Below are 144,179 nucleotides of genomic sequence, written 5' to 3'. Positions count from 1 at the left end.
CGAGCCGCCAGTTATTGGGAATTATGTTTGGGAAGGGTGCAACAGAACTGAGTCAGAAAGAAAGGGAGGGGGAGTCGAAATGCTCACCCATCAGGGAGCCAAATGGAAAAGAGTAAATTGAAGAGGTCAAGAGCATCTTTGGTTATCAGGTACAATGTGTGGGAAAAAACTTGGCTGGGCGTTACGTATTTGTGGACCGTAAATAATTGCACAGGGAACAATAAAGAGTTAGTGGAATGCATAAGCGCTGATATTATGGGTTTCGAGAATGGTGCTGAAATTGTTCTGTTAGGTGACATGAATGCCCACATACAGGATTCAGATGGCTATACCCACAACAACGGGAAGTGAATGCTAGACCATTGTGAGCAACATAACCTCATTATCGTGAAAACAGGGTCTAAGTGTGAAGGGCAGATCACCTGAGAAGTGGGAAACCGGCAATCGACCATTGATTAATGTCTGATGACGACAGAAACGACAGAAAGCATCTCGAGAGCACAGGCAGGCAAAGAAGGCGCAATTGCAGCAAGATGAAGTAACTAGTAAATGAGAAATGTACCGGGAGAAAAAGTCTATAGTTCAAGTACTGGCGCAAAATTAAACTGTGAAAGTGAATGTTGGTTGTCAGAAATACGTGAGAAAAAGAAGGGCGCACCTAGAATATCTTGGAACCACATAAAACTATTAGGCGAGAAGTCAACAACAACACAACAATATATCCCAGACGAAGATGAAAGCAGACTTGAAGGAGAAGCCGCAATCAATTACATCCAAAAAATCACAGCCGAATTATTCCAAGGCAATGACGAGGTTGTATTTGAAGAAAAAAAGAGCGTGAAAGAGACCCAAGTGGAAAAGGAGCTGGTGCTGACAAATTTCAACTGGAAGAAAGCGGAAGAGAAAATTCCTAAGCGCACAGCCACGGGGCTAGACGAAGTTCCCGTTAGCTGACTAATGAACTAGGACCAAAAAGTAAGGAAGCTCTGGTGAAAGCAGTGGAAAAAAAAACGTTAAAAGATAGACGAATACCAGACAGTTGGCGACAGTGTAGAATGAATTTAATTTATAAAGGTAAGGGAGAGATTCGTATAGACCGTTGACCATTACATCGGCAATATACGGTGTAGCAATGCAGGCAATCAAATTAAAGCTTCAAGCATGGGCAGAGAATAATGGCATTTTAGGAGAACATCAGAATGGCTTCAGGATAGGTAGGCATTTAGACAACTTATTTTTTCTTACTCAGTGTATCAAAATATCAAATGTAGAAAGCAGACCTTTATATGTAGGCTTTTTAGACATTACAGGAGTCAACGACAGCGTAGACCGCAACATCTTGTGGGATATTCTAGAAGGGGAAGGCTTAGTTAACGATTGTGTACTGCTTTTGAGAGAGATTTACCTTGAAAATACCGTTTGCGTTGAATGGCAAAGGATGAGGAGTGAGGAGAAAGTTCATACCAACAAGGGACTGAGGCAGGGGTGCCCTTTATCACCGCTGCTGTTTATCATGTACATGGTGAGGATGGCGAGGGCGCTAGAAGGAAGTAATATCGGGTTTAATCTCTCATACAAACAGGCGAGTACAGTAATAGAGCAGCAGCTCCCAGGTTTATTTTATGCAGATGACATTGTGTTGCTAGCTAACAAGCAAAGTGATTTGCAAGGTCTGGCTAATATCTGTGGGCAGGAAGGCAACAATTTAGGTTTGAAATTTAGTGTTAGAAAATCAGGTGTTATGGTATTCAATGAAAACAGTAAACAGACAGTGGAGATACCGGGCCAAGAAATACCTCGGGTAACGGAATATAAATACCTCAGTATATGCATAAACGAAGGCAATAGATATATGGAAACACAAGAAAAAACAACAGTGAAAGGGAAGAGAAATGTAGCCATAATGAAGCACAGAGCGCTATGGGGATGCAATAGGTACGAGGTCCTCCGAGGTAAGTGGAAAGGTGTAATGGTTCCAGGACTTACTTTTGGATATCGGTTGTTTGCTTTAAATCAGGGGTACAATCAGGACTCAACGGGGACCAAAGGTCAGTGGTTCGCCTCGCATTGGGCGCTCACAGGGGAAACCTACAAATGAACCTGTGCAGGGTGATATGAGCTGGACTAGTTTTGAAGTGAGGGCAGCTCGCAGAAAAAATTCAGTATGAAGAACAGCTGAAGAATATGGAAGAAAGTAAATCGGCTGGGAGAGTGTTCAGTTATCTGAACAGGAAAAACATTGATTCACAATGGAGGAAAAGAACTAGGAAGCTTACCATCAAGTATGCGGTCGGTATGGTGGGCAACACAGCAACAAAGGAGGTCAAGCGGAAAGTCAGAGAGGCTGAAATAATTTCATGGGTGGCGGCAATGGAAAAGAAACCTGCCATGAGTAACTACTTAAGAGGAAAATATGAAATCAGGAAAGAAACAATTTATGATAACTCAAAGGGAAGCTCATTCCTTTTCGAAGCGTGATCGGGACGCCTTAGAACACGCACTTATAAAGCGAAATACAAGACCGAAGAAGAAGCATGTGCTTGCTGCAGTAAAGCTAGGGAGACTATGGAGCATGTATTGTTAGAATGTGAAGACGTCTACCCAGCGGTCCATTTAGGCGCCACTGGCCTCCTTGAAGCACTTGGGTTCAGCGACAGCAGTGGGAAAGTAAACATATCCGCAATAGGCATTAGTAAGAGACGATTGAAGGATTGATGGAAGAAAAGTAGGGAAACGACAAAATACGGAGACGTACAAAAACACAGTTTCAAATAGGGGTTCAGAAAATTTGGGTGGAGTAGTTTATAGTGTTTTTTATCTTTTTTATATACCCCCCGTGGGTTCTGCCTAAACCTGTCGTTACATTGCAGATCCCTGGAATTACTAAAAGTCATTCGTTGCATCTATTGGCCTCAGGCAACTCACCCTGTTGCACATTTCTACAGAGTACGGAGATACTGTACGCGCGTATACCGATGGCTCTGTCACACCACATGCCTCCACTGCAGCCTTCGTGATTCCATATATTATCATCGCTCGGCGGTTTAAACTAGGCCATAGCTCACCATCAACTGCCGCCGAACTTGTTGCTATCCGGGAGGCACTTCGATTTCTCTCCGAGGAGCCTCCTAACGCATGGACGATATTCTGAGATTGCAAGCCAGCTCTGTGTAATAGAAATTACACAGAGTCTCGACCACGCAACTAGAAATGGCCACAATGTCACCTTTCAGTGGATACCCTCACACTGTGGCGTGATGAGGAACGAACAGGCAGACGCTGAAGCGAAAACTGCTTTAGATAATGCTTGTGAAGTACGCATTCCGTTCTCACGAACAGACACAAACGCCCTACTTCGTCGCGTAAACCGCAACTCTACGTTGGAACACTGTACCCAACTAGATCGACGACACAAGCGATTACACAAATGGGACCAAGAAATGAGATTTCGTATGCCTCACAAGTTCAAAAGAAGCCACACGAGTATGGTGCACCGGATTCGCCTTGGTGTCGCATTCACCAACCGTTATAGAAATATGATAGGTGCCAGTGATACTAGCCCAAACTGTGAATGCTGTGAGGTGCCAGAAACACTTGAACATATATTTTGCGTGTGTCCCGCGTACGCGCAAGAACGACAGCAACTTGTTTCTTCTATAGCAAAGATCCATGAGAGATCGCTATCGGACGAGTTTTTTTAGGTCCTTGGCCTAATGCAACAAGTGCAGCCCTGTTAACAAGAGCCGCTATAGCTTTTCTCCAAGCCACTGGGCTGGACGCACGGCTTTAGAGATACCACAACTCTGTGAATTTGTATATACGCATCTCTTCCTTATACCATCATCATTCATCAGCCCTTTCCCTCCCCGTTCCTTTTCCCCAGAGAACAGTAGCAGGCCAGAGCAAGTTATAGCTCAGGCCGACCTCTCTGCCTTTCTGTAAATAAATTTATCTCTCTCTTATCTTTTTTATTGTTTAACCTAGGTAGGACATTAGGCAGTATAACAGCAAGAGCTTGGTGGCGCAACCCACCGCCCCGTTCCACAGGGGATGCTCATCCCATCCATCCATCCATCCATAAACACGTCTGCGTTATGCAACTTCGCCTTTATCACCGACCATTACTGTGACCTGTTATGTATAAGTTGGTGTGCGAGGGACACGCTGCTTTAATGTCCTCAGTGTCGTTATATTAGCTTTTTCTTGAAAACGCTCTCTAATCCAGTCAATTCGTTAACGTCAAGAAGTTATTTGTTTCTTTGCTTTTGGTTTGCACCTCAAATGACCCACTTAACAGGCATTATATGAGCGATGAGATTTTTATCACAAGAAACATTCATCAATGTACATTTTGCAGGTGGCGGCTTGACAGTGTAACGCACTGTCAGGCGAGAGAGCATTCCAATGTGGTCACTTAGAACAGAGTGAAACTACAAGTATATTATGGCGTATACTTCTCAGAAGATGTAACGTGGGTAGAACACGTGGAACACATCGTAAGCTTTTAACACTGTTAACTTTATTCAACGTAATTTTAGAGCGCAGCTAATGTGCGCGCGTTCCTGCGGCGATCGGCGGCCTCGGCGTCCCTCGTAACCGAGCGAACGCGGAGAGCAGTGGGGGTTCAGCGAGAAGAGCGCGAGGAGGAAAGCGGTGGAGGAGGGTGCAGCGGAACCATGAAGTGAAAAGCGGAGTAGGAGGGTATGGCGAAAGAGTGAGAAGACAACTGTAGTGCCGCGCAAGACGGACTCTGCTGCGACGATGGCTACAAGATGCCGCCAGATTAGCGTGCGTCGACTGTTCGCCGATGACGCCACCAACACCATATACGGAAACAAAGTGCTGGATGAGCAGAAGTCTGCCTGCAGCGGCTGCTGTTAATCGCGCCCACGCGTCACCCACGTGCTGCTTGTCGTGACCTCCCGATTAGCGAGGAAGTCGCGCCACACTTGCCTCCGTTTGGAACATGCCGCATGAGAGAGATTGTTAGCGCCAGCCAATATATCACGAAATTAAAACACGCATAAGGCTGCATTCGAATTTCACATTACGAAGTATGGTAATCGTCGGTTAATTTTTCATTAAGCACCACCATTAATAAAGAGCTACTTTATGTTTACTAACGCGCCTCCCATGCTAAAAAATGCCTGCCCTTCTTGAGATCCTCACACTTCTTAAACTGCCACATTAGAGCGAGCCCTGAATAACGCCGTCCGTTTTGTGACGAGTAACTGCAACTGATAGTCAAGTACAATTGCTATTAAAGACTTTCTAGGTTGGGAAACATTGGCTTAGCGTTGACATAGCGTAAAACTCGACCTGTACTACCACACGTATCTTCAGAAAAGTTGTCCTCTCACTTATTTGTACGTCATAAAGTTTTGAAAGATCTTACGTGGTGACGTGAATAATTCATATTCATACACGAATTGACACCAATCGCCATAATTATAACTCCTTACGTACACGCACATTCGTGCCTTAAAACTTTCAGGATGACGTCTAAAGTTATCATTAAACATAACACGCTTCCGAAGCGTAAGGTGCACTTTCTATAAGAGGATAGCGCGCCTTGCATAGAGGGCTAAAGTTTCGCCTGTTTCGAAAGGGTGCCAAGAAATGACTCTGATCATAGGTCTGTCACGAAAACGCTGGCAATGCTATTCTATTACAAATGTCCGCTTTTCGGGCGTCGTTTTCTGGATGCCTTTTCTTAATGCGAAGCATTCTTCTGCGAGTCAAGTCAGTCTATATCACCGTTTTCTTGGATCAACGAGTAAACAACTACCGCCATCCTCAGTCAATAAGGATGGGAAGGTTATTAAACTTCGATTAACCGCTGGCGCGAAAGGCACGATGGAGGAGAACCAGCATAGCCATCCGGGCGCGTTTTAAGCGTGAGCTCACCGCACACGTGGGGCGTGTTCTGCGACTGTCTCCTCTTTCGACGCGCCCTTTTTGTCACTATCATGCTAGCTGGGGCAAGAGACGGGAACGAGCGTCGCACTGGTAAAGCTGGTTTGATTTCTACACCACTCCAGCCACCGAATCTGAGGCGGTCTAGAGGGACAATCGAGAGGAACCAGTCTAACGATCCAAGCACGTTTTAAGTGTGAGATAATCGCGCACGTACGACGTGTTCTGCGACTGTCTCCTATTTCGACGCGCCCTTTTAGTCGCTATCATGCCAGCAGGGGTAAGAGACGCGGACGAGCGTCGCGCTCATCAAGCTGGTTTAATTTCTAGGCCACTCCAGCCGCCGAATCTGAAGCAGTCCAGAGGGACAATGCAGAAGAACCAGTCTAACGTCCCAAGCGCGTTTTAACGTGAAAGCTTTAAGGAGCTCGTGTCGCAGAAAAGCCGGTGTCGTCGACGTCGGTGTCGGTGGCGTTGGCCATGAGCGATAAATCCCGGCAGGCACTTCATGAATAAAAAACAACTTGCAAGATGGGCTGGGTGGGAATCGAACCAGCGTCTCCGGAGTGTGAGACGGAGACGCTACCACTCAGCCACGAGTTCGATGCTTTAAAGCGGTACAAAAGCGCCTCTAGTGAATGCGATGTCGCCTTAGAAACGAGCCGTAGAATGTTGTACTGCGGTGTATATCGGTAATTATGAACATGTAACTTACAGAAGTCGTAGTTACACGAGTAGCGAAGTGCGTTTCCGCTACATTTCTTCTGCGCTTTCCGCACACGCAGAGCCATCTTGCGGCAAACACAGAAGAACCCCTCCTCTAAATGTACGGCGCTGCCCCGACAGCTGGCGCGCCACACGCGCATTGGGGCTGTGCGGGGACCGGTGCGAGGCGCGTCGCGGCCCGGACTCCCTCTCCCCTGACGACGCTTCGTCTTGCTCCCTCACGGATTGCAGAATCAAGCGTCCTCCTTTCTTTAGATCACTATCTGTCTATGTCTCTGCCCGTGCCGATCACGACGTTTGGCTGGCGTGCATCGTTTCCCCCTCCGAGACACCGAGTTCTTAGGTTCGTTCCGCTTGCTCAGGTGCACGTATCGTTGCCGCGCCGAACGCTGCGTTGCTCGACGCTCACCGCGTCCGATGCGGGGCGCCTCGTAAGTGATCGCTGCGCCGTAGCCCATTGTCTTACACCCCTTGGCGTGTCGACGGGAACGCTGTCGCGTTCCACTCTTGAAGGCGAAGCTTAAGCGTCCTCCAATTTTTAAGTGTGAGATCATCGCGCACACACGACGTGTTCTGCGAGCGTCTTCTCTTTAGACGCACCCTTTTAGCCGCTATCATGTTAACTAGAGCAACAGACGTGAACGAGCGTCGCGCTGTAAAGCTGGTTCGATTCCTGACTGCTTTGGGTGTCGAGAGAGAGAGAGAGACAACTTTATTTATCCCATCTTAAAGGAAAAGGAGGTGCGGGAAGAAGGCGAGGGAGGGTATCCTACTCGCGGTAGGCCTCCTCTACCACCTCAGCAATAGCTTCCTGAAGTTCGGGGTTGTAGCTGCGCATGGCAGCCTCCCACAGCTCCCTACTACTTAAAACTCTACAAAGATTAAGGGGAGGGGAGTGGTTCTTGCATTGCCACATAATGTGCTTAAGGTCCGCTCTGCTAGCAGGACAAAACTTGCAGGCTGAAGTAGGGTATATTCCCGGGTGAATTTTGTGACGTAAGGCAGGAGATAGAAAAGTGCGAGTCTGTAGTTTACGCCATAGTACCTCGTGTATGCGTGACGACCGAATCATTAAAGGAGGGAGGGTTAGGCGACCTAGGCTGTAATGCCCGCAAATGTCGCGGTATGTAAGTAATCTGTCTTTGGAGGTGAATGCTGGAGGGAGATCATTGGCGTCTGAACCGTCCCCTACCTGTGCTCGGTTCGTGAAAGCTGTAGCACTTAGGTGGGCCGCTTCATTGCCGATTAGGCCTGCGTGAGCAGGTGTCCAGATCAAACTCAGAAGTTGGGCTGGCGGATTGTGAGATAGAATGGCTAGGGCTGTCCTGCAAAGCTTACCCGCTTCGAAGTTGTGTATGGCAGTTTTGGAGTCACTTACTATGGCTGAGTAATTGGATATTGTTGCGCCGAGTGCCACCGCCGCCTCCTCTGCCTCCTCCGAAGAAGAGGCTATAATGGATGCTCCCGTCGCAATACTGCCAGTGGAGTCAACGACTGATATGGCGAATTTGTGTCCACACGGATACTCTGCGGCATTGACATAGAGCACGTCTTTGTAGTTAAATAACTTTTTCTGCAGGGCTTTAGTTCGTTGTTGCCTCCTATGTTCGTGATGAACAGGGTGCATATTTTTAGGTAGAGGAGGGATATGAAAGTGCTCATGTGTCGAGTAGGGAATATTGAATTTCTCATTGGTCATGGGTGCTGGGGCAATACTTAGGGAGTTTAGGATGTGCCTACCAGTGTGGGTGTTCGATAAGCGCTGGTATTGAGCGGTCAGGTGGGCTTCTGCGAGCTCACTAAATGTATTCAAGGTACCTGTAGACAAAAGTCTCTCAGTAGAAGCTCTACTTGGCACTCCAAGGGCAAATTTGTAGAGTCTGAGTATCAGTGAATTAACTTTATCTTCCTCGGCCCTAGTTTAGTGGAGATAGGGCAGGGAGAATGTGATTTTACTGACAGAAAACGCCTGTACCAGCCTTAGCAATTCTGCCTCGCGGAGACCTCCGTGCTTATTGTACACCCTTCCTATTAGCCGTGTGGTATGACCTACGCTGGCAGTAACCGTTTGAAGTGTGTACGTATTGAGTCGGTTAGATTGAATGTGCATGCCAAGTACACGGATTTCGTCTACTACGGGAACTTGCTTCCCGTTAATGTTAATCTGAATGTTCGGCGTAACGCGCTTGTTTGCGGATAGAAGTAACAGCTCAGATTTGGTGGGCGAGCACTCAAGGTTCATGAACCCGGCTCTCGTAGCCACTGCGTCTGCAGCCTCTTATAAGCTATCTTGAATGTAGCCATCCGATCCACCCTTAATCCATAGGGTAATGTCGTCTGCATATAAAGAATATTGAAGATCCGGTATTTGTGATAGCTTCTCACAATAGACCTCATAGTTAGGTTAAATAGAAACGGCGAGAGCACAGATCCCTGAGGAGTGCCAAAGCTACCAGGGGGATTGGGGCCGAAGTTTGATCATTGAGACTTATGACAGCTGTCCGATTGATAAGAAATTCGCGGATGTAGTCATGCATTTTTCTACCACAGTTATTAACATTCAATTCACGTAAGATAGATCCATGATCTATGTTGTTGAATGCACCGCGAAGGTCGAGTCCTAAGATGGCTTGGGTGTCTTTACTAAACGTAGGAGTGAGAAGGTCATGCTTGAGCCTTAGCATGGCATCCTGGCAAGAAAGCGACTGGCGAAAGCCAATCATCTCCGGCGGGAATAACTGATTGTCTTCCGCGTATTTATTGAAGCGATTAAGCATGACATGTTCGAGTGTTTTGCCCAAGCATGACGTGAGGGAAATAGGTCTAAGATTAGCTATGTCAGAGGGTTTATTGGGTTTTGGAATAAAGATTACTTTAGCAGTTTTCCATGAGCTCGGAAGAGAGCTGTTATCGAAGCAATGGTTATAGTATTCTGTGAGGGCAGAGATTGATTTGTCGTCCAGATTTAGGAGTAATTTATTATTTACGTTATCTATACCGGGAGGAGATGTAGTTTTAAGGGAAGCTAAGGCATGTCGAACTTCTGCCTCCGTTATTGGGGCGTCGAAAAGTTCGTTAACCTCGCCTGTATAATCTGAATTCTCATGAGTTGTGGTAGGAGGGAGGTGTAATCGTGCAAGCTCCTGAAAAAAATGGGGAATATTATCTTTGTGTTTGTGCAATAATTGAGTGATGTAGTGACTGTGTTGCGCGCGCGAGGTCGAGGGATCAAGCAAATGTCTCAGCAGTTGCCAAGTCTTTTTACTACTGAGATTCGCATATGCTTGTATGTCATCGTCAAGTCTAGCTACACGGATGCGAAGCCAGCGGTTATGGCGGCGTCTTTTCCACCGCTTTAATAGTGATTCCTTCGCTTGCCACATGTGTAATAGTTTGGCATCAGCTGTTTGAAAAGGAGCATCAGGTGGCATAGTTGTAGTATGATTGTCAACGTCCGTTTGGATTTGACTAATCCATTGCTGTAGATCAAGAATGGAATTGGGAGGATTATTTGCGCTAGATTTCCGAAATTTGTCCCAATCCGTAAGTTTGGGAGGCAGAGTGTGAAAGGGCTTGTGAGAGAAAGTAACAGAAATCTGTATGACGTAGTGATCGCTACCAAAATTGATTTGAAGGTTTTCCCATTTATCTAAGTTAACCCGAGAGGTGAGGGTGAGATCTGGTGATGTATCTATGGATACACTATTTCCTAAGCGAGTGGGTGTGTCGAAGTCATTGTGGAGGGTGAGTTGATGATCCTGAATGTGGGTCCATAAAGCTCGTCCTTTAGGTGTGGAAGTAGTGTGACCCCATAGTTGATTTGCAGAGTTAAAATCGCCAACAATGATGAGCGGGTTTCTTCGAGCTTCCTGTTTAGCACGAGCAAAAACGGTAGTAAAACGGTGGTGTTTAGAGCTGGGACTGCTGTAAAGGTTAAGGATGTAAATAGGAGCTGACCTGGTCTTTTAGGAAGTATTTCTACGAAGTCGTGATCAATGTCGATATTCTCAAAATGGGAGCAAGTAACAGTCAAATGTTTTTGTGCTAGGATCGCGGTATTGGGACGTTCGCATCTTTTGCATTTGAATTTGTTGTATCCGGGGAATTTAACGTAACCATTCGTTTATTGTAAAGCAATGACTGCGGGCGGTTGTCTAAGATTGGCTATGTATTGTTGCAGACTGGCCTTCTTTTTCGAAAAGCCCCTACAATTCCACTGCCACACAACTAGGTTGGAGCGCTTACGGGATGCGGCCATGCAGTCGATCGAGTCTTTCGATAATTTGATTGAATCGCTCATCAATTTGGCTAAGTCGCGCGTCATCCTGGTTAAATTTAGCATTTATATAGGCACTGAGGCTATGAACGTTAGTAGTGAGGGACTCAAGCTTGGCTTCTACGGCATCCATGCGTTTTTCAAGTGCCTCAAAGCGATTGTTAGAGTTTCTAATTGTGAGGTGAGTTTACGACTTAGCTTATCGTGTTCCTCCCAAGTATCTCCCATCATCAATAGATTTGCGCTTTGTGGCGGTTATGGTACTGGGAGGAGGGGAAGTGTCCATGGTTAGAGATTGATTGCCATTCTCACTGACAGGGGGTGGAGTTACAGTGGGTTGTTCATCAGTGGAGGGTTGATATCGATTGGTAGTAGTCGTACATGGAGAAGAGGTGTGGAGGTCGAGAATTTGTTTACGCAGAAGACGATTTTCGTCCTGAAACTGCTGTAGGAGGGCATAGATTGGGGCATCAGGTTGCTTAGGTTTAGGTAAGCTGTGGGAAACTACCGATGCCCAGCTTACCTGAGGAAAGCTTGATTTGTTGTTAGATGGAGCAGCGGATAGAAGAGGCCAATCTTCGTCTTGTTTTTTCTTAGGAAGAGGCCCCTGCTTCTTGGGCGAAGGAGAAGACTTGGTCTTGGACTGCGGAGGAGTCTTGTCAGCCTTGAGGAATGAGATTTTGGGCTTATATCGTAGTGCACACTGAATGGATCCCGTCTCATGACTTCCACTACATAGCCCACACTTAGGAATGCACACATGATCAGTCGGAGGATTCACAGTTCCGCATTTATGGCAAGTATCCTCAGTATGCGTAGGGCACACGTCCGGCCGATGGCCAACTTTCCAACAGCGTGTGCAGGCCTCCATTCTTTGTCGAAAATGCTTGCACCGGAGCATCGCCATTTCATATTTGACCGAAAAAGGAACTTTCGTTCCCAAGAAAGTCACCAGGACTGCGTTGGAAGTTTTTCCCATTCGGCTGGCTTCTAAAAAGTGCATTTGTGGGTTGCACTCACGAAGCATGGGTAGAATGTCTTTTTCATAGATAACTTCTCCCAGGCATACTGTGTCGATGTAGATAATGCCTTTGCACGTCTCGGAGTTTGGAACGCTGTAGGAGGTGACTTCGTGCTCTTGGCCGTCGGCCGTGAGCGACTTGATGGCGAGGTTTTTCTTCAAGCGATCGCAGCTTTCCGTGCTGAGGGTAACTGTGTTGGTGGTGGGGTGGATGGTAACGATGTCTTGGCGCAGCTCCGCAGTGGCTGGAAAGCCGGCTGCCGTAGAGAGAATCTTGGTGAGTTGGAAGTTGCTGAAACGGGAGGCGTCGAAGCCTCCGCGAATGCGAAAAATTGCCTTGTGTGAGCCTTCGGGTAACTAGGGAGGCCTCACTTTGTTACTCCTGGAGATCATCTGTTTCCATACAGCAGCCTTGGCCGTGGCAGCGATGGCATCCTTGCGGAGTGAGTCTTGATACGCGGCGTCGTATATGTGCGTTTGTCGCCACTTGAGCATCTCCTCCGGGGAAAGATCTTCCCCTTCTACTACCTGAACCGGGTTCATGACGCCCGCATGAGGCGTGTCAACGTCTACAGCGCCGGAGAGCCACCAGGCTCTCGTAGGCGAGGAACCACAAAAGTCACAATCACAAGCGTTCTAATGGACAGACCTCTTCGAAAATAGTCTCAAAACGTCGCGGAAATCTTCACACATGTCGCGTGAAAGAGCCACTAGGATATAGCAAAAAGAACGGGCGCTACACCCAAAAACTCACGGAGCCGATGAGACACGTCCACACGCGGCGACGCCACCTCGCGTTCCCTTAGGTACCGAGGCTCAACCGACCGTATTCGGCGTCACGAACGCAAGCAGAGCCGCACAGCGACTCACGCAAGGAAAACAGCTGCAGCCCCCAAGCAGTACGCTTCGTATATAGAGCTAAATAAAGAATTTCTGAAAGACATAACAGCGGCACAGACGGAGGTCACGTGGAGGATATGTCAACTCTTGAGTCTCCAGGCGGGGGTTCAAGTTGAGGAAGCAGCAGCTGCGCTTTCAGCGGCAATTTATTACACAATAATGCGATGTAGGGGCACACGGATAACGGTGATTGACTTTTAGACGAACATTCTTTCGGTCTAGCCCAACTTGTATACTATTTTCCTTTAGTGTCTTCGTGTCTTCGTGTCTTCGTCTTTATTCCTTTCCTTTAGAACTATCGTGTTGTTGCTGTTGTCCTTTATCCCTTCAGCAGGGTGGCGGCGATTCAGAGCGTCAGACAGCTCATTCTATCTGAAAGTGAACTCTAAATTGTATCAATAGTTTTGGAGACTTTCCACGCTCCGTTCACTTTAGTAAGCCAAGCCAGAAGCCATCGACTTTTTAAGAACACGTGTTGTTAGCCGCTTCATGTATGTTCATGTCGGAAAAGTCGATGCAAAGTAATTTTCTAGATACGATGGGATACGAGCGAGGCAAGAGCAAAACACGAATACACGAAAGACGACATCACTAATGTTTGCTTCTGTGTTGCGGCAGGTACATCAATATAAACAACGTTGCCTATCAGTCATGAGCCGGTGGCCTGGTCAACCTGTCGACAGTACACGTTGAATTCTGTTAATCGTAGCTGTTCTTGTTACTGGCTTTTGTATCTGCTTTTTTCGGATGCATGAATGGTAATTCTTTCTTCTTTTAAATGGTTGAATAATTTAATATGCAATGATGACCATTTTGTTGGATAGTGTTGTACCTTCTGATTAAACTAAACATCACCAAATGACGTCACTATAGCTGCTGCTTACATCGAGGACAGCAGTATTCCGATATTCCGCAAACGTATCACGTTCACGGGCAAGCTGTCTCCGTCGTCTCGTCGAGAGCATATGCCTTTTGCAAGACGGAAGTCAATTCCTCATTCTATGCCATCTACTATTTCATCCCTAAGACCACAAATCCTCATGTCGAGACGCTGGGAGCGTACTGACGCTTTCGCCTTACTCTTGTTTTTGAAGATGGGATCTTGTTTGCCGACATGACACGGGTTAGTATATCTCATCATCATCATCATCATCATCATCATCATCATCATCATCATCATCATCATCATCATCATCATCATCATCATCATCATCATCATCATCATCATCATCATCATCATCATCATCATCATCATCATCATCATCATCATCATCATCGTCATCATCATCATCAGCCTGGTTATGCCCACTGCAGGGCAAAGGCCTCTCCCCTACTTCTCCAAATACCCCGGTCATGTACTAATTGTGGCCATGTTGTCCCTGCAAACTTCTTAATCTCATCCGCCGACCTAACTTTCTGCCGCCCTCTGCTACGCTTTCCTTCCCTTGGAATCCATTCCGTAACTCTTAATGACCATCGGTTATCTTGCCCCCTCATTACGTGTCCTGCCCATGCCCATTTCTTTTTCTTGATTTCAATTAAGATACCATTAACTCGCGTTTGTTCCCTCACCCAATCTGCTCTTTTCTTATCCCTTAACGTTATACCAATCATTCTTCTTTCCATAGCACGTTGCGTCGTCCTCAATTTAGGTAGAATAGCGTATCTCGGATGTGGGTATCTTCGAACCACATGCGGAGATAACGGCATTTTCGCACCTCCAGGGCGTCGTAGGGAGTCGCAAAAGGTAACGAAACGCAGGTCTCAACGAGACAAGCGATAATTAGTCGCAGAGTAGGTAAAATTAACGGCACATGCGTAATTAGCACCAATATAACACAAAATTAACTATATTTCACCGCAGACAGCACCATCTCCGGGATCAGCCTGTGTAGCATCTTGGTCCAAAAAAAAAGAAAGGGTCAACCAAGTGTTGACAGTAAAAAAGACGAGGTCCACATAATTGAGCGCGAAGTACGATACAAATAAGATACGAAATGACTGAATAATGGACCTGAAAGATAGAGAATAGAGAGATACATAAAAAACATTTAAAAATCGAATCATTTGAATCACCACGTACATAGACCTTGTCTTCTTTAACGTCAACGCTTTGGTTGACCCTTTATTTTTTTTTTTGGTTCACCTAATTAATGTGCACTTCTGAGAGCACCTTGACTTATCTAGCATATATAGCGTGCTTAAACAGTACATACTACACGCTTGCACAATTTCCGGGGCTCAACGTAATTATTAAAGGTTACCGAGCAATTCCAACACCACATAAAAATTTCAGTGACGAGTGCGTGAAACAACGCCTCCTTCTGAACAATTATCTATGCAAGACCATGGATATGCATGCATATTTAATAAAGCAACATATCACATGTTGAATTGAAAGTAGCAATGACATTTCCGTGTTAATTATACATGCATGGCTTATAGACGAAAAAGTAAACTGTAGACAATATTATGAATTGAAATATTTGTATTCATGATTGAGAGCATAATCGACGCAAGCTCTGAATAAGGCTATTCCAAATTGTAACAACTGTGAATTCCCAAGGTATTCCGGCGCCCGTGATTACAGTCTTTAGTCTTTAGCAAAAACAAGAAAGGTGTGCAGTGCGTACTGGTCGGTGTGAAGTGACTAGCGAAGGCACACAGCAGGGTGTACCGGGTGCTTTCCTTGAACCAATCCGACATACGTCATTTTGATCGGGTCCCCGATAAATATTTTACGTATTTATAAAGCAATGTTATATGCAAGTATAAATGCGCATAAACGACAAGAAAGGGGGTTAACCGAGGGACCCGATTTTTATTAGTCATATGAGAAGCTAACAAACACTGACACCAAGGACAACATAGGAGAAATTACTTGTGTTTAATAAATGAAATAAAGAAAGATAAATTAATGGAAATGAAACTGGATGAAAAAACAACTTGCTGCAGGTGGGGAACGATGCGAAGGTTGTGGGATCATTCCCCAACTGCGGCGAGTTGCTTTTTTCATCCACTTTCATTTCCATTAATTTATCGTCGCTGTATTTCATTTATTAAGATCAAGTAATTTCCTCTATGTTGTCTGCGGTGTCAGTGTTTGTTGGCTTCTCATGATATAACTGGCGTGTACGTGTACGCATATACTGGAAGGTTTCAGCAATTTGCTCGCCCTTCGCACGTGTATGTGTATATATATATATATATATATATATATATATATATATATATATATATATATATATATATATATATATATAGAAACCGCTCTTTCCATTAAAGACCCACGCGTAGATTTTATTTCTCTCTCTCTCTCTCTCTGTCGTCTCTGCCTCGTCGCTCAGAACGACTCTGGCAGGCTGCTTCAGATGATGTGGGACAGGGGCGTAAATTCCACGCTCTCCCTCTCGTTCACGATGAAGGCGCGTTGGTATCGGCCGCGCCAGCCGGACCCGAGCGTCGCGGCCATCGGCAACTTCGGCCTTTTCAACCCGTGCGTGGACCCGGGCGTGCCTCCGGACATCAGCCCCGGCAAAGTGAGCTCTGCCACTCACTCCATTTTTCAAAAAATTAAGTCCCCACTGGAGACGAGTGCTAACCTCGAGCTATAATAGATAAACGGGTCGTTGTTGTTCTTCCTGCAGACGTACCGCGCCGCTATGCAATTCGCATCCAAGATTGTGGTTAGCTAGTTTGCTAGTTAGGTATCTAGTTAGTTGGTTTGGGTAGTTAGATGGTTGGGAAGTTAGTTGGTTAGTTAGTCATTGGACGAAATATTTGGTACACATACACTATCCCGGGTACAATGGCTAAAGGCGAATGAATGGCTGACACAAGGCAGTCAGCCATCCGGTAGCCTGTAAATTTAACAGGTGAAATGCTAAATAGCGCACAACGTGTACAATTCAATTCGATTAAATTTTTTTTTTCATTTACTTTGGTCTACCGGTATGCCTACAAGCCTGGGACTAAAGGCATAATATACGGTGGCGGGCACCTGTCAATACTCCTGCGACATACAGAGCAAGAAAAAAAAGTCAAATGTTGCGTACATAAGTATATACACTGCAATGGCGAGTAACCATTGCGGTGTACGCAGTGCCTTAGTGACGCGTCGGTCTTGGGGCCAGGGGCACGGTGGAACTATTTTCCAGTTCAATTTCTCTACGCATGTCAGCACAGTGAAACATCTCACTAAGTAGATATCTTTCGACATACCTTTTTTTAACACTTGCGTGCCGAGGTCAAGTACCGTGCACGCACACAAAGAAGCGCTAAACGGGTAAATATTCAGGAAGAAAGTGAAATATTCTCATTGTTGTTATGTGATATGAAAAACACCGTACACACATACAGAGAGAAATGGGGAAGGAGCAAGCTGTGAGAAAGTGTCACCGAGAAGCGCACAGATGCTTGCCTACCCCTTGAGAAGGAGGGCATAGAAGAGGAAGTTGAAAATAACAACAAGGGAACTGTGACAGAGATGTTGCAAGAACTAAATTTACCACCCCTCTTGGAACGCCGTCGCATAGCCAGACTTAAATTCTTGTTTTTGCTTTCTCAAAATTTATTTAACTTTGATGCAGCGCAGTACCTAATTCCGCGACAAGTCCGGAGCCTACGAGGTGACCACCACAGCAACTTTCTAGTATGTCAATCTCGTGTGAATGCATACACATACTCTTTCTTCCCTAGAACCATAAGAGACTGGAATGATTTACCGAACGCCATATGTGATTCTCAAACTGTACAACATTTTGAAACCGAACTTACAAAATATTTTCTAAACGGATCCTCATGATCTAACATTTCTCGTGTAAGTTGTAGAATCTAGTGTCGTTATATGTGTAATGTTGCGATGTATGTGATGTAATATGTATCATGTAAGTTGTAGTATGTAGTACGTGATGCATTTTTTGGCTACACATTGCTGCTTTGTTTCACATAACGGTTGTTAAGTCAGATTTTGTATTATATTTGTGTATAATGGCACGCTGTGATAAAGTATTAGCTATACAGTGCTGCTTTATGTAAGCCGTGATGCCTTTTGTGCCATATTTGTACCGCACCCCTGTAACGGCCCAATCGGCCAACAGTACCTGCAAATAAAAAAAATAAAAAAAGAAGAAAGAAAGAGCAACATGTCAGGCCGCAAAGATGAAAGCACAATTGCAAGGCATACAGTGAGCAAGTAGGAACAGAAAAATAAACACGCAGGTCACAATAATTACAGAAGAATTGAAGATATGCAAAAAAAAAACGCAGTTAGGAAAAAAAGTATTTCATCTCTTTCAAAGTCTCTCACAAACACGATTCTTCTAGAAAAGTAAGCAAGGTAATGCTAAAACGTGAAATAAAAGCAGAAAAAAAGAAAAGCGGAAGGTTATGAATCTCCTGCGCGGAAAAAACGTATTATTCCAAGTTCGCCGTTAGGCTTCCGTGATCGGTTCATATAGCTTCATATAGGCGAATGAGGATTACGAAAACTGCAGGCATTTTTGCTTTTATACGCTACCCAATTGCCCACTTGCGCTGTGCGGCTACTTCATATACTCAACAAGTTCTTGCATTCGTCCCCGCCTCTGTCCACGCACCCAAAGGCTTGCAACGCTTCCGTGACCATCCGCAACAACTCGAGATACGACCCTAACTACTTCGTGAGAATCGGATACGACAAGAAACTTGGACGCACGCTAGTCTTCGACACTGTGACAGGCATGAAGGCAAAGGTAGGACGCCATTTATGTCATAATTTATTTATTGATCTATTTATTTATTTATTTATTTATTTATTTATTTATTTATATAACCTAAGGGTCCTAAATTAACTGAGAAGGGGGGGGGGTGCAGCAGGCAACAGTGAGAGGATCAGTCGCTTTGGCACGTGCAGATTCGAAGGTGCTTTTTAGGTGCACCAGAGTATTTTCTTAAACGCGTGAAAAAAAACTACGTTTCGATTCTTAAACACCCTTGTCTCAATCATCTGTTATGACATGTAGAGCGCCCGAGGATTCTGCGGCAAGCGCTAAGCATGTCGGCATACCACAATCGAAACACTAAAAAACCTCACCTCACAAAACGCAACACCTCACACAAAAAAAACACAAATGTCACCTCACTGCGCTCGTTAAGGTGTTACTTCGTTACGTGTTACTTGTTACTTCGTTAACACCTTACTTCGTTAACACCCTACTTCGTTAAGGTGTGAGCATATAGTTATTTTATATATGTATTTACTGCACCGACGCCCTTACACAACGCCCCACGTACGAGGGCTCTGTAAGGTGCTCATAGTTTAAATAAACATCGAGCCAGTGGATGCTAGCCTAGCTTAAGATCCGTGTTGATTGGGCATGCGTTTGAACACCTGCTTCCTTCAAGCTGTACAACTAGCGGCACAGCGATAGTCAGATCGTGATCTGTGAAATCACCACAATATACGGTCAACTGACATCTGCCCTAGCTATGGGCATAAGGATGGGACGTGTAGGTGATGCGAAAGCCAATCATTTCGCCAGCTTTGTACAGTGTATACGGACGGCAGTTTCATTTACTTCACGCGGACATGTGAAAAGTCAACTAAGTCATAGCAGAGTTAACGTACAACCGATGAGTCCAATAAAAAAAAGAAATAGAAAATCACTTGGATCTTAGCTGTGGCGCTTGCAAGTCCAAGCACCCATCGCGATTGACTTTGGCGCCACACCGCATATGGCACTCGATTGTGTATGAACCGCACTCTTTCTTTTTCTTCCGATCGTGACGATGTGCAGGTGGGAGCGGGCCGTTTGCGTCCGATTTTCTTCTTTTCAACCGCGCTTACACCGGGGATCCATTTCTTCCGTCTCGTTGTTCCGCACATGCACTTGTCTAACGCATGTTACCACGTGTGTGCTAACACGTATCTACATGCACTCCTGCTTATAAGGTCTCGTCTGAGACTAGCAGAGAGCCGAAAATAAAAGAATCCGCCTTCATTCCGCCCCGTGAAAGTGAGGAGGTACAGCGAAGCTCTTGCCGGACTTTACAGACGACTCTACGCAAGCGCCACCACTCCCACGAGTGACGTACGTAGTACGTCACTTGCGGACGCACGTGCTCGGAAGTGCAGCGTATACGTCCAAATTATTCTTCTATGCCCTCCGTCGAGTGCAAGTGCCTATACTGAACTAACAGAATTATTTCCGAAGTAAATTGCGTCAGACCATTCGGAAAGTACGACTTACACACCACCTGCAGACGTGAAATAAAAGCAGAGAAATAAAAGAGGACGGTTGTGAAGCTCCTGCGCTGAGAAAACGTATTCCAAGTTCGCCGTTAGCCTGTCGTGATAGCCGTTCGTTCATACAGCTTCATATAGGCGAATTAGGACTACTGTGATTCGGATATGCGAGAAAACTAATTTTTTGTTACGCGGAAACTCAAAGACAAAGCACTTTTCAGCTGCCCCGTTTGAGGTCTGTCCCAGTGGCCGCGGGCGCTAGGCGGCGGTACTCTTTTAGGGTGAGTACGTGCAGAACGAGCCCACGAAAGAATGCCGACCAACTAGAGGCTAACAGCTTCGCTGTAAAACAAAAAAAAAGCGTTTTTGTTTGCGTAGTGCATTTATTATCGGTTCGCGCATGTACTACACTCTACGCCACTGCAAATGCACGTCTAGTCCTCACCACTAACACGTTAATTACGTGTTGCGTTTACGTAGTAGTAAAGCCCGGGACTTGGGGCTAACTGCACTGTGGCACACCACAAGGAAGACAAACAGACAAATACACTGTCGGTGCTGCTCAGGTTCCGTTCGGCAACGCACTCGTGCAAACAGTCGTCCTCCATGCGTACCATTCGTGACTAGTTGTAAGTGTGACTGTGACTATGGTTTGTGGACTCAGAGAAGAACCCTGATCGTGAGCAGGAAACCTACAGAAGAATACAAATGGGTTGGAGTGCATACAGCAGGCATTGTTAGATCCTGACTGGAAGCTTACCATTATCATTAAACAAGAAAGGTGTACAATCAGTACATTCTATACCGGTGCTGACACACGGGGCAGAAAGTTGGAGACTGACAAAGAAGCTCGAGAACATTATAAGGACCGCGCAAAGAGCGATGGAACGAAGAATGTTACGCGTAACGTTAATAGACAGGAAGAGAGCGGTGTGGATCAGAGAGCAAACGGGTATAGCCGATTGACCGGTCATGTAACGCGTAGGATAGATAACCGGTGAACCATTAGGGTTACAGAATGCGTGCCAAGAGAAGGGAAGCGCTGTCGAGGATGGCAGAAAACTAGGTCGGGTGATGAAATTAGGCAACTCGCGCACGCTAGTTGGAATCGGTCGGCGCAGGACAGGGGTAATTGGAGATCGCAGGCAGAGGCCTTCGTCCTGCAGTGGACATTAGATAGGCTGATGATGTTGGTGACCTGTGGAAAATGTCATAGCAGCTTTGTTTTCACAACTTTTTGCAGTCACGTCCAAAGACACGGCACGTTGCCCATACAGAATCAAACAGAAGACAAGCTGCAGCGGCATCCTCTTCAGTCGTCTCGTCTTTGTTTTTCACTTCCTTTTTTCTCAACTATCTTTTTTATAATTTAGACCTGCCAAGTTGGGAGAGTTTTGATTATATTAAATGAGTGTGGGCCTTTACAGATGAACTTGTGTTTTGTTCTTTTCTCTCTCCATAGGTTTGCACCGCCAAGCGGGCCTTCTTTCGCGTAAACTTCACCGTGGCCGCGTACGAAGTGGAGTACGACGTCTGGAGGTACAGCCGCTTCAAGGGCAGCACGAAGTGCTACCAGTTCAACATCAATGGCACCAACGAAAGGACGCAGTTTCTCAACAACATTCGCACCTTCTTGAACCCCAGTTACGTAGCGGCACCGGACGTAAAGGACTGCATCGCGCGGTGGTAGGCGTCGCTGTCGACGCGTGGGCGAAGTGGTATCGGTGCTTTTAGAGGGTGCAGCGGTAAGGACGGCGGTAGGCCTATAGCGAGGCCTCTTCTGATGGTTTTACGCGTAGTCTGTCACGTGATGGTTGACCTTGTAGTGTTAGGCTCGGATATGAACGCTGGTTTCGGTAGCGTGATAGGTGTTCGGCGGGTTTAGAGGGTGCAGCGGTAAGCTTGGAGGTAGGCCTATGGAGAGGCATCTCGTGGTGGTTTTACGCGTAGTCTTTCACGTGATGCTTGACCTTGTGGTACACATAGGCTCGGCTTGTAGATTGTCTAGCCGGAGTCAAGGAATCTGGTATATGGGCCAGGCTTGGGGGCATACACTTAGCAAGAATAAGGATAGTGAAAAGTGGGGGGTGATAGCGATCTATACTCGCGATGGACATTGTAATTACAAAGGTACGATGGGCTCCCTGGAAGGCGTCGTACGCTCACGTCGCTACGAATGGTGGTCAGAAGTGTGCTCAGCGGTCGGTTATAAGGTTGGAGTAAATGGTTAAGCCAGGGTGGTTTGAAACGGGACAAGACACGACGTTGCGGATGGCAGTGACCAATTTTTCTTTTGCCACGTATAGCCATGCACCCCAAATTTCTGGCGTCGCTTATCGCCGGCTTTCGCTACGTCTGTAATAGCCGGCGCTTCCTGGAGAAAGTTTATCGCCTGCACGTTCACACCGCATCGCCACGGGTGTCCAGCTCCGTGACCAGGTACGGCAGGCGCGTCACCGTGAACACGTTGGTGTTGGAGGGCTACGGGTGCCATATTGACTCGGCGTGAAACCTTTGCTGCGAACTGTTTTGTTCATTTTTGGGCACACCTTGCGCGGTAAACCGCGTAACATCTCTTCAGCTTGTATTGTTAAGTTGTTTTATTGCGTAATATGATATTAACGCAAACTGATGACCCAGCGCGTAAGTGTTATTTGCATCTCGGTGGTGTTTAAAACGTATGATTGGCAGGAAAAATGCAAGAAAGTTAGGGGAAGGGCGGTCGGATTCTTTTTCCGGGATTCCGTTGGCTAACGCCGCCGCGTCCTGGCTCTTTCCACGAGAGCTTGCTAGTCCTCGAGGGTTGAGCTGGTGAGGGCTGCCTCCTGTATTTTTACCGCGTTGGCTACAGAGGGCGTTTCTTCGCGTGTTATCGGTGTTTGTCCACCAAAACGCAAATTTCCCGTCAGCTTAAAATAATGCTACAAGTTCTCTCATTGTGATTCCTGCGCGTTGTGCGGTCAACAGTGAATTATAAAGATGACTGAATTTCATGGTGTATTTGTTGCTCCCTTTTACCACACTTGCGGTATTTTTTTTTTCGCGGTTTGCCGAAGACTTTCGGCTGCAAAGAAAGAAACCGCGTGATCGGCTGACATGGCGGCATTACATATAGGTCTGGTTCAGGCCAGACGGGTAGCCTTTACTAACAAGGCATATATGTAAACTGGTAGCCCGGCTAGCTTGTACGTCTAGAAAATTGGCGACTTCTCACAACCTCAGCCGTCAGTGTGTTGGGGGACAACCTTGGGGGACAACACGCACGCACCCACGCACAAGCACACAGACACACAGTTCTACCAGGGCAGCGGCATAACAACGGCGTTGTCTGTGAATCACTATGCACTTTTAGAGCTCCTTATCGTTTGCATTTACTGCAAAGGCAGTCATTAATCCACATCATTCGAACATTGCCTACACATTGCACATATTATGTCCCATATTTTCTGCAAATATAAACAAGGTGTACCTTGTTTGGTCCACCAAGAACGCCGGAGAAACCAACTACGATCGACGTATCATTGCGTGAAAGGAGGTGGCAGAGCGAGAGTCTAGTATTTATTGGCGACGCTCTTAATTATTAGGCCAAGAACGGGAAAAGTTTGTCACAAATTGTACTTACCACGTCATTTCTCCTTGCGAGATATATACCTGGTGTAACCTACAGTTACGTCGGGGCACTTGAAAGCACATGCGATAGCGACTGTATGACACTTTCTAACACTCCACGAAGAATTTCTTTAGGCATAGCTAAAATCCAGAAGGGGGCCGACAGATGGAGCAGCATAGCGTTGTACAGAAGTTACATAAACATTAATAATATAGAAGTGTCTGAGAAAGGCTGGCCTTCATTTCGATAGGTGACCCTATCTTTGTCTCTGGCAAAGACAATGGTTCATTCGTGCTGTTCTGATGTTCCGAAGCAGAGAGGAGACGTCGTGGTGGAGGGTTCCAGATTTCGACCACCTGAGGTTCTGAAAACTACAGGGGTGTTGTTGCAATTCGTCCAACTATCTTGTTATTCGTCCCGCTATCGAAATGCGACCGCGGCTGTCGGAAGTCGAAACCGCGACCTCGTTCTCTGCAGCGGAACATGCCACAGCTACAGCGCCACCAAAGCGCGGGTGAACTTCGATGTAAACCATTTCAGCAGCGAATATAGCACTGTGGCGGATAAAGCTAAAATGTTGTTGTTAAAGTGCGCAGTTTAAAGGAAAAGTTTGTAATCTATAGTGTCTGCTAGAAGCAGATTCTTTATTTAGGCCATGAACATTATTTTTTTACAATTACTGTTGAAATTTGTCGAGCTGAAAAAAAAAATTGGAGGACGCTCAAGCATCGCCTTCAAGAGCGGAACGCGATAGCGTTATCGCACCCCGTTCGCACCACCCACTCATTTGCTCGGCATGCTCTTGAGTCACACAAAGACATAGTTTTCACATACAACACTTCTAAGTCCACAGCACAACTTTTTTCTAATTATTTGTTCTAACAAGTGCTTCTCACAATCTACAGCACTATTTGTGCACACTACAACGTTTTTTGCTCCCCTGTTCCTTTAGCGTTCACACGCACTGGGTATCTCGGTCACTCAGCACACACATACACACGCACAACACTGGCATTTTCACTCGTCGTAGTGTAAGTCATTGTAGACTCCTTCAAATCGCTCTTCTGGCATGACACACCTGGATGAATTTCGTCCCCTGTCTTCAAGAGCACTTTCATCACACTATGATTGCGATAGTGTCAATAGCAGCCGTATCAGCATCATCCGCGTTGGCATCCCCTCTGAATTCGTCAATTGGTACATCCTCTGGTCCACGTTCTATTCTTTGTTCTTGCTCCCCTTCAACTTGTTGCTCTTCTGTCGGCTTCTTCCGCCCGACCGCGAGAAGCATCGTCATATGGTCTGTGAAATGGCAACTGCAGTACTGGACCTCTTTAACCGTGCCCTGGTTATGGAACGCGAGATCTATACACGTACTGCGGTTGGTCCAAATTGCGTTCATAGCAGTAGCCATCTGCAAACCAGCCCGCACGTGCAGCATGCCCGGAAATGTTCTAGATATCCGAACGTTCTGAACGGCCCCAGTGCACTCAAACGAGACGAAGGGGAGAAGCAGGTGAGTGGCGCGCCACCTGTCGGGGCAGCGCTGTACATTGCGAGGAGGGGGTTCTCTGTGTTTGCCGCAAGATGCTCTGCGTGTGCGCCAATCGCAGAAGAAATATAGCGGAAACGTACTTGGCTACTCGTTTACCTGCGACTTCTGTAATTTACACGCTCATAATTAGCGATATACACCGCAGCATAACTTTCTACGGCACGTTTCTAAGGCAACACCGCATTCACTGGAGGCGCTTTTGTCCCGCGTTCAACCATCGAACTCGTGGCTGAGTCATTCCACTTCCGGCTTTCAAGCGAAACGGTCGCGGGATGGCTTGCTCCCATGGAGCGGTTTCGGCGGCCCAGGCGGGCCGCGGTAACAGGTTTTTTGCTTCTACTGCCGAAGATTATCAGGTTATTCTGCCCAATCTGCCATCCGGACGCATCGTCGCGAACACCGTTTTCATGCACGGCAACCCAAGAGCTCGGCTCTACCGTGTCGAAGACTACCGGGACACTTTGGCCAATCTAGGTGCGCTCCCCGACGTTTTGTCGTTGGGGGCGTATCAGATGAACCACGTGTGGGCTGTAACAATGACGAGGGCTGATGCCGCTCAGAAATTGCTCACCGCTGTCAACGTAAAGGTAAAGGATCGCCCATGTTTGCTCATCGATCCAAACAACCGGGAGGTTCGCTTAAAGCTACACTGGTTGCTGCACGGCGTGACCGACGAAGACATTCGTGTGGCCCTGACACCCTACGGGAAAGTGTTGGAGGTGACGCGGGAGAAGTGGCGTGTGCAAGGCGTCACTGAAAAGGGCTCGATGACTCGCTCAGTTGGACTGCAATTGCATGGCGACATCAAAGTCGACGACATTCCACACCAGCTCAAGATAGCCGGAGAGCTGACTCTCGTCGTTGTTCCAGGCCGCGCTCCGCTCTGTCTGCGCTGCAAGAGCACCGGGCACATACGTCGGGACTGCAAAGTGCCTCGCTGCAGTCGTTGTCACCGCTTCGGCCATGAGGACGCGGATTGCCCAAAGACGTACGCCAGCGTGACCGGACCAGTCCAGGCAAACGATGCATTGGACCACCTTATGGATGAGGCAGACTCCGAGGAAACAGCAGGAGTGTGCCGAAACCCGACTACCCAAGGGGGTACCCCGAACACTCCACAGGACGCCCTCCTTGAAGCTCCAGGTAAGCCCGAAGCCGGGCTTCTGCATGAAGCCGTAGAGGACCGGAGTAACTTGGCGAAAGTTGAAGCTGCTCCAAGTAGTACCGGCCACACTTTTTCCGGCGGAGCTGTAGAGACTACTCCCGAGGAAGTGCCGATGACAGGCATCGATAGCGACTGTGCCAGTGCGACCGCAAAGCGGCCCCACGAAGCAGGCGAAAAGGAGAAGGGGCCCAGCGCCGTCGCAACGGACGAGCCGCCTGCGAAAACGACTCCCGTGCGGCGTCTTTCCCTTCGGCTTCGGCCGAACACTTCGACGGAGCGCAAGACGGCGGAAACGCCGCCTTTGCCTCCCTGAGGACTGCACCATGACAAGGCACCCAGGAAAAAAGCGCAGTAGTCAGGTGAGCGTCATGCGCCCGGGTTTTCACCGCCTCGCAATGATGTCTATGGATAGGTCATTTCGTGTGGCCACTTTAAACGTACGTGGGCTTGCCTCAAGGAGGAAGCAAAGTCAACTCTATCGACTAGTTAGCGAACATGACCTGGACATTCTAGCAGTACAGGAGGCGAAAGTTGAGGGCGATGACGAAACCGGGGGCATGGTGCGTCAATTCTTAGCTCGATACTGTGTTATAGTGAGCCATGCTGTGGGAACTTCTTCCGGGTGCGCTTTGTTCATCCGACATAGTCTGGGAGCAAAAGTAGAAGCTGTGACGTCATGCCCGTCCGGTCGGCTTATTGTCTGCGATTTTTTATTATCGTCATTGGAATGGCGTGTTATTTGTTTGTACGCGCCGACTCTCGCTGAGGAAAGACGCAGATTTTTCGATCAGCTAAAACAGTATACCCAGTGTAATAGGCTCCTCATTATTGCCGGTGATTTTAACTGTGTTCTTTCAGCCCGTGATAAAACTAGCGCCCGACCGTACAAGGATGCAAGCACCGTTGCCCTAAGCGATATGATAAGGGACGATGGTGTGGAAGACGTGGCTGAATGTCTCGGTGGTGGGAGGACTACGCAGTACACCCACTTTCAGGCAGCCAGCCACGCCCGTCTTGACAGAGTGTATGTGAGCCTTGAATTGATACCCCTTTGTAAGGAGTACCATGTGCGCGCACTTTCATTCAGTGATCACTGTTTGGTCAGCTTTTTAGTAACAAGCACGAGAGAAAAGAAAAAGGGCTTCGAGTGGCAACTATGGAAATTTAATTCGAAATTACTAAGCGACGAAATGTTTACAGCGGATGTAACGAAGCAAGTTGAAGAAATGAATGCTGTTGATAACACGACATCTGGTGAAAAATGGGAGAACTTCAAGCAGGCGGTTAAAATCAAAGCTTTAGAGCGTGCGAGCGCTATATGCAGAGAAAAAGGAGCAGAAAAAAAACAGATGCGCAGGAATTTAGAAAAATTGATCAGTGAGGAATGTAGGATGCCCGGCATGTTCATGGACGATATTCGCGCACTGAAACATAAAATAGAAAAGTTCGATATCGAAAGATACCGCGGTGCTTTGGTGCGGGCAAGGGCTGAAAGGCTGATAATGGGAGAAGTACCGTCGAAAAGAGCGTTAGGCTCAGAAAAGTGGCATGCGCGCCGCAATCAGATAGCGGAAATCGAATATTGCGGAAAAGTTAGCCACGCAGCAGAAGATATCGAGCGTGCTTTTTTCGAGCACTACAGTGGTTTATTCACTTACTGCGCAGTCGACATTGATCGTTTTAAAAAGGACTTTTTGTCGCTGATGCCAAGGCTAGATGAAAGTACGAAAGAAATATTGGAGGAACCAATTTCGGAAGAGGAAGTGAAAAGTGCTATTGAAAGTATGCATCCGGGGAAGTCCCCTGGCCCTGATGGTCTAACCTCAGCCTTTTATAAATATTTCAAAGGTGCGATTTCACCAGCCTTAGCGGATGTATATAACGAAGCATTCCAGCTCAAAGTACTACCCCCGTCCTTCTCATCTTCCCACACTATTCTTATACCCAAGTCAGAAGATCCCGTTGCATTGCGAAGAGTAACTTCTTACCGCCCAATTTGTCTCACTAACGGAGACTATAAGATAATGATGAAAATCTTAGCAAAGAGGTTGCAGACTGTCATTGCGAAGCTTGTGGGGCCGCATCAAACGTGTGGCATTAAAGGCCGAACTATCTTCTCAAATATACACGTAGCACGCAGTATCCTCGAATGTTGCGATGCCATGGGCGCACGAGTGGCAATGCTCCAAATTGATCTCGAGAAAGCGTTTGACCGGGTGCCTCATGACATTCTTTTGTGCATTCTAGATTATGTGAATTTGGGTAGAATAATTAGAGAGGGGGTTGCCTTGGCGTACCGGGACTGCTCGACGCGGCTTATTGTCAACAAGGTTGTGGGAGCGCGAATCCAAGTTAAGCGTTCGGTGCGTCAGGGCTGCCCTCTCTCGCCGCTGTTGTTTTGCTTGTATATTGAGTCTTTTTGTTTGAGTGTCATGGAGAATGACTGTGTCCGTGGGTTTAAACTGCACGAGGTTGAAGTCCGCCTGTTGGCTTATGCAGACGATATTGCTGTGTATTGCACTGATTCGGACAGTATAACGCAGGCTGTCAAATGCGTTAAAAGTTTTTGTGCGGCAGCGTGGTTAACTGGGGTAAGTGCCTGGGATTCTGGCACGGGGATTGGCGTGGGGCCCCAGGCACTTTTGCCAACATGAGTTTTGTTACGACTCCGGTGGAATACATGGGTGTTCCCCTTCAGTGCTACAAAGACAGTGAGTCGTACTGGAGGAGTGAAGTGTATAACCTTCGGGACAGGGTAAACAAATGGAATGGCTGGAATTGGTCTATGTTTTCCAGAGCCACAATTTGCAACATATTTTTATTGAGCAAACTTTGGTACATCCTCCAAGTCTTGCATTGCTCAAGGGTAAACATCCAAAAAATTCACCGGGTGTTCGCAGTGTTTGTGTGGGCATCGTCTTGGGAGAGATCAAGTCGCACCAATTTATTTCTTCGAGTTCGAAATGGAGGACTTGGATTGTCACATTTGTTTTTGAGACAGGTAGTCAATCGCTTTTTTTCTTCAGGGACGCAAAAAACTCGTTTTTATACACTGTCTGCCAACTTCGCCTGGGCAAACACTTGCCCGAAATCGTTGTCTGAGCGGGCAGTTTGCCAGGGGGTATTTATGGTTTTCTACGTGAAGTTGTGGTTTCATGCAGGTTTTTGTCAGCGCGTTTTTCACTTCAATATTTGAGTGACGTCAACCGGAAAAAACTGTACATGGACCTGTGTGATGTTGTTCTTCCCGTGCCTTTATATCGGTCTCTCTACAGAGCTAGCCATGGGCACAATGTTCTGAAGCGCGTTAAGGCGGTGCTAGTACCGTCAGGCGCTAAGACGTTCTTTTTTAAATTGCACTCCGGAACGCTGTCTGTCAAACCGTGGCTGGCTGAAAGAGGTTTCTTTGTTCCTTGGGGCACTCATTGTACAATTTGCAAGCAGGAGGAGACAATTGAACATGTTTTTCTGCATTCTTGGGATGCCGTTTTCCTCTGGGATGTGCTCCAGCGCACAATAAAAAAATATTTCCCCCTAGATGCGTTTGGGTTTGCTACTTGCCAATAGAAAGTTATGATGGTACACCATTCGATGTGATCATGCTTATTGCCCTGCATAGCATTTGGAAATGTAGAATGGCGGTAAGGCACACCGATCTCGATGCAAGAGCGGCTCGCCAGTATTTCAAAGAAAGCATGCGGAACTTTGTAGAGGAACAAAAGTTGCTGGAGTGCATCCCAGAGTGGTTGCCACGTGTGGAATTATTTTTGGCGATAAGGGAATTTTAGCACAAGCGCAGCCGCACAAGTTCTGCGGTCGTTTCTAACATATTGTGAGTGTGCCTTTTGATTATCTGTGAATGTGTATTTTTTGTCCGGGCCAATGACCGGCAATAAAGAAAAAAAAAAAACTCGTGGCTGAGTGGTAGCGTTTCCGTCTCACACTCCGGAGACCCTGGTTCGATTCACACCCAGCCCATTTTGCAAAGTTTTTTTTTTTATTTAGGAATTGAATTCCGGGATTTTTCGCTCATGGCCAACGCCGCCGATGCCCACATCGACGACATCGGCTTTTCTGCGACACGAGCTCCTTAACGCTGACGCGTTAAAAGAAACTCATGTAGCAATATACTGAAGCAAGGTTTGACTACGGGCTAGTTGGAATGCCATGGTATAAATCGTCACTTGCAGCGCAAACATAGACGGAGGACAAAAAGGACGACGTAGACAAGCGCTTGTCTACGTCGTCCTTTTTGTCCTCCGTCTATGTTTGCGCTGCAAGTGACGATTTATATCATGTAGCAAGTTTTCAACGCTATATCTCAGAAAAGCAATAGATGTATTGACATATCTTCATTCTGTAAGCTGCACCCATTAACTTGTAAAACCATCGTAAACAGTGTAACAGCTTCACACACACTGAAAATTCCTATTCCCAATTTGTCCGCTTTAAGGCACTAACAGGTTCAGTTTACAGAACAGCTTTTTTTTAGTATTTCTAGTAAAAGCTAAAACACAAATATGCTCCCCGACTCCATAAAATATCAATTTTTCTTTCAAATACAACAAATTTTGCTCAAATCGGTACAGCCATTGACTAAATAAAGCATTTTTGCCTTTCACATGCATTTGAATAGGGCAATCGCAGTTCTCTTCCACACGCATTTTCCGTGGAGCCCTACGTACCTCTATCGGTATTCTCTCTGATAAATTTCTCTTATCGGTTTAAGTTGTCACTAATCGCTTATAAAGCAACCAATCATCTACATTTACACAATTTTAACGACTAAATGTCTTAACTCCGCAAAGTACGCATTTTTGTGCAGATACAAGACATTAATTACACTCTTCGAATGACGGAGCTGGGGTACTCGCCGATGAATGCTTCCACACTGATAAACTCGAAATCTAAAGCGCATCAATAGCTGCTTACTAGTACCGACTAGTACTTAACGATCGGTACATAAGCGCACTTGTACTTAAGTCCTATCATAGAAGCAGACACATGGCACTCAAATGTAAACCCTTTGCGTCGTCTCTTGCCACACAACACAAATCGTCGTCTGTCTTGCTTGCATTTCCTTTCTTGAAAACCCTGCGCTCGCTACTTTCCTGTCGGGAATGATCTGTCATGCTGATAACGCGCCTGTCGCTCGTGACTTGGAAGTATACCGGGCTCGCAGCATTAAAGAAAGGAAATGCGGACAAGACAGTCGACGATTACCGTTGATAGGTAAATAAAGAAAAAACACATTGTATGCCATGGCAAGGCGTGTATGTATGACACCTGGTGCTCACTTGAAAACAGGTGCCTTCCATCAGCTGACCCGTTCCTTCAATAAATACACTCAGTTGCGCTGTGTCGCCTGCTTGTCCGTTATGCAATAGCTCTTAAAGGACAGCTTAAGCTCTTAATCAGTGTTCTATTAGATTGCTCATGGGCCATTGCGTTCTGTTGCCTTTATTGCAACATGCTTAGGCGAATCATGTCCACCAACCGGTGAGGGGAAAACACTGCGAACCATGGGAGCCTGTGGAGAGATGCAGCCAACGACGCTTGACGGCAGTGCCTGATGACAAGTCTGCCGTTCGCGTCCTGTCAAACTCCAGAGGTTAAAGTTATCAAGTTTCCGGCAGCCATCTTACAAACCTCGCACACTGCCCCAATGCGCATTCCTGCTTCTCTATTGCGTGTCTTTATATGCAGCCTGTAGTGACAAATTACTATTACCGCTTCTGACGAACGATGGGCTGCGGATGCAGTACTGAGAAAATTTCTTCCCCGTTGAGGAAAATTTTATTGAACGCGTGCTTTATTAAAAGCGATAACATGTGGTTATAACTAGGGAACTGCTCAAATGACGCGCCTGGCGGCAATTTCCAGAGGTCTCAGTGGTTTCAGCCGGAAATTCGATGACTCCGGTCATTGCATATACGATAGGCCGCCAACGTCAGTATCGGCAGCAGTCGCCTGCCACCTTATGTCAGTGGGAATTCTTAAGATTCAGCTGTACTCTCTTTGTTTGCTAGGTTCTGTCAGTGCTTGTACGCGAACACAAATCGCCGAGGAATCTACGCGAAAGGCGAAAGAACAATCTCTTAAAACATTGACGCACACATTACCCTTTCGTTTAGCGGTCACTACATTCTGAAAGATGATCGCTGCACAGTGAAGCTGGGATGTAGCCGGGGGGGGGGGGGGGGCGGGGGGCAGGGGTGGAGGAGTGGTATATTGTCGCACAAGCTAGCAGCCTACTGACACAGGTATGAATGTTGATTCATGTTTACTATCGATTCTATCTACAAGCAGCTACCTTGCCCCCAAATGACTGACCTCAGCCCTACAATGCTAAACTGCACTAATGAGCCATATCCATACAGCTTTCTGTTACCACTTTCGCTGTTTTTCCAATGAACGAACTCGCCCAAACTTTAATTTTCGGCATCCAAGCGTACATGACAAAACTTTGAAGCAAGAAATTAAGTCTGACCACTTTGACAATTCAAGTTGGGCATCGCAAACAAAATAGTTGGTGTTTCATGGTAGAATATGTTCCTGGCATTGATATATTTCTTGTTAGAAAATAGACTTTATATGAATGTCATTGCTACAAGCGTAGTATAGAAGTGAATAGGTGCAATCAATAATGAACGTAACTATTCTGGTGACGTTGCTGCACGGTCAATCTAGGAGTTTTTCTGGCACTAAGTGTGGAGGGGGAATAGTGGGAGGTTGTTTCTTAGAGAAAATCCAGTGAAACGCTGGAATTGTCTTCCAAGACACCGGGTAAGCCAAAAAGTACAAAATTTTGGACTGCCACAATACCTGATCTATTCCTAGAAACATTGCTCCTGTAGATCTTCTTCAGGGAAGAAATCTCTTCAGATGCCTGTTTAAACATGAATGTGCAAATTTATTTGGCAACATACGATTCGTTTTAAATATGTTCAACAGCTCCGAAAACAGTACTTTTAGTTTGGAGCTAGTGTTTGCAGTGCTACCTATATTGGTGGTGCAGACTTGTGGTTTGGTTACTGACTTTTGTACCGAAGGAAGTTGGGACGCACATTTCGCGGACTGGCCAAACATTATTAGCCCAATAAGGCCAGGTAAGACTACCTATCCTCTTTACTCCGCTCTTCAACAATTAAATGCGCTAATATTTCTGTGCTGGAATGATTCAAACCCATCACACGTGCGTTCATCAAGAAAATCTGCCCAGCGGTTTATCGCTACGCCCGCAGTGCCCGCATGTAGTTAGAGAACAATGCTCAGTGTTAGCGCTGACTGCCTCAATATTGACACGTGTACTTGTCTTCATCGGGCGACACGTTTCACCGCCTAACAAATGTTATCGCACAGCGCAGGACGCGCTTGCATGAGTCGGAAGTTTCTGGAATGTTATCGATGGTTCCATCCACTGTCTGTGACCGAACCTTGTGTAATCTGATTGCATCTGTGCGCGACGCGAATAATGTAGAACTTTGTGGAAGGCGCGCGAGTCCCAGCGATTATTCTGGAACATTCGACGATTGATGTATAAAAGCCGACGCGCTTGACCCGTTGTTCAGATTTCGATGACCGCCGATCGTGTTCACCGCTACCGTTGTTCTTTGAGTGTAGCCTATATTTGAGCGCACAAGTTCACCCAATAAAACGCTTGTTTTGTTGATCACAGTTTTGCTGCCTTCTTAACCGCCACTACCACGTGACATCTAGTGAAGGTGCTAGTGCGTTCATGTACCGAACGCCTCCGCATAGCCGCGATCCAAGCCCGAAGCCCGAGGACAAAACCAACATCGCCCAATACCAGCGTGCTAGCCGCAGACTGCAAGAACTGCCCCCAGAGCACGGACTTCTACCTGAGACGACAAAGAAGATCGTGGTCAAAACAACCTCAATGGCTGCCCCAGCGTCCCCCGTTATCCTACAACAACCTCGGGACCCACCGACCTTCCATGGAGCAGCGACTGAAGACCCGGAATCCTGGCTGGAGACCTACGAACGAATTGCGGCTTTCAACAACTGGGACTCCGACGACAAGCTGCGGCATGTATACTTTGCCTCAGAAGACGCCGCCAGAACGTGGTTTGAGAACCGGGAGCCGACCTTAACAATATGGGACCTGTTCCGTAGCGGCTTCCTGCGCTCCTTTACGAGCATCGTGCGCAAGGAAAAGGCCGAAGCCATGCTGGACGCCCGAGCGCAGCTACCAAACGAGAACGGTGCCATATTCACTGAAGAAATTAACCGTCTGTTCCGCCACGCCACACGGATATGCCCTAGGAGAACAACATGCGCCTTCCCATGCGGGGTGTGAAGGAAGAACTTTTCGGCGCAATGATACGAAGCCCACCGAAGAACGTAGAAGAGTTCCTTCGCGAGGCCACCAGCATCGAGAAGACACTCGAAATGCGGAACCGGCAATTCAACCACCGCACGACCTCTACGAATTGCGCAGGAATTCAATCACTGGCCACCGACGATCTGCGCGAGACTATCAGCGCGGTCGTACGGGAAGAGCTCCAGAGGTTGTATCCCAGGTCGCAGCCTCAAGTAGCCTCCATCGCCGAAATCGTCAAAGATGAGCTTGAGCGAACGCTTGGAGTTTCTGAGCTGCAACCAGAATCACCGCAGCCCCAGCCGGAAGGGATGACCTACGCCGCCGTCGCCCGCCGTGAAGGCCCCCCTCCACGACCACGCCAGGGCCCTATAACGCCACAATTCCGTCGTCCACCACAGCCACCGTCAGCCCGCCCGCCCGTCGCCCAGTGCCGCTACGCGAAGAAGACGGACATTTGGCGCGCTCCTGACCACCGCCCGCTCTGTTACCACTGCATAGAAGTGGGTCACGTCTACCGCCGATGCCCTTACCGGGAGATGGGACTGCGAGGGTTCGCCGTCAACGCGCCGTGACCACAGCTTCGTGAACGACCTCGCGATATCGCCGACTACCTCACCATCACTCTATGGAGCCCTCGACGACCAGGTCATCACCAGGCCGCTACCTGCCGCCGCAGCGCCGACCATACACTAGCCCTGCCCGGGGACGGTCTGCGAGCCCATATCAGGAAAACAAAAAGCAGCAACCGATGGAGGTGCGGATGCTGTTCATCGAACTGACGAAGATCCTGCGCCGCGGACGAAGACGCCGAAGAAAATGCCTCGACGACATAACGACACGCCGCCGTCGCGACGAAATCTGGAAGCAAAGAATACGCTGACGAAAGACGACCTGACGACACCACGTATCAGCCACAGGCCAACGCGGCGCAGCCGTGATCCGACGGCTAACTGTAAAGCAAGACAAAGAACCACCGGCCTCGACGTGCTTCTCGACGGCCACGCAGTCGCCGCCTTATTAGACACAGGAGCCGATTACTCCGTCATGAGCGGAGACATCGCCGCCCAGTTGAAGAAAGTTAAGACTCAACCTCGGGTTCTCCGTGAGCAAGTCTGCGCTGTAAACGGTATTTCGCCGCTGGAAAACAAAGTTCAGTCAGTTGTTGAGACACCGCAGCCAACTGACAAGAAGTTGCTGCATTCATTTCTTAGTGCCACGCGATACTACGCTAAACTGATCCCCCAGTACGCTGAATTGGTAGAGCCGCTTAGGAAACTGCTAAAGTAAGGACAACCCTTTGTCTGGGACCAGGATACCGAGTATAGCTTCCAGACTATTAAGGAGATGATTGCATGCGAATTCGGCTCTTACGCCAAAAGTGTTAAGACGTACGTGGACCGTCGTCGTGCATCAAAATGCCCTCAATTTCGTCCAGGAGATCTTGTCCGAGTGCGTAACTCGAGGAAGTCCGATCCTAAATACTCGGGACCATTTAAAATTTACTGTAGGGTAGGTCGCAATACTTTCACGCTTGAAAATGGCAAACGATGGAATGCATCCAAATTTGTTAAATGCCCTGCACTACAGGATTTTCTTGGAAAATTCACTGAAAAGAGTCACTCCAGTGACTACCCGTCCCTTGACGATTGTCTCCCACCTTTTCTACCAGTTACTACTGCTATAGGGGATACATTACGTTTCTTGTAGCGTAATCGTGCAGTACGCACATAATTACTACGGTGCCGACCGCCATACTAATTGGTCTTTCATGCCAAAAAGTTTTTAACGTTAAAAGTCGTTACCATTCTTACGGGGGGGGGACTATGGAGTGTAAAGTGCTTTTACGCACAATGCCAATCCACGACAGCCACAAAGACTGTCTCGAGTCAGGCTCAGGGCGAATGAGCCACCTATCTGTGCTGTCCCAGGGGGCACACAGATGTTTGTTACTGTATACTCCTGTACTTTGTGAATTTTGTATGTGTTATCTGTGTGTGCAAGGCTGCATCTCATCGTCCTCCCAAGACGGGTACTGGAACTGCAGAACTGGAGTGCAATAACTCATATTCAGTGTTCATGTGCGTTTTTTTTAATGGGGAAGCCAGAGATATCATTTTCTATTGTGTAAAGATGACATCACTATCATGTATGTTACAGTGCTAACATGTGTTCTTTGACTCGTGGCTTACTTTTGTTGCGAAGAGAGCCAGTAGAGCATTTTTCCTTTCAAGGGAGAGGTGATGTGGTATCCTGTGTTAACTTCTGGTTTCGGTTTTGAGTCTTTACATCAGGGCGCCACTCAGCGCCAAACGCTGTAAGTTGCCTTCCTGCTTTCCCTCGGAGATATAAAAGAGCATTCTTCGTCTGGTCCCCGACTGGAGCGGTCCGGCTCTTATCTTGCGGCGCTGCGCGCCCCGGCCGTTTAGGCCTCATGCCGTAACCCTTTCGTCCGGCCGCCCCGTCGAAGCCACAACACATGCTCCAACGTAAGCGAGATCGGCCGGAGGTTCTCAATGTTGGGTGGCTTGCCCGGCTTGGGAATCAAGATGGTCTTGGCTGCTTTCCACTGCCGGGGTAATGATCCGGCTCGCCAGCAAGTGTTGAAGTATGCCGTGAGGTTCTCGATGGCCGCTTCGTTAAGATTTTTTAGCACTCTGTTCGTAACGCGGTCGGGACCAGCGGCGGAGTTGCTGTTGAGATCGTGCAGGGCAACCCTTACTTTCCATACTTCAATGTCTCGATCTAGCCACTCGTTTGCTTCGCCTAGGTAGTCGGGTGCGTCTCTGTGGGAGTGACCGGGAGGTACTTGTCGTCGAGGCGTTTCTTCACTTCGTCTTCCCCGTGCTCGGTCAGCGCCCTGTGGATGATCTTGGCCAAGTTGTGGGGCTGGTGAGACTTGGTCGTGGTCGCATCCAAAAGATGCCTTAGCATACTCCACGTCTTGCCGCAGTGCATCTGACCGTCCGCTGCGTTACAAATCTCATTCCATTGCTGTGTGCATAGCACTCGGCTGTGGGACGGTTGAGTTCGGCGACCTTCTTGCGTAGCTTTCTGTTGGTCCTCTGCGTCTTCCACCTTGACAGGATGGACTGCTTGGCTGCGATGAGGTGGGCGAGGCGGCTATCGACCCTGTGGACACGCTCGTCCGTCTCGACTTCCTTGGTGGCCTTTTCTACCTTGTTTACAATCTCGGTGGACCACTCCTCAATGTCCGTAATTTCGGTTTGCTCCGCGGGTAACAATCCTCGAAACGCGTCCCAGTCAGTAAATCTATGTTTCCGAAGGCTTCTGCCAACTTCGTCGTTACCACCGAGCGGGACAGCGACCTCCACAATGTAATGGTCACTTCCCAATTCGTGGCCAGTGTAGCGCCATTCGAAGTCCGCCATACCACCGCCATTACTCCTGACGAAAGTGAGATCGGGCGTTGTGTCTCGGGTGATCGAGTTGCCGATTCTTGTAGGGTATGCTGGGTCGGTGATTAGATTTAGTCCCAAGTCGGTAGCATCTTGCATTAGGACCCTACCCTGAGCCAATGTTGTGGGGATAACCCCAGGCTTGATTCGGCACGTTGAAGTCCCCGCAGATTACCAGCCTGTTGTCGGGCCCCGCGACGTTGCACGCTTTGTGTAACAGTGTTTTGAATTTCTGCTTTCCATGTGACGGGCTACTGTACACGTTTACCAGAAAAGTGCTTTCCTTCTGCTTTTTCCCGGTAACCACCTCTACCATGGTGTGCTCGATTGGGCTTTTGCTCAATAACTCGTGCTCGACGTACGTGATGCCTTTTCTCACCAAGGTGCAAACTCCCCTGCCGTTACTGCCGGCCGCGGTCCGGAAGCTTGGTGGGCTGGCGTGGGACCGGTAACCTGAGGGCTTTACTTCCTCAATGAGGGTCTCTTGCAACATGATAATATCTGGCTTTCTTGATACTTGTTCTAAGTGTTGCTGAAGTACAGCCTTTTTCCCAGCAAAACCGTTACAATTCCAATGCCAGACCAGGAGGCCTTTCACTGCTGTTGTGGTTGCGGTGGTTGATGTCCTATCCATGTTTGCTGAAAGTTAGCCATTTGCGTTGCGAAATTCTGTACTGTCGTAGTTAATTGCTGGCACGTCTGTTCAATTGCTATGAAACGGTCGGTGATTGTCTCGGTGAATGTCGTGCGAATATACTCTTCAAAGTGGGTGAGCCTGCCTTCAAGGTTGTCTACCCTATCGCTGAGTCTCCGTTCTTTAAGATTTTCAATTGCTCTTCTCTTGGGTGCCGGACCCGCCGAGGCCGCGTTCTCTGTCCTCGGTTTCACCGCTACTTCTGGTTCATCTTCGGTCATTGCCATCTGCTGTGGTTGTGGTGATAAAGGCTGTGCCTGCTGCTGCTGTAGCTGGACCATCATCATTCTCTTGATCTCTGCCATTTCCTTGCTGAGCTTATTGACTGTCGCCTCTAGTTCAGTGTTCTTCTTCCGCAACGCCTCGTTAGCTTCTCTTAGCGCCTTCATTGCCTCACTTTCGTCTTTAAATTTCCCTCCACCACCTCGACATGGCGGTGACTGCTGCTGCTGTCGCTGCTGCTGCTGCTGTTGCTGCTGCTCTTTCTTGGCTACCCCCGACTTTACTACGTCTGCCCAGGCTACTCTGTCTTTGGATTGGGATCGGCGGTGGCGGCTCATGCTTCTGTTTCGACTTTCGCTGTTGTTCCCGCTCGAGCGTGACTCATGGCGACCAGCTGTGCCGCTCGCTCCTGCTGACGTCATCAACGGTGGAAACTCTCCGGATGCTAGTTGTTGCTGTACGTGCTGTTCCGCCATCTTGCGCTCCCACTGCCTTTTCGTTACTACGTAGGGAGTTTTGTATTTGTTCTTGCATTCTCTATCGGCCGTTGGGTGTTGTCCCCCACATAGTTTGCATTTAGGCTTACACTCGTGGCCATCGACAGCGTTATTGGCCCCACAATCGAAGCACACTTTCATATTGGGGTTAGGACAAACGTCTCTTCTGTGGCCTATTTTGCCGCACTGTTTGCAGACATCGAAATGCTTGCGGTACAGACTGCACCTCGTTAACACAGCGCCATAACATACATAATTTGGAACCTTTTGGCCTTCAGAAACTACAATTACGGTAGTCGTATTGCCAATTCTTTGCGCCCCTCTTGCTAATGGATTTCTTGAGTTAACAACGTTCCGGTCAATCTCTGCCGGAGTATCTTCAATGGGAATGCTTCGAAAGATCCCCTTGACCGTGCCATATGGTGTGGTTTGGTACGCGCCTACCTCGTGTGATACACAGTGAAAATATTATGTACCTCGTGTGATACACAGTGAAAATATTATGTACCAGTCATCCGCATGAAACTTTGACAGACAATGGTTTATCAACTCGTATAATCTTGGCACCAGCAGAACTGAGGTAGCAGCATAGAGTTCTTTGTTTATGAGGAAAAGGCATGAAAAGGTGAACATTTTATTTCTCTCAGCACGATATAATTATGATTTCAATTGTTTGATGCGAGTTCAACCACCCTATTCCTTGCCCATACCCTATTGCGGGTACGTGCCAGGTTTTGAAGGCGTATCATATTCATACACCACGTGCTCGCGCCGTGGAAGAAGACAAAGACGCCAGCGCCAGCTGACCGACGTTCCAAAGGTGCAGGTAAGGATATTTTTTCTCTGCATCTCCATATCTTCAGCCACTTCTGCAGAATGTCAGTGATTTATAATTATTTCACAGTCTTCCGTTTCTATGAAACTCGATCGCCCACGCTAGATATATTTGCGGAATGCCAGCGACGCCAATTTTTAAGACTTAGGAGTGGAAAAGATCATAAGTCTAACTTTCCTGCGCCTAACTGCTATCTGTAAAAATGAGATGCTACCCTAGTGCAGGCAAATCCTGCGGACAGCATATTGACGCGTGTACTTGTTTATCTTTTTTGGGCGACCGCTTTTCACCGGCTAACAAATGTTATCGCTGAGCGCGGCACATGCACACATTTATCGGAAGTTTCTGGAATGTTTACGATGAAGATGTGACGTAGTTGTGACAGTGAATATTGCAGCTGTAAAACTATGAATGATGAAACTGACTTTTTATTGGGCGAACTTGTGCCCAAAAAAGCAAGATTCACTCAAAGCACAGCAATAGCGGCGAACATGCTCGGCGATCGCCGAAATCATATATGCCGGTCAAGCCTGTCGGCTTTTATACATCAGTCATCGAAGGTTCCAGAGTAATTGCTGGAGCCCGTGTATCCCGCAGAAAGTTCTGTACAATAGGCGTCGTACATGCAATCACATTACACAAGCTTCCGTGACAACACACAGCAGAAAGAACCATCGCTAACGTTCGAGAAACTTCCGATACACGCGGGCGCGTCCCGTACTGAGCGATAACAATTGTTAGACGGTGAAACGTGGTCACCCGAAAAAGATATAAGGGTGCACGTGCCAATATGAATAATCAGCGCCAATCTGGGATATTATGTAATGAACTTTAGGGGGATCCCGTAGACTGCTCCATCCGCAATCGTGTAGGTCAAGTTGTTCATGTCATGGAGGTCTCTGGGTCTTCCGGTGCAAGGACGTATTAGCTATGTTGGAACATACTGTGCAGAACAGGAACGTTGGCCTTCATGTGAGCCGAAATAAGGCAAAGGTTCTGCTAAGGGTCTAGAACACGAACAGTTATTTGCCTGCAATTCCAGGTAAAAGAAATGGCAGTCTTGCACAAACCAGAAACATTTGACGCGATGGGGTGATATACCCCGCATCCCACCACATTCTTCCACTAAGCCTTCCACCTAGACTCGAGTAAGCCGGTGGCTGCGTCGCCACTCGAAAGAAGTTATCACTCTTCATTGAAGATCCAGGACAATCCTTGAGGAGCGTAGGTGCTTTTCCAGTCGAGAGGCAGCGAGGTCTCAACTCGGTTGAGCGCAGGACGAGCGTTAAGTGAAGGAAGGTTAAGTGAAGGGAAGGTTGAAGGTGTTCTAATACCTGGATGCAAGGCACCGTTCCTCCTCTGAAGCAAGAACAGTGTCCTGCAAGTTGCCAGGTTTTTCGTAATGCTGTCATGATGAGCTTCGGTAGCCTTGCGAAAACCGATTGAAAATACTCAGATGCAGCAGAGAATTGCAACTGGACCTTAAGAAGTGTTTTCAAAGTCTTCGATATAGCGAACCTTTTGCAGCGTATGACGTAGTAATTCCACAAAACACGAGAATTTGGTTATACGGCTTCGCTGCATCTCATACTAGAGTTGCTCATATCTTATTCTGCAAAGTTTCGTTGTTTCGTATAATATGAACTTTATCGCTTTGCTGCGCAAAGCGAGGTACCGCGAAGTGAAGTCGAACACCGTGATGGCGTGTCCACTTAGCTTTGTCGCTTTTTCGTTCAAGCGCACTCCACGTCACTCGCGCCTCTGGAAACCTCATGACGGTCAGCGCGCAAGCCGCGCATGCGCAGCCGATGTACTACGGCCGTATAGTTGCGGTGCGGTGACTAAGTCTCGAGGCGCTGTCGCGCCTCGAGAATTAGTCAATTCTCTATAGAAAATAAAATAGCACGGATTAGTTGTTTCTCTGCGTAGGAATTAATTTACCTAGTTGAAGAAAAGCTTCGTTTAACTACGATTCCAAAAAGTGTGTTGATCCACCATGAGCTTTTAGAAATATTTTTTTTCTTTGCGACTGAGTGCAAAGGGAGAACCTCTCCAGCACAGAACTTATGCGTTCTTAAAAAGCCATCAGTTTCCACCAAAGGTGGGGGCATTGAAAGCGATGCATATCTTTGCGCTCGAGCTCCCAGCACTAAGTTTTATCAAATTACGTGGTGGTCACATAGCGGTTCCAGACCTGTACTGCTGGGCAGCAACCAGAAACTGCGCGAAGGGCAAATAAAAGGCGTAACATAGCGCTAGCTCGAGGAGAGGCGCCGACAGCGGCGTTACTCGCCTCGTACCAAAACAGACCGCTAGATGAGACCGACGGGAAACCTCGGATTTTGTGGTCACCGAATTGAAAGATTAGACGTATTCATCTTCGCATTTATTATCAGTTCCATTAAGACAACTGAATGGACAACCTCAGTGTGGCATACGCACACATGATAAGCAGCAGCGCTACACCCGAGGAAAAACTTTCTGGTCCAGGGCAGCCAATGCTGCGTGCACGTGCTCGCACGTGCGCAGATTCTGCTATTTTGTTTCTATATGCACCCAGTAATGTCGGCATATTTTTTTTTGCGCTTTGGGTTTCAGCGCAGTTACATCAAAGAGGGCAACCGACCCAATGATTCATGCACTCGTCCAGTTTTCCCTCTGCAGTCTTATCAGCTGAACAAATAATGAGATGAAGCTGTTGAGTTGGAGCCTGCTAGCTGCTGAATTGGCATCTGCTTGCTATGGACGCTGGCCATAGCCCGCAAAATTTCATCTCGCCATACAAATCGCTCCTTCGCATTTGCTTTGACAGCTGGAGTCACAGGAGAGCTGACCCAGCCATTTTACCGGCAGTCGACAGTAATCGAGAGAGTAATTTTTTGACAGTGTCGGCGACAGAGATCTATGCCAATTCGTTGAATGCTTCGCATCCGACAGAGCTTTGGAAGCTCCAGGCCAGCGGCGAGGAACCGTAGCAAGTAATTGCATTTTCTCCGTGGAATTGTCACTAACACGCTTGCACCATTGTGTCCTCTAGTTCGTAGCGTAGCCAGCAAAAGGTCCACTTAGAAAGCTGACAGTGACCCTGCAAAAAATTTTCCGTCATCTCTTTGTGGGTGTGTCAGACGCCCAACCGTCGCCGAAACAGAGAGCAACATCAAGCAGACGACAAGGGCAAGTCATAGCCTCTGAAGCAGCCATCGCACACGTGGGCGATGGCGGTGGGTCTCTGGGGCAGCGTAGCAAGTACGCGCGGCCAGCGTAGCAAGTAAAAAGCCAAGCCATAGCAACCGAACCCAAAGCGCTGGTTACGCTTTTAGCCAACGACAGGTTCGCTTCGAAAATGTTTGACGGATGCATGAAGTGTTCATATTTCGAGGTGCCGCCCTGCGGTTTTCGGCAGCAGGCGACGCAAGAACAATAGTGACCTATCGCATGAGGCTAAATGAACCTTCCTAATCTTTATGAGACTCGGTCCCGGTTCCAAGCAGTGGGCTTCATGACGCAACTATAGCGATGGCGATATCTTGCCTTCATTTTTTTTTTGAATACAGGAATATAAATAAATGAAATAAAAGCCAATGGCTACGTGTAGTGTCGCGCTAAATGTTAACCAAGAAACGTTTCGTACAGCCGGGTGAAATTATGCTAGTGCTTCGTAATGTAGCATCTCCCGTTAAAATGAAATATTCTTGTGTCCTGAAAATACTCGGCCCATATATGTTTGCATAAAAAAAAGAAACTTAACGACGGCAGCGCAAACCTCATAAGGACAATATAATTCAACGTGGCTAAGATTATGAAAAATAGTCCAGGCAAAAATTGTTATGCAAAAGAGGATATAAAAAGCAGACGCGCACAGGCCTCGCCAAATAAACAAATAAAACGATGTTAACTTCGCATATGCAAGGCAAAGTGAGCAACTCTATTATCAAAGACAGCGAAGCAGTGTAACGAAACTCTCACACACTTAGGAATTTGTAGAGTAATTGTTCGTCACTGCCCGAAACCTACTGAGGACTTGAAAGGCTTCACTATGGCGAATTCTTTTCGAACGCTTCTTTGTATCCAGCGCCAATCCTATGCGTTATCTGAACCTTCTCATTTGCTTCGCTACAAGCTGTTCAATTAATTTCCGATAGCCTAGCCTTTAAACTCCTCAAAGAATACAAGCTCGGTATTTATATACTCTTCGATATGACCAGCTCATGTTGCTACATTGCACGCCGGCTTTAGCGACGCCGGTGTGCGGGTTTGGGTTGGGACAGCTTGTTAGTATGTTCATCACACTGTTGCTATGCAGGACGCTTCGATGGGGAGCTTCAGTTCATTGGGGGCGCTTTCATCCGTCCCGCCGCGTGTTTTCACTGGCTCTTTTTTGGCTGGCATTTCTTGTCGGCCACACTGTCACATGTGGGCTTTGCCGCCACAGCTTCCGGAGAACTGCTGTGGAACTCGGCGAATCTGATTCGCGTTAAAAGGAATTCGTGATCATCAGCTTATACATTGAAATCCCCTCCCCCTTTTATGTAAAGCAAAAGGCTCATCCTAATATGAAGCTTTCTTTGCGTCAACACTTTCAGCATTACTACAAACGCCCGCATCAAGCGAGTTTCACGTCTAGCGAAGTATATAATATTTGAAATTTATGTGCCACTTGGGGGATTTACGTTGTTGTACCCATATTTTTGCTTCATATCAAATAAGAATCGAACACCAAAGAAAAAAAAATGCGCACACACAACCGAGCGCGTTGTAGTTTCTACGAAACAATAGCCACACGCTTACGTCAGGAATTCATATTACGTTTTCATGCAAGCAATTCACATTGTCGCGCTCATAACCACGGAGATGGAACATCGGACACCATTCTTGTTGTACAAAAGTTTGCGCAAGAAACTTATATGAAAATCTTAGGGTGTTATTCTCGGTATCGGCGTAAAACGAAAAGCGAAGCCGACCTTTCTCAACGCAGTGAGGCATAATTGAGTACTAATATTCTCTAAGTACATTTCGTGCTTTTGTCGTTGATCGTATTCGCAGCCTACGTCGAATTCTGCGACAAGTTGGACGCTGTGAACTATGGTGGCCATCCCAAAACCGAGAGCAGCACCGCAAGATACCGAGCCAACCTCAATGCCGGGACCAGCAGCAACGCCCCCTGTTGCGCGATCCCGGAAGCCGGAAGTAGTGCCGCAGAGAACAGAAGCACCGTCTGCACCAGCTATGCCCCGAAAACCGATGCCGTCGAAATCACCGCGCGATTCACCAGCACCGGAGTCTGCCGTTGAAGTGTCGATGCCTACCTCAACGCATGCCACGTCCACAAAGTCAAAGTCAGGAACATCATTTCAAGCTGCTCAGAAATCCCACGATGTGGTGCGCACTTTGGGGAAAAGCCCATCGTTCGGACTGTCGGCTACACCACTAACGCGAAATCGAGGTAAGCTTCTCTATAGAGACGTGCCAGTATTTGGCTACAAACAGCGGAGAACAGTCACCTGAAATTCACAAGTTGCCGCATATATATTTAATCGAAAGACAGGTGGATAAAAACAGTTGCGCAGTCTCCGCAAAAGAGAGCTCTCATATTGGCACGTTATCTTCCTCCACAAAATTATTTCCTAGGCATTCCACGGGTACTTTTGCTTGTGTAACATGTCACTGGCAATGCTGTCTTATCAAAATGTCATTTAAGTCTTATCAAATGACTGCGCTGGCATCTGGCCACGTGCGCGCGCAGAACCTCAAATAAACAACTTGTATATAAGATTGCGAAAGAACATCGCTGTAGAAAACATGCAAACACGATACACTGTAAAGAAGTAAATTTTTGGCGGGGATGCACCTTAAGAATAGCTTACCCTAACTACTGCGAAAATTCTGCGCAGAAGCTAAAGTATAGAAGCCCAAGTTGCGGGACTATGAAAGGAGAGCGTATGAAAAAAATAACTGCGGCCCTAGTGGAAGGACACTGCAAAATACTAAAAGAAAAATGAGGGCTAATATTGGCTTAAAGTAATAATGTATCTCATGAATTGTGCATTATCACAGGAACATTTTCTAAATCCACGAAATCTTAGGTTCGTCGTCGTGAAAGTACTGTAGCACACCCGGCGACGTAACGCATGTCTTATACAATTGGGAATATGTAGTTTGGCACTTGTTACAAATAAAGCAGGAAAAGATAGCGTTCCCCCTTGATGAACATTCGGATTGGTATATTTTACTCGATTTTGCTGCAGCAGGAACCAGTCCTCTATGCTTCAAAACACTCCGTTGGCGCATCCTTAAATGATAGGTGCCCTCTCTATACAGGAGTGTGAACTAAAAGAAACAGTAGCGATTACTATAGCCCGACCTCCAAGATCTCCGACGCACCCTCGTAACATGAAATTTGTTTGTTGACCTGGTAATGCTAAAATGTATTGCTCAGTGATTCGCTTTGTCAGATACAGGCCTGCTGTTTTTAGTGGATAAGTTGGCTTAGCTAGCCAAATATTGTATTCTTATATACTGTGGGCCATGCAGAAATCTAACAGCACCACCTTGTTTTTCGGTTCAACACATGCAACGCATAGATAACTCGCTGGAAATCAGCCTTGTATTCCCCTACCTTTAAAGAAACAGCGCAAAATACAGGCGATTGGCAAGCATACACAGATCTGGGCATGATTGTCCTCACTTTGATTGTATTTTATCGCGCTTTTTCTTTTAATGCGCCCACGCCAACTATTACTCGAATTCAGACTTCACTCTGCACGTGAGTGTCATGAACTTATATACCTTAGCCTACAGAGGGTATCAACAACATCAACAAATTATACTGCAGATTTTGCAACTGTGAAACACATTCTGACATCTTTGTGCTTTTTTGCGGCGAACACCTAAAACCCTAAAACCCACATGTCCTGCAAGCTTGCTACGGTTCCTGTGCCAAGAAGGAACAGAATAGCTTTAGGCATTTTGGAGGCTGGGGCGGGCTTGAGGTGGCAGCTACCTAAAGCTTATCCAAGTGTTTGCCAGTGTAGTACTCCTTGACTATCTTTGTATAAGGCGTGGCTCTTTTTTGTCCGTCAGAGTAATTCAGCACTTAGTGGACTATTGGGCGCAAGAGAATGCCACGGTGATTACGAATAGGCGAGCGTTGCCAACGCTAGCAAGGCTGGCTAACTAAAGCAAATTCCGTAGTTTCTCTGGCAGTCCCCTCTCTGATTTTATCCAAAGAGGAAATCTTTTTCCACACATTTTGAAATGAAACCTTTATTGCCTCTCTCTCCCAATTTGCCGGTCTTTCCTGACCCCTAGTGGCTGCTATTTCGCATCAGTGACCGCTGCCAAGTATAGCGGAAACTTCTACGGGTAACTAACGATTACCGATCCGGCTCGGGGGTGCGGCGATTGATGTAAACGCAGGCGTGAGCTCAACCAGAAACGCATCTTCGTTGTCACGTAATCGTTGACATTCCTTCATCATTTCGTTGCCTTCGAATTTCATTGTCATCATTCCTTTACCATCATTACATCTTTGCCATATCGCCGTCTCATATTGCGTAATATCCCTGTGCTGTGGACATGCAGTCATATTCACTCCGACGGCCTGAATTAACCGGACCGTCGTGATTCCTTTGTTGCCATACCATCATCAACACGCCATCTTTACCGCTTTAGTGTTGGCGTTCCATCGTTGTCATGCCTCCACCATTATTTCATTGTAGCCATTGCGTTGTCAAATCAAGAAAAAGAAATGGGCATGGGCAGGACATGTAATGAGGAGGGAAGATAACCGATGCTCATTAAGGGTTACGGACTGGATTCCGAGGGAAGGGAAGCGTAGCAGGGGGCGACAGAAAGTTAGGTGGGCAGATGAGATTAGGAAGTTTGGAGGGTCAACATGGCCACAATTAGTACATGACCGGGGCAGTTGGAGAAGTATGGGAGAGGCCTTTGCCCTGCAGTGGGCGTAACCAGGCTGATGATGATGATGATGATTGCGTTGTCGTGCAATCATCGTCAATCCATCGTCTTCATTCCATTGTCGTCATGCTTTCGTCATCATGACGTCACGTTTGTTTGTTGTGTTGCCACGGTCCTTCTTCCATCGTCGTCCCTCAGTCTTTATCATGCCTTCCTTGTCATGCAGTGGTCGCTATTCCGTCGCCATCATTTCGTCGTCGTCAAGTCATCGTCAGCGCTTACGTCACGGCACCGCACTCATGCTGCCGCTGTCATGCAGTCGCCATTATGCGGCCGTTGTCGCGCAGTCGCCATCATTTTGTCGTCGTCAATCCAGCGTCGTTCATGCTGCGTCACCGTAGGATCATCTTTATACACTCGTTGTACCATAGTTGTGATGCTGTCATGGTCGTTTTATTGTCGTCATCTGTCGTTTTTATCCTGTCGTTATCTCATTGTCGGGCTCACGTCGACGACAAACGGTCGTCATTTCGTTGTGATCACGCGTGGTATCAGGATGTTGGAGTGCCAAATGTTCAAGTAGATTGAGATGATTTAAGCTGAATATCTAGCCAACTTGGTCATGTGCTTTGTGCTTGCAAATGTGGATGTAAGAAAACAGCGTTGATGGCAAACTTTACAGGAAGCTTCGCCGATACTGGTACCGACGCGCACGCGGTCAGCTTATTTTAGCATCGTATACTTTCTAATCCGTTGTCGTCCAGTTGTCACCATATCACCGTCGTGGTGTCCCACCTTAAACGCGTAAAGCTAAGGAACCTCTCAAAGCAAGCACTCGGTGCTATAACCTTTGTATAGCTAGCCCTACCGAATACGCTCCAGGACATTCATTGCAATCTGGACACATTCCATGTGCTATTATAGTAAGCATAATCAACCTATTTTTTTATCACTGCCGGACGAAGGCCTCTCGCGACGATCTCCGATTACCCCGTCCCTAACATTTTCGGTTCCATCCATCTTCGCGCGGTTGTGAACTTTTTCTCGGGCTTTGTTATCCTCCGTGTTTGGGCCCCAGATGCTAGCACCGGTAAATGCAAAGTTTGTACACTTTCTTTAAACAATAGTGGTCAGCTTCCCGTCAGGATTTGGTAAAGCCTGTCGCATTCATTCCAACCCATCTTTATTTGTCTGTAACTTTCCTTCTCATGATCAGGTTCCTATGTGTGTAATTCTCCTAGATGAGTTCACTTCTGGACAGACTTTACAGCCTGACTGGCTATCATGAATTCGTGTTACCTTACCAGGTTATTCAACCTTTTAACCCTCCCCCCCCCCGATTCTGCGTATTAATCTTCAACCACACTCTTGCACTTTCTCGGTTAACCCATTAGCGCTCGGCGTACTTTTTTAACATCTACAGTACCATTTTCATTTGCAAATAATTGAAGACAAACATAGTGTTCCTTGGTAAGTCATTTTGCAAAGAAGGGTGCTGCAAAGACAACCACATTGTAGTTTTTTGTCAGCTACATGATGTGTTTGATCTATTTGAACTATTGCAATGCAAGACGCTCTGCCTGCAAGGTCACCCACCATGCCCGTTATTTCGGTTAATTATCCAAAACGCAACGCACAATGCCACCACTAGAAGTGCGTCGCGTTGAACGAAAAATCGCAGTTTCCCCCGAAAGGGGAGCCATTTATTGCGGAAGCAAATTAGTAGACAGCTGTATGAAGTAAAGATACTTTTATCGTCCCTATAAATTGGGAAACATTCGCTCACTAAGTGAATTAACAAGCACGGTGTCAGCGCGCACAGGTAAACATAAACACCTTACACTGCATGAGCGCGGACACTCGCTGTCAAAACGCTGGTGTGAGCAAGCGTGGCAGCAGCAGTGAGCGAAGTGACCTTTTGCATTCCATCACTTCAAAGCGCGAACGGCACAACACAGCGCACAAAAGTACAAGCCGTCTGCAAATTCGTTTCAAGATACGGCGCGCACAACAACAAGCAGCCATGCAAAGTACGATATGTTTGGTGACAAACTACTTTCAGTTTTCTCATATGACACGTTCGTGAATACACCTTCAGTTGGAAAGCGCTCGTATTGGCGCCTTCTTGTTCTCGACTTTCGTGTCTAGCGTTTTCTTATTTAAAATGAAACTGCTGCTGTAAAAGTCGATTTATCACAGCAAGCTCTTGCCTCACATGTACGCGACGCACCCGACACAAGTGCTTTTCCTGATCAGTCACAGCTTGTGATGGATTTCCACCGTGTTGCAATAGCACGGAACGGGCAGTGCGCGTCAATATGGAGCCTCAGCTTACTATGGCGTGGTATTGTTCCGCCAGCTGTAAAGTACTCGATGAGCGCAAGCTTTTGCCAGAGAAGTCGTTGCACAGAGATTGCTTGCCGGGGACTTCTCTGCTTATTTTCTTTTTACATGATTACACGTATGACGCACAACCAACTTCACATACGAAGGTTTGTGAGCTCCTGAAAACAGTAAGCACTAAGCATACCTTTATGTAATTGCATCCATTTTGATGTGCTAATAATTTATGGCGCTTTGCGTACTCATTCAACACCGCATTCCTTTGGCCACAGGTCACGCGTTGCTTCCCCGAACATGTGTGCATGTGCTGGTCAATAATAGTCGGTAAAATAGAGAATCACAAATTATCTTTTTAAAGTTTTCTGAGATCAACGAAGGCAAAAAAATACCGATGTTGAACGGCTATGTTGTCTTGGTGAATGAAGCGACACCGTAGGAAGGAAATGCGACCCTCGTATTACACTCCCCTTTGCACGCTAGCAAAGAGTATTAAGCAGAACGAGCGCTGAGTGCTGAAGACGTAACGAAATCGCATTGAACACAAAATTTCTTTAGAAAATGCTTGCAAATGAGGATGCGCAACTACTGACACATGGATGTATTGCGGAAGCGGGGAAACAAAAAGGAGAAATTACGCGACAGCCACTCAGATGAACCAAAGGAACACAGCCAATCGTTACAAACGTCAGTCGCATTCAGCTTTAAACGCAGTAACTTCCAGAATGGGGCGTATCTTCATAGTTTTAGCGTATAAAGGCGCCTTGTAGGTTTTGTAAATTGTGTTAAACGAAAAACATGCGTGGATGTTTCCGTTATTTCAATTACGTTTTATGTTGCAATGCCCACAATAATTGAATGCCGGATGGTGTATTATATAGGGTGTCGCAGCTAGCATTAGTGAAGCTGTCCTTCGAAAAAATAAAAAGACAGTGCTCGATACGACTCTTAAGACATGCGGTCTTCGGCCGTCCGAGGCCTGACGATGGAAATCCTAGGTCTTAAAATTGTGCTTACCACCGTGTTTTCTTAATGCGCTTTCTCCTTTCGCTCAACAGATTGACTAACGTTACCTCGGACATACGTATTACATGCTTTAATGTGGCATGTGGCGACGCTGTTGCCGGCAACATGCTTCTGTACATTTTACTCCGACATATGTCATGTTTAGCACTGGGAAACGACGTTAGAGATAACGTAAAAAAATTACCGTCTACCTATAAATTCGAAATGCTGTCATTCAACAAAATTTTCTGTCACCGTACTGCAACGCAACGGGGTAAATAGCTCAGACCCAATATCATTTTGCTTGGTGAACGTATAACGGTTTCCAGCAAGTACGGACGCGAGCACAAGCAGAAACGGACAGGACAACGCTGGACTTACAACTGAAGTTTCTTGTGAATACATTCCACAAATCTCCGTCACGCATGCGTATAAACCCCAGAACAAAAGCAGGGTATGTATTCAAATACCAACAAAAGATATACACGTACACAAAAGCCAAGTCACACCCCTTCCAGAGAAAGGGAACACCACTTGGATAAACATGATAAATTGAGAAATTGAAGTTCTTTATTATTGATATGAACCGAAGGTTCACTCACACATATATGCGCGCGCAACTTTTTCATGTGGAACGCTTCGCTATTTTTTCTCTCCAGTTTACAGCACTCTCTCCCCACTATCGATACACTATCAAAAACTGGTCGGCAATCGTGCTTTTTGCAATGCAAAGGCAAGTTCCCTCCAGTTCCTGCAGGTAGCAAATAGCGATGCTCACGCATGCGGTCATTAATGCAATGACCTGTCCAGCCAATATAGCACAGTCCGCATGAGAGCGGTATGGGACACACAACCATGGGCGAGCATCGCTATTTGCTCCCTATAGGTAATGGATGGAACTTGCCTTTGCATTGCAAAAGCACGACTGCCGACCTGTTTTTGATAGTGTATCGATAGTGGGGATAAAGCTCAGTAAACTGAAGAGAAAAAATAGCGAAGCATTCCGCATGAAAAAGTTTGGCGCGCATAAATTCGTGAGTGAACCTTCGGTTCATATCAATAATAAATAACTTCACTTTCGAAATTTATCATATTAATCCAATTGTTGTTGCCTTTGTCGGGAAGGGGTTTGACTTGGCTTTTCTGTCCGTGTATATCTTTTGTTGCTATTTGACTACAAACCTTGTTTTTGTTCCTGGGTGCATACACATGCGTGGCGGAGATTTGTGGAATGTATTCACGACAAACATCAGTTGTATGTCCAGCGTTGTCCTGTCCGTTTCTACTTCTTGTGCTCGCGTCCGTATTTGCTGGAAACCGTCATACGTTCACCAAGCACCAACTGGCGCAGCAAACTATTCCACTAAAATCATCTTGCTTCTTCTGTGTGGTATGTGGCGAATATTTCTTCCGTGATGATACTTTATCGCCTAACTTCCTTTTATCGTTAACATCAATCATTCTGAAGGCATGGGGGGCCTGCGAGAATGCTGGGCCTGATTTACCAATCTCTTGTTTTGACAGCACTAATCAGGGAGGCATCGTTATCGACCAGGTCTCACCCTGGCAGCGGCAGCGGCACACCAGTACTTTCGTTTTCTGGCCTAATTCCTAATCGTCTATGGAGCCGGGTGAGGAACCAGGTATGTTGTGTTTTGGAAACGTTAGAACCGGGGAAACGCTGGAGCTCGTTTGTTGAAACTTATAAAGCCTATCAATCCTCGTAGACTGGTTTAACACGTCCTCCTCATTATATTCGCCGACCATGAATTGCCACTGCTTGGACCATACTCATAGAATGGGAGGACAGGGAAGCCTCAGGGCGGAACGCAGTGTATCTGCTATTTGCTCGAGAGCGCAAAGCCGTGGCAGCACAGATCGCGTAACTATATGATCAGTCTTGTCACGTGATGCGTTCTCAGATCGAAACGCACTGGCCAAAATGGCGACGATGGGAGACAAAGACGTAAGCTAAAGTAGGGGCATTAGCCTTTTTTTTTTTTTTAATTGGCGCTTCTTATTCCTGGAGTATAGGACATGACTTTTCTTAAGATGCGCCTTATTGCAGCGGTCATGTTGTTCTACTGGCTAGTCGCCCCACAGTTGAACACAGATTTCATTTATGTTTACAGCCCGTTATTGAAGTGTACAGCATGTTATAATTTTACTTCGAACGCTTTTTCTTAAAAACTTCCTGCAAAAGTAACACGAATTACGTCAGTAAAAATGATGTATCTGCCGAGGAGGGCGCTATTTCCAAGAAAAGGAAAGCACTTTTTTTTTACTACTTAAACTGATTGAATCGTTAGCCTTCTAGTCACTAACCTCACGGCAATTCTTTATATTGGATAAGTTGAAGTCAATCATTAAGTCTATTTGTACTTTTTTATTTTCAAAATTGTCATGTAATTTGAAATAATTGGAGACAATATATTTGTTCAGATCACGTCATAGCGCGCGCAATGCCTTGTAACACGGCTTTTTGTCGCGTGACGTAAAACCTGACGTCATATGAAGCTGCTGTCACACTTCACGGTTCAGATTCCCATTGACCGTGTGCACAGCTCACAATTAAGGCCCCCAGATGAAACAAGTTTCCTAAGTATCGGCACTCTTTGCTCTTTGTGCCATCCTCCTCACTCTCGTGCTTACTCTCTGTTCTCCTTCATTCGCGTAGTGATACCCAAGAAGAAGGACAGTGTTTTATAGTCAAACACAGCAGCAACGCCAAAAGAAGGCAGACAACGCTGTACTGTTTTGCATCAGAAGCTCCGTGAAGCTCTATGGAAGCTACCGACGCCTTGGCGAAAGAGGAAGGCGAACGCATCAAGATGTTGTCCTCGTTTTGTCGCATGCTACCGACGTCCGTAGCGTCAGAAGGGTTCACATTGCGTCCTTCGTTGCGCATCACTACGTAAATGGGGCGTACGACCAGACATGCGAATTACATTCACCTTGCGCCAACACCTGCGTTCCCATACCTCGTAGCCTTGTCACTGCTTGCTACACGCCGCCTAAGAAATTGAGTATAGTTCCGGTAACTTTTTCTTTTCTGGAACGAAACGCAACCTGCGTCAGAGCCATGAAACCGCTCTATGACCAGGTCGCCGGTGCGAACCACTGGTGCCAACATGCTGCCAGATACTGGCGGTGGTAGAATAAATCACAAAAACAAATGTTTCGGCGCTGTAATCTATAGGCCACTTGAATGCTGGGGCTTCGTTTGATTCGCAGTAAACTTTTTCTGAGCGAATGCTTGAGGTTGGATTGCCCTACAAGAGGGGCCAATGCCCCTCTTAATATGCTCACCCACGCCGCGTCGGTGGTTCGGCGTATAGTTGGCGTTTGCCCGTCAACGTCATCGCATATTATTAAAACCTTAGAGCGCTAAAAACACGAGCGCATGTGGATTCTGTATTTTTCTCCTTGTCTTTCGTGTTTTTAGCGCTATTAGTTTTTATTAATATGCGTTGCCAATAAGCCCACTTATCCATCCTATTGCAACGTCATCGAGTAGCGTACAAGAGCTGAATAATAAGATTGTGATGCAATGAACCATTGCGCTTCTAAAGCGTTCTGCATCGTCAATCCAACACCAACTGCAAAGATGTGACGTCATCTGCTAAGTTCAAACCAAACACCTCGGCCTCGTCGATATAGGCCTAGAAGCATCGAAACAAAGAAGTGATTTCTATTACAATGACAAAACATACATAATGTCATGCCCTAAGCATGAGATGAGATAAGCGATGAAAAATTTCACCATTTATTTCTTGCCGTCGGGATATAGAGCAGATAACAAGAGTGAATTTGCATCGAGGAAGCACGCACACGAGGGAGCATGCAAGACGCCATGGCTTGTGGTGCAAAATAAAGCCTGCAGAGTGTTGGCTGTTAGAAAGCGCAAATTGTGCATCTTTATAAATTAGACCTTGTGCTATGCACTAATCGAATAATTGCAATGCGTGTGAAGTAATGCTTTTATGAAAGACGTACGTATTTATAACCGTTGTGAAAGTAAATACGAAATATTTATATTTTTCCGCATGCTCTGATTATAATTTTGAACATTCTTGGGGGCACTTCCATAGAGCGACGGGAAGGCGATGGAAGAGAAAACGAGCAGGAAATGTGGAGTGGCGCTACCTTGAAATTTTGTTTTCTCTAGGGACCTTACTCCAGATTTGAGGCATTCTTGCTTCAGCAGCAGGCGCAAAGCTTTATTTTAGGCCACCCTACTACGTCACAGGAGAGTTCCCCTACGAGCCGCTTGTCAGACTGGTGTATAATATATTCTCGGACGGTCACTTTCGGTGATATCACTGCCAACGTGTGCTGACTGGCTGGATTGGCAAGCACACTCACAATTTGACAGCGCACGGTGTAGTATCGTCAAAATTTAAAACAAAAATTGAATTTTGAGTTTTTCCGACGCGAACCGACAATGTGATCAGGACACTTGCTGTAGCGATGGACTCCGAATAAATTTTGACCGCCAGGGGTACTTCACGTGTACTTAATGCACGGTGCGCCAGCGTTCTTTGTGTTTCTTTTTCCTGCCACAAGAACGCACCCGCCGCAGTAGGGCTTTCATCCCGCGCCTTCTGACTTAGCAGCGTGACGCCAAAACCGCTAAGCCAACATTGCGGGTCACGTCGCGGAAAGTGATCCTCATAGAATGCGTCCGAAGACGCCGCCAGAGAGAAAGGACTGGCCGCCGTCTGAGGAAGGGGGGACAGGGGGTCAGTCTCATAACCCCCGCCACCACTCAAGGAGACACCCATCAAGGAGACAAAAAAGTTTTATCTCTCTCCGAGAATGCGTCCTGCATGAGGCAATCACGTAAACTGAACGAATAATTTTACGAGGGTTATTTAGGTTTACGTGATCGTTTTGAAATGTGGAAACCTGTAGGTAGACTTTTATGATGGTTCTCTTTAACTTTCCAATGTTAACATGTACCGTATTGTTTGTAACTAAGAAGATAATCATTAGAAGTATTTCGCTTAGTGGATGGCTCCCTTTGGTTTTTAGCCCGGGGATATTATTCATCTCTTGTTATGTCATTTCAAAACATTTTCCTAAAAAAGTGTGTGAAGTAAAAAAAGAAAAGAAATTGTATTGTGGTTTTGCCAGTCATAGCTGGAAGCCACTGTACAAGCCCCATTTTCTTCCCCATTTGTCCGTCGGTATATTTAAATGTTAAGAATATCGTCAATACCATCACTGGTAGCATATTAGCTTACACGTGACCACTAGCTTTCATCTTGTACCTCTATTTGTATTACAAGACTGGAAAATTATACGTACACCATACTGTACTAACGTTCACCCATTTATTTTGTTAAACTGTGGCTGCCTTTCAGTGATACAAAAAAATATGATCAAGATCGACCATGTTTTCATTCAGGCTGGGTCACGTTGCTTTAAGTTGCATTTAGCAATTCGCTTATTCTCTTAGATTTCGTTACTAGTACACCCATGTTACGCTCCCTGAAATTTGAATATCATGCCCTTAAAGAGAGCGATCCTTCATGTTTTCTACTACCTGAGACAAATAATACTCTTAGGCGAAGAGACATTCAACGAGTAAGGCGAATAAATACATTCTTAGTTTATTACTTAATGTGTAGCATTTGTAGCATCAGTGTAGGATTTCAGAACACTAAGTAGATGGGTCATATGGTAAACATCAAATTGTTCGCAAGGATAGAAATTCGAATGTGTAATACCTTTCGCAACCTAGACAGTGATTTATGAAATGGTAAACGCCACATCTCAGGAGAAATTGCCATTTTTGGGATTGATTGTTCCCGAGGACAAAAATGTTAAGGTTAATTATTTTTTTCAATGACATTGTACAGAGGTTACACGGAAGGATCATCATTCTGCTATCGGCCTGACAACAAAGTGGTTTTTGGGAACAGGGAGTGATCACGTAGCGCGTTATGCAAGCTAAAGTCACTAAACACAGTAAATGAAAAACATTTTATTAGTGCATCTGTTCCACGACAAATCATCATCGCAAACTAAAGAAAAATTGCGCTTCTTTCAGGGTTTGGCCCCTATATGTGCATGAACGTTCGCCAACTGTAGAAAGCTCAACCTGGCTAGTGGCGAATGGGGATGCAGGCGCTGTACCAAACTAACGCCACAGCGCTACAGAGCTAATTCTCTTGTGCTGGAAGCGAGTGGACCTTATGTACTCACTAGTGTAAATCAAGACATAATATGCCGCAGTCTTTCTAGTAAAACTAAATTTTCTGTACACAGAAAAGTGAACGGGCGGTGCGGTAGGTGTTATAGAGCATTTTCAAAATGTCCCAATAAGTCAAGCAAAATTGAGCGTATTTCACTGGCCGTTGTGAAGACTACAGCGTGAGATAAATAAGCTAAATTCTGTATATTTGAGATACCTGGCAGGCCTATAAGTGATCATTCCAAAGTGACGGCGTCCACTTTATGTCCCTTAACGCTTTGTCAAAACCTGGAATAACTGATTTTGAACGATTCTTTTATGCTCAGTTATCAAGAAAAAATGAACGTCGCCTTTTTTATGGATTTCGTGATGGTAGCAGTCCATATGTGCTTTGTTATACTTCGACGAAAAGTGCAAGTTCTACTGTGCATTTTATTGAAGGGAAATTATTATGTGCGTGTTGGCTGAAGTACAAAATTTGGTTGCCTGCTAAACATAGACGCACGCTTTCTTCGTAGGTGACTTCACGAGGTACACGAGCAGGTTCATTGGCCGCCGGAACAACCGCGCTGCCTTTGGCCGCTGGCCCAACGGCAGGTCTTTCGGCCAGCCGCGTAACTGCGGGTCACTTGGAAGCCGGCCAAACTGCGGAGCCTTTGCCCACCGGGACAGGGGCTGTGACCCCTGGCGAAACTGAAGGATCTCTGGCCGTCGAGACCATTGCGGCACGTTCGTCATCTCTGCCCACGATAGGAACGCGTGAGCAGGCGGAGCAGGTGCTCCAAGCGATACAGGCTCTGCGTATGGCAAAAGATCGGCAGAAACGCAATAGGAAGAAGCAAAGACGTGAGAGCGGCCAGCAAACGACGGGGGACGTCTCGTCAGAGCCCACCGATGCCTCTGGGTAAATGTGCGACTAGTAAATGTCACCGCAGCATGTGCACACCATGATTTTTCTTGTCGACATTGCTTACCTTATTTTATGAATCGGTTCTCGAGAGCCGTGGCCCTATAAAGCAAATCTATGCCAATCTGTTTTTATTCCATTCTCCTGACGTCAAATTTGCGCAACCGCCGACGTAAGCTTCGGGCGGTGACCCACATGGTTGTCTGAACAGACCAATCAAACACTCTCCTCATTCATAGGAGGTCACTTTTGTTGGCTTGAAAAACGAATAACGTGGCCTGCACTTAGCGGCTTGTATTATACAATTGGCTTACACGAGTTGAAGAGCACGCTCAAGTGGAGAGGGGTTCGATGGGGCCGAGCCACTGCACTGAAAATTGATAACCGGATCAAGAAGGTGGCGCTGGCTTCTGCGATTCGTCCACTTTCCCTTACTTAGCTTGCGGTGGTTAGTTGAAAATCGCGGTGCCGTGTAGCGGAAGCTTAAGAATGACGCTAAAACTGATCCTCAGCAAAGAAGAGTTTGCAGAACGAGGTCATAAGCGTGCCAAAAGTGCTGGAGAACGTTACACGGCAACGCTAAAAGTTTTATTATCCGGAAATAAATCCATGCGTTCCGGCTGGTGCGAGTAGCCAGTGCCCGGGCGATTGACAGCAGCTATCTTTTATTCCTATCGGAACGGGGCAGCCAGCGGCTATTCAGAGAAAAAAATTCAGTTTTGTTCGGCATATTCATGTACCTTCAACGCGCATACGTCACTTTGACGCGGTGAGTTTGCCCCGTTTTGTGACGTCGCTTGAGAGGCAGATGAAGTAGGTGCAGCCCGAAAACTTTTTACCAATAGCCGAGGTCTAATGATGAAAAGACGTCTAATCAGAAACAACTATTTTTCTTTTGTTCTGTCCAATCATGCGTAATCAGAATGTACACGCCATATCAGGTTGGGAGTTATCACGGTTTGCATGACGTGGCGTGACTGACAGGCGATGTGGGGGTGGCCCAAAAAGTTTTTGACCAATGGCCGAGGGCTGATTGCAGAATCGCAAAAGAAAAGTTTGGAATAGTGTTACGTTATAGGCGCCCAGATTCGATAATGATCTGACCTGTTCCTTCTTGTACGTTCAATTGGAAGCAGGAGTTGGTAACGAACCTACCTGTTTTGTCCAACTTTTTGAAGCCGGCAATTGAAGCTCACGTGCGGCCATTCGCGTTCTGTGTAAGATGACCAAGTTGGTAGGAAACTGCAAAACTCGGGACAGTATTGAATGGCCTCGCAGTATTGCCGTGGCCGTCTTCAATGTTTATAGAAAATTCCCTGCCACGTTCTTCTATGATTGGTCTCATCTTTGTTAAGTCTGCATCATATGTTCGACATTTAAATTGCATGTAATAGCGGATTGATGCTGCTTGAGTGTCGGCATGCGTTATTCATTGTACATACTTATTAAAGTCAGCATAGCGCTGCTTGTGCAATAACGTGTTTTCTTTCAAACTTGGGAGGCTTAAAATTACCAATGCCTTGTGGGTATCGGTATACAGGTCGTATACCGACAAGAATTGCTGCGCGACTGGCCGGTCTCGGAACATTGCGTGTATTCGTGGGCTTCTTTCGCGCTCGGAAACACACTTTTATGTTCCATCTGTTGAGCAACAGAAAGCTGTATGGGGAGTTTTTCATGTTGCTCTACAATATTGTCATTGACACTTTTCATCTGATTATAACATTCCAGAAGTTCATTATTTATTAAGAGTAATTATCTTATTAGGCGGCGTGAACAAAATATATCTCCAAGCGACGGCTAACAACCATACCTTGGTTCTGTCCAGCTACGTGGCATTCGAATATATTTACACTCCGAGTAAAGTTAGCTGAGACACCCTGCATATATAGATTGATGCGTACTTTAAGTCGACGGACAAATCCAATGCAACAACATTATTTTCACGAACTGGCCTCTTAGCCGTAATTGATGTACTAACGAAATGCTGCGGTGAATATCTATATAATTGCTTTCCTCGATCACCTAAAATAGATATCGTAACATTTGTAGCAGGTGAGAAAATTTTCTAAATCGCTACCGTGTAGAACGCAAAAGTTGTTTTAAGTACAACCGCTCAACCACTTTGAATAACATTTGCTATATTTAAAAGAGAATGTTATGTTAGAGTGACTGAAGACGAAGTCACATTTTCCTGGAATTTTTCGTATAAGTACCAGAATGATTGTAAGTTTCCAAAAAAGAAAAGCATGAAATTTACAAATCTCTAACTCTGCATGAAAGCAAACGCGCAGTCGTGTAAACTGACTCCGTTGGAGGTTTTAAACCAGAAAAATTTGATACACGGGTTTATTGCTTACATAAACAGCCATAATGTCTGCGATGGTTTCGAAGAAGTGTTCAGAAATAATTGAAATATGTCAAAGCGGTGCATGACGCATCAAAATTATTGATTTAGGTGTATTATTAGGAGCAGTTCACTCAGTTGTGATATCGTTATTGCGGAGCTATGGAAATGGAAACTTGATAGCCGATATATTTTTATTTCGGAATATTAAAGAAAGCAAAAACAACTGACACCTTGAATAAAAGCATTCCTTGCTACTCTCACTATTGACACGCGTACTTATTTATCTTTTTCGGGGGGGACCGGTTTTCCCCGCATAACAAAGGTTATGGCTCAGTGCGGGACACGCTCGCATGTATCGGAGGTTTTTCGAATGTTATCGATGTTTCTACCCGGTGTCTCTTGTCACAAAAGCTTGTGTAATCTGATTGCATGTGCGACGTGAATTGCATAGCATTTTGTGGAAGACACTCGGGCACCAGCGATTACTCTGAAATGTTTGATGGCTCGTGCATAAAAGCCGACGCGCTTGACCGGCAGATCGGCTTTTCCACAATCGCTGACTGTGTTCGCTGCTACTGTTGTGCTTTGAGTCTAACTTGCTTGTGTTAGAGTTAGTGTCGTCATTCACAGTGTTGCTATTGTGTTCTTTGCCGTCGCCACTACGTGACAGTATGCATTAACGATTCCTTCAAAGTGAACCAAACCTTATCAAAATCGGTGCAGTAGTAGCCGGTCGGTGATAAAAGATAGAAGTGATGGGATGCGCTTGTCACCAAGATTCTGTGCGTTCCCCTCATAATAATATGGCGCTGTGGCCCATTCCTACCACTCCAAACAAATCGTGTCGTACGATCCGACAGGTTCAATGCCTGAATAAATCTTACGGTTTCTCTGCGATGTCCACCATGGTGGCCGAGCGAGGCGCTCATCGCTGAAATTCGCGGAGCGTCTGTTGTCGTGGCGGGTAATTCTACATTGCTCGCCCACGAAAGCGTTGTTTCAGCGTTTACCACAGTGTGTGAGATCTTTAATTTTTTTTCACTGATCCTACATGTGCCAAGGTCGGGGCGCTTGGGTAACTGACAGCATACTACCGTCTTCCCACTAATCTCAAAAAACAAAGCATGAATAAAAATTGGCGTGTCCTTCGGCCTGCACAAACACCCACTTATGAACTTGGTGGTGGCCACTACTGAAATTTGAGCCTACTATTATCAGCGTGCAGAGGAGCGCCATTCCTGTTTTTTTGCGTCGCATATGGCGAAAAATATTTTGTTTACTACTCGGAAAGTCGCTGATTATTATTGGGACTATATTTGTGGTTGCAGCATCATGCAATCGCAAGCTTGCATCTTTACTTGCGTTGTCAATGGTTTAATTAAAACTTATTTCCTGAAGAAGCTTCTTTTCTCACTTTTTTTCAGAGAGAAGCTGGAAGTACGCTTCGTGAGCCTAGAGCAGTGAGTAATAGCGTTGTGCAATGGCCTTAGATGCTATTGTACTTAATATTATTAACGGTATTATTGTTAAAACGATTTCAGAGTACCTCCACACTACTTTCGGGGTCGGGGGTCTCCGCTTATCACTGGCCGAAACCAAGTAAATCCGAAGAAATACTAATTACAGTGACGTTTGTCAAGTTGCGCTACACAAACATCCACATGGCAAATTATTCAAATATATCTTTGTGGCCTGTTTCAGCACAGTTGCTGCTGGAACTTGCGCGTGTGGATTAGCAGCAGTCTTGCGAAATCAAAGCCACACAATTGTCAATCCCTCCATGCAGTTGGTGATAACTGACGTCACCTACGGGACATACATGCGCGTTTTGTCATCTGCCCAGAGAACAAGGAACCTGCACTGATTTTCCTCATATACTAACAAATGCTAGCTGCCTCAGTTAATGAACAACATTGAATAAAAGACGTCGGCGGACCATTGATTGTGAGTTTCTATGCGCTGCTGTTGTGAAACGGTAAATAAGTGACTACAGTGAGGGGACCCTTCAGTAGAGTTTAGTCGCAACACTATTCTGACAGGGCAGCAGCCGACAATACAGAGCCTTTTAGTAGTGGTTCTTCCCATTCGTGATTCCTGACGACTGAAGGATAGCTGTGCGTTCGCGGCTGCGAAGTCCTTGGTCAGAGAGTGCCGCACGCTTGTAGCCATTTTTCGGTCTTTCCTGAATTATGGCGTTTTTTAATTACGCTAGCATTAGGAAAGTCAAAGTGCAAAAATGTATGCACACGTGAAGAATAGGAATCCAGTCATGTGGTTGATATATATATATACACATATATATATACATACACACACGCCGCGGCACCTGAATTGGTAAGGGCATCGCACAAATAATGTGTAGACGGTGGCTTGTATCGCACTTGCGCCCAGTTGTTTTGTCATCCACTTTTATTTCTATATTTTTATTGTTTTAGTTCGATGAAGCGCCACAAGTATTTTATGCTATGCGGTCCTTCGTGCCATTAGTTTTTGGTTTCTTAGTTCTACTAATAAAAATGGGTCCCTTTGGTTTATTTCCACTCACTTGCCCTCCCATTCTCCCCCCCCCCCCCCCACATATATATAGTGAAATGATTTGAAAATAAAAGATTCATTACTCATAGTTTGACTAACAAAAGTCGGACCCCTCGGTTTGCTATCTTCTAATTCATAAGAGAGCCTGCATATTCATTCTGGGCACCTTTGCGTGACATAAAGAGCAATAAATAGGGAATTGAAGCTATTGAAAAATTATTGGTCCATTAGCTTAATACCGGTATTGTATAAAATAATCGCCAAGATAATTTCCAATAGAAGGAAGGCAACACTTCAGTCAAGCAAGGGAACCGGCTGGCTTCAGGAAGGAATACTCCACAATGGATCACATCCATGTCAATCAGCCTCTCTATATGGCTTTCATTTAATACGAAAAGGCATTTGTTTCAGTAGAGATACTAGTGGTCATAGAGCCATTGGGTAATTAAAAAGTATAGGAAGCTTACGTAAACATCTTGTAAAATATCTGGAAATATTCCAAAGCTACCTTAATTATACACAAGTAGAAAGATACTTATAAAGAATAGGGCCGGACAAGAGCACACAATTTTTACAATGATATTCACTGCGTCTTTGGAAGAAGCATTCAAGCTCTTAAACCTGGAAGGCATAGTAGTGAGGATCAACGGCGAATTTTTCAGCAACGTTCGGTTAGCAGATAACATTGTACTGTTCAGTAACACTGCCAACGAATTACAACAAATGATTTAAGACCTTAGCAGAGAAAGTGTAAGAGTGTTTTTGAAGATTAATATGCAGAAGATAAAGATAACGGTGAATAGCCTGGAAAGGAAACAAGAGTTGAGGATCACCAGTCAGCCTCTAGAGCCTGTGACGAAGTAAGCTTATGAAAGTCAATAACTCACAGGGGGCCCTGATGATGAGGAGAATATTTACGGAAGAATAAAGATACCTTGGAGTGCATACGGCAAGCATTGCCAGATCCTAACTGGGACTTTATGACTATCATTGAGAAAAAAGATGTACAGTCACTGAATTCTACCAGTATTAAGGTACGGGGCAGAAATCTGGAGACAAAAGAGCTCTATAATACGTTCAGGAACACGCATAGAGCGGTATAACGAAAAATGTTAGGAGTAATGTTAAGAGACAGGAAGAGAGCGGGTTGGCTCAGAGAGCAAGCAGGGACAGCGAATATTATAACTGACATTGAGTGAAAAAAATGGAGCTGGGCAGGCCCCGTAATGCGTAGGATGGGTAACTGGTGGGCCATCAGAGTTATAGAACGGATGCCAAGAGAAGAAGGGTAGCGCAGTCGATAACGGCAGGAAAATAGGTGTGGTGATGAAATTAAGAAATTCGAAACCGCAAGTTTGAATCGGCTGGCGGAGGACAAGGGTAATTGGAAATCGCAGGGAGAGGCCTTCGTCCTGCAGTGCAAATAAAGATGTGCTGATGATGGTGATGAGGGGTAATGAAACATTCATTGGTGAACGCTCAGAGAAACATCAATCATTTCACAACAGTTTATTGTATTTAATCGGATGTGGAAACTCAACAGGGTACCACTGGGCGCGTGCTCTGCCCAATATTGTGATGTCACTCTTCGGTCATTCCGTGCCACCTGTCGGATCCACGGCATTCGAATAACTACGATTTCCTTATCGAAAATTTAAAACCTTCGGCATCACACAAAATATAATTCCTTACAATATTTTTCGACAAATAAGGTTCATGGACCCGAGCAGCTACCTCATATTTGTCTTAAATCACGAAGCTAAGCATTAAAAAAATTCATTGCCAAAATAGAAGTTGCTTCATTATGAGAGGAAAATATTTTTATCGGTCTAGGGAAGGCAAACCGCTCAATAAAAATGGCATACAATCATTATTGGATTAGTAGCTATTACTTCGTTTTCACAGGCTAGAAAACATTTATAATTATCCGTTGTTAGATCGTTTTTTGTGTAATCTCATAAAACTTAAGTTTTACTTCACAGAAGCACTTAGTGTCCGTAGTCAGGTCAAAGAATAGTCTTAGGCTGACATTGTTAGCAGCAGTGAACAGAATAGACAGAAACCTTTCGGTGCCGAAATAGGGAAACGTACACAGTTGATTCCTTTACCACTGCAGTGGCTACGAGCAGCTTCAGTCAAGCAGAACTTCTGAATTTTTCGTCACCTTCATGTTGCTGACAGCTTTCACCTTGCTCGGCCATGAAGCGTGTGTTGCACCGAAACCGGCGTGGCCACTACATAACTCCATGCTCTTTACGATATCCTTACGATACCGTAAGAATGTGCATATAAATCCAGTTTTTCTTTTTTTCTCGTTAGTAAAAAGTGCTCTTTCGTCTTAAATGGCTGTTTTTTTTTAGCTGCACGCAATTTTTAAACATAGCATATGGCAGATAGCACAAGTATAACCCTTGATCTAAATTACTAGAGAAGGCGACCACTACATCTACGAGAAATCAAAGTGTTCAATTGAATAATTAACGTGATTACGCTAATTAAGTTCTTATTATTTAGGTTACACCCCATATTTCAGTTTATGAATTATAGCCGCAGAGTTCCCATGGCGTACCCACTTGAACCTAATACTGTGGGCAGCACCAGTTCGAAACATTAATTTCCAAATTGTCTGTCGGCATGAATAGTGTTCCAATTACTTTTGTGTTTCAATGCATAAAACAGCGGTTTCATAGAAAAAGCAACAATTACAGTGAAGCTGGATATGTCTACCTTCTCACAGATATTTCGATGTCCGTGCGTCAAAGCTCCCGCGTACTCTATAAAGGGGCAAAGCAAACCTGTCAGGCTTGAGCTTACACCTGGCATAGCAAGAGAACAGCCAAGGAACCACCGAATACATGGTTTCATACAATAATTGCTATATCGAACTCTGGCGCAAGTGCCTATGGGTTCGGCAATGGGAGCAGTTCATCTAGCATCGGATTATTAGAGGTACATGGATTTCTTCAAACTTCTTCCTTAAGGCTTCAAACGACTTCGTGACTTTGTAGACTGGCCAATTTTAACGAAGAACTGCGTAATAAATAATGAAATAAACAGCATTACGACTGTGCAATGGCAGGATTCCAACAAAGGACCTCTAGCACAGAAGCCCAATATTGAAATCATCACGCCACGGACGCATGCATCCACAAGCGGCACAGAACGCCCGTATGTATTTCACACACACTTGGCGCGTTTTGATTTGGCCACCTCGGCAGGCCGAACCGCTGCAATTAGCAGTTGTGTTTGTTCGCAGGGAATGTGTCTGCAGTTGCGACCATACCGATCAGTGTATACCACAGCGACCACAAAGCCACTGTGACCGTCGGTACTAAGAGACAATGGGTGATGCAATAAATGTCTTTGCCACAAGTTTCTTTTCCACTAATTTTAGAGGTCCACTGGTCACCCACCTAATTATGTACTTTAATAATTACCTGCTTTAAATTATTTTCAATTATTTTGCCACTTCTCATGATATTTAAAAAAACAATGTCTTTGTAAGTTGCCACTGCTTATAGCATCGAGCATGTTTATAGAATCTGTCGTAGGTCCCTCCCGGATATTGTCCACTCTTTAGTGTTATTTGATTCCAAACATAGATCTGGTACCGGTGGTACCGAGAGCCCCGGTACCACCGGTGCGGCGCACTTGGCAAATGGCATGTGGCGTTCAACAAGTTCAGACATGCCTTGCGGAGCCGCGGGTCCTTGAGCGCAATTTAAAATGGGTGCAGTGCTGTCAACGTACAGCATGGAAAGTTTCCGTAAGAAACGTCGCCAAAAGAAGGCCGAGCCGATATGTAGATGACGACAGGCCGAATCATGGGAAGCCCGTAAGGCTAGTTTGACTGCAGCTGAAGAAAAGCGCTGAAAGCGGGCTGCTGAATCGTAGAAGGAAAGCCAGCGTAGTTAGCAGGGCAGGCTGAAGCTAAGCAGGCTTAGTGTCAGCTGGACACTGATATGCTTCAGGCTTTAGGCAAGCCGAAACGGGGTAAGCGTCACGCAGGTGCCTAATTACGACGAACTGAAGCTGAGGTAATGCAGCGCACACGGCAAGAGGAAATGGCGACACGTCGATCCAAAAAGGCCGCAGACGCGGATTGTCATCGTCTTCTGCACATTGGGGCAATAAATTCTTTGAAACAAGGTTTACGAAGAGTTTATGCCGGCGCATTTCCTTCAAATCAACGAACAATTTTTACGACGAAGCTCTATGTTGTTAGCCGATTGGTCTGTCCGTCTGTGGGTCACCTGTAGCCTGAAAACTCCTCCTGCGCAACCTCATGCGCATGTGGGGAAAAAAAAAGCGGAGAAAGAGACGCGCCATTATCCAACCGCACCTAGATAGCACAAGGCCTGTTTACTCCGATCCATGTCTTCATGCTGCCTGGGCCGAAATTTCCATTTAGAAGGCTGGTATGATGAAAGCAGTTACGTCAAACTCACTGCTGCCTACTCGGAAACATCGCCATTAGATTCTGTGGCAGTCGGGCCAGGTAGCGTGGCGTCATGGATCCGAGTGAAAAGGTCTTGTGATATCTAAATGCTGTTGGATTAGCTACGCCAGCAGTGAAGTCGTTGCCATCTGTCGCAGCTGAGCGCGTGCGCAGCAGTTTCTCTCCGACTCCGAAATGGGTATGCCACGTGTCACAAGTACTCCTTAGCAGCAGGCACCTTTCGATAAGGAACGCCTCGAGCAGAACCTGGAACGAGCTCGTCGAGGCCGTGCCGATGCTGCAGCCGGGGCAAGGGAACAGGCCCGTGCAGCAGAGTGCAAGCAGCAACTGCGTACCGAGGATTCGGCAGCCTACAAAGCCGTCGTTTAACAAACCATCAGGATTTATTTATTTATTTGTTTATTTGTGACACCCTCAAGGTACATAATTGTACATTGCAGAGGGGAGGGGCGAGAATACATTCGAAGAGTAAAAAATGCAGGATTAGTTCAAGGAATTTCCAACGAACAAAAGCAATATGAAAAAAGTAGTAATACATTCATAACAAATATCAGAGGCTTACATAACATGAAAATACACAAAGAATACACTTTAGCAAGCAGACAATGTTCACGAATAAGTACATAATCATGCCATTTGCTACCATACATTATTTTATGTTGATTACTGCATTCTTAAAACGAGTGGGGTCACTGATGCTTACTAATGATGTTGGTAGATTATTCCAGTCGACTGAAGTCCTAGGAAGGAATGATTGTGAGCACGCGACGGTGTTATGACGGGGTACGTTAACTTTATGTAAGTGGTCACGACGAGCCGAATAATAAGGCGCAGGTTGGATCCAAAGAGGGCGAAGAGATGCTTTGTGGTAGTAGATCTTACGAAAAAGGGAAATGCATCATTCTTTTCTGCGAAGAGATAATAATGGAATTTGAAGGGTTCTCTTCATTAATATAACACTAGCAGTGCGACGGTATTTAGCTAAGATGAAACGAACCGAGCGATTTTGCACAGATTCAATTTCGTTAATTAATGTGATCTGATGAGGATCCCAAACGGATGAGGCATATTCTAATTGGGGGCGGACGTATGTCGCGTACAAAAGCCGTTTTAATGAAACTGGCGCAAGCGAAAAATTTCTCTTCAAATATCCTAAGGAGCGGTTAGCTTTAGATATTACATACTGTACATGCTGCTTCCAAGAAAGATCGCTAGTTATATGGATGCCAAGATAACGGTAGCATGTAACGGATTGATGGGGGCAGTCATTAAGGGCGTAGGTAGGGCAAGTTGTGTTAGAACGAGAAATCTGCATAGATTTGCATTTATTAATGTTGAGTTCTATGCACCAAGTGAGGCACCAGTTAGATATGTTATTTAAATCAGATTGAAGGGTAGCTATATCAGATGCATTAGTCACTTTTCGATATATAACGCAGTCGTCAGCGAATAAACAAATTTGTGAGGAAGTGTTATCAGGTAAATCGTTAATATATATTAAAATAAAAGAGGACAAGAACAGACCCTTGTGGCACACCGGATTCAACTGGAGCCGCGTGAGATGTGGAGTCATTAGTTACAACAAATCGGGAACGAGAAGAAAAGAACGATTGGATCCAGCTGAGTACTCCCGGGTCAATGTTGAGTGCGCTTAGTTTGTGTAGTAGCAGTACATGTTTCACTTTGTCAAAAGCTTTAGAAAAATCCAAAAATATGCAATCAGTCAAAAAACCGCTATCAAGATATACACGTAAGTCATTAGTGGAAGTTACCAGCTGGGTCTCACAAGAAAAAAAATTTGCGAAAGCCATGTTAACTGTTAGAGAATAAATTATTTTCTTCAAGAAAGTTGACGAGGTTAGAAAATATGATATACTCCATAATTTTGCATGGTACTGAGGTAATCGATATGGGCCTGTAGTTAAAAGGATCTTGAGTTTCGCCAGATTTGTGGATAGGAATAATCTTTGCTGTTTTCCAGTCATGAGGCAAGGATGAGGACAGGTACGATTGTGAAAAAATACTCTCTAAGATGATAGAGGAATACTCACTAGTATTTTTTAGAAATTTCGTCGTGATTTCGTCTATTCCACAAGAAGACGTAAGTTTAAGAGTGTCTATTATTTTTTTTTTATGCCACTAGAGTTAAAAATTACAGGATCCATAGGAAAAAAATTGCAGCATGGTATCGTAGGAAGGTCGTTATGTGCTGAAGGAGTGAAAGCTTTTATGAATACATTAATTAAAATCGTAGCGCAGTGCTGCCGAGGTATAGGCTCACCGGAAGACGTGCTAAGTGATATGATTTTCGATGCACTAGGCCTTACTACATTCCAGAAGCTTCTTGGATTATTGATGAGCATGTTCGGAAGGGTATTATTGAAAAAAGAATTTTGTATTCTTTATCGCAGATGAGTAGGCCGAGGCAGCTTCTCTTTAAGCTGACCATTTAGCCTGGCTTTCCGTCCGCTTAGCGGTGCGAAAAAGACGTTTTTTTCTGTTAGATAGGCGTTTCAAAGATTTAGTATACCATGAAGCATTGCTATTCGAAAAAACGCGCCTCTTCGGAATAAACTTGTTAACAAGATCGTGAATTTTTTCTTTGAATATATTCCAGTTAGTATCCAGTGAGTGCTCAGCAACTTTAGGCAGGTAATTATCAAGGAAAATAGCAAGTTCGTTGTTGATAGCGGTGAAGTTGCCGTTTTTATTATCACGAATGGTTTTAATACTGTTTTGTGACGGTAGGATTGCCAAGCTAATGAAAAAATGCAAGACGTCGTGATCACTCAAGCCGGGTGAGTGTGTAACCTTAGATATATCTGTTGATGATGCTAAAACAAGTTCTAAAAGAGATGATGTGGTGTTCGTTACACGTGTAGGGGAAGTAACTACCTGAACCAGGTTAAAATCAGCACATATCTACTAAATGCTTTGATTCTGCGGAAGTTGTATTTAGTAAAGGACACGTGCTTGACCAGGAAATATTCGGGAAGTTAAATCGCCCGTAAGTAATATTGGCGTTCCGGGGAAGCGAACACTAATCTGGCACAAGCAATCGTACATGCTATCGCAAAAAGTAGGGGCTGATGATGGTGGTCGGTAACAAACACCGATCACAACTTTTTTGAAATTTACAGAAATGCAGCACCATACACATTCAATGTTACATGATATGGCTACAGGGAAACAGTCAAAGCATTCAATAACAGCAATTAAGACACCACCGCCTAGTGTGTTAGCGCGATCAGTACGGTAAATATTATACTTGTTATTACAGTAGAATAACTCAGAGTTTGTTACTTTACTCGTCAACCACGTTTCGGTAAATGCAATTATGTCTGCATCACAATCATTTATTAGGCTACAGAGATCATCTTTTTTAGGTAAGAAGCTACGAATATTAGTAAAAAGAACCGGTAGTCATGATATTATAGGATCGAGGTCCCTACCCCTCGCGTTATCCTATGGGCGCGCCGTTATAACATTGCGGCCTGATCTTAAGGATAGAACAGACGCCGTGGCATCATCTGAGGTACTACTTAACGGCTTCAATTCACAGACCTTTTGCTCAGTGGCGTCGTATCTTAATTTAAATGGTACATTCTGACTTTTTCCGTATTCGATAAGAGCTCTTCTGGCGTAACGTGTAGCGGGACTGAAATCTTCACTAACAGAGATACTCATTTCTTTTAGCATGGGGCGGTTCGATAATATTTCTTCCTTCGTTTTATAGGCAGCAAAATTTACTATCAACGGACGAGACTTCCCTGGACTGAATCTACCAATACCATGTGCGCGCGATATGCTGTCACTAGTTATGCTGAGGCTTAGAGTGTTTGTTAGAATGTCCAGTATCTTTTCCTCCAATTAAACAGCGGATTCGGTGGCGATGTCCGTTAAACTATGAAAAAGTAGATTATTTCTACGAGAGCGGTCTTCCGCATCATCCAGTCGGGAGCGTAGGAATGCAGCGTCCTTTGCTATATTCCCCAACGCTTCACACACGTCACCGAGTTCATGCTGCCATTTTTCAAAACTACCGGTCTGATTTTCTACCGTCGCAAGTCTTTCTTTGATTTCTGATATCGCTTCCGCCACCGTTTCCTGATGAGTTTTTAACTCTGTAATAGTGTCCAGCATTGCTTTTTGGTTATCCTCCATTCTTTTAGACCTTCGATTCAAATCGAGTAAGGTTTTAAGAACTTCGGATAATGTATCTGATGGTTGTTCTCTCGGAGGACCAGGATGACTCTCAACGTCACCGCACAAAAGCAATAACAAAGAACAAAAAGGACCAAGCACTGCTTCTGGGCATGGAAGCACGATTATAAATGGATCGTCGGATTTTAGTCTTGATATGGAAAGGCAACTGACCTGTGGAGTGAACAAAAAGATGCGTGAGGCCATCATTCCTGTCGTGCGTCCATGCCCACTGAATATTTCGTTCGGAGCGCTGGCTTTAAGCTGACTCGCTATCGGCGCTGCCGAAGACGCTGAAGATGCGCAGTGCACATCAGGTGACAAGTGACGTAACCACCCTGCCAGAGGAGGGCGGCAGCGTACGGGACATGGAAGCTGGGAAAGCACCCGCCATCGCAGCTTCGTCGTAAGGGTCACCAACTGTACCGTTGCCGGTGAGGCACTGGTCGACAGGAAGCATCTCATTTGGTGGCAAGCAGCAGTCGCCAGGATAAGATGAGGCAGGTGAGGCACAGATGTCTTGAAACTTTGCTTCCGTGGTTAACGAACCGTTGTAGAGCGCTCCACCGTGACGAGAGGCAGCATGACATTCCCAGCCAAGGACCAGGGCACCGAATAACTGTGGAATGAACAAAAAGATGCGTGAGGCCATCGTTCCTGTCGTGCGTCCATGCCCACTGAAGATTTCGTTCGGAGCGCTGGCTTTAAGCTGACTCGCTATCGGCGCAGCCGAAGACGCTGAAGATGCGCAGTGCACATCAGGTGACAAGTGACCAGTGACGTAACCACCCTGCCAGAGGAGGGCGGCAGCGTACGGAGACATGGAAGCTGGGAAAGCACCCGCCATCGCAGCTTCGTCGTAAGGGTCACCAACTGTACCGTTGCCGGTGAGGCACTGGTCGACAGGGAGCATCTCATTTGGTGGCAAGCAGCAGTCGCCAGGATAAGATGAGGCAGGTGAGGCACAGATGTCTTGAAACTTTGCTTCCGTGGTTAACGAACCGTTGTAGAGCGCTCCACCGTGACGAGAGACAGCATGACATTCCCAGCCAAGGACCAGGACACCGAATAACTGTGTAATGAACAAAAAGATGCGTGAGGCCATCATTCCTGTCGTGCGTCCATGCCCACTCTGCGTCCATGCCCACTCAGTCATGAACCCAGTCATGAACAGGAGTACCGCACTTTTCAGCTTTACCGGTTAACCATCTGTACAGAATGCTTGGCCGGCTATTTTTTTGTTTTTGTTTAGCAGTTCTCTATAGTGTAAGACAAGTGCCAACGAAGTCTCTCAATAGGAGGCGAGGAGAGAGTTTTTTTTTTTAAATATACATATGTGATTGTGTAAACTGCCAAGTGCTCTAGTTTATGCATTGATTTGCTACAGATCACGTGATTGTTCTTCGCTACCCCCTGTGTAAATTCCTTGTAAGGCCTTTAGAATATATAAATGAATGAAGATAAATAGGCGCTTCAGGTCCTAAAGAAGGCAAACATTCAGATTTCTGAGCTCAGAAACTAGTAACGGAAATGTGCGAAATTATTTTTTGGTAATGTTATGAGATCGCGAATGATTATTTAATGAGCTATAAACTTCACCCTGATATTCCGTCCCATCCACTGCTTCGCTTTTTCTCCCACAGGCAACTCCCAGACACGAGCGATAAGTGTGCGGTCACCTGTCTGAGCATCATCCTCCTGCTGATCTCCATTGCACTCCTGGTTATTTTGGCGTTTCTCTTTGCGGAAGGCAGTGAGTGAAGTGAAATTGTTTTCCTTTTTTATGGCAAAGAACAGCAGCGGCAATGCTGCAGGTCACAAGCAAACATTTTCTAAGTACCGCGTGAGAAAGCCTTGCGGGAACAAACATTGCGCATCATGTAGGGATTGGGTTAAGAGTGCAATGCGGTTGCAAATACATGGCACTGTGGACCACTGGACTTCCTTCTTTAGTAAGCTGCTCACGAGACCGACTATACAGGGAGACATTGAGTCAACCTGTATAGGTAGCTGCGTTTCCTGGAATACCGAATACTTGACTTTTACCTTAAACGACAACCCAGAAAGGAAGAAAAAGTACATAAGGAAAAACAGGGTGCCGTGACCAGTTTGCCCTTTCGACACGTTACCGCTATAGACGTATTACAGTAACTTCGTAGGACCGCGAAATTATTTATCCATTAAGGATGGCCAAATTTCTTTCGAAGGTGAGTAGATGTACTCAATTGGCAATTATTGGATACATCTAGTGAAGCGTCTCGAAAACACAGATTTAACACGAATCCAGGACGTTGCAGAGCGATGGGCGAAGCTCTTCAAGAACAAGAAGAAACATTACTCGGCGTGAAATATTTGCATCTAAATTGGTACTTCACGTCAACAGGGTGTATATACTAGTGAAAAGTTAGTGTAGATAAATAATTACGTGTGCATTCTCTAATTTTCAACTTGCTGCGCTTTCCAGTGCTTTCTTTATTTAAATATTTTCACAAATTGGGGGGGGGGGGGGGGGGGGTTGATGAACAAAGCGCAATTCAGCCTGCTGATCTTGCTTATTGAAGAGGGGGACGTTGTGGGACTAATCGCAATGCGAGAATGGCTGCTTGAAAAAATAAAGCAGGTATGTGCAGCCTTGCCGAATCACAGAGGATTTCTATTGATGCTGCTTTTTTTTCATACAAAGTACAGAATTAGTTATCTCACAAAAGACTTCATATTTTCAAACGTTCTTCGCATCTGACACAGCCTATAGCGCCTTCGAGGGCTTGTTGAAGGAACTTTTATCAGGTCCAGCTTGGCCTTAACAAGGTCTCCAAATGTGCTGATGAAAACGGGTTCAGACTGAACCCACAAAAAAGCACATGTGTCGTTTTCTCGAGAAAAAGAGGCCTGCACGCTGATCCTGAAATTGTATTGCATGGTGAGCGTCTGCCTGTAAACAAGGAACATAAACTTTTAGGCATAATTTTAGACGCGAAATTAACCTTTGTACAGCACATAAAATATCTTAAAAACAAGTGCATGAAAACAATGAATATCTTAAAGGTGCTCTCACGCACAACCTGGGGCAGTGATAGAAAATGTCTCATGAACTTGTATAAAAGCCTCATACGCACACGACTAGACTATGGAGCCATAGTCTACCAGTCTGCTACTCCAACTGCTCTAAAGATGCTAGACCCTGTCCCCCACTTAGGAATTCGCCTGTCCACAGGTGCCTTTAGAACAAGCCCAGCGGAAAGTCTGTACGTTGAATCGGATGAATGGTCACTTCAACTGCAGAGAACATACTCGTCTTTCATGTATTTTCTTAGAGTTAACGGAAACAGTCAGCACCCCGCGTATTACACCATAAACGATTTGTCCAGTTGTCAACTTTTTCGAAACCAGCCCACAGTGGCAAAGCCTTTCTCACTGCGTGTCCGAGACATAGCCGAAGAAACAAGGGTTCCCCTGCTTGAATACCACCTTATGTCCCCAGCTATACGGCCCCCACCGCGGCAGTGGCAACCAATAGAGTGTGATACATCCTTCATAACTGTTACAAAGCGCGCTCCTCTCGCGCATATACGAATGTACTTCCTGGAATTACAACAGAAATACTCCGGTCCTGAATTCTTCACAGACGCATCAAAGTGTAATTCTGGCGTATCTTACGCAGCAGTCGGTCCATCCTTTTCGGATACCGGTGTTCTGCACACGAGCACAAGTATCTTTACAGCAGAGGCCTACGCCATATTGGCTGCCGTTAAACACATTAAAGAATTGATTATCCCAAAGGCAGTTATATATACAGACTCTTTGAGCGTCGTCAACGCATTGAAAACTGTGAAGAAATATCAAAATCCTATAATTGTATCTCTCTATTCAGCATTATGCACCACCTATGCGTCCAGGCAGCATATTGTAGTATGCTGGGTGCCGGGGCACCGCGAGATTGAAGGAAACGTGTTGGCTGACCAGCTAGCCACAACCGTCCACGCGAACGCTGATGATACTTCCACGACTGTCCCTGTAATGGACCTTAAGCCCTCCATAAGGAAACCGCTCAGGGCTTTCTGGCAGCGGTTGTGGGATAAAGAAACAGAAAATAAACTGCATGTCATCAAGCCATATCTTGGCAACTGGCCGCCGGTATCCAAGAACCGCCGCACGGAATACTTTGCAGACTTAGAATAGGACACACATACAGCACACATGCATACCTCTTGTCAGGTGGTGATCCACCCATGTGTGATAAGTGTGGTGAGCCACTTACCGTGCTTCACATCCTGATGCAATGCAGAGAATTAGATGCAAATAGAAAAAAGCATTTTCCATTACCTCACCGGCAACAAATTCCACTTCATCCCCAAATGATTATAGGTATGGAACCTCTCTTTAAACATCAATCACTGTTTCAATCTTTAAAAGCTGTACATAGTTTTCATATTATAGCCCCAGGAAACCCGTAGCACAGCCTCTTAACAGAGGTTTCTGCTGCGGTAGCTGCATTGAAAGAAAGCACCTGCCTCCCAGCCTTTGGGCTCAAAGGCTTTAAGGAGACATATGTGCTATTTCCATATTCATGCATTTTAGCCCCATGATCACTTGTCACTCGTGCTATACCCAGAGACCACTCCACGTATCACTGTCATAATTTTATACCTATATATCGTTTTATGCTTCTACGATAGCGACTAAATTTAGGCCACTTTACAGCCATGTTACACCCCATCATCGTAACTCACCAATCAGCGCTTAACACATCATTATCAGTCATGGCGCTCTTTGGCCACACCTGGCCCTTGCGCCACTAAACAACACACATCCATCCATCCATTTTATCAGAAGACGTACATCACCCACGCACATTTACCTGTGTGTAAATGATTCATAATGTGTCCCTCGTTTTCAGCAAATTTCATTTTGTTGGGTGTTGTATTTTTTTATTACAGGTATGTAAACTAGAAGATGTGCCTAACACCCGAATAAAACGCCATTGCGTGCTTGCACCGGTAATTTGCCGCTAAGGCCGTAATTAGGCCTCACGCGTTGAGCTTTTTATTCACATAGCCAAAAACCAAGCAACATTTTGCGTCTATTATAAACGACGTGACTTGTTTACGTCACCAAAGAAAACTACGGGTGTCGCATACACAACCTATGGAGATAGGAAAGTTCGGTGGCACCCATGTCACGATGTCTGTATACGGCAATGCGCTTAGTATTGAAACAACACAGCGTATTGCAACCGCCCCAACGCCTTACGTATGACTCGTACACTGCAGCACATGACACTCTTTTGGACTTCACTGTGAACAGTGCGCCATCTAGTGGTACCGTCGCGAAGCCTGCGCGTGGTGTATGAAATGCTTGGCACGCTGGCACGTGTGCTGAGAAACGCATCATGCAACATGTGGGCTCCTCTCTCGCGCTTTCTTTCAGGACACGCTATGCCATCTAGTGGCGCTGTCGAAAATTCCACGCGGGACCTCCTAGATGCGTGGCGCGTCTGTGCCTGCGACGGCTGAGAATTGTTCCCTCACTGGCTGCACAACCAATGCCACATATTCTGCGACCCAAATTGGCGAGCGGTTCATTGAAGAGCGAGACACACCCAATGCCTTTATCCATGGCGCTGCTCACTAAATCGTTGGCGTGAAACTCGTTCATTGACAAGCGGAACCCAGTGCACTTAAGACGTACCTTGCTAAAGCGTCGGGCCGCTCTTCTCGAGGAACCCTTGCCACGTGGATTCCACTTTTTCCATCATGGGAGAAATTTGAAAGGTTTTGTTAGTCGTAGAGCTGGCTGGTCAAAACGCAGCCGGGATCCTCTCCCGTTGCAGTGCAGTAACTGCACGCTGCCTCTAATGGCTCCGCTGTTAAGTCCGCGTCGCGGCACTGCGTCGATACCGCTGAGTACGGGATATATATATATATATATATATAGGAGAGGGAGAACATTTATTTGGCCCATCGAGGTCATTGCTCTTGAGGTCGAGTGGGTGGTGTCCTCATTCCAGGAATCCACTGGCCATGGCTGCTCGACGTACTTGCTGGACGAGATATTCTTGTCCCGCCAGGGTATCGCCGGTCCGCTGTACCTCCTACTGCTCAAATAACGTGCTAGGCGTCGTTAAGTGTTGAGGTTCATCCCCGCACTGTCACGAGATGTTAACGAGTGTAGGGCGTATGTCGCCGCACCAGGGGCTGATGCAGCGATATGTATGTGGGTACATTTTGCTGCATCTGTGTAGGTTTGGGAATGGGTTGGTCTGAATAAGTCTGAGAGCTACTGCCCCTTCAGTGCTGAGCTTTCTGTGAGGGGTAGGATGAATCCTGCTGTTGAGTCGCTGGATCTCGAGTCGGTCGCCGTAATTGGATGGCACAGGCATGAAGGGGAAGGGTGGGGATTGATGAGATGATTGGTTTTTCCTCTCTCGGTTGATTAGCGCTTGAGCTAGGCCGTTCGCCCTTTCGTTCCAGTCCAGTCACGCGTGGCCCGACGTCATCGTCCATGTTATTTGATGTGATCCTTGCATCCTCGGGCCTAGAATTTGAGCTGCCAGCAGTGGTGCTCTTCCGTTGGTAAAGTTACGGCAGGCCTGTTGCGTATGGGTAACGACATGAACTTCATTGCCTACCCTGTTTGTTGCTTTATTACTAGAGCCGCAGCTATGGGGTCAGCCGCAGCTGGCGTCTCTGCCCTGACGGAGGTCGCGAGGGTCAAGGAGTTGTCTCTCCAATACACGGCGGCTACCGCAAAGAAGCCCATGGTACGCCCCAACATCCAACATCCAATACACGGCGGCTACAGGGCACGCCCCAACATCTACGTTCGTTACGTACGGGTCACCCTTGAATTGTCGGCGCTGTCGGCCGACGGGAGCTACGCATTGTCCTTCATGGAGCTCATGACTCATGTGCTTCGGTATGGGGTTCGTCTTCATCTTTCTTATGACAGGCGGGGGTGATCGTTGCTCATCGAAAGCACGGAGCTCTGTTGCCGTTCCGGTCCGATGGAGGATGACTCTGCCCGCCGCCGTGTTTTGTCGTCTGGCTTTTTGCGAAGCCATAACCGCGTCCGACAGCTCAGCGAAAGTGTTGTGGATCCCGAGGGCCGCTAGCTTCTCTTTTGAGGCGGTGACAGGGAGACCCAGGGCCGTTTTGTACGCGCCTCTGATTGTCACATTTGTTTAGTGAGTGGTAGTGATAGGGCATGCTATACGCGTTACTCGATCACCTAAGTTTGGACAAAGCGAAGCGTGTCCTCTTCTCGCATGCCCTTGGGGATTCTTGTTATTCGTTTGATAATCCGCGAGATCTGGTTGATGGCAGACCTTAGGGTTTGGATGGTGTGGGAGGCTTTCCGGTTGCTCTGGATCCAAAAACCCAGACTCCTAGTCTTATTGGTTTGCGTGATGTTCTGGTCCTCTAGATAGGGGTCGATAGGACCGGTTGACTTGTCGATTCATCCTCCGTGCACCCGGATCACCTGGGACTTCTCGGGCACTCAACGTATCCCGCTCGCTGCCGCAAATCTCTCCACAGCCGTCGCGGCCTCCTGAAGGGTCGCCTCTTTTCGCGCGAGGGAGCCCTTGGTGGCCCAGAGCGTGATGTCGTCTGCGTACAGGGCGCATCCTAGGTCCGGGATCTTCCGCTGCTCTTCGGTCAGCGCTAGCATCGCGACGTTGAAGAGAATCAAGGAGACTATCACCCTTTGCAGCGTTCGTTTGCTCAGGTGGCCGATCGTATCCGATCGGGTCTGTCCTATTCCGATGGTTGCCCATCGGGAACGATTTGACGTAATTAAAGAATCGCTCCCCGCAGCTGATGTCGTTCAGTCTCTTCAGAATGGCCTCTTGAGAGATGTTATCGAAGGAACCGTTCATGTAGAGTGCGAGCAGGAGGTGTTCTCCCTTCGGGATGCCCTTGAGAACTTCTTCCCTTATGATTAGGAAAGCCTCTTGCGCAGATAGTCCCGACCGGAAGTCAATCATGGGGTGCGGGAAGAGGCCACCGTTCACTATGTAATGATGGAGGCACGTTTCGATGACCCTCTCGTACAGATTGCCGAGGCACTAAGTAAGCGAGATGGGACAAAGGTGCCGATCGCAGGCTTCTTGATGGGTTTGGGAGTGGGATACTAAAAAAAAGATATCGGTTTTCAATACAGAGCGGCAGAGTCCCAGTGACAATTACCTAGTTAAGGAAGTTGAGGTCACAGACATTCATTGAAGATCAGGACACACCCATTCGCACATGCCCAGCCACTCATGTTGGGTGTCTCACATGTTCATCTTCGAGCAGCACAGACGGAGTGGCATATACACAGTGGTTTAACTCAGCGTAAACGAGATTCAGTGAATAGCGGTACACTGGCCTGCCGCATACCGAGCACCGCATCTTGCACTGAGCCATGTCGGTGTCAGAGAGGTTCGTTGAAGAGCGGCACATAGGTACCCACTGACTCAAGCTGGGCCCAAGGTTGGTTTCCTACCCTGTTACCCCTGCACCGCCGCCAGACGTGCCACCCATTCGAGCAAGGAAAACCCAGACTCTGGCTTGCGGGAAATATGTTTGAGAGCGGGAAATATGTTTGAGACATAGATAGATAGATAGATAGATAGATAGATAGATAGATAGATAGATAGATAGATAGATAGATAGATAGATAGATAGATAGATAGATAGATAGATAGATAGATAGATAGATAGATAGATAGATAGATAGATAGATAGATAGATAGATAGATAGATAGATAGATAGATAGATAGATAGATAGATAGATAGATAGATAGATAGATAGATAGATAGATAGATAGATAGATAGATAGATAGATAGATAGATAGATAGATAGATAGATAGATAGATAGATAGATAGATAGATAGATAGATAGATAGATAGATAGATAGATAGATAGATAGATAGATAGATAGATAGATAGATAGATAGATAGATAGATAGATAGATAGATAGATAGATAGATAGATAGATAGATAGATAGATAGATAGATAGATAGATAGATAGATAGATATTCATTCGTTTTTCGCAGTATCCCTCTGAGAGGCCGCTTACTTAAAACCTGGTGCTCGATTGAAAGATGACCTTGAAAGCCTTCTTAGCTACATCTTCTAATGGCTTACTAGGTTAGAAGTTTTGAATGCAGAATACATGCACAAATTTTGATGAGTTTCTCCGGTATTTAAGCTCAAGTTCTCAAGATACCCAGGCTGACTGGGGCATTTGCAGCTCATACTTCTGAGGACCGTAATAAGAGGAATCTATAATAGAATGATAGGTGTAACGTTAAGGGATAAGAAAAGACCAGATTGGGTGAGTGAACAAACGCGAGTTAATGACATCTTAGTTGAAATCAAGAAAAAGAAATAGGCATGGGCCGGACATGTAATGAGGAGGGAAGATAATCGATGGTCATTAAGGGTCACAGATTGGATTCCAAGGGAAGGGAAGCGTAGCAGGGGGTGGCAGAAAGGTGGGCGGATGAGATTAAGAAGTTTGCAGGGACAACATGGCCACAATTAGTACGTGGCCGTGGTAGTTGTAGAAGTATGGGAGAGGCCTTTGCCCTGCAGTGGGCGTGACCAGGCTGATGATCATGATGATGAAGGCCAGACGACACGTACGCTTGCGGACGCGCGTCTCGTGTTCGCACACCCAGGCATGCGCAGACGGTGCGGCATGGCTCGTACGCGTCGAAACGCGGCGTGACCTCGGGGAACAGCTCATCCCTGCTATCGCACGCTTGGGTTGCCTTGCGTCGGCGCGCCTGGCTGCGCAGCTACGGCGTGGAACGTTCAACTCTCAGTGAAGCAGATTTATATTGTGCAAGAAAGTGCTTCTTCTTTCCTTTTTGTACTGATGTAACAGCTATAAAAATATAACGATTACGTTTATAGATATCGAAGCATTTTGAAACCCCGGGAATAACAAAGTACGAAACGGTGTCTACCAAGGCGTCTGTAAGTGAGCCCAGTGAGCGCGCGCTGTCGCGCGCCTTTGTGGATGCAAACCGCCATTCCTCGCAACGCGCGGCAGGCGCTAGGCGCGCTTGCACACACACACACACACACACACACACACACACACACACACGCACACGCACACGCACACGCACACACACGCACACGCAAACACATTTCTATTGCAATGAAATGCTACTTTGGCTAAACTGGCTAGAAATAGGTCGTATATGCTGTTGAAGCAATCTTGGCAAAACTTCCAGGCAGCTGATCATCAATGTTTTCGTCTATATTAGCCCTAAAGGGCCTGTTAGAAGACAACACGTGTATATGGTAGTGAGCGCATGTGACGCCGAAGCCAACAGGTGGTCGCTCAAGATGAAGCGCACCGTGACGGTTTCTAATCGCGGAGCTCATGCCTAGGACGCAGCACGGAATGTATTTTACGGTTCTGTTCCATTTCTACAATATCCGAAACTACTCCTTATAGGTGGTTAAAAATTTCGTCGCACTTGACTTCTATGTACGTCTTCTTTCTATTATCAAATGAGACGCATTTCCATTACATTTCGGTTCAGTCATTTTTTTTTAGCAAATGCATTAACCAAGCAAGTGCTTATTACTGACACGTAGCTCCAAAGCAACTGTTCATGTCAGCACTTGCCTTCCGTAAAACTCACGTATGTGACCTTGCACTGTTGACTTTGCGCAAAACCATTTCATTAAATATGTCCCTAAATTGTTTCCCCACTTTCAGTGACGCAGAAATACTTCTGTAAGTACAAGGTTTATTATCACTAGTTCTTACCTAAAGTGCACTTTTGTTCGTTAAAATATTTGCGCTGTGGTGTTTTCCAGTGGACTACCATAAAGCGGTGGATATTGGTTTGTGTGTGTGTGTGTGTTAATGTGACCAACCTAAATAGGTTATATATATATATATATATCTAATGGGGTGATTTCACGCCAAGTTTCCCAACCGCGTGGTGCTACACCGGTATCCGTTTCTTTAAAAAAATTGCAAGAATAAGTCCACGTATAACGCATTAGTTGCACAGTATTCGCCCACTATATTTTCAGCGGACAAAATCTGCTGCGTTTGAATTTCACAATACGGCGAAAATCCAGGTGCGAAGCAAAATCTGCCGACAATCAACCATCTGGTGCACTTTCTTCAAAATTTGCGTTTTTGCGTAGTCTGAACATTTTCCTGTCATTAGAAAAGTTAACAATATAATTTTCATTTTAACCACCTAGGTAAGGAGGCCTAAATCGTAGCGTCTTTGGGAAATTTATCACAAGAAATGGAAGAAACCAGAATTATTTTCATAGAACTTTCCCTAGCATGCACTACCTTCTAAAATTTCATTTTCGACTCTGTGGTGAGCAGAGGGCCAAAAATAAAAGCCTCAACATGGCACATGTACTATTTTGGCCTATGTTTAGAGGTCGCTAGCACACTAAGGCGGTCCATGAACATATATGCATCAAAGCGGATACAATTGAGATGCAGAACTACTTTCGCCACAGAAATTTCAATCGAAGTAAGTTGCGTTTTCACCCAGAAGCAATGTTTGTCTTTTGAATTTGAATGCCACCATTGCAAGATTTTTGTTCGCGCTTCGACTTAACGTTATACCATATCGGTGCGGACTACAAACCAGGGTGGTGCAGATGGTCTTGTGTGCGAGAGGAAATGAAAGCCGTGATCAGCAGTAGTTTGTTAATAATTTAAATCCTGAATGTATGCTTACTTAAGATAGATCGACATTGCGCACTTCTGTGCTACTGGAAGTATACACAAGCGTCGGCCTAGTAAGAGCAGGCCACAAATCGCTTTGATGAGCATGAACCGGGAGCACTATTCACGCGACACACGGTCAGTGACCGTGAAACGAGCTAAGACCACGAATAAATTTGGTGAATAATATTGATAGGGAGCTTAATTGAGCATATTTCACTAGTTCCGTTACATGTCTCTACTATTATTTCAGCTACTTCAGGCCAGATAGACCGTAGTCGACAGAGTTTCTGTTGGCACACGCGCTACGGGGCTATTGTGATGTCAATTCTGAAGAAACGAATAGGTAGAGCTAAATTTTATTGGGGACGTTGTGGTACTTCAGTCAATAATACTGCTGTTTTTTGGCTGTGTTTATTTATATAGGGTTGCAACAGAACTGCTTGTTGGCCTAGTTGGTGCTTACTAAAAGACATGTTTTTTGCCGCAATCGTACACACACAAAATGAATACTCATCGACAAACAAAAGGAAGACAGCCGCCCGTGTTGTCTTTATGTGTCTTCCTTTTGTGTGTGTTCAATTGCGGCAAAAATGATGTCTTTTATATAGGGTGTCACGCATAACTTGAGCCACACTTTAGAAATATGCAAATTCTACCTAGCTGGACGGAACCAAGGTAATCTTGTTTACCGTTGCTTGGAAATACTCAGATAGTTTTTCTTATATTCCGCCTAATGTTATCATTATTCGTAATAAATATTTCAACTTCTCAAGTATTGCAATTAGATTAGAGGTTTCTATGAGAAAATTGTAGGGCAACATGAAAAACTCCCGATACAACTCGCTGTTGCTCAATACGTGCTACATAAAATTATTCTTTCAAGCATGAAAGAAGCCGCCGAATAGATGCAGAGTGCCACAAGTGGCCAGTGGCGTGGCAGTATCGCGTGCAGCAACAGACCAAAGGCGCATCTTCTTCATCGTTACAGTGGCCCTGGGACAGAAGCTGAGCCGTCCTGGCATCTCACGGTGTAGGTAGAATGATGGGGTCCTAATACTGCTTATGTCTGCTGATATAGAGCGTGTTGCCACCACAATGCCGCAAGTCATGCTATGCTATCACAGGTTCAACTACATAGTTGACAGTGGAGACGGAATCTGTGATGCGGTAGGGGCCATCACAGCGCAAGAAGTTTGGGGCATTGACCAGGCCTGTCAGGCGGGATCCACAGTCACGCAGAAGAGCCAGGTGGAAAAAGTTTCCCAATGCAGGCCACTACCATGTGGCTGATTTTTGCGACCCTGAGCTATGGTCGTAATGCAACGGGCCTGATGGAGAGCCTTTCATATGCGGTTGCTTCAGGCACTAGTTCTCAATTGGAAATGTCGGATTTATATGTGAACGGAATTTCCGGTGCGCATGATGGCTCTCGTCCGTACAAAAGGAAGTCGAGCGAACCATGAAACCAAACCAGAATCCTCCAAACCACGTTAACTCTGAGCATATAAGGCTTGACAACATAAAATTCATGAAAAAGCAGTCGTAGTTTTCTAGGTAGCTGGATACATGGCCTAGAATATGCGGTCAGTTTACGACAATAGTCTTGGCATACATGACCTGAGCCTACAATCAATATACCTGCCACGAATTCCAGAAAGCCTGCCCTAACAATTGACGTTTTGAATGACTTGGTCAGCGCGCATACATCAAGAAAACTAATTGCGAGACACACTGTTCTCTCAAACCCGCATGTCGCTAACATGATATAGGTGTCGAACTATGCCTTGAAATACATTGTAGGAGGAGGAGCCGAAGTTACCTCGCCACATTCATCCCTTGGTGATAATTTTAGTCCGCTTTCAGGGAAATATGCCTGTGCTGCAATATGCAGTTACCGGCAGGGTAAATGTTCCACTGGTGAAGCTGAAGGTGATGAAATGTCAGAAGCGCATTGCATATGTATGCTTAAATATAATAATGTTCTCCTCCGAATCTTCCCCAACGAGATCACGCTTTCTCTAAAGCTGTTGTAAATAATAGTTCGTCTTTGCCGTAGTCGCGGTGTTAAGGCGTCACGGTATCGTGAGTGTGCCGGTGAAGGCCTTAATACGGTGCATCCAAAAGAGTGTCTTTTACCCTCCTGCTGTTTACTTTGCTTCGCATATTTACACAATGTAATAAGTATGAACCAATGATCCGAGCAACAAGTAGGAATGAGCGTTATAGATGTGATTTCTTGCATTGCTCATCCCTGTAATCGAACTCATGCTTCTGACAACAAATACGCTTTATGCACGCTTGCCTCCAGCAAGCATGCAGCAACGATCGTTGGTAAGCGTCAGCGGCAGATGATGCAAACAAAATAGACCTGTGATCATGTGCTATAACGTTAAAAAATGCGAAAAAAATCAAGGACACTTGGATATTCTTACGTGGATGAACCCGATAGCATTGCGACGTCTCTCTGATGGCGCCTCGGCTTCTTTCGCGTACTTGCGTCGACGTTCAATGGAGCCAGGAGCAGCTACCGTCTGAGAAGTCGAGGGTTCGTCCATTGGAGCTCACGACAGAACAGCTCCGCGATAAGCGGCGCTTTATATAGACTGGCTACACAGGTGCCGCTGCCTTGCAACTCAGCTTATGCAACCGTAATATTTATTGGGAGACGCTTGCAGCGAGCACATTGCACTAAGGCGAGCTCTCTGGTTCTTTTCTTTCTTTCCCCCGCACGGTCGGTGCCACCACCGCCGCGTCTGCACGAGGGTGAGCGCCGTCTGGTGGTTCAAGGAAGCCAGTGGCTTACGCGGCTCGCGCCTCCCGTTGGTTGGCTGAAACCACGTGACGTTTTGTACCCTCTCCGGTCATTGCGCCGGATTTTCTGCTTCATGAGCCATATAGTGATTTCGCATTATTGAACCTGAACATGCAATCTGCGTGAAAATCGTAACCGCGGTTGTATTTTCGAGCGACCCTCTTTATTTTCACCTTCCGTCATTCGTAACGCCGAGTCGCTTGTTCCGACGATAGTAGTCGTGCGCCTTGGGAATGTTAAGTTCAAAATAAATTCAGGGGCTTTACGTTGCCAAAGCCACGTCATAATTATGAGGCACGCGGTTCTCGAGTTTAGTGGGTAATTTGGAAAACCAGGTTCCAGTGGTGCGTGCCAGTTGCTCTGGAGTTTCGCTGCTGAAGTGAAAGACGGGAGTGCGATCACGTTGCGGCGGCCTCTTCCTGACGGGGTCCGAATGCGAAAAAGCCTGCCCTTTGATTTTTAAGAAGGGGAATGAATTCCAGGAACTCAAAGTGATCACAGTCTGGTTCGTCACTACGGCATGTCTCATATTTATATCATGGTTTTCATACGTAATCCGCGAGAAGTTAATTTTCTAATGCCACTGAGCTACGACGGCTGGTTTCCAAGTAAATGCAAAGGCGGAAAGATTGCAACACCAAGAGGGTCATTATAAAAGCAGTTTCAGGCGGTGTGATAAAACCGGCTCAGGTCGCGATGACCCACTTGCCGGCGCCGGTGCAGCAGTTCACCGCGCCACCAGCTAGACGGTGCCCTTCCTCCAAGTACTACTTTCTTTTTCACGCGACCAAAGGCGGAGCACGTTGTTTGAACAGAATGCGGGAGATTTGTGCGGTCAGCGGCGTTGGCAGAGTGCGGGATCAATTGTCAGCAGCCCTGAGTGGCTGCTCTGACATGTATATCGCAGGACAACTTCTCGCTGGTGTTTTGATGGGAAAGCATCCAACGGCCCAATGAAAGAAAAAGCCGGCGTCTGTAGCAGCAAAACGGCTCCTAATGTGCTATTGGCTTCGACGCCTCGTCGCGTGCACGCCTCGACAGAGTAGAACGGACGAAATGAAATACCTGCGGCCGCGATGGCGGGCCAGCTGTTGCGTCAGGGGAGAAGGCATCGGCCCGACGCCACATCAGCCTCACTCTCGCTCTCGGAAGCCTGTGTTAGCCGCGCATTCCTTGTCCGAGTAGGCTGTCGCCTGCGTTACTTTGCCCCGGTAATTGTTAGAAAAAAATTAATGTATAAAACAAAATAAATTCTAAACGAAGAGGTCGGTGGTATTAAGTTTTAAAACGGCGACCCCAGGCTCAGAAGCAGAGTGTCTTACCCTCTTGGCTGAACGAGCGCCTTCCTGATTGAGGCCTGTGCACTTTGCTTTAAGCCATCGTGCTACTTGGACAGAAATATCTATTGCCAAGCCAGGCGTGGCGAAAGCGGTGACGTGAAAATCACCGTGGCCTACTCGGGCGCGTCTCCAATAGACTCTATGGCAGTCGGGCAAGGTCTCATGACGTCACGGATCGAAGTGCACAGGCCTTGTGCTTCCTACGCGGTTTTGGCCAAGCGACTAGTACACTGGCGTGCCGGAGCGGAGTGCATCACTTAAAGGACCTCTCAAAGGCGTACAACAGGACATTATTGGCTTCCCATTGAAAGATCATAAGCGTTTAGGTGTCTTGGACTTTTTTAACTGATCAATAGGCCATGTAATAGCCATACTATCGGCCAGATGTGGCCTAATGTGTTGTAAATGATGGGTAAATGTTTATTATGTAGTAAAGGTTTTTGCTATACATTTATAGAAAAATTAGGCTTGAATATAACGTAAATGGAAATTCCTGTTTTTTCACGAAAAAAAATATCAAAGGGGAATTATGATTACTCAGTATATTTCTAACTTTGTTATGACACGCTTTCTTATAACAAGGACTTACAGTAAATGCGTACCCTTACATGTGCAGATAAATGTGATAGCTTCTTAGTTGCTGACGTAATGGTACACAATGGGAATATCGTGTCTCAAGTTGCGTTTCGGAATACTTTTTCTCACTTGAGTCAGGCCGCTTCATGGAGCCGCTAATGCTATGTTAAACCGAAAAAGCATAAGACCAGCTATTCAGGGGCGCTATAACGTAAAACTATTCCAAACTTTTCTATTCCAAGTAAGGGGCAGTGGACCAATCGCAGACGCCGGCGCCACCCTCTTCATCCGGTTATCGATTTTCAGTGCAGTAACTCGGCCCTATCGAATCCCTCTCCACTTGAGCGTGCTCCCCGCCTCTTGTGAGCCAATTAGATAAGACAAGCCGCTCAGTGCAGGCAATCTTATTCGTTTTTCAAGCAAACAAAAGTGACCTCCTATGAACGAGGAGAGCGTTTGATTGGTCTGTTCAGACAACCCTGCGGGTGACCGCCCGATGCTTGCGTCGGCGGTTACGCAAATTTGACGCCAGGAGATTGGAATAAAACATATTGGAATAGTTTTACGTTATGGGGCCCCAGATGTCCCTTGGCATCCAGCGCAACCGATCGCTTACACATCAAATCTAGCTGCTCGGATTCTTCGGTTGCCTATACTTGGCTCCATTCGACACGATGTTACCTCGTTATCTATAAATTATGAATTGTGTTGAACTAGCTCGCACTTCCGCGGTCGTTTGCGGTTGGCGTTCCTGTGTTTATCATTCTAAGCGACTGTCCGCAGCCGAGCCTACATGCAGCGATGCATGAAGGCCTGTCAAAATGAGAACTTTCCTACACCGCTAGACAACTGCGTGCTTTTACGTTGTTGAATGCAAGTAGCCTGCTGATTAGCAGTTATGCCACATAACTACGCGGCTCTTTCTGCTTCTTGTAGCGTATCTTTCCTTTAATGCGCGAGCATTAGAACGCTCATGCGAACGTAAAATAGGAGGACGCTTAAGATGAAGTTTTAGCTCGGGTGCTCCTATGTGAGTACCCGTAAAAGGAGGATTAATTTTTCTCGGCAACCACTAAACCAAATCTCAAAGAAAAAACTCAGTACCTAGTGACTGCTGGTTTAGGATTTGTGATTTAGATCGCCAATGTTTCATTAAAATGTGTCAAAATTTCTAAAATGTCAGAAAACGATACTGTCAAGTTTAGAAATCTGTAACACGGCAACGAAGAATGATATCACAGTTATGTGAATTGAATTTATTAGTACATATAAGGCGAAGTAAATGAACATGTTACACATGAATCTGAAAAAGATATACTAATATTGAAGTACAGCTTTTGTAGAACCACTGTACAGAACGTAACTAATGACATACCAAATCTGGCCGCTTTTAGTGATATAGTGGATGCCATTTATAGAACCACTTACCAATAAACATATAGTTGCGAGTGAGCACTATCCTTGTTTGCTGCTCTGTCGTCTTTGTCATTTCTTCTGCTAAAGATATGCTTGAATACCAAGTTGATACTTTCACAGCGAAGTTCTTAAGCCTAGTTCTACGACGGTTCTGCGGTGGTGTGCAGAAGGCGGACAGAGGCCTACGTAGCGAATGGCGGCATGAGGTGCCACGCTCAGTATGATATGCCAAAGCGAGCAACGCAGCCTACCTTGAAGCCCCGAAGTGGCCGCATGACCAGACCTTCCATGAGAAAGCGCAGCTGGTTATGTCTTATGAGTTATCGCTAACAAAACCCATCAGTACGGTCCCACGAAGCTGTTGGAATGGACGGGCAGACGCTTATACAGACACCAACGATGGTATAGCCGCGGTGCCGCATGCGGGCGCATGCTTAGAATACAATGGTTATTATAGACATATGAAGCTAAAACATAGTTACGCAGTTGAAAAGCTATCATATACAGCGAAGGAATATCACCAGAAATAGTTGTGGGAGTGGGGAAAACCTCTGGGTAGGTAGGAGGCACTTGCAAAACAGGCCCCTGTAAAGTTCCGATGAGTGTGATAACTGCCATGCACGGCATCGGTTATTTTTTGTGGCTGTGCCAGCTTGCTCAAATCGGCATAAAGCTTAGTTGTACATTTTTTTGGCGGGCTGAGATAGGGGTTTGTTTGTCTATGTTCAGCGAACAGTACTTGGGTCAATGAGCACAAGTGAGATTGATTGCTTGGCGTGTTGTTACATAATTTGAGGGTAGTAAGCATCTGTCCTGCATCCCTCCTTGCACCCGTCAATTTAGGGCACGTCCATTCTCTCAAGTAATTTCTCTTCTCCAGGATCAGAACCTAACAATTGGAAGATTCTAGCACGCTATTCTGATTACACGAATAACAGATTACAGGCATCAGCAATAATATTGGTCAGCGTAATTGCGCCAAAACATAGCAAGAATGAACTCTATATTTCGGGAAACACAATTTGAGAGCGCCAAATAGACCCGCAAGGGAGAAACACATAGAAACACAGAGCACCATATTTACATGTCAGATTGAGTCGCGCATTAAAATTCGTCACCTGTGGCCTTCAGAGATTGATTTGCATTCTTCTTTATTGAAGTCATCAAGCCTACAACAAAACGAACCACTACGAGTAAGTAAACACGAGTTATTGCCAATCTCTTATTTATTTATTTCAGAATACTGTCAATCCCGATAGGGATTATTACAGGAGTGGACACATGGTCATATACTCTTATGCTCATATGCTCTTATACTTCGAAGACATGCTTCACTTCCCTTTGTTTTGTTATTAGGCTGGTATGGTTTGTACAAAATGAGCAAAAGGTATATCGGTTTACAGCTGCTGCGAAGAGTACGGGAAGTGTAAAGGTTGACCTTCTAGCAGAAAATTGTGAAAGTGATCGCACCTTCCAGCACAACAATGGCATTTCGCTGTGATATTCGGTGTGCGTTTTGCGACACTGTGGCCGGAGTGCTTGGTATGCGCGCTTTCTCATTTCAGCACAGAACACATGGCTAATGTTACAGTTTCAACATCCACGCTGCCTAGCGCTGAATCAGTTCATTTCAGATGCGTGGAGGAAGCACCTATTGTGTCAAGATTCATTTCCACGTGCATTTGATTGTTCTACTTGGAAATGTTGGAGCCCTTCTATTGGCGGTATTGACATCCAACGCAAGCGTGCACATTCCTTGTCGGCATAATGAGTCGAGGTAAGACCACGTGCCTCTCTTCTTTCTGCACGAGTAGCTTCTACGCGGACAAGTCAATGGACTGTTATTTTATAATAGACTCGTAAATCTTTAATTATGTTGAAATGTATAAGGCTCCACAGGGTGTAAGGAGGACAGCGCAATACGCTTGTGACGTTGTCCTGTAGCCAGATGAGCGCAATATGTTCTTGTTTAAGGTTTTTCTGCGCACTGCGACGCAGCTGACCATCGTCTCATTTCTGAAATCTTTGTAATTTTTCGAATATTTCAAGCCACTTTAAAACGGTGCTGGCTCAGGGCCTCTACAATCACAGGAGGGGTATTGAACTTTCTAGGCGCTCGTCCGACAACATCAAAATATTATGGCGCAAGAGGTTTCCCCCCTTTTTTTTCTGTCTTTTTCATTCCATGGTAGCTGTTGCAGGATAGCAAACTACCATTATTCTCGTTATTGAGGCTTCTCTCTTTCTCTCGTTGCTGAGGAGCGCGTAAACATCTGGCCGGTTTTACTGTACCGTATACTTTTACATCATTGCATGTAGTGTGTGGATTCTATGCTCTAGCTAGTATAACAAATTGGAATAAGCGTCAAATTTTTATCTTTCCTTGCGCATGAGAGAATACTTATAAACGTAGCACTAGATACTACCATTGTGCGATACAGCGAGTAATGTTTATCGAAATAGTGTGGCATACATACTAAAAGATCACGCAGGTTCATTGATCAGCTAGAAAATGGAAGCCCATCATCAATATTAACACCAGCTTGACAAGATACGGCAAAAAGCAATGATTTCAAATGCGAAGAACGTATTCTTAGCTACCCAGTACTATTACTAGTAATATTATAGTAAATACCAGTAATATTAGTAAATGTAGGCGGGCAAGTTTTGTATGTTTTTTTTTTGTCATTAGGTGGCATTATGTGAAGCGCCGCCTTCACTTGTTACTGCATCACCAGTCTCCATACTTAAGGAGTTATTCGTATGTGCTTGCTTGAAAAATAGATGGAGAAGCTGTAAGGGTTGCGTCCTTTTCCTTTCGTATCATTTCTTCCAAATGTCTTGGACTGTAGCCACTGACAAAGTGTAAAGAAGTATAACTATGGAACCCATTACTCATGATGAGGGATACAAAAGTGTTGAATGGAAGGTAGTACGTTCCACTCTCACGCTCGTTCCCTTTCAAACAGTTTTCTTTAGCTAGCCCACCGCGGTTGCAGATCGGTTGGTGGCTGTTTCGTACCTCGCCTGGTAATAATGAAGGAGCATAACTATATAGCAACGAAATAAGAAAAAAATGTCCGCAAAATGAACTCAATCAGGCTCCCTGTGCTCAGCTTTAGGATAATAATCACGTAATAAAATATTTAGGTTTAATATCAGCTCACGCTAAGCATTAAATCACAGATGTCTCAATCGAAGAGCACAGAATATTCAGCGGCTTCTTTGATTTAAATTTTCCTATATGCAGCTTACGACATTCTCTAGCAGCTGAATATACGTCTCCAGGGTTACACTTAGATGATAGCAAATATCCTTGGCTGTAGGAAGAGTGCCACTGACCAGACCCCCGCTCTGTTCAAGAAAACATTGAATTAAGACATAAAGCCCGCAAAATATGTTGCTGTAACTTCAAATGTTTGTGAAATTGAAACCACACATCCCTTATATTGGGATATCGCATGATAGTGAGCGGTTTCTTTGATATTGTTATTTTTCTTTGTTTCTGCTGCCCCATTTTAACCCATTGGTTATGTGTCAATGGGTTTGTGCAATGTTGCCCCAACCTCAAGGATGGATGCGCGTTTATGCTATATCGCAGTAACAAATGTATTTACTTAGGTGGCATATACTTTGTCCATGTGCCTTACATTGCACGATGATTTCAATGACAAGGACCATGCACCGTCTTCGTTCTCATGACACTGCTGCGTCGACGCCCGATGGTGTGCAAGCGCCTTATTTAGCGTGTTTATTTCGCCATCACTTGTGAGTGGTGTAGCGCATTGTATGGGGATATTGGATTGGACAAAGTTGCAATGTTCTAAAGTTGTAAACATACACATTGCGTGAGGTGCATCATCATCCTGCACCATCCATTGCATGACGAAGACCTCTCCCAGCGATCTCTGATTACTCCTGCCTTGCGTAGGCTGATTTCAAATTGCTCCGGAAAATTTCCTAATTTCATCACTTAACCTCGGACGCTAAAAAGTAAAACAATTCCAAACTTTTCTATTCCAATTCTGTAATCAGGCCTCCACGATTGGCCGATACGTCGGACCACCCCAACATCGCTGGTACATCACGCGACGCCACAAAAACGGCGTTAACTCCGCATCTGATATAAGGCGTGCACAATGATTATGAACAAAAAGACGGAGGAAAAGAAAAATGCTTATTTCTCATTCGATGCATATTTCCTGTTAGCCCTTTGCTATTGGTTAAAAGGTTTCTGGCTGCGCCCACTTTACCTGTCCGTAGCGCGTCGTCACAAAACCGCAAAACCTAACTGCGTCAATATGACCTGTAAGCGCTAAACATGCATTAATATGCCGAACAAAGCTCACTTTCTTTCTGCATAGTCGGATACTGCCCAATTCCGAAAGGAATAGAAGATGGCTGCTCGCCGATAACTGAGGCACTGGATACTCGCATCATGCCGGACAGCATACATTTATTTGCGTATAATAAAGCTTTTGGCGTGGCCCTGTAACGTTATCGAGCCCTTTCGGCACGTATACGACGTCGCTATGAAAACTCTTTGTTGCTGAGGATGCGTTTTAGCGCCATTCTTATCCTTCCGTTGCGCGACACCGCGATGTTCGAAAAGTCATCGCAAGCTAATTAAGGGGAAGCGGACCAATCGCAGGCACCGACACCACCCTCATCATCCACTTGTTTATTTTCACTGCGCTGGTTCGGCTCATCGAAACCTTCTCCACTTGAGTGCGGTCCCCTCTTTTTTCACACAATTAGGGAAGAAAAAGCCGCTCAGTGTAGGAAATGTTATTTGTGTTCAAGAACGTATGATTGGGCTGTTCAGACGAGGCTGCCGGTCGCCGCGCGATGATTGTGTCGGCAGATGCGTAAACTTGACCTCAAGACACTAAAACAGACTATAATGAAAACAGACTGGAATAGTTTTACGCTATTATTTATTTTATTTATTTTACAATACTGCCGCTCTCAGCCGAGAGCCTAGCAGACGGGCATGAACACTTTCTTTTCCCCACATAAATACATGTGCGAGCTACACAAAGAATGAAAAAGCAACAATATTCAATAAAATACAAAAGATAAGGTAGATAAGCTATACAACAGAACACTAAACAAAGCAGAATAATATGAACAACAACCGGGGCATATCATAGTCAAAGCAAAAACGTGAAGCATTTGGAAATAAACAAGTGTATACATTTTTTTTTCTAAGTACTGTTAGTTTAACATAAAGAGAATAGGGAACAAACATGAGAAATCATTAATAATCTCTTGTGATGAGCTCTAGTTGTGAAACGAACAGGGATAAAGAATTTGTCGCTGTTAATGACGAGTTAAGTTCATTCCATTCTCTGATTACTCGAGGAAAGAATGAGTACCTGAATGCGTCATTAGAAAAGGAATACTCGGTTAGCGTATGTTCGTGTTGATGCCGTGTTATTCTAGATTGCGAATATGAAATGTACCGGGTGATATCAATTTTATACTGACGGTGCAGCATTTGAAACAGAAATTTCAGTCGACCTTGTTTCGCTCTCGTCGATAATGTGTTGAGGCCTGAGGAAGCTAAGAGACGTGAAGGTGAGTCAGTAGTACGATATTTGTTATGAATGAACCTTGCGGCTTTTCTTTGTACACCTTCAAGTTTAGCTATGTTAGTTGCTGTGTAAGGAAACCAAATTGTGTTAGCGTATTCTAAAGTAGGTCTCACAAATGTTTTGTAGGCCAGAAGCTTAATGTTCGTTGGAGCGATCTTTAGGCGTCTTTTTAGATAAAATAGCTTTCGTAGTGCAGTAGTTGTAATGTTAGTTATGTGTGTTTCCCAATTGAGGTTTGATGTCAGTGTTATCCCTAAATATTTCTGTTGCTCAACCATGGAAAGAGGCGTGCCATTAACGATATAGGTGAAATGAGAGGGTTGCTTTTTTCTTGTTATTGTCATTGCCACTGATTTATTGACGTTAATAGACATTTGCCACTGGGAGCACCACTCGGCTAGCGTGTTAAGGGAATCAGAAAGATCGAGATGGTCGTTATGGCTGTTAATTTCTTTATATATCACACAGTCATCCGCGAAGAGTTTGATTTTGCAGCCTATATTATTGGTTATATCGTTAATAAAGATCAGAAATAACAGCGGCCCGAGTACCGAGCCTTGTGGTACTCCAGATGTGACAGGAACGACATCAGATGGCATGTGGTCAAACATAACAAATTGTGAGCGGTGTGTTAGAAAAGCTGTTATCCAAGCAGAAACTTCTCCTTTCCCGATGGCATGCTCCACTTTTGCAATTAGCTTAGTGTGACTCACGCAATCAAAAGCTTTAGATAAGTCAAGTAAAATCATGTCAATTTGAGAACGATTATTAATACTAAGAGCAAGGTCATGAACTACCTCTGTTAGTTGAGTGATAGTTGATAAGCCAGATCGAAAACCATGCTGGTGGGGCGATAGGATGTTTTCACGTTCTAGAAATACTGTCATGTGTTTTAGAATGATATGTTCTAGTATTTTGCATGAAGTGCTGGTGAGAGATATGGGTCTGAAATTGGCAACGTTATTTTTGTCGCCTTTCTTGTGGATCGGTATTATTTTAGCCTTTTTCCAGTCGCGTGGTAGATTAGAAGTTGCTAGTGATTTACGAAAAATGTGTCCCAGATATCTACTGCACCACTCAGCATATTTTTTTAGGAATTCGTTTGGAATTTCGTCAGGCCCGTTTGATTTCTTAGGGTCAATGTTGAGGAGAAGATTGTGGATTCCGGCGTCCGTTATTATTAACCGATCAAGCACTGACGTACAGAATGGTGGAAGAGGGGGGAGTGTACCATTGTCTTCCGTGAAGACTGATTTGAAGAAATTGTTATATTTGTTTGCTGTTGCACTTTTTTCTTCTTCAGTTAGTTTGGTTGTTGTCTGCTCGGTACTGCGCAGATGTTTCCAGAATCTTTGTGGGTTATTTTTTAGGAAGCTAGCAAGAGTGACACTGTAGTAATATTGTTTCGAATTTTTTAGTTTCTGTTTGAAATGCATAACTGCAGATTTTAACTTCAAGGCTGTAGATGGTTTTGGGTTATTCTTGTTTGCCTTACGAAGCCGATTTGCGCGCCGTTTAGCATGGATGATTTCGCGTGTGATCCATGGATTCTTAAGGTGCTGTTTTTTCTTTTGCATTGGAATATAATTAGTTATACAGTGCAGGACAATGCTCTTAAAATGTAGCCACAATGCATCTACATCAGTAGATTCCTGAGATGCTTTTTCCGAAAAGGAATCGAATTCATGAGACAGATAAGTTAGTATGCTGGCGTCATCTGCTTTATGAAAGTTAAAAAAGCTTTGTACTGTGGACTGGGTACTAATACAATGATCAAGCTGGAATGTGCACATAGGTATACTATGATCAGATATTCCTTCAATAATGTCTATTTGTGCTTGACTTGTAGTAAAATGGTTGCTAAGAAATATGAGGTCGAGGATATTTTTCGTTGAGCCTTGAACGCGGGTAGGACGAGTGACAAGTTGATGTAGGTTAAAATTTAGCATTAAGTCTATTAGCACTTCTGAGGCTTCTGACGTATGATGCATTGTGGACCAGTCTATGTCAGCTAGGTTAAAGTCGCCCGCAAGAATAATCCTGGATTGATGGACATGACGCTGCATATATTTTTGAATTGCTGAAAGGCATGCACTGTCAGAGGAAGGGCTCCGATAAACGCAACCGGTTACGATTGACGTCCCGTCGCACAAAAGTTTGCAGAAAACCGCTTCAGCGTTGTTCACCTCGGGAAGAAGGACAAAGCGAAGACAGTTTTTTTATCAGTAAGGCCACCCCTCCACCTCGTGAAGGTCGGTCTTTTCGGATGATTGTGTAGTTTGGCGGGGCAATCTCGTGGTCGAATATAGCGGGTTATAGCCATGTTTCCGTGATGGCCACGATTTCGGGCTCGTAATCAACTAGAAGGCTTTCCAAGGCTTCTGTTTTATTTAGGACACTGCGGGCGTTTACATTTATCAATGTTAATCTTTTGATTGTGCGGCTTGTGCCGCTTGTGCGGCTCTGCGGGTTATTCGGCGGTTTGTTTCTGCGTCGTTTTTTTGCATCGGTACTTTGTCCTTCTTCTCTTCGTCCCAAATATATGCGCGTTTGTTAATGTAAAGTTTGTCAAAAGAAAGTGATACTTTTTCCTTTTTTTCACGGTTTGGTTTTGCACTATCCCAAAGTTTCTTCCGTATGTCTCTTATTCTTTTAGAGAAGTCTTCACCAATTGAGTAGTCAGTTGTTTTTAGTTTGAAACCTCGACTTAAGATTGCCACTTTTTGTCTGTAGTCAAGTAACTTCATTATTACCGGTCGAGTTTTATCTGTGGCGCGTTTCCCCAACCTATGTATACGCTCGATGGCAACTTTTTGTAGTCCCAGGGTGTCTTCGATAATGTCTTTGTTTACAGTTTGTTCTAACGACTCGCTAGTTTCATCGTTTTTTTCCTTTAGGCCATAGATAATTAGGTTAGATCGCCTACTGCGGTTTTCAAGGTCGTCAATTTTATGTTGAAGACTGTCTATTACTTCGCTCATGCAGGCGATTTCTTGTAGACAGGATTCGACTCTATTTTCAAGGACTGCAAGGAGGTCAAGCTTGTTTTCTATATCTACTAAACGTTTTTCTTTAATATCTTTGATGTCGGCAGCAATATCCTTCAGCTGTTTTGAAATTTGGGTTAGATCGGGGCCAGGGTTAGTTTCAATATCACCACCTAATAGCAGCAATTTTGTCAAGGCCAAGGCGACATCAAAAACCAGGATACAAAACGGTGGGCACGGCAGCACTAGCAAGAAAGGGTCGCTTGAGCGGATGCAATAACCAAAATCCTTTCTCACCTGTACAATGAATGCAAACGGGTTAGCGTGCCGCATACTGGTAGTGCCACCGTGCCCAGTGGCCGAGTCGATCCCAGGCAGGCTATTTGAGGCAGCGGAGAGCAGTGGCGCTGAACGCAGATCACGGGCCAAGATCTCCGAGCATGCTATCTTCCGGTGTTGACGGTGCAATTCCCACGATGAGTATGGCGGTGGATCCAGCACGTGGCATCGGGTAGCGTAGAGCTCCTGCGCCGGCCTGGTCGCCCCCGCTTGCGCAGTGCCTCCATCCCCGGCATGAAGCAGGAGGCCGAAGGACAGCTGTACAATGAATGCAAACGGGTTAGCGTGCCGCATACTGGTAGTGCCACCGTGCCCAGTGGCCGAGTCGATCCCAGGCAGGCTATTTAAGGCAGCGGAGAGCAGTGGCGCTGAACGCAGATCACGGGCCAAGATCTCCGAGCATGCTATCTTCCGGTGTTGACGGTGCAATTCCCACGATGAGTATGGCGGTGGATCCAGCACGTGGCATCGGGTAGCGTAGAGCTCCTGCGCCGGCCTGGTCGCCCCGGCTTGCGCAGTGCCTCCATCCCCGGCATGAAGCAGGAGGCCGAAGGACAGCTGTACAATGAATGCAAACGGGTTAGCGTGCCGCATACTGGTAGTGCCACCGTGCCCATAATATTCTGCCGCCCTAGACTGCGTTTCCTTTCTCTTGGCACCTATTCTGTATGTCTGATGGTACGCCGGTTACCTGCCCTGGCGCATTACATGACCTGCCCAGCTGCGCCCTTTTTCTCCTACTGTTAAATAAGATATCGGTTATCCCCCTTTGTTCTCTCATCCACAGTTCTCCCTTCCGGTCCCTAAACGCTAAGCCTAACATATATTATTCCACCGCTCTTTCGCGCGATCCTTAACTTGTTCTCGAGCTTCTTTGTTAAGCTCCAATTTCTGCTCCATAGTAAGCGCCAGTAGAATACAATGATTGTGCACTTTTCTTTTCATCGGCACTGGTAAGCTCCAAGTCAGGATTTGGGAATTGCTGCCGTATGCACTCCAACCCATTTTTATTGTCATGTAAATGTCCTTCTCATGTTCAGGGTCACGTTTGGGTAATTGACCTAGATCCACGTGCTTCTGTACGGAATATAAAGTGTGACTGGCGATCACAAATCCTTGTTTTCTAGCCACGCTGTTCAATATTACCTTTCTTTTCTGCATAGTAATCACCAACACTACTCCTTTGTTCTAATATATCCCCATTGGTACACCTGAGGTTACACATTGCATTAAAATTACGATAAACTTAATGATATAAATGAGGGAAACATGAACGTTGTATACGAATTCATTACAGAGATGAGAAACTGCTAAATGTGCAGTACGGGGCCGCAGAACAAACTGTTTCAATAAGGCGTTGCTTCACATTGACTCTCAAACTTTCATTGGATGTGCACATTTTCGTGCATTATTTTTTGCAGTGCTGTGGCACCAAGATAAGAAACGTACTAGCCCCCACATAGAAGAAACGTGGTTTATAAAAAACAATAGGCCTTTATGCTTAGAAATTCTAATAGCCATGTTGAAGTGGCCGCAAAAAAAAAAAAACTGTGTGAACTTAACTTATAGGTTATGTGGTCAACAGCCATCGGCAGCAAATGTGTATATATATATATATATATATATATATATATATATATATATATATATATATATCTTATACATAACGCAAAATTCGCGGCATTACGAATCATTTAATAGCATATGAAGCATTTAGAGAAGCTCTAGCTCGGAAAAAGTGGAGGTGAATTTTATTACAAAATATAGACTACGCCGACCAGGCTCATAATCGCGTTTTCAAAAACTCTGTAGGGATTTCAAAGCCACGAGGGTAACTGAGGACGAAGTAATGGCACATCGCCAAATGGGCCAAAGTTGTGTAACACGCCGAGGATATGACGAAACGAAATTATCTGAAGTGAAAACGACTTTCTCATCGCCAATCTAGATGACGCCATCATTTGCTTCCAGAAACCCAAAAGTACATGTGTCGTCTTCAAAGAGTAAATAGCGCAACTTTGCTACCTTATGTTGACGAATGATTCCAGAGCAAAACAAGTAAGTGCATACATACGTAGCAGGGAATGACAGCTATAGTTCGGGAGGATAATGCATGAGTTAGGTTGCAATAGTCGCAAACTTTTCGTACGGTACTCAATATATCCACTACACACGAGTGTAAGGGTTTAAGGGACGTCCGGATAGCCCTCCTTGGTAGCCTGTCCAACTTTGTGCAGCTTAACCGCCTGCTTGGCATAGCTGGCGCCATCGACTCCTGTGCAAAGACTTTTACGAAACTTCGCATATACATTGTAGGAAGGAAAAAAAATTCGTTCAAAGGTTATTGGCGCCAATAGCGTTGTGGTAGATGTTGAAGAAACACTCTTCATAGGATGCATTTTAGTGTCTATGTAGGTTTCGTAGTAGCTTATTAACATAGACATATCTTGTTTACTCTAACTAACTCTGTTTTCGGGTTCCTTACAGATGAACCATTTCTGCTATGTCGTGTACGTTGCTGCTTCGTTGCCTGTTTCATTACGGAATCAACCACATATTATCGACACTTGGAAAGACAACCGGTGTTCTTGACTTGATCCTGGTGACCAGTTCCTACGACAACAAATAATAGAACACCACTCTGCACAATGTAATGGTGTCGAATGATAGACTTATGAGAAATTATTCCTTGTGTAAGTAGGGAGTGTTCAAGAAAGGGGCAGTGAAAAATATGACGTCTTAGCAAATGTATTTTTTGCATAGTGGCATTGCAAATATCATTTATCTCGCTACCACACAAAGTTAAAAGCGCTTACCTTTAGGATTTTACACAAAGCTTTTGAGCAAGGCCCTGCCTGCCAAACCGGTCCCAAGCGATATATAAAGAAAGAGAACCGCCCTTAAAGCGTAGCCTGTAGCTTGTCTCAAAGTGCACGAACTTGTTCTGTTAATAATAACATGGCACCTAATCACACTTCGATTCATGCAAGGTATTATATTCGTAGCCCTGATTCCATAAAGCGGCATGCTGGGGTGTACAATAAGCTGCTTGTTGGTGCATTGGCGGACTAATGATGCTTTCAGTTGAAAGGAAGGTGCACATCAAATGTGAAGGCCTTGTGTGGCACTGGCTTACACTCCGACGGTTTCATCTAGTATGCATACACAAATACACAAAAATGTGGATGGAAGGGTGTCTCTCGCTATTGCACCATGTTATAGCATCGCGTGCTTAATGCAGAAGATGCGGCATATAGGCTACCACTAGCGGGAAGCGTCATTTTCCTGCACTTTCATGTTCCTGACAATATTTAACGTTGATTTTCCGTTGGCCAGAGTATTTGCTTTTTCTTGTCACAAGACTGCCGCTTTAGTTTAAAGAGTCAGCGCCGGCCACTATAAGGTATCGCCCTCTGTAAAAGGCCATGCATCCTCAGTGGCCGTTTAAGGCGCGTGTCATTTCTCTCTCTCTTTCTTTTGGGGGGGGGGGGGGGAGGGAGTGCAGAAGAGGGCAGCGTTCGGGGAAGTTCGTTTTATTTTGGATTCATTTGACGAAGTGGTTAATATTCGTACATCGTTATCTGAGAATGCCTTCTAATATTAAACTAAATCAAGGCGACAAGTTCCGCCAGTTGGTTAGAATTCATAGTAAGGTTCGTTATAGCGCAACACAAGACGAGGGGACAAGAGAAGGTATAAAACGCGCCGTGTCGTCATTTATCACCTTCTCTTGTCCTCGCCTTGTGTTGCGCTGTAACGAACCTTACTACTAAACTAAATCCGCATCAAAAGATCCGTGAATAATCGCTACGTACGGCTGGCCAATGGTTGAACCAGGAGGCACATGGTGCGAAATCACACGCGATCCGTCGTACGACGCGTCCAAGTGCGACTTGCCGCATGCACTAATTCGGAAAAGGTGAAACGGAAGAACGACGAGCGCGTTAATTTCCTCTACCAAAGGCAGGCGTGCAAGTAGACTCCAAACACTTCGTAAAGAGGCGAAGAAGAATAAAGAAAAACAGCAACTTATGATATTGGGCTTTTCACTTTCCACGAACAATGTCAGTAAAATCAATTCTATACGAGCCCCAAAATTCGCAGACACGCAGGTCCACTCCGTGATCTTCGCTGGCAGCCGCCGGTCGGTGTATGCTTGCTGGGGGCGGATGGCGTGACTTACTGTTGGATTCATGGCCGAAGGCGTTGCGATCCGGCCACCGCTGATAAGTGCTTATATTTGTCAACATATGTAAAGGGGGGGGGGGGGGGATTATGTTGGTCGTAAATGAAACTCGAATTGGTTTTCTTAACGCCGTTGGAAGTGCAGAGCAAATGCGGCCGCTTGACAAGCCACCTGCTCGGATGACAGCCGCCGATCGCTGCAGAGCCCTAGCTAACTGGCCGTCAGATCCGCGGCCGACAGTGCATGCAAATCGAGCCACAGCTCGATTTGCATGCACGTTTGCAGCGTTTCATTGTCAACACAATTAATTGCCGCATATACCGACAATTATCGACAATGAATGTAGTTTTTTCGACACAGTTTGCAGTCAGGGGTGAACATGCAAGACTGACCAACCGCCTCGCAAAGGCGATTGCTGCACTCTTCGCCAAATAGCTAGCGGTTTCGATGTTGCAATCAGCGGACGACAGCAGCTATTGCCTTCGTCGAGAGGTCAGCGACTTTTCTGCTTGCAACGGTGCAGTATCGCCGTTTATCGAGAAATCGTCCTCACAGGCGTTGTCTGTCGTGTCTAAGCGCTCCGCACACACACGCACGTTCTTCGCATCGAAGCTCAAGTAGTCAGTTTCTTTTCACCGTATAATCATCCGCTTCCGATCATTCGGAAAGCGAAATACCTTTGCCTTGCGTTTCTTGCGCCATAACAGCATGCCACCGCGCAGCTTTTATATTGGGAAAGGGAAGAGTTGGGTAAAAGAGGCATGCGGTGAACTCTGTCACAAACTCTGTCAGGCTGATGGTGAACAGAAAACCGGGGGATATATTTAAGGCGGCTGAGACATGGATGCGATGCCAAAACAACCGTATTCGGCGCTTCCGCTGGCAAATAAGAATTCCAGCTGGTAAAAATTATATGTGTGGCAACCCCTATGGCGCCTCTCTGGGGCCTTCTTTTGGGCCTTGCTTCCTCGTGGACCTTGCTTTGGGACGCCTGATGCCAAATTCACTCAAACTATAGGCAAAAAGGCAATTTATTCTCTGAGTAATGCGAAAAATGAGTGCACAGAGGGAAACAGACAAGTGAATAGAGAGAGGTGTATGTATTGTTAAGCGCCGAGAGTGGTGACTGGCTGTTTCACAGGAAAGAACATAACTTGCCGCGACGTGCGGCTTAAGCGTTCATGGCGTAGGCAATAGTGGAAAAGGGTCAGGTATACCACGCTACATAACCAATTGACTCACTTTGGTAAAAAACGTCGGGGGCTTGACGTAACGTTCAATACAGACAAACGTAGCCTGAAACGAGATTTCCGAAAAGGAAGTTGCCGCGGGACGGAGACATTATCCCGAGGGAACCTGGGGCCCTATAAAGTAAAACTATTCCAATATGTTTCTATTCTAATCTCCTGACGTCACATTTGCGTAACCGCCGACGCAGGCATCGGGCGGTCACCCGCAGGGTTGTCTGAACAGATTAACCAAACGCTGTCCTCGTTCACAGGTCACTTTTGTTTGCTTGAAAAACTAATAACTTGGCCTACACTGAGCGGCCTGTCTAATTGGCTGAGAAGAGGCGAGGAGCACTCTCAAGTGGAGAGTGCAAGTGGAGAGTGAGAGTGATTTGATGGGTCCGAGCCACTACAGTGAAAATTGATAACCGGATGAAGAGGGTGGTGCCGGCGTCTTTGATTGGTCCACTTTCCGTTACTTAGCTTGCGGTGGCTAGTCGAAAATCGCCGTTGTATGCAATGGGAGCTTAAGAATAACTTAATACAGATCCTCAGCGAAGAAGAGTTGGCAAAGCGAGATGGTAAACGCGCTGAAAGTGCTCGAGAACGTTACACGGCCACGCGCAAGATGTTTACTTATACGCAAATAAACCCATGCTTTTCGGCAGGTACGAGTAGCCAGTGCCTGAGCGATCGGTAGCAGCCATCTTCTATTCCTTTCCGAATGGAGGAGCGTGCGGGTATACAGAAGAAAATTCAGCTTTTTCGGCATAATAGTGCATCTTCACCGCATACACGTCAATTTGACGCAGTGAGGTTTTGCGGTTTTGTGACGTCGAGTGACGGACAGATGAAGTAGGTGCAGCCCGTAAACATTTGACCAATAGCCGAGGGCTAATGGCGAAAAGGCGTGGCATGAGAAATAAATATATTTCTTCTGGTTGGTCAAATCATGCACAACCAGTGTGTACACGTCATATCAGACGGGAAGCTATCGCGGATCTCGCGACGTCGCGTGACCGACAGGTGAAGTGGGGGTGGTCGAAAAAAGTTTTTGACCAATCCCGGTCGGCTGATTGCGCAATTCGTATAGAAAAGTTTGAAATAGTTTTACGTCATAGCGTCCTTATACAGTACCAGACGTCCCTGTGGCGATGACCGTGCAGAGCTTTTCGGAAAGCCTGTAATAATCTGAGCCATTCATGAACAGTTAGATTGACTGTGTCGGCTCTCGCTCCGGCATCCCGACTTATGTTGTGACAGAGCTTAGAGCGAGGGCTAGTGAAGCATGAATGCACGGAGAAGATTTTGCTTGCATATAGAAGACAAAACGCTAAATAGCCGTTGGTGTCGTGCGCATAGAAATTGTAGTCGAGAGTAACATTTGTTGTGATGGTCGGCGAAAGTGTATACTGACAGAATATCGGTCAGAGTTCAGTTCATGCCCCTTGTATGTCTGTTTGTTTGTATGTGATCAGCAATTTTCAGGTTGCGGTTGTTAAAGCATCAACAAAGATTGTCCTTGATGGCACCACGCAGGAGCCGTTGACAAGTGCCATTGTGAAAGATGGCGTCATCAAAAAAAAAGGCATTGACATATATAGGGCTGCTGGTTGGGAGGACACGGATGAAAGTAGGCGGTCGCGATGACGCCCCACTTGTTCACGATCTTGAGGTGGGAATGGAAGAAAGGAGGTCGAGTTGAATGCGGAATAACGGCTGGTGGAATGTTACTTGTATGAAAAAGATTATTCGGAAACATTGCTGGCCGTTTTCTTTCATGTCATGGATCACAGCTACCGATGCACCACTCTGTGAAGTGATGGAGGTCAGGCCAGACAGAGCAACGCCAGACGTCATCATAAGTGCAGTTGACACTTAGGTTTCTGGCAGTTGCCTCATCCTACAGAGCGCAGCTCATAGCAAATATCTCCACACAACGAGAACACGTTTAGAGCAGTCGTGTGTGCAGCCATCGTGATGGCAACTCAAGTAGAGAGAGGGGTCGGATGTTGGAGAGCTCAAGCACTGATGGTTGGGACGTGAAACCAATTCACAGGACGAGAGCTCAGAAACATAGAAGACGCAGGCCTGACTGGGTTGGTCGACGACGTCAGGGAGTTGCCCGGGATGCCGAGGCAGGTAATCGGCATCGTTATGAAACTTAGTGGACTTGTACACGACCGAAAACGAGTATTCCACTAAGCTGAGAGCTCCATTACGGAGACGCCCTGTGGGATCTTTCAGCGGAGAAAGCCAGCGTATGTCGTGAATGTCATTTATGACGGTAAATGTGTGGCGTGACAGATTGAGATGAAACTTATCGACAGCCTAGTCAATAACAGGGTACTCGTCTTTAGGGCTTCCTCCTCCGGTGCGGATAGAAGGAAGCTATCGCATGGAAAAAAGGAGTCAAGATTTGCCGCATTTTCTTAAACTTTTTCAGCGATCGTATTGAAAGCATAGAGCAACAATTACTGGTTCTCATCAGTATATTGTGGTAGAGAATGTTTTTTTACGGGACGTGCCGACGTCATGGTTCTGCTGTGTCTACGAAATACGCCTCAAAATGCAATGCTAAACAAGTATTACGTAATTACGCAGGATCGAAATCGGCCTACATTCCTCACCGTTCACTGAAAACTCTTTCTGAACGTACTGCGCGTATCCTTACGAAGAGTGTCGGAAACAGTTCACGCTTGAGGTAATTATAACAAACTGACTCGGTAATGTTTCTCAAGAATGCGGCTTGGTGTTCTATTCATATCCGGGAGAGTGCGTTGCCGTATACAAATTATCACGCAGAGTACACATTAAGAAATGCAGCCACTACTACTCTGCTCAAAAATGTGCTAATTAAACGACAATCACCACCATGATAACGTACATCGTGTCATCTTTCTTTCGGTTTCTTTTCAGGTTAGCAAACCGAACACCATTGTAATGTTCGAACTGCATGGGGCAACTTTTGCCTCTATCACATGCACGTGCGCCTGACCGGATCAAGAAATAACGTATCCCTCCAGCTTCTACTTCCAGCTGTACATACGATTGAGGAAACTACCAAAATGCAATGGCAATATGCAATGTTGATCTTATTGAGTTTCTTAAGTAGTGAATAAACACGTGCAATAAATATGACAATGACATGTCGGTTTATACCCCATTGCTTGATCTTAAATGGCAAAAGTATATCAAAAGTACTAGCGTTCACACATGCACATTAGGAAAGTTGGCATTTACATCTTGACGCCGTACTAGGATGTGCAGCAGCATTTCATCCAATCTCTGTACTCCTGACAGGTACTATAGGTTTAATATTCAGGTCATAAGAAATTTTGATCTACGCAAAAACTGAATATATTTGCCTTTTAAATGTCGCTTACATTATTTCAGCGCTTGCAATTCACTACTGGTCCTTCAAGCCGGTATGACGCTTTTAAATGTAAGGCATAAATTTCCACACTGTGCACCGTCAGGCTGACGCCTCGCTGAAGTTCAGTCACTATGCCGTGGCGCTGATAAGCACGTGCTTGGGAATTTGATCCCGGATTCGAAAATTCGTGTAACACGCATTGGGGGCACGTTACGTGAACGAATGCGAAGTCCACCACCACGGCGTGCCTTCTAATCAGATCTTGAATTACAATATCAATTAGAATTACATTGATAATCAGTTTTTACTCGTCCGTGTACCATTTTTGTAAGTGGCACAGTTGATTGCCTCACGCCGAACACGTCCAAGTGGGATATTTGCAGGTGTCTCTGTCGTCTGCCTACGTCTTCCTCCTTGGCGCTGCAGAATGAGATACCTATAAACGTGCATGGGCGCAGGTTTCTCGTGCAATTGAATGAAGAACGAAGAACGTAGAATTAAAATAAGCGCTATCTTAAGTGCAACGTGTGTATGAATAGCTCTAGTGTTTTAGATTGTAAGCTGCTATGAGCTCATTTAAATAGCCGTGTCAGTTGGCGATGTTATCTGCCGTCGCCGCCGGTGGCCGTCGCAGCTATCGCCGGCAAGGACAAAAAAAAATACCCAATTCCCGCGGAGAGCAAACCCGTGCCCGCTGCGTGGGAGTCGTCTACATTACCATTAAGGCACAGCGGGTCTTGCTAGCTTGTAGCGGAGAAACACCTTACACAGGTGTGCTAGCGCGCAAGGCTACACACGACGTCGGTTTTGCGGCGTGTAGCGTCGGTACGTGGCACACTTTGCGTTGTAGTTGCACGATATTACACCAGCTGACACGCCATGTGGCAGTTGCATATTACCGGTACATGGCAGCTAGAGAAGTGTTGAGGCAGGAAAATAAGATAAAGGAGACGTAAAATTCTCAGAATGAGAAACGTGTACGGCATACCTCAATAAATGAAGCGCGCTAGGTAAATGTTTGTCACCGCCCCGTTTCATAGGGTATGCCAATAAATCACAATCACCATGGTCATCATCATGATTTGCATCCCATCATATCACTTCTCATGACATGCGATATGCGCGCAGCATAGCCTCGATGCATGCGCACGTCGCATTGCAGTTGCATATTATTACGACAGGTGGCACGCCCTGTAGCAGGGCATAGCTAACGGTAAAAGGTAGATAGAGAAGGTGTGAGGAAAACAAAAATTAAGGAGATTTACGCAAAAACGCTAGAACGAATATGCACAGTATGCCTTAATAAACCAAGCTGCCAAGGGGACTATTTGTGGCCGTCCCGTTTCAGAGGGGATGCCAATAAGGCGTCATCATCAGCGGCATCATCATCATCAGCAGCAGCAGCCGCAGCAGCAGCAGTAGCATTGTATCGTTGTAGTTGTAACGCGATGCTAGATACGTGCCACGTAGCGTCGATATCTGCATAATTTTCATTGCGGTTGCATTCTATTAAACCAAATGGCACGGCCTGCAGCAGTTCATAGGTAGCTGCACAAGGTAGATGACAAGGTTCGAAGAAAAAGAAGGTTAACGAAATGTATACAAAATATGTTGTCATGAAAAACGTGTTGCATATATGAACAAAACACGCAGACTGGATGACTGTTTGTCACTGCCCCGTTTAGAAGGGGATGTCAATAAACCCTCATCATCATCATCATCATTATCGTCGTTTTGCGCCACTTGTGACAAGTTGTCCTGCAGGCCACGTAGCTTCTATATTCGCTAATTTTGCATTGTAGCTGCATTGTGTTCTACAAACTGTCCCTACATGCAGCAACTGCATGTGGCAGTTGAATGCTGCATGTAGCTGGACCTAGTCAACTCAAGCAGGCTATATGACTATGTCACCACCTGGTTTCAAAGGTGGTGCCAATAAATGACTATATCATGATGAGCAGCAGCAACGTATCCTACCACAGGTCAAGGGATGTGACACGTGCGCCACGTAGTCTCGATACCTATGTTTGCGCAACGGTAGACGTTATGGCGCCTCCTCGCAAGGTAGCAACCCTCTAGTGCGTGATGGCGAAAATGAAGCTCCTGTGGAGGCGCTCCTCTAGCTCACGCTGTCACTGTGCTGCTTCCGCCGAGCAGGCTTGTGACCTTTTGGTAAAAACGCAAGGCTCTTGTAAATATTGCTTCACGCGTGTGGTACTTGATTGTTTGAATGAGGTGCGTGGGCGCCATCACTCGAGAAAAGAGGAGCAAGAACGAACTCGGCTCGGGCTGTGAATCTATAATATAATAATAATATTTGGGGTTTTACGTGCCAAAACCACTTTCTGATTATGAGGCACGCCGTAGTGGAGGACTCCGGAAATTTTGACCACCTGGGGTTCTTTAACGTGCACCTAAATCTAAGCACACGGGTGTTTTCGCATTTCGCCCCCATCGAAATGCGGCCGCCGTGGCCGGGATTCGATCCCGCGACCTCGTGCTCAGCAGCCCAACACCATAGCCACTGAGCAACCACGGCGGGTGGGCTGTGAATCTAATCGGTCAGCACTGCAACCGCTCTTGTAAATATAACCTGTAAATAATTGCTCGTCTTACTGACTAGTCCTTCGCGTAACATTATCAATACGTGAAAATTATCCGTTTATGGACGACTCAGGACAGTGTGCTCTTCGTTCCACTATTAACACCGTGCCTTAACGTGTCTTTCTCCAGGGAGAGCGGGTTCCTTATCTTCCATATATATATATATGGTCATGACACAGAAGCGCGTCGTGTTTTCGGCGGCAGCTTGCAAGCTATGTCAACGACCCGTGCTTGGATTGCGTTCATATTTGCCATTTTCCATGATATATTTATTTCTCCTTCAACAGCTTATCAATTTAGAAAAATGATATAGCAATAACGCCAATACATAGTTATCATATTATAGAGTAATTGATTAAAATTTAACTTGCTCATCTTCTACATCTCTCCTTTATGTCACATATTTTAATTTTCATGTTAAATTTCCTATGTGTGCAAGGCTGACTAGCATAATGTACACTACTTGATTTCATTTATTTTCTTTTCTCACTCATCCTCGAGTTTTTATTTATGCTCTTTTTCTAAATCAATTTATCACCTCGTGCATGACCTAACCCTCTCAGTGTGTTTGTGCCATTGATTAAGGCGTCATCAGCATCATCATCAGCTCCTGCTGTTCGCTGCTGCTAGGCTGCTGCTAGAGAGAGAGAGAGAGACGAAACTTTATTGCGCACTGGCGTGGGCTGCATGCCCGGGCCAGGCACCAGCGGCCTAGAGGTCCGCTTATCCACGTCGCTGCAGCATATCTGCAGCCCGCATGGTGGCGGTTCTCGGCGGGTGCGGGTCCATCGCGCCAAGTGTGGCCTCCCATTCACCCCACGTGGAGAGCTCCCAGGTCGGCTGTGGGGAGGATCTGACGGGCGCTCATCTAGGTTGGCGGTGGGGTGGGGTGACAAACAGCAAGTTGGGGTGAAGGCACCCGGTTAGATGCGGGATAGTAGATCTGCAAGCGGTGCCACAGGATGTGGTGGCGATGGGTAAGATATGTTTGGAGTGGGGGGTAGAGCTGGCGTTCAGCCCTATAGGCGTGCGTCAGCTCGATGAAGGTATGCATGCGATTTCTTGAGTCTTGCTGGTCCGAATCCGCCGCCGTCCGGTTTATTAGCCCTCGGGCTTGGACCTAGGATAGACTGAGCTCCTACGATTATCCCCTCTGTAATTAAATCTCATTACATGTTGATTCTGTCGAAACCTCAGCAGTCATGCAGGCATTACGGAATCAGGGTGTAGACGAGCCGCTTGTAAAAATACTGAGATATCTATAGCGGCTCCACTGCCACCGTAGCCCTCCAAAAAGAAAGCCACAAAATCCCAATAAAGAAAGGCGTTAGGCAGGGACATACGATCTCTCCAATGCTTTTCACAGCGTGTTCACAGGAGGTATTCAGAGACCTGGATTGTGAAGAATTGGAGATAAAAATCAATAGAGAATACCTTAGTAATTTGCGATTCGCTGATGATATTGCCTTGCTTAGTAAGTCAGGGGACCAATTGCAATGCATGCTCACTGACCTGGAGAGGCAAAGCAGAAGAGTGGATCTAAAAATTAATCTGCAGAAAACTAAAGTAATGTTTAACAGTCTCGGAAGAGAACAGCAATTTACAATAGGTAGCGAAGCACTGGAAGTGGGAAGGGAATACATCTACTTAGGGCAGGTAGTGACGGTGGATCCGGATCATGAGACGGAAATAATCGGAAGAATAAGAATGGGCTGGGGTTCGTTTGGCAGGCATTCTCAGATCATGAACAGCAGGTTGCCATTATCCCTCAAGAGAAATGTCTATAATAGCTGTGTCTTGCCAGTACTCACCTACGGGGCAGAAACCTGGAGGCTCACGAAAAGGGTTCTACTTAAATTGAGGACGACGCAACGAGCTGTGGAAAGAATGATGGGTGTAACGTTAACGGATAAGAAAAGAGGAGATTGGGTAGGGAAACAAACGCGAGTTAAAGAAAGAGAAATAAAGAAAAAGAAATGGGCATGGGCAGGACATGTAATGCGGAGGGACGATAACCGATGGTCATTAATGGTTGCGGAATGGATTCTAAGGGAAGGGAAGCGTAGCAGGGGGCGGCAGAAAGTTATGTGGGCGGATGACATTAAGACGTTTGCAGGGACAACATGGCCACAATTAGTACATGACCGGGGCAGTTGGAGAAGTATGGGAGAGGCCTTTCCCTGCAGTGGGCGTAACCAGGCTGATGATGATGATGATATGTTGTGGTAATTGCTGCAATCCATCAAGTCACCCTGGAGCCCCGCACTCGTACATTACAAACCAACACAATGACTGACGCAAACAATGCGCCGACTGAACCCATGGCTACTCCTGTCACTTGTGCCGGCGTTTTCCGTCGGGGCGACCTGTCCATTTTCAGCGAAATCGGGGAACATGACGTATAAGAGTGGTTGTCTTCCTATGAGCGTGTAAGCGCTCATAATAAGCGGGATGAGCAGACGAAATTTAACAACGTCATATTTTACCTTGCGGACATCGCAAACCTCTGGTTTGAGAATGACTAATCTCACATTTCCAGTTGGTCTGTATTCAGGACAAATTTCACCGAAGTGTATGACCACACCGCTGACCGAAAGGTACGCGCTGAAGACCGTCTACGCCAGTGATCCCAGCAGCCGGGTGAGACTTTTCGCCGCTATAGTGAGCATGTATTCGACATCTACAGCAGCGTTAACCTAAGAATGACGGATGATCAGAAGACCAAACATATTATAGAGAACGTTGAGGACCATGCGTCTCAAAAGCTCCTTGCCAATATTACTGCAAGTGCAGCCGTACTCAACCTCTGCTCCCTCATAGCCAAGAACCCGCCCCAGCACTGACTTTGGCCACAAAACAAGCCATCCGTGCGCAGATGTCTGCGCACGGATGGATTCTTGAAACTGCTGCTCCCTTCCGAGACTGTTAAACATTACTTTAGTTTTCTGCAGATTAATTTTTAGACCCACCCTTCGGCTTTGCCTCTCCAGGTCAGTGAGCATACATTGCAGTTGGTCCCCTGAGTTACTAAGCAAGGCAATATCATCAGCGAATCGCAAGTTGCTAATGTATTCTCCATTAACTCTTATCCCCAATTCTTCCCAATCCAGGTCTCTGAATACCTCCTGCAAACACGCTGTGAATAGCATTGGAGAGATCGTATCTCCCTGCTTGATGCCTTTCTTTATTGGGATATTGTTGCATTCTTTGTGGAGGACTACAGTGGCTGTGGAGCCGCTATAGATATCTTTCACTATTTTTACATACAGCTCGTCTACACCCTCATTTCGTAATGCCTCCATGACTGCTCAGGATTCGACTGAATCAAACGCCTTCTCGCAATCAGTGACAGCTATATATAAGGGTTGGTTATATTCCGCACATTCCTCGATCACCTGACTGATTGTGTGAATATGGTCTAGTGTTAAACAGCCTTTACGGAATCCTGCCTGGTCCTTTGGTTGATAGAAGCCATAGGTGTTCCTGATTCTATTTGCGATTACCTTAGGAAATGCTTTGTAGGCAACGAACAAGAAGCTGATTGGTCTATAATTTTTCAAATCTTTGGTGTCCCCTTTCTTATGGATTAGGATTATGTTAGCGTTCTTTCAAGATTTCGGTACACTCGAGGTCCTGAGGCATTGCGCATACAGGGTGGCCAGTTTTTCTAGAACAATCTGCCCACCATCCTTCAGCAAATCTGCTGTGAACTGATCTTCCCCCGCTGCCTTCCCCCTTTGCATAGCTCCCGAAGCTTTCTTTACTTCTTCCGGCGTTACTTGTGGGATATAAAAACACTCTAGTCTATTCTCTCTATCATTATCGTCGTGGGTGCCACTGGTATTGTATAAATCTCTATAGAACTCTTCAGCCACTTGAGCTATCTCATCCATATTAGTAATGATATTGCCGGCTTTCTCTCTTAACGCATAAATCTGATTCTTGCCAATTCCTAGTTTCCTCTTCACTGCTTTTAGGCTTCCTCTGTTCCTGAGAGCAATTCCATCCATATTATAGTTCCTTATGTCAGCTGTCCTACGCTTGTTGATTAACTTCGAATATTCTGCCAGTTCAATTCTAGCTGTAGGCTTAGAGGCTTTCATACACTGGCGTTACTTGATCAGATCTTTCGTCTCCTGCGATAGCTTACTGGTGTCCTGTCTAAGGGAGTTACACCGACTCCCATTGCACATTCTTTAATGATGCCCGTAAGACTGTCGTTCATTGTTTCAACACTAAGGTCCTCTTCCTGAGTTAAAGCCGAATACCTGTTCTGTAGCTTGATCCGGAATTCCTCTATTTTCCCCTCCTACCGCTAACTTACTGATCGGCTTCTTATGTACCAGTTTCTTCCGTTCCCTCCTCAAGTCTAGGCTATTCCGAGTTCTAACCATCCTATGGTCACTGCAGCGCACCTTGCCGAGCACGTCCACATCTTTTATGACGCCAGGGTTGTAGATGCCGCATAAGTTTCTCGGCAAAGATTGCTGTAGCACAAGCTGCAACGGCGACGGCAGCTTGCAACTTGCTTAGTGATGTCAACAGCATTTTGTATGTAAACGAAGCAAGCTAGCAACTGATTCTATTGTTGTGGCACTTCTAAGAGCAGGCCACGCGTCAACGGCAACGGCCACGAGCAGACTAGCGAGGAGCAGCGTGAATATGAGGAGCAACAAACGGATAAAGAAATCGCAATCCGACCACGGGTGACTCTGGACATTCTCTTTTGCAGGACTGCGATGGCGAGTCAATTTTGTGTGTTGCCATCCTGTTCTAATGATCGCATCCTCAGATGGGACTTCCTGTCACGTCATAGTACAATCATCGATTCTTCTCGCGCGCAAGTGGCCCTTTCGCCTTTATGTGACTCACATTGTCCGCGCGCGACCTCGGTGAGGTCTTCGTTGACACTGATCGTTGATGGCGTTTAGGCCATCTGACATGCTTGCTTACCGTAAGGACTTATTTCTCCCATTTGCCGTCCTTATTCATTTCAGGTCTCACATACTCACATGTAATCAACACCGGCACCCAGTGACCATAGTGCATGGTGAGACCTATGGATTTCTGCAAGCTGTCAAGTCTATTGAAGATGTTTACGTACACGATGGCGCCACCCATTCATATCTTGACGCCATTACTTCTGTCTCATCAGCACGGCCTTCAGCCGTGTTCAACTGAGTCATCGCCGCTCAATTTTCGTCATCTCATCGCACCCAATCTCATACATTCATTAACGAGTTATAACTTCGTCCGACTGCAAGGAATCATCCTAGAGGAGCACTAGGTTTGTCTCACATACTACTCACACCGGCTCACATGCCCTCTTGCGGTAGCGTACTTATCGCGTTTCTGCAGAAGAGCGCCCACTTATCACGGAACAAGTTGACGATATGCTACAGCGCGCCGTCATTCAGCCACCGCATAATACTGGGTTCCAGCCTGTCATTCGTGTCCGCAAGAAAGCTGTACCCATTCGATGTTATATCGATAGTCGCCGCGTAAACAGGATTTCAAGAAAAGACCCATTTCTCGGATCGATAATGATCCTAATTGTCCGAAAGGTGGAAAATACGTTTATATTTTTATATATCCATTCTGGCCATTGGCAGGATCCCATGGCTGAGGCTGACCGCCCAAAGACATCTTTCGTCGCTCCCGATGGCCTGTGCGAGTTCAACGTTATGTTGTTCGGGTTTTGCAGTGCGCCCACTACGTTGGAGTGCATGATTGATACCATCCTTCACAGCCACAAGTGGATAACTTTTCCTGTTAGGTAGATGGCATAGATGTTTTCACATGGGATTTTGCGAGACAACTCGTCCGTCTACATGACATTCTAACCTGCTTCATTTCAACTGACCTACAACTCAACCTGAAGAAGTGCCGCTTCGCAACCCCAAAGTCACCTATCTTGGGTCACATTGTCTCGAAAGACGGGACACTACCCGATCTCCAGAAGCTTCTCGGAGTCGCTGAATTGACAAAGACCACATCTATCAAGATCCTGCGATGTTGGCCGGCGTTCCTATTTTTTCGTCGTTTATTAGGTTACTTGACATATATTACCGCACCTTTGACGATTCTGCTTACCGCAAGCAGAATTTCCGCGTGGTCTTCAGCATGAGATGAATCTTTTCAAAGGTTATGCGGGCTGTTGACTTCACCGCGGATTCTTCGCCATTAGACCCATTACGACGCATTACGACTGCGTGGAGAGAGGTTCACACCGACGCCAGCCGTGTGCGCATTGGTTCGGTCTTGGCCCAACAGGAAGCAGCGAATGATGAAGTCCTTTATGCGAGCCGTATACCTCAAGAAAGCTAAGCTGAAATACCCCGTCAAGGAGCTATACTGCATAGCAATCACTTGTGCATTGGACAAGTTTCGGCCTTACCTTTACGATTGTTCTGCCAGTATAATAACTGAATATTTGTTGGCTCTCTTTGAAAGACCCGTCGGGTCTCCTTAGTCGTTGGGCACTTCGCCTGCAGGAATAAGACATTCCTGTCGTGTACCGTCCCGGTAGAAATCATTTCGACATTAACGCGCACTCCTACTCGCCGATGACACCTGATGTTGCTTGTCCGTTCCCTCTACGACCTGAGTCCCGTCACTACAGACCGCCATTGATAAGCCTACCGAGCAACGCAATGACCCACCATTTGCCCTACTGCTCGACTATTTTGCCGCTCCATTGGTCATTCCAACGCGGACGCTACGCCGTTAAGCTGTCCATTTATATGCTTATATTGGGTATATAGTTGGGACGCCGGAACAACATACCCAACGGTCATATGCGCTCCTATATGTCCGCGTACTTCCTCGCCGACCCCCAAGGCGCTGACACCAGCGTCCTAAAAACCTCCACAAGGCTGCCTTAACGATATTACTGGAGTAGAATGTACCGGTTCGTCAAGTAGTACATTCGATCTTGCAGCGCCTTTCAACAAAGGAAGAGCGCTCTACACTGCCCTCCTGGCCGCGCTACAGCCGCTACCGTGTCCGGCAGGACCGTTCGACCACGTCAGCGTCAACCTCTGTGGTCCGCTTCCACACAGCGGATGAAGAAACTGGTGGACTATTGTTGACGTCGATTACCGGCCGGGGCCCTTCCCAAAGCGACCGGGTGCGACGTTCCGATGTTCATTCTACGTAACTACGTACTTAATTCGACCCGGTGCTCCTTGAGAACTACACAGCGACAGATGCCGTGTCTTCTCGTCAGGCGCAATACAATCCCACCTTTACGAGTGCAATATCAATCCCCAGAAATCGACCGCGTACTACCGGAAAACGAATGGTTTCACGGAGCGGTTTAACCGAACCTTCGGCGACATGTTTAGGATGTACGTTTCCTCCGACCACACCAATTCGCATACAGTACTCACATTCGTTATGTTCGTATATAACACCGCGACGCAAATTGACCACTGGTTTTTCACATTTTTTTATCTTGTGTGGACATGGCCTTCGATTGCACTGTATGCTATTCTGCCCTACCGACCTAACGCCTCTTTGTGTACTACAATTTTAGAAGTCGACCCATACGCTTAAGACTCAAAAGACATGGCTTGGTAGTCATTAGGCCATGCCCACATTTGCTGCCGGCTCCCTTGTTTGGCTTTGGAAACCACTTCACACACCTGGCCTTCCTTCTAAATTACTCGAACGTACCACAGTCCGTACCGTATCAACGACGCCACGTCAACTGTCAAGCATATTGATGAGCCTGTCACACCATCCCCATACCATCGTTGTCGGATTCAGGAGACAGTGCATATTAACGGCTAAAGCCCCCCCCCATATTACGATCCCCTTCTCTAGTCGGCTCCCTGAGTGGACAAGACGACTCCGTTTTACGCCCGGGGCAAATGTAATGCAGCAAACAAGCCTCATGCTTTCTGTGGCAGCTCGAAGACAACGACGATGAACGATGACCTGCGCGGTGATTGCGAGAGTGCTCGTGCTGTTTGCTGATGCTGCAGTGATCAACGATTACAGCCTTTGTAATTGATATATATATATATATATATATATATATATAGCATTGGTTAGAAGCATCACATAACGAACCTATCCATCGGATCAGATACATGGCAATGTGTACATTGAAATCATGGCGAAATCATCGTGCGTACGCAACCAGCTGGAATTCTTATGAACTCAGAGGGACCCAAGCCTCCCTGCGGTCGTGCGGACAACTACACATGCCACACAAAGGTACCAACATTTGGGTATACACTGCTTGGGCGTGCCTAGTGTAAACCTAAATTTGTGCACATCTGCGGGGCATGCATAGTTTTCCAGACAAGCGTAAGCGTGCAGAGCGGCTGGCGATTTAAGAGTAATGCAGACCAAAAGCACACATTCAAGAAAAATCTGAAGAATAAAAATGTGGAAATTGTACTAGGGCTTTTAGGAAAAAGGCCAATATAGTAAGAATATGTTCTACACATAGGAAGAAATCCTTTACTCCAAACAGAATCACAGGAAAAGAGCACGTATCAGAGGGCCACCGTTACTTGGAAGCAATTTTTCTGCCAGAACTCCCATTGCGGTTTGCGTTCAACAAACTGAAAATATCAATGATTTTTGCAGAAACTCAAATTGGTGATTGTACTGTCTCCAAGGAGAGACGTAAGCAGTGCCTAGTTGAAGAAACATGACCGCGTGACTCATAGCCCGTCTCACATGATTCACCCTCAGCGATGACCTAAACAAAGGGCATGTGTTTATTCGAGTTGCTCCGAATGTGGCCTTAGGAAATGCATTCATATGGATGAAAATTGGGATAAATGTATATTAAGTGCGCTAACTAGTGACTGTCATGCAAGCCGTAATATTTGATAGGTCATCCCCGGTCTTCAGTATGGTATTGATGTTGTATAGCAGCTGAGTTCTGGTGAAGTTTCCGACAATCTTGTCCGGCGGGCAGATGGAGGCGCTGCTATCAAAGTTCACGTCATATATCGCAATGGAAAACTGGGCTTGCGTGAGGTTGTCCTTTGCGTAGCAGAACTGCATTGGGCAGAACACAAACAGAAAGGTGTGCAAATCATTCATTTTTACTCAGTGTAACAGTACTAAACCATCCATATTGTAGCGACGCGTTCTCATTACGCAATAAATGAATGCGTTATTCATTCACGACTGCTCCGTGCTCGTTATTTCTCCGTTCTCACACATCCTTGCGAGAAAGTCAAACTCCGTGTAATTACTGCGCCGCAAACTAAATTATTAGTGCTAGTAGTAACATATTTTGTTCATTTTTTGCATACATACGCAAGAATACGGACAGAGCAAGTAATATTACACAAGCTCAAGAAAAATTGCACGTATGCTATACTTCGGCAGTTTCTGTAATTATATGTGTTAATGTAGGGAGTTAAAGGGGTTCTTGTGTCCAAAAATGAACCCAATAAAACTTTTTTTATTTTCTGTGTTTTCAATATTTTCTCGTTAGTTCTATTTAATGCCCCTCTAGGAGATTTATTTATTGGAAACCATATATATGTTTGGTAACCACTTCGTGCTTATAAGAACTGATGACAACTTTTCATGAATGACACCTTCAAAACTCTTAGACAATAAGAGCACAGCGTCCTACGAGCATGTGAGAAAAAGGCACTGCAAGTAGACCATTGCAATTTGCAACTTATAATAGTTGATATTTCAAGGCATAAATATTCGCAATCTTCTTGAACCTATTTCGCTTTCCTCAGAGAGGGAAAATGGCAACGTGTTTCAATGTCACAACGAATCACGGCGAAAATTTAGATTGTGTATTACCAGTCATTCGTAAATATCTAACCAGTAATGCTGAGAGACAGTAGGAACTATAGCAAATAAAATGATGTGCTCTTGACGACCACAGTGAAACTTTCATTCTAAATGCCTGCTGCTACGAGTGGCCTCAATCGTCAGGCACCGCTTCAATCAGAAGGTGGCTAGCACAGCATACTTGTTTAAAGAACATCTTTAAACAAGGCAAAGAAATATTTATGCTGATGATAATATGCCTTTCCATCAAGATACATCCCGCCGCTTCCCTAACGGGGTTACTATGTCAGCGTTTTCAACAATATTATGGCGTTTGTGCAGACGAGCCATTTACAGTGCTGCTGCGCAGCGGCGATGAAATTGCAAGATGACGTTCAGCACTCCTAGGCAGGACGTGCTGCAGCATAAACAGGCACCTAGCCAAACTCCGAAGCAGCAGTTCAGCAGAACAATATGCTGATCATGGTGTGGCATCGGTAACGACCGTAGAGCAGACAGGAGTGACGCACATGATTGTCTGGGTGACCATGTTTTCGGAGAATAAGAAAGATGGCTGAATGAGTTCGCAGTCTCTGTGGTCACGTATGGCACAATACAAGGCGAGCACGTTGCCCACCGTTCGATTAAAATGCTCTGTAAGGCGATTTACCTGAGGATGGTATGCTCTGCTGTTTTGAAAAATAAGGTGGCACTCGGCAAAATGAGCTTCGACAAACTCCCACAAAAAGCAGCGCCCTCCGTCGTGGAGGAGTTCTCGAGGCAAGCGTGATGGCGAGAGAGAAAGCGGAGCGGAAAGGAAGGGACGTTTCGTTGTTTACACATTTGTAAACATTTTTCTGTACAGTTTGCGCGTTTGTTTGTGAAATCAGAGCGCCAACAGTTTTCCGGTGATTTCTGCTTATATTAAACAATGGAAAGAAAGATCACATCGCAATGTCCGGAATCCTCACGGATGCTATTGCACAGAGGAACAGTGAGACACTGCGCGTGGTCGGTATAAAACTGGCACGGCTATTGTTTCAAAACAATCGTGAGCATGCTCGACTGATAAACGTGGCACAACTATTTATATCGAGCCCAAGCTAGTTAAAAGAGAGAAAAATGTGATGCAAACATAAGAGTGTATTGTAAAATCCCACTAACAATTGCTGTCTCTGGCTGAGTCTATTTCGTTTCTTGTAAAATTTGACCAAGGCTGGCAAAGAAGTTTCGTTGCATTTGAAATTCGACCAAATAACAGGTAAACATATCTGCGCAGTGTTTATGACTATATAGCATAGATAGGGGTGCTATTAGAATTGTGGCTGCTAGAACACGTCTCACGATGACTCTCGATGGTAACGCCTTAGCACGGAATCAACATCGTGACACAACGTAATGTCATCTTTGAAACAAGCTATCTATGGGACATTTATTGCAATGGAACGACTCTTTCGCGCTTCCGATTGATGGATGCATGCTATCAGTGTCCGCTTTGAAACGGTGTGGTGGGTTGTGCCACCAAGCTCTTGTTCTCATTCTACCTAATGTCTTACGTATCATGTTAAAAAAAAAAAAAAACCGCGCACAAAAAGAAATCCTAGCAACAAATTTCTTAACCACTACTGGGAAATTTGTTTTTGTACGCTTCAGTTGTTTGTGGTATGTCTACTTTTCTGCCATCAAACATTCAATCGCCTCTTACTAATCTCTTTTGCCGACCTGTTTACTTTCCCCCTGTTATTCCTAAACCCAATGGGTTCAAGGTGCCCAGATGAGCCTAAACTGACAGGTGTGCAGATATATTCATATTATAATAAGATATGTGTCATTATTTCCCAAGTTTTACCGCAGCAAGCACATTCTCCTTCATTTGTGCACCTCTTTTTATAACAACGCGTTCTAAGGCATCCTGGTCTCGCTTCAAGAAGCCAGGAGCTTCCCTGAGGCATCATAAATTGTTTCTTTCTTGATTTCGTTTTTTACTCTTAGATGGCTACTCATGGGAGGTTTCGTTTCCATTGCTGCCACCCATGCCAATGTTTGAGCCTCTGGGACTTTGCGTTTGACGTTCTTTGTTGATATGTTGCTTAGCACACCAGTCGCGTATTTGCTGGTATGCTCCCTCGATTTTCTTTTCTCCACTGTGACTCAACGTTTTCTTCTGTGCAAATAGCTGCGGGCGAAAGCTGATAAAGACATCATGCCGCAAGCAGGGCCCCCTCTCGCGCTTCTTTCTGGCCACGTTCCGCCATCTAGTGGCACTTTGATACAAAGAAATATGGCACGCCGGTGCCCGCTAATGCTGACCACTTCCCCTAACTTGACGCAACCTCAGTGGCATATGCTGGGTAACCAAAACCAGCGGGAGGTTCATTAAAGAGCGGCCCATACACAGTATATTCAATGCACAGCTCACAAAAGCGTTGGCGTGGAAGGTGTTTATTGAAAAAGAGCCTATACACGGTGTGCTTTTGGCACAGTCCCCCATGCATTCGGATTACGGTCCAGCAGAATATCCCTTGCTTCGGGGGCTCGATTCCGCTCAGCATCGGACAAACTTACGGAATATTTTTCGTGGCCCATACGCAGTTGCCCAAGTTGCTGTCGAAGGTGTTAATTGAAGACTGCCATACACCTACTGGCACATACCCAGTGCCACAAATTTGCATCAGAGGCTTATCGAAGCTGACCAGCTGAGATCGAGAAGCACATACCCAGTAGTCCCAGTCGACGTCAAAGAAGTTCGTTGGAAATTGGTTGAGTATGTGATGACGTGTGCATACGTATGTACATGTTATCACATACTCAGTGACCCAAGCTCTCCGATGGTTGGTTTCGAAGCCTGTTCCCTCAGCACAGCAGCCCGTTGCTCCACCCATCCGATCACTGAGTATACCCAGTGACCCAGGTAGGCGGCAAAAGTGTTATCTAAAAACACACCGAGATAGGTACATAGATACAAACGTGGATAAATCTACAGATAAATACGATGCGTCCAGAAAATGTTTGAAGTGCCCTTAGAACGCTAAAGCTTAAAATTGTGCAGCCAGAAAGAACCAAGAAAATAAATATTCTGTGATAGTTGTTCAGACAATGTATTCTTTATAGGAACACGATCATGAGACATTGTGAAACGTTTTCTGGGGGCGTAAGAGAGACACGTTATTCCACCCGCAGACAAATTATGGAGAAACCATGGACCACAATCATATTCAACGTAAGCGAATCGCCCGAACTAACGAAAAAACGAAGGAGCGCATGAGAGACAGTCAACCCTCTCCATACCGCCCATCACCGCTACTAAGTTGCCCGAGAGCACGCAAGCTTCCCCTGGGCGCCTTCCCTCGCCTTCACGGGTTTCCTTCGTGGCCGTCCAGGAGAGCGAACACATCCGATTCTAGCCCTCTTTGCTGCGTAAGCGTAAAGGCCTTGACCGTTCGACGAAATGCTAGCCTGCTCCTTCATTGAATTCTTCGTGGTCGAGAATCCGCTGCTCATTATCGTCCACTGCATCACCCAAAATGGCCTGGCTACCACCGGGAGGCCAGCGAAAGGCAAGACGAATGAGCGAGCGACGGGAGCATGCAAGTAACATCCTTCCGTACAGCTCCCTCCTCTTCCTGCTCGCTACTCGCTTGCTCGAGAGCGTGCGCCCGTTTCGTCGCCTTTCCGCGACGTATGAGCGCGCTAACGAGCGATGAAGATGCTCACCCCTCCACGCATCTTGCCTTACGTGAGAGCTCACACTCTCTCTCTCCCTTCCCCCCTGTGCAGTGCGGTTGAGGTGTTCTCTGTTGAGAGACAGTTACCGTGCTGCACTTATCCCCACCTTTCACCCCCCAACCAGGAATGTCTGTCTCTCTCAAACCTTGCCACAGCCAGCAAGGATTAGTAGTTTTAACCAGGCTATACATGCTGGACGAGCAGAAACTCTTAGAAGACCCAACCTTTTGACACTCGCCAATAGGGACGTGAGCGCGCGCCGATATTAGGGCGCTGTTTCTTTTCCCATGACACATTGGCTTGTACTACGGCAAGTTGTGAAGGCGCAGTGTGCACTCAGTGGACATTGCCGCTGTTGATAACTATGCGACGCCTTCACAAACTGTCTGATAGCGTCCACGCGAAGAGCCCTCATGTTAAGTCGTTCCTTCATTTCCTTTCTTCTGTCTTCTTTTTTGTTTCTTTCATTCTTACCTCCTTTTCAAACAACGAAAGCGTAGTACGCGATGAAAGAAATTCCGTACATTGTGGCATTGCGTAGGACGAGCCGAAGATGTTTTGGCATTTAAACTGATAACCACTAAACGCGGTAACTGCGTAATTTAATTTTTTTCTTCTTTATTTTCCTAAGGTGCATAATGATATTCCTCAATAGTGCGATGAGGTCTCGGCAACAAAACACAAACAACACTTCAAGACGCGGCACTCACCTTCTTGAGGTATGTCGCTCGATTGTCAAACATTTGGGTATGTTTCTCTATGGCACCTTTGCCGTATGTCCTCATCGTGATATCGTCGCTATCTAAACCCAAGTTTTTCGTGTAGTTTGTTTTTGTCTGATTGCAGACCTGCTCAAAGAAAGAGAAAAAATTGCACTGGCTACGCGTAATAGCGGTGTCATTGAGGGCAGCAAAACTATTTCCGTGATTTCAGAAGGTCCAACAAGTTGCGCACAGTGATATGACGACGGTGAAATATGACAAATCTGGACTCGGGACAATAACCGTCTGCGCAAGATTAATGTCGCTGCCATATACAATTTGCCGTCCCGCTGCAATATGTTTGGCCAATCGAAAGCGACACAAAAAAATAGGATATCACCAATGGCGCAGCGCCAACGAATGCTTAGGACTTTAGTTATTGAAGGACATCATAATGAGCATCGTACGAGATTTCAAGGCTGACGCTGCGAATGATTCGTCGTTGAAATGAGTAAGTGGTTATTTTATCTCGTCATTAAAGCAATTCAGCAGAACAATCATTGGAAGCTTAAATACGAGGCGTCCAATACAACCTAGACAACTATACGTAAGTTTATCAGAGGTAATAAACTTATTGCTGATGCACACTGGCTTTAGCATGGCATTTGTGCCCTTATAGAACAACGCTGCTCTAATCTAGAGCACGTTTCATGCTTGAAGCTAAACATTTCGACAGTGTTACCTGTCTGGCTGAGAAAATTTATTAGGACTTTGAGAGTGACTTCAACCAAATTAGTGAATTTTATTATCCCGTCCTTTCGGTGTCCATTCAGCTCCTTCTTTACGGGGTATTCTTCAGGGGTAGCGGTGTGCAGCTTTGAAAAGGTCCCTCGGAAAAATGAAGGGACACCGGGAAAAGTGGCGAAGCACTTGACCAGGAATCTTTTTTTAACAGACGTGTAGTGGCGAATGGATGCGATGTCTGCGGCGGTACGGATGGGCTCGGATGACCGATGCTGGGGGCGCTTGATCCTCGGGAATGCCGTTGAAGTGGGGCGTGTGAGGGGGGAGCGCAGACGTTTTGGTGCTGGTGACCGATAGCGGGGATCTACGTGGCTGGGTATCCTTTCCCTCTTTTTTCTTCGTGTCGCCAAGGCTATGGATATACAAAGAAGGTAGGTTGCCCTTCACGCGGTTTATATTACCGCGCCATGTTCTCCACGTGCCATGACACCAGTAGCAACCTTTTTGTCGAGTTCGCCTCTGTTTGAAAAATTTGGGTTTCTTGGAAAGCAACTTTGTGGTCTGCATTTTCAGGATGTTCGTCGACAGCGCTACTTATTGGGTTGAATGTTCTGACGACATTCCCAGGTTGCCTGTCTCTTTCTATCAATTTTTTGGCTTCCCATATATATGTGAACGGACAGTCGGCAGAGCTGATTTTATAGACGACGCCTTGCGCTTTTTCTTTCGGTGGACGGTTCTTGTTTTTAAGGAGAAGTACATTCAACGTTTTGATAGATCCGTGTGCGACATTGAGGCTTTTTTTTTCAGTATTCGCCTGACAGCTTCGTTGGGGCCTTTGACGTATCGTATGGACACTCGTTTCCGGGGTAGTGGGGAAGTCTAAGGTTGAAGGTCCTGTAGTCTGTTTCTTGTAGTTGTTGTTGTCGGGTGGTTTTCCGTAAGAAGTCCTTTGTGTAGCCATTCCTTTTAAAGTCGTTCAGAGCCATTCTGCTTTCTTTCTTTTGATCTGATTTCAATGAGCAATAAGTCTCAGCTCCTTGGATAAAGAATTTCACAACAAACGCCTTGTGGTTTCGCGCATAATTAGGTTCGATGTGAAGGTGTTCGAAGTGAAACGGCACGTGTAGTTTGCTTAGTATAACACTAAAAATTTAAGTATCCTGTCTATTGTCGTAACTTGTACATCCGGGAATCGGAGCAATCTATTCTTTTCGCCCCCATACGTAAACAGTACATCCGGGTTGACAGAATTCATGTGGCTTTGCAGGTTTTCAACTTTACCCGTCTTTACGATGCAGAAAAAAAATTCCAGAGCGTCAAGCGCCCCCAGCATCAATTCAATTGAGTTCAAGTTTATTTGCATCTTTACATGTACAGATGACAGGAGTACAAACAAAAAGACAAATGAATTCTGCTTCACAGGGTCTGTACCCACTACAGAAATGGCACTGTGCATAATAAAGGGAACACAAACATATAATAATGAATAAACGAGAAAAAAATTTAACATTAGGGAACATTGCATAATAGAAATGCATACGGGTAAAAAAATCTACAATAGAATGCTGCAAGAAATTATATTACAGAAATAGTATCAAATGATACAAATTATACAGCCCTGAAATTCACATCTATAAGTAATAAGTTATTTACAAGCAGAGAAAATTCTTTAAGCATTCATGGCGTCAGTGTATACCAGAGCAAAAGAAAAGAAAAAAAAGAAATGCACAATGAGGCCATTAAAAGGAGAGATAGGTGTCTTTTGAGTTTCTAACGAGTTTAACAAAGATGGCAGTGCGTGCCGTAACATTTGTTGACCGTAGTTAGTGCGCGCTTTAGGAACGTACCACATTTCTCTGTGGCGTGTGTTGTGAATGTTAGAATTCATTGTCAATAGAGGTAAATGCTCAAAGAATTGCATGTTCTGTTTCTTCGCAGTAGTGAAACGCTTGAGTAAAATACTACGATATATGGAGGTGGCTGCTTGTAAATTACGGGCGCTGAAAAGGCTGCTTATGAACGTCACATAAAGCATTGGCGATAGCGCGCAATGTTTTTTTCTGCAATAGAAGGAGTTTTGTGGTGTTAGACATCGTGATGTTTCCCCAGACTAAATGACAGTAATTCAGATGGGACAGGAAGAGATAGTTATAAAGTAGTTTTTTGACGCTCAAGGGAAGAAAAAATCGAAGTTTCGTTAGTATTCCCGACACGAGTGATTTTGTTAATAACTGAGTCTGTACAAAGATTCCAAAGTAAGTTTTCTTCAAATACAACCCCGAGGCATTTAATGGATGGTACAAAGTTGATAATCGAGGAACCCATTTGCAAATGCCCATCAATGTGGACATTTTTGTTTTTAGGTTGAAAAAGTACAGCCTTGGTCTTGTTTTAACTTATAGAAAGTGAATTCAATGAACTCCATCGATTAAGTTCACTTAAAGCAGCGTTCGCAAGAGCCAGCAGGTCCCCTGCACAACCAGATGTAAAGAACAGACTATAGTGTCGTCAGCGTGTATGATTAATCGGGCAGTGGTGTCAATATTCATTATGTCGTTTACGTAAATATTAAATAACAAAGGTCCAAGAATGCTTCCTTCAGGTACGTCAGAATGAATGGATAAGTTATCGGAAATACAGTTATACATTGAAATCCTCTGAGCCAAGTAATGGGCCCCTGAAACCGTAAATTACAACTTTTGTTAGCAGAGTGGTGTGGGTAATTGTGTAAAAGGCCTTTGAAAAAAATATGAAAGCGCCTAGTGTCACTAAATTTTGTTCAAATGCTTGTAGTATTATTTCCCTTTGTGTTAGTAGAGCTTGCTCTGTCGAGCGACCCTTTCTGAAACCGAACTGACAGTCAGTAATAATATTGTGTTTCTCGGAGAAAGCGGTCATTCTCAGTGTTAATAATTTTTCTAGAAATTTTGAAAATACAGGCAAAATGGATATTGCTCTGTAGTTAGACAGGTTGTTTTGATCACCGGCCATCCATCGGTCATCCCAGCCCATGAGCACCACCGCAGACATCGCATAGTTTCGCCCCTTCCCGTCTGTTCAGAAAAGATTCCCGGTCAATTGTTGTCCCACATTCCGCGCTTCCCCTTCATTTTTACGAAGGACCACTTAAAAGGTGCACACCGCCACCCCCGGAGAATACGATTGGGCGCCGAAACGTCGGACTAATAAAATTCACTTATTTGGCTGGAGTCACTCTCGAAGTCCTAACGGTTCATGCTGTATCTCCCGGTGGGGTGAACAGGTGTCCTTGAGCGTGTCTCTATTGAGGGCGTCTTGCTTACCGCGGCTGGAATTGCATCTTGATCTTCGCCACTGACGACGCAGTCTTTGAATAGGCCGTACTCGCCGATGTCATCGTTATCGTAGTCGTCAATTTTCGGATGGTACCAGCGGCCCTTCATGGTGAACGACACGCCAATGGGAACTTGAATGTTCTGCTGCGTCCGAAGACACTGCGCGAGCAGACATGCTTCGTGCTGCAAGAAAAAAAGGAGTGTGGTATATTAAGGCGACAGCTCCACATGTGGGTGTGGTGTAGCATTGTTAAATATATGTCTAGGTCAAGTTCTTAGCGTACCAAATACGTATAGATTGGTTCTATTTGCATTATGTAGGAATCAGGTTGGAGAGCATACACGATGTAACAGTATTTAGGAAACGGAGCAACAGAACTAGTGTGGTAAGTGCGTATAACAAAGGAGAGGATAGGGACAGGTTTCACAGAAAGAGTAAAAAGGTGGCTTCGGGAAACAGCCACATTTGCGAGGATATGATAAGCTGTTCCCTTAAAAATATTTCCAATGTACCGCCTAAATGGCTTTCACGGCACCATATATGTATATACATACATATATATATATATATATATATATATATATATATATATATATATATATATATATATATATATATATGTGTGTGTCTCTTCGTATTGCATGCTTTCTGTACCGCTCTATGTTTATATCTAATTACTTTCCGGCCTTCCGGGGTCACCGGGTGGTCAGTGGTCCATATTGTGTGCATCGTGGCGTGCATTGTGGTCTTCATCGGGTTGCTGTGCTCGGGGAAAAGGAATTCAAACCAACCATCGCACCAAGTTCAGTCGCACTGTATGTGTCAATGTGTACATAAGGGCCGTTCTTCAACCAACCTTTTTCACGCCGACATGGTGGGTGCTGAATGGGTAGATATCGATATTCAAGGAAACTCTCTTACGCCGATTTTGAGCACGGAGCATGTGCCACTAGGTCTGTGCTGGGCTTCAGTGACCCTCTTTGATACAATTTGAGTCACGGAGTATGTGCCAGTAGGCATATGCCTCTTGAGTGAGCGCTTACGACACAAACTTAGGAATCATCTGTTAAAATTATCTGATGTTGAGAGCAACGGAATCCATGTCACATGTGTTCCTCAAGGATATCAACCCGACGCATGACCGGGCTGTGCCACAAATGTACTCTGTATGTACCACTTTCCGATGAACGCCTTCCAGGTCAACACTTTGGCGAGCTACACCGTGAATGCAGTGGGTGGGTGCCACTCTTAAATAAGCATCTCGCCAACATGGACTGAAGACTATGTGCCACTGAGTGCTCATCAAGCGAAGTATGGGGCTCAGCATTCGCAGATACCGGTGCTATCACGTTTCTTGTTTCGGAGGCTACGCATATACCTCTAGGCAGGATCACTAGATGGTGCAGCGTGCCCTGAACGAACCGCGACGGAGGAGCCCTATTGCCGCACGACGCGTTTCTCAGCACCAGCACGCGTTTTGCGCCACGCATCTCGGAAGCCATGCGCAGCCTTCGTGGCGGCGCCGCCAGCTGCCGTGGAATGTTCTTAGGGACGCCCGAAAGAACAATCCATCTGCACTACGTTCCACAAACATAACTCGTTACGACGTTGGCACTACGCTGTGTCGCTGTATCGATTCAATGCTAAGCGCATGATCATCGATTGTCACTGAGGTGGGTTTCGCTCATGTAGCCATGAATGCAAGAACACCCAGTCAACGGTATGGTATCGAAATATAAAGGTTCCGGTTATACAACTAAACGTCAACCCAAGAACATTTATATTTTTTTCTTACGTTGTTACGGAAATGCTTGATTTATTCAAGAACATGTCCTCCAAATTACATGACAAAACGAGCACTAGAAGTGCTTCAAGCGTCACGCCAAAATTACTTGACTTTCGTAAAATTGTCATGGCTTCATACAATTCGACAGAGCTCTTTTCTCGGAAGAGCTAGAAATATATAACAAATCATTTTTTCTCTTTTATCATCCAGAGTTCTCGCATTAAAGTTGCTTTTGACTTCTCAGAGTTTCAGAGATTCATCAAAAATAACATTACAGACGACTAGAGGCCACGTGCTTTCCGATGCATCATAGAGATTGTCAATGTTAGTTCAAATTCTGTATATATTTGAATAGAACCGCAGTTATCTTGTTCAAATGCAATACTTAGAAGACAGGAGAGTCTCATTCCTCATCGCAACTGAGGAAAAAGTGCAAACTCTGCGGCAACCAGCGACCAGCGTGCTCAAGCCGCACTCACTAGGGAGAGTTGCATGAAGATTGCAGGTGTCTTGCTCAAAGGCCACCGAAAGAGAAAAGCTAAAACTATTGCGAGGAGGAAGTTTGCCATGGAAGGCTGGTAAAAATGTGGAGAATTATGTCCATGGTGCATTTGGCCTTCATGGCTCAACACTTTGTCTATTCTAAACCACCTAAGCACGCTACACGTGGATCTCATCAAGTCTAAACAAGAAAGAAGTTCATTTTAAGATAGAGGTTTGCATTTATATGAAGCCATCGAGCAACAAATGTTGCTGAAGGCTTGAAATTCAGTGGCATTCTATGCTCGGTTACTCTTGAGTGCATCTCCTCAAGGTGCGAAATTTAGTGGTCATAGGAACCCTTGACAAAGAAGTGTACGGCCACAGAACCATTCCTTGATCCGTGCAACAAAGACAAGACGTCCTCTGATCTTGAACATCCCAAGCCTCAGAACGCAACTACCAAGTTCAGAAAGCCGAGTATCGCACTGCTGCCTATACATATGCTTGTGTGTGACACTTGAATAATGATTTGGCTAAATAAATATCCATGGTACTTTTTTTAAATACCCGGTGGAAACGCAAGTGGCATATTTTTGGAAGATTTCGTGGCAGAAAATTTGTTGTAAATTTTAAATAGCTTAGACAGTAACTTTAACAATCAGCATTGTGCGAAGTGACCATACTGTGACAATTACTGTTTGCTCATTTATAAAATGACCATAGCTGCTTTACGTAACGCTAATGCAGTCGACAAATTAACTTTCCTTGAGAGGGGGCAGGTAAATGACGAATCCATGGACAAAAACTGATTTTTTAGGTATGCTAACAAAACGCTTTTTTTGATGCGCAAAATTTAGTAAAGCTCATTTGAGGAAACAGCGACTTAAAAATCAACTTAACCGCTGTTGTCGTTCATCACGTTGCTACCATCAGCCCTGACGTGGCTGAATAATGCTGTGAATACGAATACGAAGTGGCTGAATATACCTAGGTTAATTTTTACAGCGAAGCTGTATACCTCTACCATCCAAGGAAATTTTCGTGTCGTTGTCGTGGTAAGAAAAACACCCCACATATATGGGCCGATCCCAAAAATACTGCAATGCCGGGCCGAATGGGGCGGCGATGAAGCAGGCTTTAAGCACTCCTCATGCCTGGCCGATCCCGAAGATAGTGCAATACCGGCCCAACCCGCGGCGGAGGTGAAGCAAGCCTTCAGCATTCCCCATACTTGCGCCAATACCGGAGATAGTGCAATGCCGGGCCGACGCGTGGTGGAGGTGCATTTGGCCATTGAGGGGCCCATACACGCAGCTTCGCTGGTCAACCTTCGTCACAGAGTGGAAGGGCACTGAGTTTTGTATAGTCAGTGATTTTACTCGTCTAAGTTTTATCGACAGCAACATTGTGAGGACGAGATGGTTCTGCCGTCGTAGAAGCGGGAAGAAATCCATATCCGAGATTGGTACCGGAAGAGCAGCCTCTTGATAGTAAATGTAGGCTCAACACAATAGCTGCAGGAAGTGCTGTGCAGGGTACGGTGCCGTCCAGAACAAGCACTGAGCATCGTTTATAGGAAATTGTGTCCATTAAGGATGCAGCCGAGAATTAGAAATGCGAAATAGAATTCTTGGGACTTGTTGACGACAGTGAGCGAAGCATTACTGTGGTTATGGATTGTTGTGTAGCTGTCGACGACAAGTCTTTCTCTTGTGTGTTACTTTTTCTTGTGTAGTTTATACTTTCAGAACTTTTTGCATGATGATTTATAGTCTATGTCGGCATTTTGTGTAGTTTTGTAGAGACAACGCTTGCGTGGAACAAGCCCGATAACACAAAAGAAAGGTGGTCGAGATTATAAACATCACAATATTGTCAGTTAGGTCACACATGGCGCCTGCTTCCCTTTCAGTACTTAGGTTGCTGTAGGTTAGTTAAGCCAGCATTGGGGACCAGCTTGTTTACGACTGTACTTCAGTCAATCGTTTTCCCAGGTTTTTAACTCAAGACATGTAGCCCAAAACACTCTTATGTTCGCACCGTGCCTGTAGTCTGACGCCGAGAGAGGGTGATAGCCTAAATTTCCATAATATTGATGATATACATGGCAAAAGATGTACTCACGAAAGTGTGCGCGTGCGTAATGTTTGCACGCACACCTGGAGGAATCTTGTAAATGTTAGGTGGAAGCAGTACGCAGGGCAAAGATGGAATTTTGTTTTCTTGAAACGAGGTGTGTCCAAGCACAACAATTGCGTCTGGCATAAAAACAGTCCTGTAAATATTAAGAGAGTGGTCTCGTGAGTAGATCAGAGCACGGGCAGATGGCTCTAACAAGGCATTTCAATGTAAAGCTGCTGTGGCGTAAAGTTCAGAGATTCTACGCATTCATGCCCCACTTATGCTGGTAGTTTCTTGTCAAAGGAACACTCAAAAGGACTCTAGCCAAGAATGCTTGGGGCTAAAGCGTGTTGTTCAAAAAACGCAATATATTGAATTAATAGCATGTGTTCACGTCACTCTTATGACCGCGTGTTTTCTCAGAAACTGTGGAAGTTGCTCTAGCCCGAAATGTTTTTCACTGAAGAGCATATTCTTGAATGACAAGATTCACACATATTCCCATGGTAAGGAGCTGCTGTTTTTCGTCTGCAGATAAAATATCTAAGAACGAGGTAGGCTGCCGAGAGACAGAGGCCTGACTTTGTTTTTTCTGCAAATGAGTAAAAAAAATAGAATGTTTGCTTAGGGCTACAGTAATTTCGCCCAAATTTCGCTACATCGCATTTTCTGATCACCGTAGTTCAACATAACACTTCGCAATGTTGCTTGCCTGGTTTCGCCGTAAAAGTGCGAATTTGCTTTTTCGTAGGGCTCTTATAGTCTCAATTGCACATTATCCCCCCCTAGCCCAACGGATACAGGAATCCACTCTCGAAAGCCATGCTTTGAGTACAGAACATGGCAGAAGTGCCATAGCTGCCATCTGTTAACCATAACTCTCCCAGAGTGGCATAGCCGAACGCCACCTGTCATTTTTTTCTGAGAAGGCCGGCGTGTAAGGTGCCACATCCTATAGAAAAAATCACGACCATAGCATAAGATTTTTTCTGAGAAATTTTGGCAAGAACCGAGCATCGGTGAGCACGACGTGTTTGTATTTACAGTGAAAAAGCAGTTCATTATATTGTACCAAGTTTGTTACTATTCGTACTATCACTTCCTTGTCCGTAATCCATATTTTGGCATGTTTTATTACAAGGCAATGGTGTACAGAGACCTAAGTACTAAAAACGCAACCACTTTTTATAGGCGTTGTGATAAAAATGATGGGAAGGGTTTCATTTTAAATCAGAAATAGGTCACGGAAAAAAAATATGTGTGACCTGTCTTGTGCTCACATCTAAGGCCATCCATCACCTTCTAATCCACTGCTCGCATACCAGCGCAAGGGAAATATATAAACTATGCAAGGAAGGTATCATGAATACATGTATTTGAAATTTCAGGTTCACCTGTGTATGCAACGAATCAGGAGGAAAATATGATCACGTGTGTTGATTATCTTTTTTTAATGTCTGCTATTCGCCGAATAAATGTGCAGCGGAAAAAAAGCTTTACAATAGGCCTCCCTACTACAATTTTCACAGATTTCTTAGGATTAGCCAAATATGTGCAACTGACTTCAATATAGGCGTTTAACAATATCGTAAGCCTAAAAATGAAAAAAAAGGAGCTCGAACGCCGCAACCCTCAATTATGACTGCTCCACCTAAACTCTGGCCCGAGTGCATACCAGTGTTACATCGCATATCAGGTTTATGAAGCCCAGAAGGCAGGCGTACATTCACAATGTGAAAAATTGTCATCTGCCTTACAGCAAAAAGAAGTTGCAATGGAGACGCACAATTATTCATTAGAAGGAAGTATTCGCAGTAGCAGATAAAGTTCACGCTGGTACGGTGTTCAATCTCTGGAGCACTAACATTTTTATGAGGTGGTCTATCTACTTTACGAGCTCCCAAGATGAGTAGGAGATTGCCAAAAAAGGTTGCATTATTTTAATATGGCGAATCGCTTTTGCGGAAGGCCGCGATCTTTTTAATTTGGTTCAGCAGTCCGCTGGATTAATTTCTTTTTATTTCACAGTAGTGTTGCTAATAACTATGGAACAGCTACTCACGCTGCTTCCTGACCCATCAAGTCGCACCCGCTGGGCAAAGGGGTGTAGAAACCAAGAAAGGTGTAGGAGGCGACGGTTTTTGTCGGTGACGGCTGCGAGAATTCCGCTGCTTCCTGGTGGGCATGTGACAGATTGCGTTAACATGTTCGCGCTGCAATGTCCAAACACATGCTATTTCCTCATCAAGTGGTAGCGTTGATAAAGACTTTAACATAGGTTAGATCAAAGTGCGAAGATCAACCAGAGCAAGCCAAGCCGCAGTATTATCCTCAGGAATAATTTCTACCACATGCGGTTGTCTAGGAGAAATATGTTAACCCGAGTATAGGTCTCTTTGAATACAGAAATACCCGTTAAAGAAAGAAATGTTTTTAAAAGAGAACCATCTCACAGATTGAATGAAAAGTGTTGCATTTTGGAGTGAAAAGTGACTTATAATAGCTCAATCAACCAAATTTTCATGAAGAGCGCGGACATTCGTATAAATGCGCAAACATTGTTAGACATGTATCACATTTGAGTTCACATGGCTAGACATCACATCTGACACGGCTCTGAGTTGCACGAAAAGGTTTCGCAGTATTTAAGTTGACTGTGCAAATTTACTACTCGCGAATTGACGATACACTGCGGAGCGACATGTGTTACGGAAATTTTGTCCACTTTATGTGTGTTATTGGGTGCGATGTATTGAATTGTGGGATCCTCCTTTGAGGCTGAGTTGCAGAGTTATACTTTATAGTGGGGTTTTTTGAAATTTACATATTCTAGACAATTTTTACTAACAATATTCATAGCCTAAACAGGAGCAATGTTTTTTCCATTTCTACATTGTAGCTTTCCGTTTAAAATTCAATAAACCGAATCAAACTTAGTGGAGAGGTTGGCGAGAATAAAATTTTTTGCCATGTATTCAAAAAGCAGCCTCGGAGCTAAAGCTAACCTTCATGGTTACCCGAGAGTGATGTACACAAATTATTTTTTTTTCCAATTCTTCGCATTACGCACTATCAAAATGCAGCCGTCATTGCCAGTTATTGAACCCGCAACCTCGTGCCTCAAGAAACACGCCACAGCCACTGAGCCATTAATCAAGATTCAATCAAGATTTTGCTTGTATATGATGGTCGAGGGGCCACGAGCAAACCACTAGCACGTTTTGGAATTCCGCATCAATGGAGAGTGCGCCACAGTCTCCTTAATATTTTGTACAGTAATCCCCTGTGCACCTCCCTTGCACGTTCTACTTCTAATTTTCAGCATGATAATTGGCTTTCCCGGCACACGAAGGGAAATTGAACCCTAAAAGGTGGTGAACGCGTCTGGAACTCGCATTCTTAAACCCATAAAATCGGCGTTTGGGCGAGATATGAGGATAATTAGAGAGGGTGATATTTTGAAATTGCGTGTTTCCTTCCATGCACTTTTTCATGAAATGGACGCTGCGTTTTGTTTTAACAATATATTATATTCTCTCTAGATTTCCGCCGATGTAATCCTGAAGTGTTTTCTGAAGTGCATATCAAAAATTAAGCGATGAAGAAGAAAATCTGTGCAGCCTAGACTCGAATTGCATACCTAAAATTGCCGGTAGGAAATGCGACCTATCAACCACTCTGCCGACCCTAACGAGGGGAATACAGCATCTTACGACTACAGTGACGCTTTCAGCTGCTCTGCCAGGCTGACGTCCCGCTTCTTAAATGGTCCCTCAACAGTTTTGGTCATTTTGAGCTGACAAGCGCAGATCATATAATGCACGCTAACGATCGTGTCTGCTAAATATTACTTCGCTAGCGCCGCGTAAAGATCTGACATTTTGAACCGAACGCCATTTGCCCTTCCCCTCGCGACCACCGTGCTCCAAACCGGAGGGTGACGTACACGTGCTAGTGCACCCACGTACACGTGTTTGTTCTCTGACGTCGCTCGCAGTAACACGCGACCTCGTGATTTACTCAAGGCAACACCTGTTATTTCTGTAATCACTTGCTTGAATAGAGGAATTAAACTTCAGGGAAGTAATAAAACATTAACCGAATATCTGCGGTTTCTTGTTTTACTTCGCCACGCAGCAACAGAGATGTACTTCCGTTTTGTCTGCTTCTTGCCACGTCGTGTAGTCGCGCGCGCAATGTACAAAACTATTCTATATTCTACCGTGTTCCAGCTTGCGAACATGTTCTTTTATTCGCTTATGCCTGCCTTAGTATTCGTGCAGCACTGGTTTATTCCACGAGCAAGGCGTTCTCGTGCACAGCGCGCAAAATCGTGCGCTATGCAAAACGAGACAAACGCAACCGCTCGCGCGAGCGACCCTCAGCGGAAGTGCGCAGCGCCGCCCAAGAGCGAGGGGGAAAAATGGAAGGCGGGGCCCATGACGGATGCGTGACGAAATCTTCGAGCCGCCCTATGGGATTACGCAGGGAAAGAGTTCCGCTTGCGGAGACTAGACGGGGCAAGTGGAGAGAGCGTCTCTCTTGGCAGTGGCGCTCGCCTCCTGAAATCATGGGATCGCGGCACTGGAATATTTATAGCTCGGCCATTCGTGAACCAATCCGAACAATTTTTGCGGCAGAACGCTCCCAGATGACACGTACAGCTTCCAGCGTATAACCGAAAAGTCCTATGTGGCTTGGTTAGTGACCCTTTAAGTGGTTCACTTTTTTTTTCGAAATCAGTACCAAGTTGAAACAATTTTTGTGGAGCCAGAAGAATAAAGTGAGAGGAAGGACGGAGGGAAGACAGAGGTAGTGGTCTCTTTTCACTTTACGAACGGGGCGGACTCCCTCCACAATAAATGACGTGTTTTTATGCGTGGTAGATTGCCTATCACGCACCAGCGAATATTTAAGCCGACAATGCCTGAAACGGCGCTTACACTTCGTGCGCATAATATTACCCGATGCTAAACCTAAAAAAAAATACCCTATGATTGCTCGATAGAGTATGATTCTCTCGCGATTAGAAGCCGTTTGATAAAACAACACCGAGCTGAAACAACCTTAAGGAAGCCGGTAGTGAAAAATGAAAGGCAACGTTGGAAATAAAGGACAAAGCTGTGTCTTTCTACTTCTCCACTGCGGACATAATGTAGAAGAAATAGCAGTCGCCGTGTAACGTAAAGCTATTACAATTTATTTTTATACCAATCTCCTGACGTCAAATATACGTAACCGCCAACGCAAGCGTTGGGCGGAGACCTGCAGTGCTGTCTGAGGAGCCCAATGAAACTCTCTCCTCGTTTGTAGGCCGCTTTTTTTAAGAACGAAAGAGTCCCAGGTGCCGTTAGCTATTGCCTATGAGACGCGAAAGCGTAAGTCTTGCAAAGCCAACTGTAATTGACCTTAATCTTCTTAATCTACCATAATCCACATGATTCCTCCTTTTTCGACATTAACCCACACAAAACCGCCTTTATCCTCCATCATAAGCTTAGTCCACCTTGACCACCCTTAATGCACCTATATCGAGCCTAATGCAGTTTACCCTACAGCAATCCTTAATCACGCTTAATCCATTAAAATATATCTTAATCCATCAACTAATGCATAATGAACTTTGCTAATCATAAATAATATATCATGAACTTCTCGACATGCTTTGCTTCCATTCTGGCCTTCCTTGGGTCTCCTGATATTTTCTGTTCCTCACAACGCGACCTTGAAACCGAGAGGTCTAAGGCTTTTGCCTTAATAACATTGCGTACATTTAGCACTTTCTCCTGTGTAATTGGCTAATAAGAGGCCAGGAACACAACCAAGGGGAGATCGTTTCGATGGGGCCGAGCCTGCGCAGTGAAAATAGCTAACCGGATAAAAAGCGTGGTTCCAAAGTGTGCGATTGGTCCGGTTCCGCTTGTTTAGCTTGCGCTGGCTGATCGAAAATCAAGGCGGTGTGCAACGGAAGGTTCAGAATGCCGCTAAGACATATCCTCAAAAGAGAAGAATTGGCAGCGCGATGTCTAAACTTGCCTAAAAGGTTCAAATATTCATAAGGTCACGCAGAAAGTTTTATTACAACAAAATAGACCCACGTTCTCCAGCAGGTGCGAGTAGCCAGTGCCTGAGCGATCGGCGTACACTCGTGTCCTATTCCTTTCGGAACGAAGCAGCCTCCGGCTATTAAAAAAAAATGTTTTGTTGGGCACAATAACGCACCTTGAAGGTGTGCAGGTCACTTTGACGCGGTGTGATTTCGCGGTTTGTGGCGTCCCATGACCGGCACACTATGTAGGTGCAGCCCGAAAACCTTTGACGAATAGCACAGGGCTAATGACGAAAAGGCGTCAAATCAGAAATAAATTTAACACTGTAGCGTAAGGGGCCCTTTGTCGCAGAAAATCTGGTTCAGCGTCCGGCGTCGGCGTCTAGTGACCGAGAAGTGCCGTATATATTTAGGTATATGCGTATACCATGCCTTCGTGTATAACAAGCAGTGCATGCGGGTTATATTGCGACATTACCTCACTAATGCTGCTGGCATATTGCCTTACATGCTTGACAAAGTTATCCCTCAGAATTGGGAGAATGAATGCCCACAAACCAATGTCATAAACAAAACACTAAAAGCGCATGCCTTTATGTTAAACCTTCTCAGACTTCTCAGAGGAGTGCGAAATAACAACAGAGACCTTAACATGGAATTTTCTTGGCGTGGCTTTTCGTTACCTAGGCGCGGCGTTTCTACTAGAAAGCTCGCCTTCATGCATAGCGTTCAGCATTATGTTAGAAAAGGTAAGCATGATGACTACAAAAGCAACAGTTGCCGGGAAATGTGAGAAGCAGTCAGGGATCTTTCAATGTTATCGCATTCGAATCTTAAAGGCGCCGCTTGAGGGTTCTCCAACTTGTTTTCTTTAGTTCTGTCTAATCTGGCAAATTAACTAACCCTTCAATAAATCCACGTCGGGAAACGTGGATAGTAATTTAGTACTAAAACATACCTGGTCCGAACTCTCTCAAGTGGCAAATTAAACCTTTTGACAACGAACATCTTTGATCGATTCCTTCCTAATCAAATGTTTGCGATGAGGAAAATATTACATATCATATCTGCTCTCAATGCCACGTTGGAAAGAAAAGGCAAGATTGCCACAAAGCACAAACCATTACGCTGCTGCGTTTCTCTCAGAAATTTAGAAAAAATATGCTTATACACGCGATTCCTATTGAAAACGATCCTCCCTTCTCTAAATATATATCCTTAATACATTATAGAGAACGATATAGAACAGCATATTGGCATCCATGTAGCAAAAGGAAACAGAGATCTGTTGTTACATTCGAACAGAAACTTAGCACGAGTTCAGTGGCCGGCAAAATCGGAAATTCTAGTCACCACTGAACCATGGAAAAGCTTCTGAGCTGCACTCCGAACGTGTACCCCTATTTTCAAAGATACAAAGAAAGAAGTACAAATTGACGAACCTTCAGAGCTTCCAATGCCTCCTTTAGTAACTCCGGATGTGACTGCAGATAAACTTGGTGGATATTCATGACGCCCCAATGGTAGATGTTGTTGTTCCAAAGGTTCTGCGTAGCCCACACTTCCGCTATCTGGCTGTTCCTGAGGTGTCCGAGGAACCTTTCAATTCCCCTGAATGTACACGTTTCAAAGAAAATAAAATATGCTGCAGCAACCCCCACGGGACGAGTCACAGAGATTGATACATCTGAGATTATTACGCGCACACTGACCCGTGCCATTGATCAGTTTGACATACACTGTCTGTAAAGAATATGGCGGCCAGTGCGTATCGTCGTACCTTTCTGTCCGCGTCAACACGTTCTGCTGGAAAGGAATCGTGCTATATGCAACCAACGAGCTGAGGCTAACACTATTCGGAATATTCGAACCGCCACAAGAACTCGCTCTGTTGGAGTAAGATATATTTTAATTGCACTTCCTCGCTCTGCTATAATCGATTACACACTGCATGCTCATCAGGAAATATTTCAATATGTGAAATTAGCCAAGCTAGAAATGTCGCAGCTAATCTTGACTGAAAGATGCAACAATGAGAGCGATAGAATATATTATATGATTACACACAACTAAGGCTCTTAGTCTCAATGTTTCTTTAAATTGTGCTTCACTGACTTACTAAGCAAGCATGCATAGTATCCACGCTCGCCAAGAAGCGGGGCAACAAAGTACACGCGATGAATGCCGGCCTGGTGAGCGCAGCACCTGGGTTCTCGCGTACTTGACTCCAAACATAGATGAATTTCTGTCACTACACAAACTTCTCCACGTTTAGCTGCGCCGACTTCTCAGCGGACAAGCCTACGAAAAGATATTTTGCCAGTAAGGTGACAGGTGCCGACACGTTTCCGCCCAAGGACCAAACATTACAGGTTCCCACAATAATTACTTAAGGGGACTCTTGCCCTAGTCTCATCTGTAGCTCAAAGCGGAGTGGCTCAGCTAGCATGAGAATCATAACATTGATTTACCTAAACTACGTGCTTCTTGCTTCAAACGGCTTCGTTGCTTTGTAATTGATAATTTCGTCAAAGCACTGTGCTAGAAATAATTGAATAAACTCCATTGAAGTAGTTTGATGGCAAGATTAGAATACAGGACGCCTAGTAAAAAAACTGGATATTGAGACCATCACGCCACCGGCTTGACTTTCGAGGTTAGATATGAACCTAGGGCGCTATAACGTGAAACTATTCCAAACTTTTGTATTCCAATTCTGCAGTCAATCCTCCACACTTGCTAAAAAAATCTTCGGGCCACCCCCCAATCGTGTGTCTGTAACGGGAGGCCACGAAAACTGCAATAGCTCCCCGTCTGATATGACGTGCCATAGTTATTATGCTTGAGTAGACCAAGCTAAAAAATAGGTATTTCTAATAAGGCGACTTTTTTCCATCAGCCCTCTGCAGCTGGTCAAACCCTTTCGGGCTGCGCCCACATCAGCTGTCTTTAACACGACGTGAAAAAAATAGCTAAAACTCACCGTGCTAATGTGACGTATACGAGTAAAAGATACATTAATATGGCGAAGAAGACTGATTTTCTTCTTGAATAGTCGAAAACTGCCCCATTCGCCAATCAATAGAAGATGGCTGCCTTTCGATCGCTCAGGCTACTACTCGCACCTGCCGGATAGCACAGATTTATTTTCGTATCAAGAAACTTTTCGTTTGGCATTATAACGTTATGGAGCCCTTTCGTCAGGTAAAGGACATCGCAATGTCAACTTTTGTTTGCTGAAGATCCATTTTAGCGGCATTCTTAGCCTCCCGTTGCACTCCGCCGTGATTTTGTACCTGCCATCGCAAGCACAGTAAGGGGAAGCGGACCAATCGAAGACGCAGGCACTACCCTCCTCATTTGGTAATTATTTTCACTGCGCTGAATCGGTCCTGTAAAAACCCTCGCCACCTGAGCGCACTGCTCACCTCCTGTCAGCAACTTATGCAAGAAAAACAACTCAACGCAAGCAATGATATGCGTTTTGAAAGGAAACAATGTTGACCACCTATAAACGAGGAGAGCGTCTGTTTGGACTGTTCAGACAACGCTGCGTGTCACAGCTCGTTTCTCGCGTCGGCGGTTACGGAAATTTGACTTCAAGAGAGTGAAAAGAAAAAATTGAAATAGTTTTGCGTTATAGAGCCCCAGAATAGGTATTTATGGTCACGCTCGTTTTACGTGTTATATAATGGAACACTAAAATCCCATATTCATCGCAAAAAATTGTCTTTTACACATCATATATTTTCCCAGCCATATCCAGGATGTATTGATGCACAGACCCCCTTCTAGTATAACAGTGTCTATATTCGAAAAGACAACGCAAAGGTGTATGCCGCCCGAGTAAACAAAAATATCTGCCACCGATCTGTTGAAGATAACGTTCAAGCGGAGAAAAAGACGAATGCCATAATGATTTATTAGTAAGTCCATCTTTAATTTTCTCTGTAGTATTTCTCAATATAATGGCATTATCAAAAACAATGACAATATATTCAGTAGTTCCAGCTTTACTGCATAGAAATCATCTGCTTCCCCATGGCTTATACGTTCCTGTTCCTTTAACGTTTCATAACAAATGTGCCGATGTGAAGCTTGAATAACAACGGGTTGACGTTCGCTAGTATCCTGTAAGTGTTGTCACGGGGATTTTGGGAGTTTAGAAGATTATATTTACAATATATATACAAAATGAGTCTGAGGACTTAGGATTGCTGACCACCAACACCCCGCAGCAGCCAGCGTCTCGCGATCTTCTTCCTGTCGTCTTTCATCCTTCCATAACAGGAACCCCGGGTGGGGAAGCACCATCTCGGCGCATGGTAGGCGTAGAACTGCGAAAGAAGTATGGCTTCAGCCGCGAAAGGTGCACGGCGTCAAGAGGCGATGGACTTGAGAATGGAACGCAGCTGTAACGGCGCGATCTCATAATTGACGTCGTTAACTTGACGTAGGACTTCATGAGGCCCTGTCTAGCGAGAGAGAAGCTTCTGGGAGAGGCCGACCCAACGATCTGGGGACCAAATCAGCACCCAAGCACCTGGGGCGAACTGAACATCATGATGGCACAGGTCGCAACGCTCTGTTTGCAGATGCTGCGAGGCTAATAAACGAGATCGGGCGATTTGACGCGCCATGTGAGCGCGATCGATGACTTCGCAGGCGTACTCACTGGCAACGCGAGGCACAGAAGGTAGGTTGGTCTCAAAGATCAATGTGGGGTCGCCACCATGGAAAAGATAAAAGGGTGAATATTCTGCGGTGTCATGTCGCGACGAGTTGCACGCGCATGTCACGCAGGCCAGCGTGGCGTCCCAGTCGCGGCGATCGTTGTAAACGTGCATTGACAGCATCTCTGTGAGTGTTCGCCTGAGACGTTCCGCAAGACCATTCGTTTGTGGATGGGAGGTGGTGGACAGCTTGTGCTCAGTGGCACAAGAGCGGAGGAGGTCGTCCACAACTTGAGACAAGAACAACGGGCCGCGGTCTGCA

The 144,179-nt window shown here is 45.6% G+C and overlaps 1 protein-coding gene across 1 annotated transcript; it reads left to right on the top strand.

Moving 5' to 3' along the window:
- The first annotated feature begins 45,484 nt into the window (after positions 1-45,484).
- LOC129386777 (uncharacterized) lies at positions 45,485-92,882 on the top strand. Its single transcript, XM_072284090.1, has 8 exons — positions 45,485-45,845; positions 53,189-53,307; positions 58,382-58,767; positions 62,545-62,580; positions 73,961-74,070; positions 83,046-83,063; positions 91,337-91,369; positions 92,869-92,882. The coding sequence occupies exons 1-8, from the start codon at positions 45,485-45,487 to the stop codon at positions 92,880-92,882; spliced, it is 1,077 nt and encodes a 358-aa protein (XP_072140191.1).
- The last annotated feature ends 51,297 nt before the right edge of the window (positions 92,883-144,179 follow it).

This window comes from Dermacentor andersoni, chromosome 8 (assembly GCF_023375885.2).
Source record: "Dermacentor andersoni chromosome 8, qqDerAnde1_hic_scaffold, whole genome shotgun sequence".
In the NCBI taxonomy this organism is placed as follows: domain Eukaryota; kingdom Metazoa; phylum Arthropoda; class Arachnida; order Ixodida; family Ixodidae; genus Dermacentor; species Dermacentor andersoni.
The sequence above is the reverse complement of the archived record's forward strand: the minus strand, read 5'-3'. Positions and strand labels throughout refer to the sequence as shown.

Coding starts and splice junctions, on each gene's coding strand:
- LOC129386777 (XM_072284090.1), top strand. CDS start 45,485: ATGGTGGCCATCCCAAAACCGAGAGCAGCACCGCAAGATACCGAGCCA. Junction 53,308..58,381: donor GGAGCCGGGTGAGGAACCAG/GTATGTTGTGTT, acceptor CTTTCTTCGTAG/GTGACTTCACGAGGTACACG. Junction 62,581..73,960: donor CGCTTCGTGAGCCTAGAGCA/GTGAGTAATAGC, acceptor TTTCTCCCACAG/GCAACTCCCAGACACGAGCG.